This window comes from Aphelocoma coerulescens, chromosome 1 (genome assembly GCF_041296385.1).
Source record: "Aphelocoma coerulescens isolate FSJ_1873_10779 chromosome 1, UR_Acoe_1.0, whole genome shotgun sequence".
Lineage (NCBI taxonomy): Eukaryota > Metazoa > Chordata > Aves > Passeriformes > Corvidae > Aphelocoma > Aphelocoma coerulescens.
The window spans coordinates 64,650,440-64,768,591 of record NC_091013.1 but is presented as its reverse complement, the minus strand read 5'-3'; the positions used below and the strand labels follow the sequence as shown (position 1 = coordinate 64,768,591).

General features: G+C 36.4%; 1 protein-coding gene across 3 annotated transcripts; it reads right to left on the bottom strand.

Annotated features, from left to right (window-relative positions):
• Positions 1-355: 355 nt before the first annotated feature.
• Positions 356-117,718, bottom strand: LRCH1 (leucine rich repeats and calponin homology domain containing 1). 3 transcript variants are annotated; one of them, XM_069010520.1, is made up of 19 exons: positions 117,347-117,718; positions 61,865-62,009; positions 58,902-59,028; positions 53,502-53,607; positions 52,873-53,009; positions 51,554-51,681; positions 49,567-49,651; positions 45,086-45,191; positions 44,724-44,836; positions 43,207-43,274; positions 42,067-42,153; positions 39,132-39,168; positions 38,287-38,400; positions 36,194-36,241; positions 34,897-34,969; positions 24,535-24,644; positions 20,950-21,087; positions 19,039-19,116; positions 356-1,783 (listed from the first exon to the last, which is right to left on the bottom strand). In XM_069010520.1, the coding sequence occupies exons 1-19, from the start codon at positions 117,588-117,590 to the stop codon at positions 1,670-1,672; spliced, it is 2,058 nt and encodes a 685-aa protein (XP_068866621.1). In that variant the 5' UTR covers positions 117,591-117,718; the 3' UTR covers positions 356-1,669. The 3 variants fall into 3 exon arrangements, with proteins under 3 accessions (XP_068866621.1, XP_068866638.1, XP_068866629.1); XM_069010537.1 differs by lacking the exon at positions 117,347-117,718 and adding an exon at positions 117,103-117,136; XM_069010528.1 differs by lacking the exon at positions 42,067-42,153.
• Between the last annotated feature and the right edge of the window lie 434 nt (positions 117,719-118,152).

The following is a 118,152-nucleotide window of genomic DNA, read 5'->3' as shown; positions in this document are numbered from 1 at the left end:
GTGTGACTGCCTCGGGAGGGGGTAGTGACGAGTATGCAGCACTCTGCCCAGAGGTCCTCATACAATAGCTCTCTCCACATACTCTTGCTTAAATATTTAGTCCTCCCACCCCCTTGCCTCTTTTTTTTTGCCACTCTACATTTCAAGGTCCCTGCTTGTGTGCCCCCCAGCCAGCTTCCCTTTTCACCACATGCAGCTACCCTGTCCTGCTTGCCCAAATCCCATCACTAGCTTCTTGTGTGAATGAAAATGGGATGTTCCAGATAGCACAAGAATCACTGTGCTGAACTTTTTGATCTAAAATGCATGATGTCTTAATAATAAATTATGTTTTTAAAAATCTCTTTGAAAAAAGGAAAGTGGTGATAAGAACTTTTATTTCCTATTGCTGACATGGAAGTAGAGGTCTGATGCTGCAAATGTGCACTACAGAACATTGTGCTTAATTCTGTGGAGACTTTTAGAGAAAAGCACTGTACACCCAGGCAGGTGGGATCTGGAAGATCAGGTCTGTGAGACTGCCTTTGGCAGTTTCAATCATTTTATCTCCTCTTGAAGGAATCACTGAAGAAAACAAGTTAATTTCTTGGCTACCTGGTACATCTTGTTAACATTCTTGTGCTATTTTTTACTATTTGTTCTGTAGTGCTGTAATCTTTAAAAGAAATCAAGTTACAGTGCAAAATTACATTTCAAGACACATGATCCTAATGCACATAATTCATTTTGTTGCGGCAAAAGTTAAATGTCTTGTGCATAGTAAAATAAGCAATCAAAAATATTTGTTCACATTTATTTTTCAAGTTTACATATTTCCTTTTGTTTTTTTTGTTTTTAAACATTTATATACAAATAAAATGGGTGCGCTCTCACTTTCAGCCAATTTAGTCTAGTGAGGGGAGAAGTGTTACCGGAATGTATGAAACTCAATGGAATGCAGACAATTTTTTACCAATGTTCCACAGATTCAAGAAATAAAGAATGCCATTCCAGCTAGCTGTTCTTTTAATAGAAGCACCTATTTTGTTTGCTTTTTATCTTACATATTAGAAAATACAATTTATGGAGATCTAGAGCTACTGCACACCAAGTAGAATAAAAAATAACTAAGTATTTATATTAAAATAAAGTGTTTAACCACAAAAAAAGCAGTAATAAAATACAGTTTCCTAATTTACATTTTGCATCCAAAGGATGAATAACAACTCACTAATAAATAATATTTATATAAATATTTTATGTCTGGATATTTTTAAAAGGCAATAGCCTGAAGCAACGGCAGAAAAACCTAACATGGTAGCAGTCTGATTTACTCTCCCTTCTCACTCCCCCCAACTGAGTACAGTGATTCTTAGTTTAATAATACAAAGGTATCTTGCTGCAAGACAGCTGTATACTCCACACGTTTTTAAGTGGCAGAGAGGTGGCTGTTTTAGTAAGTACTGTACGAAGTGAGCTATAAAAGCAGTGAAGTGCCAACTTCCTCTAGAAAAAGTTTCTGTTCAGTTTCTGCTTTGTAGTTTGACACATATGTACAGTCGGAAACATGGGTTTAAAATCGTAAGAATACTCTTTGAGTACTGGTGTTGTTTTCAATGCAGTTTGAAAAGATGGGCAGTTTTTTGATTCTTTCATGGCACAGTGTAGCTGGTAACAGCAGAGAGTAGTTTCATGTGAATAAAGCTTGTTTCACTGCGGTTACGTCTAGCAATGCTTGAACTGTTATGCTCACTTTTACCAAGCCCTTTTCTTCTAGGATGTGATGTGGTAGGCAGAGCTTCTCCTAGAAGAAGACAAAAAAAGGAGTAAAAATTAGAATATTCAATCACACTGCAGAACCTCACTTCACATGATCACACAAAGCCCAGCAAGCAGGAATTGCTTCCTATGTTTAATTAAAAAGAACTTCCTGTGATTTTGATAGAAAGTCTCTGATTTTGCTCCCACTACACCTAAGAGTTAGTGAGAGATCTGTTAATATTCTGGGCCCCAGAAACCAAGTTGTTCTGTGGTCATTACAGCATGTAAACAGCTAAGAGTGAGGGCCAGCAAGCACACAGCAAACTTTCACCTACAAAGCAGGATAACATGGCATTTGCCTTGTTATGACATATGTGTGAGATGGGGGATGGAAGGCTGACTTTTTAAAAAAAAGAACAAACCAAAACCACCCCATTCTCCCACTGAGCTCTAGACAGGTGCTAGGATATGCACCTTGAAAACTACATACTAGCACATACATGGAAGTATGTGCCATGTTGTGCATTCAATAGGCAAAGTGTTTCGTTCCCAGTATTTGCACCGTATTGAAATACCCAGGAATCAACTTTATTCACCATAAGGACACAGCAGTCATGGCCAGGATGGAACTCACTAGCTGTCCACAGAGGCTGTTATAGCAGAAGACAGTCAAGCAGTAAATACTGTATCTCCTACAGGGAGAGCAAGACACCCACCCATGAATAATTAGAGAAAGCCTTGTGTCATGACTGGCCCTCTCTTTAAAAAGAAGTTTTTGTTAATGTAACTGGGTATTCTTGTAAAGAAATCCATGAAATTATGAAATCAGGCAGCAGGTTTATAATAAATAAATGGAAAAGCCAGACTACATCACATAAACCATAATTACAACTGTGAGACTCATTGCCACAACATGGAAGCCAAAAGCGTAAGTGGGATGACAAAAATATACAGGTAAGAGAAAAATCCAAACAATGCTATTTAACACAAACACATGGAAACAGTGTCTGGTCCATAAAGTCCTTAAGCTGTATGTCATTGCTTTAAGCATGAAAAAGGCACCATCTGTGTGAGCTAACCTGTTCCTTCCCTATGCATCCATACATGATCATCAGCAGACTTGGAATACTGATTTTTTTGAAAGAGAGTGTGGTTTTGATATTCTCATTATTGAATATCTTAGTTATTCAATAAAGTTTTAACTTTTAAAACTAATGATGCATTTGAGATTCTGTTTTAATTGCCTGTCTTCTACTGAATATTCTTCTTGCATCTGTAGTGTTAACTAAGTGTCCCTTATTTTATCTTTATACAATTCATGGTCCTTTTCCACACTTCCTCACATTGATTACTTCTTCAATTTAAACCTCACTGATCTCTTCAGCTGCTCTTCTCATTACACATTTTTTCAGCTCTAGTCCCTTCCTTGACTCCTGTGGACCCTTACAACTCAATATAATGGGACTGGTACACACAAGAACAATTCATAGAGTCTTTATTCCATTAAGCACATGTGTTTAATTGTTTTCATCTTCCATCCACTGTTGTCCAGTCCTTGCTCAGAAGACCTCCTCCAGTGGGCCACAGCTCCAGAAAAGTATCAGTATTGAACAGCTGTTCCACTGCTTCTGATGTTCATGACTTTCTTTTGTTAATGAGTATTTCCTTTAGGCATAACCATCATTTAGCTTGCTTAAATTTTTTGTGAAGTTCCTCATGCCTCGCTCCAGCCTCAATGAGAGGAAAAACTGCAAAATGTACATATTAACTACTGAACCTGAAGGTAAGAGCCAAACTCCATTCACAGTCGTGGCATCTGATACTAGTAACTGTAAATTATCTATATTTTGTTTACATTTTGTATTTACTACTGAAGTCGTTTTAGTATTTATTATTTTATGTTTGAATGATTTTTTTAAGACCCAAGAAACAATTTCAAACAGATAATTTTCAAGGAGCTTGGCTGAGTAGGTCTGCAGGAGATGGACAACACACATTTCCCCACATGGAAGATGCTGTAATAGTCCTGCTAATGCTGGGTTACCACTTCTATTGAGTTTGTGGATTCTGATTCACATTGACCAAACTATTGTGGCAACTGCCTCCTGTTCCTGTTGGCCACCCCTGCCCCTCTTGGCTGCAATTATTTGTCCAGTCAGGCCAAGGAACTATCCCCATCTTGCAGCCATTCCAGGTCATCATCCACATTTCCATTCCAAACCTACCTACCATAAACTGTTCATTTAAGACGCTGAGTTCTGCAGTTCATTCTTGTTTGTTCTTCTGACTGAAATATTGACCTGCAAGCTGTCAGAGATGGTTCCCCCCAACATTTATTCCTCTGAAAAAAAAAGTCTTTCCCAGAAAAACATATATTTTAGGATGCAAACTCCTAAACTGATACCCAATTAGCACTGGAGTAGCTACATAAGAAGGTAGATACAGTCATATCAAATAAAAGGGGAAAAAAACCCCAATATTCTTCTACTTCAAAGGTGTGATTTCTACTAGACATTTTGCCAATCTATTGTCCTGGGAGCCAGTTAATCTAAAAATCCACAGTGCTCTGATGCTGGTAATTTTTTTAAAAAATAATTATACTAATCTTATTTGAGAATACAAATCAGACACCTGGAGTGAAATGTTACTCTTTCCCCACTCTTCTACTTCTTTCCAGTGTCCTTGCACAGTAAGCTCTTGTTTCACAGATTTGGCCCTTAGCATGCTAATATTTCATTATTCTTCCATGCTAGACAAAAGACATTTAATAAGAAGGCCTGATGAATCCAGTATCTGAAAACTAAGGGACTGGTATTACACAGCTGAAGGGTAGGGACTGAATCCAAAAACCCAACTCCAAGAAAACCTACCTTGCTAGATATTTATGTTTGAAAATATTCTACATTTTGCTATTGAAGTCAGATTTGCTTAAACTACTGCAGTTAAGGATACTTGCTTAAGAAAAATTTAAATTCCAAACTCACTGTTTTTGTGACACCTTGTAGCACTCACTGAGCTACTCTGTCATGCTCTCTTGCTAGGATTTTGGCAGTTGTTTATAAGCACATTTGCACTAAAAGCGTAAGGGAATGCATGCCCCATTTCACATGAAAAACCCATTCAACATGATTTTTTAATGTTTTTAAAGGCAAGCATTATTTAATTATTTTAAATACAGCATAGTAATTTAGTTTGTATAAAGCAACCTCTCTCCACCTGCTGTATTTACAAGATGCATACTCCAATCAGGAAAGCTGTTCTAGGAGGTCTGTAAAAAAATAGGATCATACAACTGTGTTGTAGGAGTGAAAAGTTTCCCAGCATGTAACTTTTTTATACATCATCCTATGTTAGTGCTCAAAACATATACACTTGACAGCCTTCTCTTATGAAGCAGGTGGCTAATATGTTATAATTCTGGAGCTAAACACATGGTACAATGAACTTTCCAAACGTGACAATGAGACCGGTGCCATCTCCTAAAAATGACAAACTTCTCTAAATGTGTCACAAATCAATTCTGGTATGTAAGCCCTAAACACTATCTTAAAAGCTTTGTAAATAGCTTTCATCAACCCTGTCTCACATACTTTTCAAACTGGAGTTTTAGAGCCACATATTTACTTCTCAGACTAGGAAAAGTCAAATCCTGCCAAGGATGGAATCCAAAGCATAAACAACAGCTTTCCATAACAGCAGTGACATCCCAGGTGTCTCCGTACTTAGGTTCAGCCACCGTCCCTGCTTTCCCCTGCTCTGCCTCATTCCCTCACCAGCTACAACAACTGCCCTCTGGAAACCACTGACAGCAGAACTGTGAAGGTGCAGGCCACAAAGATTTCAAACCTTTTGAAAATCCTGTCATTTTGAAGCAAATGCCTAACCAACCAAGAGGAGAACTTGCCCCTGACTCTGAGGAGACTCAACCTCACGCATTTAATAATTCTCTGCACATTTAATAAAGTTTCTGTCCCTTTTAAAATAGATTCAAAAGCATAACACTTCTTATAAAAGTGTGAATTCTCTCTCTAAAAACACCCCTGTTGAAACCATCATTGAACAAACTCCAAAAGAACAGACAGAAGAACTGGCTACTAATTCTACAGACCAGCCTAAAACAATTGTGGGGGGAAGGGCTGCCACTCCACTCATAGTAGCACCAATCTCTCTATTCTCTATCTACTACAAAAATGAAGATGCAATATATTTTTATTGTCTTTTTTCTCTCTAAGAACACAAACAAAGGAACTTAATTACTTATTGCAAGCGAACCACCTTCTACAGACACACAGCCATTTTGAATGGATAATGTTTTCAAACTCATCACAAAGCAAAAGAACAAACTCCTCCCGAAGGAAAAAATATTAAGTGCACAAAAAGGAGGCAGCAGCAGGAGGCTGAATCACAAAGCAGCACAAAGAGACAGCACAACAGGTGTACCCACGAATATGCACATGTGCATGTGCTTGCCAGAGCAAGTTGCTAATCCTGGAACAAAATGTCTAATTTAGAATAGAAGAAAGCCAGGAATACAGAATGACACTAATCCCTCAAGAATACGTGACACACTTCACATACATATCTATTTTCTTTGACACCAGATGACTTCAAAATCAAGACAACTGTTTAAATTATTTTATGGCAGGGCAAGCAGCTTGGCAATTCAGATACAGTAAGCAATTATATAAAAGCCATTTCTGCCATAATATCAGATTGGTAAGTGGTAAAATGACCACGTCATGATAAGAGCAGGGCCCAACTGTCTGTATTTGCTAGTAAAAATACAGAGAAATGGAATTCTACAATTTGGCAAGAGCCTTTCTCTTTCTTCTTTGTATTAGTAGAATATGAGATTTTAGATCCACAGGGGAAAAATATTAATATAACAATGAATACTGGAATCTGCAATTTCTCAAAGCACAAATTAAAAACCTAAGTCCATGTAATGCCCATCATTTCATTTTGAAGCCAACTATTTTGAAGTGGGAAGTCACTAAAAGAAAATTCAGGGCGTTATACTTAAGCAAGCTTTTGTGTCCAATATACTCAACCTTTACATTTTGTTAGGTCAAGGCTGGTTTTCTTTCTAAAGAGTTGGAAAAAAAAGCTATAGCAAATATTTGCTTTTCCATATATCTAAGGCAATTTAAAATTACGTCCTTTTATTTTTTTTCCTTTTCCACTGTTATTGTTGATGTTTGTATATGCTCAGATGCCCTGACTTACCTTTTCAAGTACAAATGAAAAGAGGTATAAAAAAGCACAGTAATTCAGGCTGCACTGCAGCTGCAAAATTATCTATTTGGAGTTATAGCCAGTTAGACATGTAGATATGTGCATCTTCTGAACATTCAATAAATTGGAAATATTTGCAAAACTGTAATTGCTGATAGTGGGCTTTGGTTTCTCCAATAAATTATGACCTTGAGCCATACAACGTAAAAGTAGACAACATATTTTAGAAAATCCCTCACAGTTTTATTCTAAAATGCATAGAAAACGGTGACCTGAGGAGGAACAAAAATCTTAATAAAGACAAGACACACATGAAACAGTAAGAGAAAACATATACTTACAAGGGAAATACCAATTATACCATAAACTTATACATTAAAGTCAGAGAAAGTGATGAATGTTTTGTATCATCAAAGCAGAATAGGTCATTACCTAACAGTATTTTTCTACTGCTCCTTCTGCATAATGCAGCTTATGTTCTAGAAACGAAGGAAATGGCAAAGGTTCTCAAAACCAACTGTACCATTTTTTTCTCAACCTGCGTGTATGACTGGGTTTTTTTGTAACAGGAGTAAAATTTTTGTGAAAAACAATGACATGGCAATATTTTGGTAACTTATTAATGTATATTGAGTAGGAACATGTATTGAATACTTGCTCAGATCTAATTCTGTCCCCATTCACATAAAGTTCAACTTTCAGAACACTTATTAGGAGCACAATGGGATCTACACACAGCTTTCAGCTGTAAAAACTTGTTAATATACAAGAGGCATTTGAAGGACTACTACACTGCATTACACTGCACTTGAAAATATTTCTTTTTTCTGGATCAAGGAAAAAGAAAGCCAAATCCTCACATCAAAATGCCACTTGTGATCCATTGCAAACACATTTTGCCTTCAAGTATGTCCACTACAAGCTGTATTTATTATTTTGTTGCAGTATAGATGAGATGACCTCCACAGGATATGAGAGTAATTAATATGATGGGCACAGTACAGATTGGAAACCAATTTATTAAGAAATCGTGGTTTGAAAATCTCTGATGGTCACTGCAATGGAAAAAAAAATGAATGGGAAAAGAAGCAGAGGAGCAATTACAGCTAATGTTATTAATGAATATAGGGGTGAACTACAGTGCACCTTTTTTTTAAACTCAAGGCGATCAACTTGATTATGTAACTGGCTATGAGCAGTAAGTACCAATTATATCTAACTGGATGTCTCAATATTGGCAGGTCCTCAAAGGTGAGGAACCACCAGAGAGTTGAACTGTTTGTTTCACAAGTACTAAAGCTGCAGAACAGCATCACAGAAACAGGACTCTGCATTTAGCAAAGAACCCATTAGAGTAGATTAATGATGTTTTAGTTTCCAGCTCCCCATTTAGTGGAAAAATTACTGACTTAAGAGATGGAAAGACAGATATTTTTTCATATTTGCATTGCATTTGAAATGTATTCTGAGAAACTTTATTATAGCCACATTTAGAAAATGAAGGGTAATTTCACTATTTCTTTCCCTGTAAGATTTATAGATATTTGGAAGTGTAATCAGTAACAACTCCAAAAAAATACCAAACCGGATAAGCTTCGTGTATGGTAGCACAGCTGTGCTTGTTATGAACCAAATATGTTTGTTGTTTTTCACCATCTGTTTCAAGATGGCTTCACCATCTCTAACTACCAGAAACTGCACATAATGTTACACTTTAAATACCAGATATTGTCATAGCTGAGAATACACATGGTCCCTAAGTAACAACTCTGTTTGCATGGTAAGCATATACAAAGTTAGGACTTTGGCCAAGTTCAGGAGTTAAGTGTCACTGTGACTGGGGGACGTTCACTCGGGTCTACACTGGCACAACAGTAGTTCACTTTCTAGCCCAGAGTCTACTCTGATAAGACATTCAAAATCACTGAAGGTGTGAACTTCCATTTCTGAACACTGAAAATGCAAAACATACCGAGTACTCCTCTTACCTCCCTCCAAACTATTCAATACAGTGGATAACCAGATGTGATATTAGACAATGAGACAGACATGTACTATAGGATGGTAGCAGAACCTTTCTCCACATAATTTTCTAATTTCAAAAGATGTACTCATACATGTAGTTCAGTACTATATAAGGAGGGCACAACATGAAGCATCAACAGGAGACCTGTTTACCACTTATGGGAGCAATAGTAAAATCTCAGCCCCACAGAAGACATCACTTTTGTCTCAAATGCCTACACTGGAGTATAGAGAAACATATAATTAGTAGATTCTGAACTGATTCAAGCCATATGTCACTAAGTTTCATCAGAAAAGCAAAATAATTAGGGTAAGACAACTAAAATCAAAACAAAGATCTCCTCAAAGTGGAAGCTTAAATGTCAAGCTGTGACTGAGTAAACAAGTGCCTGGTGTTGGAATTGCTGAAACTAGGCACACAGTTAGAAGACAGGACTGTACAGGATGAGGACACAAGTCTATAGCTACCTATCAAATAAAGAGCTTTGAAGCACTCACTGAACTCTTGGCCTGGTCACAGATGACACTCTTTACAATAAAGTTGTTGTATGTATGCACTGGAAGCTGCTAGACACCAAACCCTTTAAAAATTTTGATTTATCCATCATCTGAAATTAATTTTTCCATCCTAAAATATGTATCTAATAATACATTTACTACTTTTTATCTATATCTGTCTATATCTATCTATCTATATATTTATCTATCTTTGTATTTATATATGTATCTATATATTTAAGCCACAGAAACCAGGAATAGAACTGCATTTAAAAGTTTTTAAATAAAATTTTACAAGTATTTGTGGAGTGGGGATATTTATAGGGCAGCATTAAATCACAACTGTATGCCCAGAACAATCAGTAACATATAAATTCTTATCCTAGTTATACTAAAAGTCTAAGCTAATTTTACCATACACTAGACAGGGAGAAATGAATACATGTATTTCCAAGACACAAAACTGAGGTCCTTTGGTTAGCTAGCCTGAGACTGAGTTACAAATTTAGGCAACAGCATCTAGGCCAATATTGCAACACCAATATAGGTTTATATTTTTCAATCAATTTTCATTTGTTTATTTCATGTCAATAAGGAGAAAACCCCAAAATTGTCTTATTTTAAGTTTTAGAGTAGATGAACAGAACACAAAACTGGAAGGGAAATGGAGGCCATCAGCCCAGCAGTCTAACCATAGGCAAGAGTTCAAACATAACCAAAATAGCCCCTGGCTAATGTATGTCTAAGCTGTTCTCTAAAACCTCCTAGGATGGAAAAGCTAGAGTCTTCCCAGAGGATCTGTTTTCCTAGCTACATTTTCTTTGCTCAGTTGGTTACACAAACAAATGAACAGTATCTGCATTTTCACAGGTGATGAAACAGAGAAGATAATGACGTGACTTGATTGACGCCACACAGAAGAATGGCAGGTACAGGAATTTAACAGCTTATTCCCAAACTGTCTCACTGTACCACATGATCTTCATCCTGAAACATTCTAAAGTCTCTTGGATTCTACAGCTTGCTCACACCCACTGCTAATTTACAGTCACCTCTGGGTGTAATGTAGCAAGTGTCTAAAAGGGCATCAACACTGTTTTGTGTGACAGAAGAAAAAGATTATTCTACCATAGGAAAACATAACTACTCCAGCATGGAATTTAATCAGAACAGTAGAGACGAACAATAATCTTTAAAGTTACAATACTCTTGTTAATATATAAGAATTAAAAAATAACAGTAATTTGAAAGATAGTATTTTCTGAGTGGGTGCCAATTATCTCTGCACACATTGTGTTAAGTGCACTTAGAGAACTATCTCCTGCTGGAAGTGCCATCTCAAGCTGCTTCAATACCTGCAGCATTCCTGGATTTTCACAAAAAGTAAGAAACTCATTTCTGTTTTGCTTGTAATACACATCTGGCCTACACCCAAAAGTGGAATAAGAGGAGCTTCACTGCTTTAACACATTTAGTGAGTAGTCTAGTCAACATGAAAGAAAAACTACAAATAAAGAGGTACATGAGTTCTTAAACTAGAGCTGGAGGGGATAGAAGACATGGAACTTGCCTTCAAGATGCTAGTCCTCTCTCCTATTTCAAGAGATTAATAAAGATATTACAAGGAAGGGAAGCAAGGGAAAGGGAGAAGTTTGTAAGGCAAAGGAAGGAAATTAAGTACCTGTAATTTGTCAGAGACAAAGCAGAAAGTTTGTGTGCACATGCGAACAGGTTATGCTGTTAGCAAATTCCAGTGATAAGTTATATACATCAAGACTATAAAAAGTATATGGAAAAGACAAAAGCCTATTAGATCCCAGGAGCGAAAAGCAGAAGTTGATTGTGGGGGTTTCTCCCCGAGGGCGAGCAGAGTGTCAACAGTCTTTCGAATGTGACGAATATCCGACTGCAGGATGTCATACGGAGAGCAGAGGTCAGCCTATCCCGAAGGGCAGCCATTAGAACAGAAAAAGAGTGCAAAAAATTAAAAATACAAAAATAGAAAGATATTGATAAATAAATTATCACAATATTCTAGCATAAACATGTAGGAATAGTTTCTTCCTAGTCTTGCCTTAGTCACTAGACATCCCAGCTTTCTTTTATTTCCTCTAAAATACTGAAGCTATCATATAACATCAGACTGTTAAGATAGAAGAGCTCAGGCCTTCTAATCCTTCCAAAATTATGCCCAAGTTCACAAGGTGAGGAAGCGTGTGTGATCCACTCATTCCAATGAGGTCTGCACACCTTTGTTCATATGGACCTTATTCAAATGCTTACATGGAACCAGCTGAAAAAACTAACTTATAAAATAGCAAACAGTGGGTTAGAAAGCTGTTAAAAGCACAGGCAGCAGCAATATGAAGTCTCAAGGAAAAGTATTTACAGAAATCATTAGAAGTATGCAAAATTCTCTACTATAATAATCTATAACTGGGTATTCAAATATGACCTCAAATGATACCCTGGGACAGAAACTTAAAAAGTCAATGTAGCACTAACTATACTTATAATAAATAAAGTTTCTAAACTGAAGACTTGGACACTAAATTCCTTACGTAGCATTTTTTAAATTATTAGCAGGTTAGATTCCCATACCGTTTTTGGAAAGTATCAATAACCAAGTGGCAACTTACTCTAGACTAGCTATACAATATGAAGTGTAGTATGTAATAATATCAGTATGTTCACACGATATTTAGCATTAAAATCAAACCAAGCAACACTAGTACTTTCAAAATGCAATCTAAGATACACCATTTTATATTGCAAATAAGGCCTTACTGAGATAACGAATACTTACTGAACAAAATTACATGCAGTAAGAGTTTGAGAGGACACTGTTCCTGTGGAAGCTTTGCAGTCTCACTTCCTCAATGAACTGACAGTATACCAAATAAACCAAGACATGGAAGTTCAATGTCTGTTTTCTGTTAGTGCAAAGTTTCAAGGTCCAGTTCGAAATAAATTAAGCTTTAAAATATTTAAAATGTCTTTCTATCCTGAAAAGTGGCTAGTGAAACTGGAAGTCAAAACTGTCATTCATACACAAATTAAGAACTGACACTTTTTTTTTTTTTTTTGCTTACCATGACTGGTTCTAGCTTTACCAGGAGTCAAAAGCTGCAAAATTTTGTTACTTAGGCCACCAGATAGAGCAGGGAACCAACCTGCCTAGCAACAACACTTTTTGCAGTGATTTTTCATAATTTTTTTTACTCAAAACTCTAATGTAATAAAAAAGTTCAATGCAATTCTGTCATTTTTTAGAGTGTGAAAACTCACAGACAGCACAAAACATGCTGATTTTGTTTAAAAATGGGATAGAATTAGTACTGTATTCTACACTTACGTCCACAAGCTGCTTACCAGAGAAAAATTTTAAGTGCAAACTATTCATGACTACCAACTACATAATATATTGCATTTTTACCAGACACCAATAAACCCAGTAAATGCTGGATTCATTTTGGAACAACATACAAGACTCAATTCCTACTTATTGAAAACACATACCAAAAGTGAATATCTAAGATACATTCAACTTGTATTTTAAAAAGAAAATTCCAGAACTTTATAACAAGGACTTTTTAAAATTTTTGTCCAGAAAACCCCCAAACCAATGCCAATAGTCCCTACTGCAGTCAAATGGAGAAGGGAGTAATTTCAGAGTTTAGAGATTGAGAGTTGGTAATAGGTTGACTTCTTACAGATACTGATGAAGTTGCTAACCCAAGATTAACATCCTAAGCAGCATAAGGAGAAGCCAAAGCATACAAAAACAGCCAACACATGCAGAAGAAATTTCCTACAAAAAGCCAGGCTGTGTTTTAGTTAAATTCAGTGAAACCTGGGGAAGCCTCAGGAATGTCTGACTATTTTTGTGTGTTCTGTGACAATGGATAATTTGGTGTTATATTCACACGTTATAATGTAAAATGTTTATATTTTATGTATTTTAAACTTCTGTAATGTAACTGTAGATGAAAAATATCTAGCTCTTCTGTAATGGTAGAAGTATTTCCACTTATTGCACTGATATTGTGCAATAAAATACAAAACTAAACCATGACATCATGAAGTAGTGAAAAAGCACATGACCCCCACATAAAGTCTCACAGATAACCACCTATCCACTCATCTATGACAAACACTGCCCCTCTCATTTAGGGGACTGAAATTATTGCTAGTAAGAACTACAAAGATACATCTATTTAATTATTACATTTATGGACTGATATTTTATGTCTATGAAGCTGTATGATTAAATCATACAGCTGTCAATCATGCAGACAGAATAAACACAGTAAGACAGAAAAGGGACAGCAAAAGCATAGCCAGCTGTTTGTGTGCACAAACCATCCTCATTCTGCATGCCCCTGCAGTGACAGAAAACAGACAGCATTTCAGAACTGACCTCCTCGGATTTAGACTCTGGTAGAAAAAGTCAAGAGTAAGTTTGCAGAAGTGCATTAAAGAATGAAATCTGTAGTGCATATGCACTATACTCAAAACACAAATGAGAGGAACCTCAGAACTCTGCTTCCAGGATTAAGAGTGTATTGAACCACTTAACTCCATACCGTAGGGCAAAGAGTGTCCATTATTGAGTCCAGAAGGAAAAGGTGGAGAAAGGAGTCATACGTGATAAAACTTACTGCAACTTCATAGATGTCTCATGATGAAACTATGGAGAAGTAACTGATTATGTGATCAGAAAACAAGCATAAGTGGCAATGATAATATATCTTGCATTAAACTAAAACCATGATTACCAGTTGAACAACTAACAGGTGGATAGAAGGTAAAACATTTTACAGTCACTGCTTGGCTGCCTCCTTTACTTTGTTTTGCTGCTTTTAGAATACAAAAGCCTCCTGGTTTTTTTTCTTTTCTTCATTATTGTTTTTCTGAATCTGCAACTCCTACACTAACACAAATCACACTGATTTTTAGAATAATTCTGTCTGACATTGCCACTTAGTAGACCTCGCTATCAGAGGAGAGGCTGAAACACAGTAACAGGTCCCATTTGCAGGGCTCGAAAGTCACTCAGAAGTGGCACAGCTGAACCTGTCACAGTCTGCATCTTCATACAGTGACTGGAGGTCCAAAAAGCCATTTCTTACCATCACGCTCTTTTCCACTCAATATGTTTACACCATGTAAATGACTGAAAATTTAAGAGATATGGCAGAAGTCTCTCATTCCCACCCAAGATATAATTTGTCCCACTAAATCATGCTGCATTACTACTGATGTGCTGGAACACAGATGCTTGGTAAACCTGCTGGACCATTTGGCTGTGAAAGATTTAATTTTATCACTACCTTTTATCAATAGAAATTACCATTCTAGTACTAATCACGGTAACTTCAGTCTATCTTGTTTTTAAGCTCTATGAAGATCAACAAGGCATGTTATATGGGGAAACTCTTTCTTTTGTTTTTAAAAAAATAATCTTATTTCGCTGACCTGACCCCATAAAGGGTCAAAAGATGCTAAAGTGCCTAAACTGTTAAGATACTACACTAGTGTAAGATATGTATCCTAAAAATTCATTCATGTCTTGGTGAAAAGCTAATTTCACAGACATTGAAAAGACTTCATTTTCTTTTTTAATAAATGCTTAGAAGATCCTACTTCTGATACACGTTATTTGTTCATAACTGAGAACCAGAAAAAATGCAGACCAAAACTTGTAACTTTTGTCTTTCAAACACATTGCATGTACAGCTTTGTTTTGGTCTAAATCTTACTTGTAGTAAAGTATCACTCAACCCACCACAAATCAATTATTTTTAACTTTTGAAAGGAATATTTGTTAACACTACTGAAAGCACATAATACTCTGTAATATGGATTACCAGGAATAACAGCTACCAAGAATAAAAGCTCAAGTTTAATTAATTTATTAATTTGCAGGTTAAATTGAGAAAGTCTATTTCTTTGCTCCTAGTATGAATACTGACGTGGCAATGACAAGTTGAAGAAATCTGCATGAACATTGTTGCCTTTATTTACGTATATTGTTACTGGTTTTATGAAACACCAGTTGTAAACAAAATACTTCCATAACTTCATATACAAGGTAATCTAATGATAATTCACTCTTCTGATAATTTTTAATATCTCTGGGATGAGATGTCACTACAAAGAATAAAACTGCACTAGAACCATTGCATTTGACACTCTGGGGGCCACACTTCCATGCAAAAGAGAAATAAAAAAAAAACAGTTTTATTTTTCAAACCCACAAAGTATGAGAGGGTGGGTGCAATATAGAGGAACTGAGTAAGTAGTAAGGGTGGTATTATTTGTGGGTTCATGTGACATTAACAATGTAAGTCCAGTGAATGGCATCATCCAAGTACTGCACGTCACTGAGAAATGCAGCAGGACCTCAGCCCTACTTGTCACACATCTACTGCCATGTGCTTATTCAATCTGTATCAGCCAAAAAGTAGGAATGTTTGTCACTGTCACTACTATAGAAGAAATCAGGTAATTTGATGGGTTTTAGGTAACAATGTAAAATAAAGTATTCTTTTGCAATTTTCTAAGAGACAAAGATTGCACCTTTTTGTCATACAGCTCCTGAGGGGCACAGCAGACATTTTCTGCATCTTCATGCTTTCAGATACTTACCTGACAACATTCCTTTCTCACATCAAAAACCAAGTTGATTTGTCTCAAAAAGTGATCTACAAGGTTCTCTGATAAGGTGCTACAGCAAAGCTTAGTGGCAAAACTGGACACAACTTGATTCTCACACTTTTGACAGTCTCCTGGCGCAGCCAGAGCATTGCTATTCAGTTTCATATTAAGGGTCAGAGTTCAAACTTCCCTTTTATATATGATCCAGCACGTTCCTTCTGCACGCAATAAGCAGCACCGTGTGGCTGTTAACGCGATTTCAATGTGTCCCCCATTGTGTTGGAATTCTCACCTGGCAGCTAATGGCTTTCAGAGTCATCTACATACCCCGTCATTATAAGGAGACACTGCTGTTCCTGAGTTTTGTATTTGTGATTCTTTGGTCAAGATGCCAGCTTCTGATACTCAGTGTGACACATTCAGATACCAGCTGCATTGTTCTACATTTGTATGAAGTTTCCCAGGATCATTCTGGGAACGTAATTTTGATCCAAGAATTGAATGCTAAAAACCACAAAAGTAAGAGACCATACACATCAGCACAACACAACAATTACTTAGCTGTTTTCTTGTTTTCATTTTACATGACTAAACAGGATATTATTTCAAACCTGTGGAGTTCAGGAAACAGCACATACTCTATTCCTTAAATAACTGAAAACAAACCAACACGAATTATGACCATTTAAAATCCTTTTCAAACCCATGCAGCAGAATTTCAAGACCCAAAAGTAGAACCTATCGCTTTCCCACATAAGGTGCTTGTTTTAAAAAAGACATCGTCATTCACTGCACTCCTTTTCCTGGTTTCTCCAGAGATAGTTAGGCACTGCACAACCCATCAGTCTGAAGCAGCATGAGCACACCATCTGTAGTTCTTTAAAAACTTTGACAGCTGACTGTCATACTCACTATTACACAACTTTGCATTCCTAATCCATGTCCCTGCAACACACAGTGAAGTTCTAGCATCTACCAGCTACTTTCACATGTGTTTTCACAAAATATAGCAAACATATACATTTGCAAATTACCAACAGCTAATCAAACAGAATATCCTCAGAGTACTTAAAACCTATTGTAAGATTACAATTGCAAGCAATTAATTTAATGTTTAAGTGAATTGGGTTTTTCCTTCAAGAGAAGTTAATGGCTTATTTAGATCCACAAAGATGGTTAGTTTACAAATCAGACTGGTAAGATGTGGCTTTGTGCCCAAGCCTCCATGCAACTCTTCAACAGATAAACTTGAACACATTTTTAAAAAATCCTAAAGAATTCAACAGTAATTTCAATGAAAGGATTAAAAAGGAGGAGTAATAAATATATATATATATGGAAATGCCTATTCACAAAATACAAAAAAATGTACTTCTCCAGAGAGTTCACTTATAGAAAACCAAAATTAAACAGAAGGAAAGATTTCTGAAAGATGTCATAACAGCAATGAAAACAGCTCTTGGCCTTTTCTTTCCCAATAGGCTACAGCCAGGAAAACCTGACTTGTATTCTATTCACTGATAATTTATGATGCATCAGAAGAATTTTGGGGGAGCTTAACAAATACTCCATGTCTATAAGTCCACAGCAATGAGATTTTGATCTTCTCTGAAGTGAAATTTTACCTTTAATATGAAATCGTTGTAACATTAGAAATTACATGTAACTACAAAAACTAAATGAACCATTACAACTTGAGACCCAGTCATTACACTGAATTGTCAAGTTAAATTTATGATGAACCATTCACTGAAACTGTAAGAAAGTCTCCCCCTCAAAATACCCACAAACAGCAAAAATGATCTGTCACTTTTGCTGTCCTCCAAATCAAATGCTAAAATATAACTAAAACAAAGAGTTCAAATTGGAACTCTTTCCCAATGTGAAATCTTTGCATTACCATCTGCTCCCCAAGGGGATGGTGGTGGAAATCACACAAAATATCTTTTCATTTCAGCATTCTTGAAACAGAAAAAAAAGAACTCAGCCCTCATTATACTGTCATATGTAGGCACCAGTGAAAATACATAATGCAATTTTCCTGTGTTCAGTTCAAAATGACCTTGTATAACACTTTACCTTCTTTTGAGGGTCACATATTTGAAATTTAACTTTTAAATACTTTTAAAAACTTTTTTTAAATTGAACTTAATAGGTTCTTCTACACCATAAGGGAGTCTTTGAAATAATAACAATGCAACTCCAGTATTCATTACATTAGTTATGAAGATGAGAATAAATTACATGATGAGTGATACCATTCTTAAATGAAAAGCAAAAAACACCAAGCACTGCAATTTCCTTGTTTCCAACTCCTGAAACACTTACACCTACATTATAGAATCTTACACATATGTACTTTCCATACTTAATACACAATGCTTTTCTTCAAATCACTGCAGAAATGTTTCAGTACAAGAGATGAGTCTGTTCTTAGGCACCAATGCATAGAGGACTTAACATTTTAAAAAAAGGAAATAATGCAAAAAAAAGAAAAAATTAAGAAGAATGAAGTTCATATTCTAAAAGCATGAGGTAAAAATGCAGTTATGTTGTGCAATGAAAAAAATTAGCAAGCTTTTGGCTACTTACATAACATATTATCACAATTCCTTATTTATTTTCCATGGCAAAGATAAGGAGATATTAGAGATAATACTGAATTACTCCTTTAAGACAAAACTTGCAATTTTTAAGTGCTATGAAATAGGACATTTAAATGCACTGAAGTAATATTAAACCACATTATTTAGATAAACTTTTAAATTCTGAGTCCTTATTGCTAAAAACCTGTAGTTGATAAAGTTATCCTTCAGCTTTCATGTAATTAATGTGTTTTCATTTTTGAACATCTAGAAATGACAGACTTAATTAAATTACCTCTGGTATCCCCAGTTTTCTACATGCATCCAGAAAGTTTTCCACATTTCTCCTGCATTTGGCCATACTAAGTTTAGGCTGTAAAACAAACAGAAAAACAGTCTATGGCAAAAGAAGTCAAAAATATTCATCTGGTCAATTCACCCATTGCATTATTCTTGTACTGATACACCATTTCCACATTTCTCCTGATAACAATGCATAAAATTCTGTTCAACTTTTTCTTTCTACTACTCTAAAACCATCTTGCCTACAAATAAAAATTGAGTACACACATTGTGGATGCCATGTGCTTTTACTTATCTCTTAAAGTCACCATCTCATTTAGATCTCCATTTGTTCACAACCAGCTTATGAGGTTCTAAAACCTGCCCATTACAAAGATTTGTAACAGACAGCATTGATTTTCTGGACAGCAAATTAACTGATGAAGGATTTTAACATACATCATGGAGAACACACTTAACTGTAATTAACAGGCTCACTCCTTTTAAATTTTTTACGTACTCACAAATTTATAGTAACTATATCCAATATTAGTATCTCTGAAGAATAACTGTCCTATTACTTTAGAATCTCAAATACTTCAATAATTTGTCTCGCTCAGGACTATTCAGCAAATACTTACAGAAGTATCATATTACTAAAAAGAAAAATCAAAACTCCTCACTATTTAAGTTTTTCAATATCAGATGTGAAACAATGGTAATTCCTGAATATTCACTTAAACCAAGAATTCACTATAGTAGCAAGGAATTCAAAGAACTAATTTTCTAGGCTAAAATAATTTGAAGGCTGTTTGAAGGAAGAGAACATAAATATAAAGTTGAAACAAAATGAAAATAAATTAAAATATATGCTTTTTGTTACAGAAGACACCACAAGATACTTATTTTAAAAAATCAGCATGAGAAGTTTTTACCCCAGAAATTCAAGTTAGCATATTTTGACAATGTCATATTTTTACCAAAGATAGAAATTATTTTAAATCAAGGAACAGCAAAAGAAATTCCACTAGACCATCTGAGAAAATATCTTTTTCTTAAATCTGTCTTCTTGGAAGTTTTTACAGATTGCCTCCAAAATCCACATGGTATTCTCAGAATTGAGTATCAGGGTGTACATGGCAAATTTTTACCAACATGCACATTAAAAAGTAAAAAGGCAAATAGTCTGAAAACAAAACCTCTTCAGAACCAGACTGTTACCAGAAATCTGAAAGAATGATCTATTCAAGAAATAGACATAAACAGAGAAAACACAATGGTGTCGTCTTAGGTTTCAAGAAGTGCACCCAGAGTTTATGCTGATTTTATGTCCTGAAATCTTCGGGTCCTTAAATTTAGGCAAGCCAATATTAAATCACTACAGTGCAAGTTTCTGTTCTGTCTGCAGGTAAAAGGAATCACCTCTACATTTAACTCAACAGGACAAATATGCTAGTAAGTGTTTTAAGTGCTTCAGTAACATGACATCTGCTAAACCAGACACTGCTGAAGCCAACCTCACATTTTTTCAATCAACAAAGGAGGGGCTAGTTTTATTTTTTAAAGTTGTACTAGAATAAAAACTTGTAATTAAAGAATTTCATACTGTTCTGAACAAAAATGCCATTATGAAAATATCTCATCTTATTGCTAGATCAGGGAAAGGCAGGATAACTTTATTCATTCATAGATGTGTTTGTATAAAAATGTATGCATACACGAGATATATATATATATATATATATATATGTATATATCATATATAAAAACTAATGAACATTTGAATTTGCAGTAATATAAATGTTGCCCTTAACAGCAAAGATCCTTCATTTAACAGCAACATAGTTTTTGTACCCAAATATTATTTGGCAGTATAATGGTAATCAATACAACATTTCAGTGCAGCAAGCAACATGCAACTTACTACTGCTGGTGAGGGTACGTGAATACTTCCGACAGAGCGAGGGCGAACATGATTTACTAAATGGCACAGAACGACACCATCCATCAGAGCCGAGCCCAGGTCTTCAGGTAAACAAATCTTTAGTCTTGTTTCTATGTTCTGCAAAGGAAGAAAGCATGCACACTTTGATATAGAAATGGATGAAGGGGAAAAAAAGGGAAAAAAATACCCTCATCTCCTATGCTGTAGAGACATAGCCAGTGTTGGAGTTTTTATTACAAAGAAACACAATTCCTTTATATAACTAGTTCTTTAGAAACTAAACCACAACCTCCTTTATGCTGTTACTGAACTACATAAACTTCTTTAAAAGAACTCAACACTGCAATGTTGCTGCCACAATAGGCATCTGGTTTTATATACAGCCATATAAAAACACATCTGCATGCAATGAGTCATGTGACTGAACTACATGTGGCTCCTTCCTTTCACCATTTCCACAAGTCTCCTACCTATCCGTCTTAAATTTTCTTTATCAGCGGCACATTGAAACAGAACTGCGTCGTGTTAATAACTGTACAAGAAGAGAATAAAAGGTAATCTTTCCCTAGTAGCCTAAAAATTACTCAGGAAGCAATAGAGGGATCAGAAAAATAGGTAGGAGAAGGCAAAACATTCAGATGTAAAAAAGAAATGGATACCTGTTAAGAAAAACAGTCTCAATGAACAGAATTTGATATTGCAAAATAAAATACTTTTGAAAACATTTAAGAATTAAAAAAAAAAACCCAATCCCAGCATATTGTTATATATGATGAGTTTCCTGAATTGTGCTCCAATCTTAGTGCTCTACACTTAGAGATAATTACTCCCATTATCTTTAAATAGATGTTTCTTATTCCTAGTTGAACCTCTTAATGTCATTACTCTCTATTAATGTTACCTCAACCTGTACTGGTTGAATATGAATATCTATGAATAGGTAATTCTTTTTAGAATAAATGAAGTAGGTTGGAAGAGATTTTTGAAGGTCACAGTTTAACAAATCTGAAGTGACACCAGAGTCCTGGTTAGTTAAGTTTTGGATATCTGCAAGGAGAGAGAGCCCTAAAATCTCCAAGCAACTTTATTCAGTGTTTCCCTGCCCTTATGGCAAAGAGTTTTCTCCTTATAAGTACTTGAAAGGTCTTTCTCTGCAACTTGTGCCACTGTCTTTCATGGCTTCGCTGTTAATCTTTGAAAAGCCTGACTTTACCTTTCTTTTTACTACCCTTCAGGCAGCTGAGGACAGTCATATGATGTTCTCAGCACTCTAAAGCAAGAAATCCAATCTAAAGAAATCCAGCTCTTCGCTTCTTCCTCATACATCCTTTATTTGGGTGGCCTCACCATGAAATAGCCTCCACTGAAGCAATATGGGGTTTCATTATACTTTCCCATTTTTTTCTTTTACTGGACACACTACTCAAGTACTTGCACGTAGATTTCACAAGCGGCAAACAGGGTAGTGCTTCATGTTCACTAATATAATGTTTTGTTTTCACCTTGGTTTAATTCACAAATCAGAAAACAATTCTGGTAGATGAGATTAAAAAATACACTTCGAGACTGTTTTTCCAAAACCCGTTACAAAAATATTTATAAAAATTAATGAATTAAAAATTTATTCATTAGAACACTGATTTGTCTGTTGGGAGACTACTCAGCATAGACCAGGGTACACTTTTTATAAGAGCACAGCGCATCTACAATACCATCTCAGTGCCATTTCATGCTGGAGTCCATGGCTCTGTGTAATCTCACTAAACGCTAACCTACCACGAAACAATTCAAAAGCAAAATTAACTAATATATATATTTATTGCATAAAGTATAAACTTAATGACTTATATGTTCTGGCCTATTTTCTTGTCCAGTACATAATCAAATGCTCTGGTGGTTACTAATGCCACTAAAGGACCCAGTATACCTGAGTAAATTTTATTAATTTGAAAATCTCACTATGTGTTTTCAAACACGGTCAGTCTTCTCGCTCTTGTCACCACTCCTTGACTTGTAATCAAACTTCTCACAAGAAACAAAAGAATTTTCATTCCAGAACATGATATTTCAGGGTGAGAGCAAAGAAGGACAGTACATGGAGCTGAAGGTCAGTAACACATTAAACCAGCATTACTGGTAATACCTGATACTCTGTGGAGACATCCTTATTACTTCTCCACAATCAAGCCTGACGCAGTGGATAACTTTGTTCTACTTTTCACTGTGAGAATTAACTGAACTAATGCACAAGGCAGGAATCTTGCGGAAATTACCTATGATTATTTTTAGGAACTTGGGGGCTTGCTGCATATTTGTGGTAACTCTTAAAAGAAATGTTAAAAAGCTGCATTCATGCTGCTGAAATGGACGAGGCTCAGAATAACTACAAACTAGTGCAGTTTATTATTGCTGCTTCCATTTTCTTCCCCATTACCAAAAAGTTTGTCTCATCTAATTCCTGCATCTTATCCTTCTGGCTTCATTCAAGTTTAGAATTAAAAATATACTACATTCTATCAACTATTTTAAATCTTCAACAAGATCTGTTCTGTTAAAAAAAAAAAAAAATCAGCAGCACAAAGTTAGGTAAATTCATATTTAAAACAGGTGAGGGCCTGAGGTAAGACAATGCAAATCTGAAAGTCCGCATAGTTCTACATTAAAAATCCCACCTTTTAAACACTATTTGGTAAAGAAAAAAAGGCAAACCCTCTTGCTTTAAAATTAAATAATGAAGACATGTTATTTAAAACAAATTGATAATTTTTCAACTAGCCATTCCACGAAGCTAATGAGATAGGAACAAATAATGTTGTAATTCAGCTGTGATGTGAAAATCACCTATCATTTTCAGGATTTGCAGTGATACCCTCTGTTCTGTTAATGTGATATAACTGGAAACCTTGATAGGTTCAGGCTTGTGACATTCCTTGCAGCAAAGGCTGTCATCTTTTTTTTAAGCAGAGCCAAGTGTCATACAAACAGTGCTACCGACATATTAGTTGTGTAACACAAATCCTATGCACCAATTCCTCTATCAGGCTCTAGCTTCTACATTCAAGACAATGTATCAGGAAACCACCTTCTATATTCATATTTTCCAGTGATGAAATATTGAATTAATTTCTAAGAAAACTTTTTCAAGCATTAATTATCTACTTTCAGCTTTAACTAACAAATTTCACTATGCCTTTTACATGCAAAACTGCAGATTTCTCCAGCTGTTTGGAAATAGTTCCTAGACGTCTCTCTCTCAAGTGCTCACTTCATCCTTTCTGATTAAATTAAATAAATCATTAATTCCACCAGTGCAAGGCATGCTGATTAACTGTATGTCGTTCAGGTAACTCCCATTATTATTTCCCATTTTCACAAAATCTTTCCTGAAGTACAGACATCTGATTGTGATAAAGAACTTCAGCAATAGTCTCATTGATGTGATTTGCAGGAGTAATATTGCCTCATTAAACCTTTCTCATATTGTCCTCCTTAGGCAACTTTCCTAAAGAAAAACTACAAAAGACATTCCACCAGAATAAATTAATTCTACCAACACTCACATACCTCACGTAGCTGTTCCACAAGCTCTCTCTCTTCTCTCATCTGCTCCATTTTCCTTCGAATTGTGAACTGCGGATCTATCGATTCCAAATTTCTTTGTGGTCTTAAGAACACTATGATTTTTAAAAAGAAATTGTAGTTTAAGAACAAACACTTTGATTTATTTATTTCTAAATTAAGCAAAATCCTTAGGCACTGCTTCCAGCAAAAACAATTTTTTTTTTGTTCTCAGAAGGACAGAAAAATCTGATCTGGGATTACAATTATGAATGGCTGTTTTCTGGATATTGCTCTGTACAGCATCCTGAGGCATCAATGGTGTGGATAATTTGTCATCCAAATTCTAGTCTCAATGGGCAAATTCTGTTAGATGATTAAGCACCAGCAGTGTCCCTTAGAGAGTCTGATCTGTACAACACTGTATTTAACATGGCAAGAAACACCTCTTATTCTTTTAAGTAAAACTCCTAACAAGATGCTGTATTGTGTAACAAGCTGTGACAAGCTTCCTTCACATAACAAATCGCTTGCTAGATAAGGTTATGCTAAAAAAAAACCACCCACCAAACAAAGTCTTATAGACATGTAGGAAGACTCAGCCATTCAGTAACTGCCTACACTAAAAAGTCGTATTGCAAACATAGCATTGCACAAACTCTTGGCAGTTCTGCTTCCCACCAGTCCTGTTGACTCTATCACTTTGCCCACATACAGTTCCTTGAAATCATGACATGACATTTCCGCAAATACGCACCTCTACCCTTCCATTCTTGTGATCAGTGACCGTTTTGAATGGTTTGGAAGAACAAGAAGATGTACGGTCAAAAAGCAACTGTCCCTGTTTGTGACTTTGTTTGCCATCTCAGACAAGTGCAGTCATGAGGAATCTCACCCAGCTGTGTGCAGGTTCACCTGTATGCAGGCTGCTTAAGTAATGAGATGACTGATCTAAGCTACTTCTCTAGTCAAAGGGACAGACAGACAGCACCTATGGCACTTCAGCCAAAAGGCAGAGTTCTTTCCCCTAATTACTATAAAAAGGAGCTTAAGGCAACAAACTCCTTGCATATCTTTAGGCTACTCATTTGAGGCATCAAGATAGAATAAACCATGGCCAGTTACCAAACTCGCTTCCTTTCACTACTTGACTCACACAGTCCTAATTTAACTTTTCCCAGGCAACTGAAACTTGCTACATTGCTGTTAAATCCATAATTTCTGGAATGCCATATTAATGCCATTTGTTAAACAGAACTACTTTTAAATAAAACACCTACTATTACAGTTTTATACTAGTAAACTCTGTTCTTCATAATGTCATCAGAAATCCCAGTGGCAGAGAGGGAGAGCATCCTGTAGAGAACGTGCAGGACTAAGGTAGAGAACATGCAGGACTGAGAACTACAGAGAGTGACTGCATCTCAGTTCACTTCTCCAGGTGGACTACACATCTTCATCAGTGTCACTATTCAGAAGGATTTACACACAGGTGCACACATTATAAACAAAAACATTCTTTATGCTGACCTGACACACAATGCATGAGAGTAGCAGAGCCATGCCTTCAGATGCAAAAAGCCCACAGTTGTAGTGACATTTAATCTTTGGCTTTGTAGAAGGCAAACTGGACATTTGGAATTGAATTCTATATCCAAAGTAGAGTGTATGAACAGATCCATGCTTCCTAACATGTTGTAGGAAAGGTGACACATGACTATGACTGCACATGCCCAAATACACAAAGGCTGTTAGAACACGTATATATGGTGAAAATTACCTAAAATGTTATTTAACAAATTGTATCATTTAGGATGGCTACAACAACAAAAAAATCAAATCCCAAGTTTTTCAAGAGCAGAAACCCTTATCAAGGACTTCTATTAACTCCAGAACTGTACTGTATTAAAATTTCTGCATTAGCAATTCTGTGATAATTTACTGGAGGCTGCTTCTAATTTTTTAAGAGGTGAAATAAAAATCTCCTATCACATTAATTAAAAACAATAGTTTTTTTAAGTAATTTCTAAGATTTTATAGTTCACTGTACAAGTCTAATAATTGAGCTTTGGTGCCTTTCATAGATGAAAGGCATACCTAGATAAAAATCCTTGAATGGTAAAACCATGTTTAAACAGTATTTAAAAGTCACTGTAGCTTTATTAGCAGTAGTAACATTTCAAATGATTATCAGTAGTACAAAATTACATTCAATTTTCATAGAATATTATTATCGTTTTCATTCAGTTTGGCCACATCCATCCTTTTTTAGGCCTTTGTGAAGTCAAAGTTCCAAGATCTACTTCCTTCCAAATTCAGATTACAAATGTCCCTTACTGAAAGGTATCTGCATTACTTTGTCAATTCCACCACAAGAAAAAGGCAGTGAGAAACTACAATTAGAAGCTTTTCAATAATATAAGTTTAATTGATTAAAAAACAGAATCTAAAAACATCCACGCTCTAAAGCATTAACTGTAAAAGTTTTTGTTATGCACTGAATTTTTAAAAAAGTGTTCCCAGTACAGGAAGTTTTGGCAGTACTAAGTGTTGCTTGGTTCTCAGCATTACACACAATCTCCAGCAAGGGGAGCCCATACCTCACACACACCTGAATGCCTATTTTTTACTCTTTCAAAGAGTCAGTTTCTGCTTTTTGAATCCATGGTCAAGCCAGGTTATTATGTAATGCTTGTTCCAATAATTTTTTTAAAAAGTATTTTGCACAAGTGTCAACAAGTTAGATAAGTAATAGTTAATAACATAGTATGTACTCAACGTACTACTGTCAAGGACAAAATTCCTTGTGAAAATTCTCATTTCTGCACTGAATTCCAATGAACATTTGTGCACTGTTAAATGCACACCAAGGAATTCAGTGTACTCAGTACTTAGTGTGACAACATCATCCTTCAGGCAAAATAAAAATTATTTAACCTGACACTAAAGGTAACAGACAAAAAGAAGGCTGGACTATGACAGGCAGAGATGAAGTCAGGCCAAAAGTTTATAGTTAGATTTCTCTTTGATTGACTTATTCAGTGTAAATTTAAGTAACAGAAATGCAATAGCCCCAATTAAAAAAATATGCAGTCGTAAAACCAGTTTCTGCTGAAACACTCCAAGATAATAAATGCTAACATTTGCATTTGGCTTAAGATTTGAGTGACAGGAGGCATCTATCTGTTCCAAATGCACAAGCTAGTCTGTGCCACTCTTTTCATTTAGAAGATTAAAACCGTAACAAATATAGGTTAGTACAGATGAAATTCTGCACTGATTGAAGCACCTCTAGGTTGCTCTCTTAGAACATTCATCAGTGAAATGTTAACTTAGCTTCACACCATCATGAACTAAATTCAGTTTTTTCAACTTACCAGTATCAGAATTCTTATATTCCACACTCATTTCCGCCATGGAGCTGATTCCTTATGTATGCTGCCTCTTATGGTTTTATAATCAAGAACACTGAGGCAAATAGCAAATATTGCCAACTAAAGAACTGAACTAAGAATGAAATGCCCCTGTGAAGGGGCTTCAGTCGTAAGTCTTGGGTGGTACAAGTGTGACTGCCAGAGTGGCATCTGGATGGTAAGACAGAACGTTTACTTAACAGTAAGCTAAATGTTTGCATTTATCCCTCAGTATTTGTGGTCTTGGTTTCAATCTGATACTTTTGACAGTTTCAATACCTTTTAATACCTAAACACCCTTCTACTTTCAGGCAATTGGAAAAACATGGCCCACTCTGCGTATTAGTGCTATGTCTCAGCGTATTATGACAATAAAACCCTGGAGAAAAAACAAAACAAAAGCAGCAGTCTAATGTCTGATAGTCCACTAATGGACCTGACCATCACTATTAGCATCTTACTAACAGTTTCTATTGGACAGAAATCACTATTTTTGCTTAGCTGATTGTTTCAGCTTTGTTTCTTTATGGATTCTTCCATTAAGCCAGTTATGCACCTGCACCAATAAATGCAGATGGAAGCAGGATATTTTAATAGTCAGTATCTTTCAAAAATAATAAATAAAAAAGTGCAGAAGAGAGAGCAGCAAAATTAATTGTTATTTGAGTACAACTTTTATAAACTCTTTAAAATAAAGCAAGTAAATAAACCTACACTGAAAATAGTTCTTGGAATTAATATCATGGGAAAAGTTGTTTTGCCAGAGTTGAAGAGTGACACTTCACTCATTGATTTTTGACACTACATATTCCAGTGCCAATTAAAGTGCATCCTCTGAGGTATTTAGTCTTATAAACATCCCCTGGAGAGTACTGTCTTTTCTCCTTAGCCACACGGGGCATTCACCACATACTCATGTTTCTGAAAATATAAAATTAAGTAAATGATATATGGAACACCTACCATTGTCACTGTCTCCTTCAGATGGGATACTGTAGCTAAAGTTGTCCCATGTTTGTGCCTGTGTAAGTGTGTTGAAGGAGATAGGAGGAAAACTGAGGGATGGGTCTGCTGGAGGGGAGTGATAACCAGTCCAACCATGGTGGTAATAAGGACCGGAGTGGGGATAAAAGTGGGCAGCAGCATTTCATATATGGCATTAGGATTGTATGGTAATGGCAAAGATGTAATTAAGAGGTGATTAATACAAAATGCATAAATTTTGAGAAAAGAATGAAAGATGGTGCAGAATAAAAAGAACGAAAAGTTAAATGTTAGTACTTGCAAATCATACATTATATGTGCAGTTAAGGCTGTTAAGCTTAGCAAGATCATTGTAACCACAGCACTTCACACAACTTGTTACAACCAAGTTTTAAGAAAAAGTACCCATAGATTTTGCATTAAAGCCTGATAAAAACCTTGACTCTGAATCAGAAGGTAAATATACCAGCTGTGAAGTTTCAATAAGGAAACTTTCACAGAATAAAAGCTTTGAAAAATTTGTGTAACTATGTAATAGGAACACTTCTCACAAAGACAAAGAAAATTAACACATTCATGTGAAAATATTATTACACTACAATTTCCCAGCTGATTTTGGAAGTAGCAGCTACATTATCACTTAGATTCTCATTTTGTTGAAGGATGTTCAGTAAGTACATGTACCACAGATGTTTTCCTTTCATGTTAATTCACTTACTCGTAAATAAAGCACTACTTTTTTTCTTGCTAACTCCCCCAGCAATAAATTCAAATCTACAATGGGTCCACCATGCTATGTAAGTACTGGTCCTCCACAACTTTTACAGGCCTCTCAGGGACAAGAACAGACATAGAATACCCTCGGAGGGTGATCCCGAGTTTGTACAACGAGCTTTGGCAAATCTGCGCCATAGACAGTCTTCTGGCAAACACAGCTTCATTAATGATTCAATTGGACTCCCTGAAGCACACAAAACTGTACAATTCCACAGAAGCTGCAACAGTCTGCTGTAGACTATTCATCAGATAACTGTAACAGCATGTCATGCCTACAGTTCATGACCACCCACGAACTCATTATGGAGCTAAACTTGGACAGCAATACAGACCCTGTTCTCCCTACCTATTCTGCCATCTCTCCTTTAACTAGTCACAACACCACCCCTTACTGTTCCTCAGATCCTCAGTGGAAATTTTTATTCCTTCCCCACCACATCTACTCTGCACTTCTGTCTCTTGTCTTGATTGTGGCAAAGATTTCTGCCCAAGCTTTCCTCAAACCTCCTATCCACAGTGTGTCAGAACTGGATACTAAGACCCTTAAAATACCTCCTCCCTGAATCTCTTCATCCTTTCAAAGCTTCACACTGGTTTCCTACTTTATGACAGATTTAAATCTCTTTTCTGCCTTTCACAATAATGCTGCTCCTCAATAAATGCTTCCTGCATCTGATCACAATGTTCCCTACCACTTCTTCAAAAGAAATTAGTAATTCACTCATTTCTTGTTCTTCTACATGTATCTCCACGTTTATCTATTGAATCCTACACACGAGCAACAGTCATGTTCCTCAGACTAGAGATTACAAACTACCTCTGCTCTAAATGCTAAACCATAAACACAAATCAATTTAAGATTTCTGTGTAGATCTAAAAGCAACTAAAACCACTTACTATTAGAAGAAAGTTCAAAGTAAAGTTTCAGTAAGCACAGAAAGTCCCTCTTTTCTACCATTCCAAACTAATATTCAGAAGGAACTTAATAATGTAGGATTTCTCCTTCCCACAATTTTGGAATCTGTATTAACATGATAATAATTCAGACAGTGTCACATAAAGCTTCACCTTAAACTTCTTTTCAGAGTTCCACAGCTCTCTCTCTTTAGACTTTTCCCAGGGCTGGGTCACCGCTTCTGGCTATTGGGACACCAGATCAGCTAAACCTGAGAGTCAGCACAACTTAAACTCTGAGTAGAGTCAACACTGGGTAACAGAACACAGATTTATGGCAAAAGATAAACAGTCTGACTGGTAGCAATTGGTATTCTCAACTGTTTTCCAAAGTACACAGATAATGCCGTTAGGAAACAAAACAAATGGAAGGAATAAATATCCAAAGATTAAAAAAACAGTAACGAGCACTCAAATGAAAGGAAAATATTGTCAAGTTTCAATGATATGTTCCAACTAACTTGAAATACAAGCATGTCTACCATAGATGCTAACATTGTGCTTCAAGTTCTCTACAAGTCACCCAAACTGAGGGCACTATATTGACAAGTAATGTTATGCTACGTAAACAGTTGCAAGGGAACAACTCCTCACTTCAGAATTCAAAGTGCTTTGTGAATTCGAGTTTTTTCAGTGCTTGTTTCAGTGCTTGCCTCTGACAGTATAAATTTTTTTGTCTGTGTTGCTGTCACTTCGTTCAGCAGAAACTAAGAAACACAGTGACCTAGAAATGGCACAGAACAAAAGCAAGAACTACTCTTGATTGCAAGATGTATTAGAAGCTACTCAGGTCTGGCACCTTGAAGGTCTGGCACATTAAAGACAGCATAACAAGACCTTGCCAGCCCTCAATTTCAACAAATAGCACCACTCTTAACATTTTAATCAATTCATGGATGAAGGAGGGAGAATTTAAATTTATTAGCTATTTTGAGTGATTCCTTTTCAGAGAGCTAATGTACTTCCCAAGAGAAAAACTAAGGCTTTAAGAAAATTGTTTCTTTTCAATGGTATTTTTTAAGGTTTTCAAAATTAATGTGAATTTGAGAAGTCCCTACTCTCTCAAAATATTTAAAATACAGAAGGAAATAATCTGAAAAATTTAAAAATCCTCTACCTTTTTAGCTTCAATGTAAACTTCTGACCCTTTGAAAAAATCTTTCAAGAAATCTAAACACATTCATTACCTTTCAAAACATTTTCTTTGGGTACTTTGGATTCTTTCTGTCAGCTGTCAGATACGAATTTTCCCAATATTTTGCCTAGCTTAAAAAATGAAAGTATGAAAGGTCCTTCAGTCCTGAATACATACCAGTATGTACTAACACACAAGTTCAAAACACTGCGGTTTATCCTCTGGAAGCACTTACATTTGTGTGTGTACTTCAAAAAACTGGAATCTTTACCAGAAGTCTAGAACAGTTTACTTTCACCTTTCCAAGAGACATAAACCATTATGAAGCGATGCGGAGGAGGGAAAGTCAAATAGAAAGCAGCATTCATTTTAAATAGATGAAAATAAACACAGTGAAAACAAACTCTCAAATTTCAGAAAAAAATATGGTTGCATATATTTTCATTGAAAATTTGCCACTATTTTTTCCACAGAGCATTATATGGATGCATTTTAGTTAGAACACTTCAATATTCTTTTAATGTCGCACTTGGATTTAAGAGATTTATAGAAGCAACTAATTCAAATGTAAGCTCTACCAAAGCTGAATAGTTAAAACTCATTAAGACTATATAACTTCATTAAAGCTTACATTTTCAGTAAGTTTTAACATTTCCCCTAAGGCCATTAAGAACTGAAATGAAAAAACCTATTAAAATAAACTACAAACTAAGCTAAAAAGTTTCCTGGATCACAGAAATGCTGTACCTCTGCACTAGCTCAGGTCTATGACACTAAGGCAGCATATAATTAACAAGTACAAATTCCAGCCAGTGACAGAATGGTTCAAACATACAAAACTTGCACAAAGTTTTAAAGGAGATACAAGGAAGAAACTACAGACCTGCCAAGCAAACCAGCTTGAAAAGGAAAAACATGCAGGCTGCACAAACAGGCCAGTATTGTCAGTCATGTACTACTTCTGTATGTAAATATTTCTTATGTGTTAGCAAATTAGCAAAAGATGAAATAATATGCTGCTTTACTATGCCTTTGCAAGGTTTCCTTCTTGCTTCATGATGTTACATAGCTAATATACTGTATTTTTATCTGAAACTGGATGTAATGTTTTACTATTGCCAAGTTCCCCTATCTTACTATGGTATAAATTTAAGGTAAGATGACTGAAACTAGATGTGATCAGGTGAGAAACGGTGCAGTAATGGATCTATCTTAGTGGCTGTAGCGTCTCATATGGCAAAGAAAATAAATTCATTATTATCAAGTTTATGCAACCATAATATGACCAAAAGACACTACAGCATCAGCATACTCAAATCTATTCAAATATATGAATTTCAATTAGTACAGTGCAGAAAACAGAAGGTTCTAACTAACTGACTTTGGTCAGTTCAGTGAGGCTATACACAGCTGCAATATAATCAGGGGAAGAACTATAGGACTTGTGCACATCTGGTCTTGAATCATGTGACTTGGAGGTTTTCTTGCAAAGGACTGCAAACACTGCAACCCAGACTTTCTAGAAATTATCTCAAAAAAAGAGTCACTAGGCTATTTTGCCCTGACTTATTCTAGCCATTAAGTATAGGAGATCTGGGCACAGATATGCCAAGATTCAGAAGTGCACATTAAACTAACACTTGAACAAGAAGTCACGGTCTTGCATATTCTTCCACAAAGCAGCTTCCAGTGCCCAGCAGCAGATTTCACTGTGGACTCAGAACACAGCCCACATCCTGTGAAAGCAGCAACACAGCATGGGCCCTTTTGCATTCACACATCTTTCCCTTAACAGTGATACTGCAATATTGCCACTGGACTATGCAATATTACTCAATGTTTTCTTTTCAACAAATTGTGAAAGGACCCATTTGCTCATCATTTAACCCATATTTTAAATATATGCAGAAATATCGACATTTCTAAATCATCAGGAACAAGACAGAGCCAGAGTTAACATTCCAACAACCTAAGAAATGCACCTGAACAGATCTAACTGTATATCATAACTACATCAGAAACTTGAACTATCTTCTTTCATAAAAAAAGATTTCTAGCACTTCAAAAAAACCCAACAAAAACCAAATAAATCTATGGGTACAATTTCATAAACATTTTCTCAATGTTTTACAAGCAGTTTCACAAACTGCTGCCATTATTGCCAAGTATTTTGTTATGGAAACTACAAGCTTGTAGGGGTTTACCAGCACTTGATTAAAAGCATTTGTGGTGAATGAGAGAAACCAGAACTACAGTCTTAGGATGCTGAAAGATACTGAAAACCTAGACCTACTCTTTAGAGGTGACATGACATGACTTAATATTGACTACCACAGTACACAGAAGATAAAAACAGAATTAAATCATGTAGCTAATCCTGTTTTTAAAGGAAGCTGTTATCCAAATTCTCAAATACATCTCTAGGTTTGGGAGTTGTTTTGTTGTCACTTGCTTTTAGGTTTTGCTTGTTTTGTTTGTTTGTTTTCAAATAAACTGCTGCTTGTCAAAAGACTGGTGGTTATGCAGATAGAGTGCATTGCAAATTCATTGAACTCAGTTGCTGGCTGAAGTAAAGATCTAACCTTCCCACAATGCTTGATCTTTACTCAACCGTAACTGCTGACAGACTCAATGAAGTGAAAAATTTCCAGAGCAACACAAGTGTTTTCCAAAATAGCCTAATTATTTGTTGAATAATACATTATTCAACAAAATCTAAACTGTATCACTACATACCAATCAAGCAAAAAATCTTATTTCAGTTAGTATGTCAGCACAGATGATAAGTATGTAAATACATGCAAAATGTGTAGTTATATCCAAACACGTATTTTTGTAAATATACATACATATAACTTTATAAAACACCCAATTTACTAGTAATGGATGAAAATTGATCCATATTTAATGCGCCAAATAAATACTTCTTAGAAATTCCATCTTGGTTCAAAACTAGAAAACCTTAAAATGTTCTAAACTTCTTCTAATTGTTGTACAGAAAATGTTACATTGCTTACTTCATAAGGGGGAAAAATAGAGATAGCTAATAATAACAGAGACATAAAAAACCCAAACCAGTACACACAAATTGGTTTCCCACATTACCTGATCGTGGCTTCAGGCCAAAAGGTATTGTGGTGTTTGTTGTAGGAGACATTGTTGGACTTTTATCCTTATTCTGTGTAATTCAAGAACACAAATCAAAGTTAGACTAACACCCAGAATATAGCTCAGCATATCTGACTATGCAAAATGCAAAAGTTAACAATACTGCATGCTACAACGAATCCACGACAATCTGATCACAATAGAGTCCCAAACCTATGATAACCTCCCTTTTTTATTGTACTCTATTCCTCCGCTAGAAAAGATGCATTTCTGACAAAAGAGAGCAAGATATTCCCCCTAGTTATAAATATGCTCAATTATTTCTCCGTTTTATCTTGTGTCATCACTTGGTTCCAAGCATACATTTTGTGGCAGAGTACATTAAGAAAAACAAAGCAAAGGCATGTTTTTTCCTTAGACACGTTTGTTTCTTTCACAGAATTAATTACCATTCTGCATGGTATTTTCCACGCAACACTGAATTTCTGTGTTAAAAATAGAAAACAGGAAATTAGGCATACACCTCAGAGCAGCATTGCCCCTGACCCTGAACTAGGCTAAGAGTTGCAGCAGGAAGAATGGAACAGCAACATACAGGAGAAGGGAAGGTATAATCATCATACCACCAATGGCAACACAGAAAGAGTCCTATGAACAAACTCCAGAAACCCATTTAAAAAGCAATTCCACTGGAGCTGGAAGCTACAGAAGTCCCATCACCAAGACTGGTGGATGGTGGCTGTGTGCTCACAATTTTCAAGTTGCTTATGCCCAATGCAGTATAGAGGGAGAAGCCCTATTTCTGCACAAAAGAAAAAAAATGAAGGTAAATAATCTCCATAAGGAGCTCCCTATGGTTTTTACCTTTTTGATCTTACAATGAGATTCGCACCAAAAAGCTACAGGATCAATAGAATCAGATTCCTCTCTGAAAACTAATCAAGGACGTAACACAACTATGCAACAAGAAATTGCACTGGAATCAATAAAAAGCCTTGTTGAACAAGGAAGAATTAAAAAAACCCAAAAATTAAAAAAATGTGTCAGAATGAAGAAAATGTAAAAAAATTAACAGTTTTATACTAAACTGCATATTTAGAAACAAGCTGATCAGAAAGTGTATTTTCATACCCGAGTAAGTCTCTGAGATGCCAAGATTAAAACACATGCCAAACAAACCACATATTCATTTCTGATGAGCTCAGTCATACGTTCTGTGGAATTCAGTTATGTTTCATTTAGTCTATGAAACACTCATATAAAATATATAAGAGACAAACAAATGACATTTTACCTCATTGTGAGAGGTTTGCCCGCTTGTGTTCCAAAGAATTAGATCATTCTGCATGTTTGGAAAGTTAAAAAGAAAAAAAAAAGAAAAAAATTTCAGAAACTATATTAGCGATGCACAGAAATGGGACATTTTACTAATTATAGTCAGATACATATTAATACTTAGTTCTTTTTTTCACTGAAGCCATTCATTTGCATTAATAATAAATACTTTTATTGCGAGCTGAAGAACATTCTTTAAAAAGCATGTGGAAACTACTCACACAGATTTGTCATTAACTTTTTAGCTTCAATACTAAGGGATTATAGCTGCATTTATAAGATTTTAATGTTTGTTGGTTAAATTGTAGCATACTTTTTTTTTAATTAAACTACCACAAAAGTGTAATTTGCAAATATAGATTTTCTATACAGATTTGAAGAGAGAAGTATTCTGTAAAACATTAAATTTATAATTGCAATACAACATACTTTTTGTTACGATTTCTGTTATAGTTACAGCAGAAAAATGTATACCACACTGATAAATATGAAATATAATCATTAATTCAGCATCAATCATAACTCAGTAGAAGGATAACTGGCATAAGTAAAAGTAAATTATAATTCAACTCAGAACAATCTCCCTAGGGCAATTTTTTTTTAATTGACAAAAAATGGAAACAAAAGAGAGCATTTGGAACACTTGGTCCCAACAGTCACAGAGCTTTCCAAAAGTTAGCAAAATGGGAAGGAAGATTACACACCCATTTTGCTTCATGACCTTTCTTGGCCACTTTTCAAGATTAAAAAAAATTCTTCAGCCTTAGACATCTTTCATAATATTAGCTGAACCACTGTATTGCCTAGAATAAACAGAGAGAAATCTTACTCATCTGATCATAGCCAGTTCAACCTGGGGACTTGCATGCTTGACCACTTCTATTTTATTCTAGTCAGAATTTTGAATTTAAGATGAATTGAATTAATTTAGTAACACAAGCAGCGACACAAGTGCTTACTATACTGCACAGAACACAGCATGATTAAAAACTTGCTCTTGCAGGATGTGTTTCCACTTCAGAGTGTGCCTAGTATTTTCACCTGCATAAGACAGTCCAGATCAGATCCCCACAAGTGTTCAGGAATATTGTGCTTCTTTTGGAGACGTGAATTAGTGGTGTATCTTTGCTAAACAGTTCACAAAAATACAGAGACCACTTTGACACTGAATTAGCCTTATCTGTTAATCTCAACAATGAAGTAAAGCTGCTCCAGATAAAGTGTGGTAACCCAAATGTACAACAGTATAACAAAGAAGATTAACCAACTCCATTTTCTGATGTTTTAAAGAAAAATTAAGATTAACAAAATCACAAATTTATCTCAGGAGTATTTGATATTATGATGATGACTATATAAGAATATTTGAAAAGCATTAAGATAAACAAAAAACGACCTATTTCTGGATATAACAGATAATATTAAGGTACTGCCAATATAGACAGCATCTTCTGTAATTTTGTTCTCACAATCTGCTTGCAAAGTGCAGTCACAAAATCCCATACAACAAGTTCTGAATAAAAAATGCCCCAAATATTTAGGGGTTTTTTGTAGTTCCTAATTTCTGGATCATTACAGTGTACAAATCTTAAAATATTTTTGAAACTTTAGAACTATCATCTCAACCTATATACAGTCTGTTTGCAATATTAAATACAATTTTAAAAACCTGCTGTTAATATAAACTTAGAAGCGTATATAACTACAAGAATATTTGGGGTGAGAGGGGAAGAGGAATCAGGTATTTAATTTTCTTGCTTTGAGATGGCATTTTTTTCCAGGGGAATGCAACCCCTGCAACTACTACCCTTTTTATTGGATAAAAATACTTTTATTGAATGTATTACATAAGTTCTTTCCAAAGGGATAGGTCTTAATCAACTTTCCATTTACAGTCAAACCTTGAGACTCATGCTAAGGCAAAAAAAAAAAAAAAAATCAAGCCAAATCCCCACAATGGGCCTAAACCCATTATCCCCACACACAAATTGACAGAATGCAATGATCCATTCCAAATGTTTCCACATTTATTGCATCTGGACACCTCCATACCTGGCTCAATGACCATTTTTCACCCTGTTCACAAGTTCTTGCTTCAGGCTTTGCTTTCTCCATAATCAACTCTCTCGTCCTCTGGAATTCCAGTTCCTCTTCAGCATTTTCTCTCTGTAAGATAAATAACTCTTCTTAAATAACTCTTCTGTCTGTACTGCTGGAAATAGAACTACTTTTTTTTTTTTTTTTTTTTTTGCATAATGTTACCTTGAAGTATTTCTTAAAAATACTGTGATAAAAAGCAGACACAGAAGCACGCAGATACTATAGAAGTGCATTTCCAGCACTAACAGGTGGATGATGTAAATCTAAAACAACTACTTCATAAAATACATCAGTTCACCAGATACAGAACAAATAATAAGCAACATACATCACACTGTAAAACTCAAAACCCATACTTTAACTATATTCTCTGTAACTATAGTGACAGTACTCTGGAAAAATAGTAACTTTTACTTTCCAAAATATTTTGGGGTTATACTCAATGAATATATGTTTTCCTACGACAAAAAGCAGAGATAATGGAGTCAAATGGTAGATAATGATGCATAGCTGAACTGGCACACAGGGAGAGAAGGCTCAGAAACTAAAATGCAAAAGTAGCTGATAAACACAGAAAAATTTTACATATACACACACAGAGACCAAAAAAACCAACCAACCAACCAACAAAAAACCCAGAACAATTCCATAAATATGTTAAAGAAGAATTAGTTTTGTCCTTCAGCCTACTTACTTTTTACCTTCCCTACTTGGCAGATTACTAATTGATGAAATTGTGGGCTCATTTTCTGTCTTTCCCCCCAGAATATTTTGTAATAATACACTCATTAACATACCTGACCAAGAGAAGACATGTCCATCTGTATTTGACCACTGTGTATAAAGACAAAGGCAAATATGTAATTCATTGTGTAGCAACTTGAACATCATGCATCTAACAAATATTTTTTTTTCTCAAGAAGGTATATAAACAAACTTTACTGTAGACTCCTAAAATTCTAAAACTGTTGCTGGTTCCCTGGGATACAGATTCACAGCACTGCTCTCTGAAATACCCATACTTAATCTGCAAGGTTTGAAATAAAAATGTTGCACTGGGCTATAGCTTTGGTAACCATTCTGTTCAGTATTTAATTTCAAACAAATGGATACACAAAGTACTGTTATAGTTATCATTTTCACCTGTTCAGTGTCATCTCTTAAGAGCTTTTGGAAATGCCTCTTGATGCTTCAGTTCAGTCAAAGCAACATTCATGGTTTCATCTGCAAAGTATCACCCTGAGCAATGGCTTGTAACAAAACAACAGGACCTGTTTACTGCCAACAACCATGTCATTGTCTAGAAGCCAGGAGATTTCTGTATCTAACCTCTAGAACCCAGTATTCAAATGGAAGCCACAGCCCTGCCTATGTATCCCCACTTGATTTACAGTGGCTGAAAATAAAGCAGTGAAACAGAAAATGAAAGAAAGCAGGAAATACAGGAATGCAAATATAGAAATAAAATGCAAACATCGAAAATACTGAAAAAGGTTGAATCTGAAATCTTCTACCTTCCCAGAAATGAAATGCCGTCTATGTGCAACAGGGTATGAAGATTTTAAATTCTGCAGAACACTAAACCAACAGTAACTGGACAAGCATTTTACAAGTTTCATAATCACACCCACTAGCAACAACAGCTTGAAAGAATTCCAGGCAGTGCACATTAGGCGTGCCAGCATCACCAACTGCTTCAGCCCCTACAGTGTTTTCTCTAACTCCTAAAGGCCCTTCAGTGTGAGATAAGAACAGTCCTGGATAGAGTTAGTTATTTCAACCAGGTTACCTTGACTAAGCCACCAAAGTTATATGGAGGCACAAAAAAAAGTTACAACATTTGACATGCTATAGGTGTAAGTTAAAAGCAAATGCCAGTTTTGTGCATCTTAAGCTAAGCGGCAGCAGAAGCATTTAAATTCCTTTCTGGAACTGGATAAACAAAAAAACTCTTCAGTGTGAAAAAAAAATTTTCACACTGCTTTATATAAAACAAGTATATAACAAAATGCCATAAAAACCTGTCATTTAAAAAAAATGAATATGAGGAACCTATGGCTCAGAGGACTGAAAGTCTATAGCACCATTTGACAAGTACTGGGCACTCAGATGCATCATACTGCTTAAGTCTGGATGCTAATATACAGGAGGCGTATATCAAAAAGCCTATATGGTGCTCAGAAAATTAAAAGTAAATGCTCATATTTTAAGGTTAGAAGAAGAAAGTGCAACCACAAAGGCCCCAACACACTATAAAAACAGCAGTAGAGAAATATGGAAATACATTACATAATTAGACACTTCTAAAAGTAATTTTTCAAATTTACTACAGTGTACTAATGAAAGTACATCTGTGTGTGAACAAAAAACAGATTTTCTGTATTTTATTGACCTTCTTAATTTAATAGAAGTACCTAAATGTGTAGGAAATACTAGGGCAATCTCTGGAAACAAAAAACCAAAATGACAAAATTTATCAGGCTAACGACTAAAATATTTTTGCAGGTGCTTTTTTCCAAAACAAACATTTTCCTTTTTTAACTACAACACTCTTCGACACAGCAATAAGCCTCATATGAGATGCAGAAGCAATGGTACTAGGAAGCTAAAGGAACTAAAGAAATTTCCTAGTTAGCTATTTCCTAATTTTATGACATTTTATTAAACAAAAATATTTTTGATCCAAGTATTTAGTATATGATTCAATAATTCAAGTATTCTTTACATGATGCAAAATAAAGCCAGCAAACCATCTCTCTAAAAATACTAACAGGAATCAATTTCTGTCCTAAAAGTACAAAAGTCTGCTAGGTGAAAAAGGGGATCAAAATAGGCATTTAAAGTAAAGAACAGTGTAGTCACAAAAGCAAGCAGCTATCAAGGGAGGAAAGAGAACTAAGTATACTTAAGGCTGAAGTGACAAGGAGGTTTCTAATCTTCAGAGAAATGAAGCTGTAAACCAGCTACCTCATAGAAGTAAGAATTGAGTTTTGAAATGAACTTAATTTCTGAAGGTGATTACACTAAGAAAAGCAATAGCAAGCATCTGGACAGACAGAACTACAGACACCACTATTGTCAGACTTTTCCAGTAGGGCAAGCACTTGCTTTCTTTTAAATACGTATTCCTTTGTCTAGCCACAGTTCCAGAGCCATTTCATGTGACTTTGGCCACTTAAAATTAGCATCTAAATTATAAAATCTTGCCACCTGTAGTCAGGGGAAATCTAAATAACTTTCTTTGCCTCTTCCTCTTTCTCCTTTGGATTTCAGAAAACTAAAGAAACTCCACCATTAATTCAGGCACCTTCTTTGTGTGCTTCATTGAATTGGCATGAAGATGGGCCAGAAGCCCTTCTCATTCCAACAATACATACCAAGCATGACTAAGAGGAAAACTTATAGTCCCTAAAAGAAATGTGACAATCCTAGACAAAACGTCAGAGCATCACAGTAGTGTACATGAGGTGAATGGTTAAGGAGTGTCCCCACCTCTGATTTTAGGTTTCTTTTATACCTTCTTAATTTACTGGGAATCTTGTCTGGACACTCGAGAGAGAACGTGAGTTTCCTTCTTAACTACCTTACACACTCTGGTATGATAACAAAGCACTTGGTAACTCCAGAGAGCTTCCAGTTCTCAGTTAAAAGAGAACTCTAATGTAATTCACAAAAAATTTTAAAATATATTACATTATATTATTACTATTATATCAGCTATTGTAAGCATACCTGTTGGAATCTTGTAATAAATCTACTGCTTCTCTTAGTTGTTCTATCATTGCTATATCAATAGTTTGTTCTTCTGATAAATTTATTCTACAACAGAAAACAAAAACATTCAAAAAAAAGGTACAACAGCAATTATCACGGGTAGTCTGAATGTCAGTGTGTGAGCTCCACCTTCCAACGAACACGCAAAAACTATAAGGGGAAAAACAGCCTCTCTGCACACTGGTATGTGCTGAATTTATGGAAAGAGCTTCTTCTGAAAAAACTCTCCAACACTTTGTCCTTAACAAAGCCCCTCAATCTAATACGTACATAAATAAATGTGACAAAGTAAAACTTTTAGCATTCAATTAAATAGAATGACTTCTAAAATTGAAAATTTATTTACCAATATCTGACTCTTAAATGCACTCATCCCATGTATTGTTTCAGCATGAATGGTAAATATAATGAATTTTTATAAGGGCCAGCTTGCTTTCTTTTGCTTTTCAACATTTGTAATTATTTTTGGGGAGTAGAAATATAACCTCCATTACTTCTGCCAATAAGGCTCTTTCAGAAACTACTTACTCTTTCCTCCCTTCAGGTTTGGGTCTTTTTTTTATACCATATAGGACTACACTGTTCTGATGAGTGACAGCTTCACAGTCCAGTCATGTTGAACTCCCTTTCCTTATGCACTCATTTCAGCAACTGATGTTCACTTGTTCTACTCTGGAATTAATTATCTATAAACTAACAATTGCTTCAATGTTAAAATTATGACAAGTAAGAAAAAAAATTAGGTATGTTTTCTAATTAAATTGATTTTTAAAATGTACATTAAATTTAGATCTTACACGTTTTGATGATCTTTTTTCAGCAATGCCTAAATAAACAAAATATCAAAATACCTAATAAAAAGGATTGCATTCTACATAGATAAAAAATTATTGGGGCACACAAATTAATTAGTTGTAATATAACATCCATTCTATTCATCAATAAAATGTAAAACACTGAGCACTCACAAAGTGCAAGGTTATGCTATTGCCATGCCTCCAAATCTATGAAATTATTAAACACCAAAGTAATACCAGTTCTGGTCAAACTAACTAAATGACACAGCTAATTATTTATAGATACATAAAAAATACTCACATTTCGTCTGCTTGCCATTGCGTGTCCTCTTCTATTCTCAATAATTCATCACACTCTGCTGCTCTGCTCTGTAAGCAGACAAAGTGATAATGAGAACTGAACTTTGCAATTAAGTAGGCAGATAAATTTTGCTTTCCGACTCAGCACTGACCTAATTTATGTAACATTTTAGGTTGGCTGGTTGAAGCAATCCAACACCTGCTCCATTCCTCACTCCTACCCCCTTTTAAGATACTGATTACAAGATCTTCTATTCAGAAGATCTTATTGAGGTCAACAGCCCTTACCCTCCTTTAACTGTAAAAAGAAAGTCAAGCAGCATAAGAATTCTTTGTTCCATGTCCCAGATTCCATTTGTGACTTTCTGGCATATAGAAACAATGCTTCAATTAACCACGATCCCAACTCTCCTCCTACTTGCTCTCCTACTGCAGCCAGATTTGTTTACAAGGCAAGGAAATTCCAAACACGCAAAGAGTAGCAATTATGTACCTCATATATAATTATTAACAGGATTCATATTTGACAATTTTGACAGTCATGAATAATTTCTTTTTTAAAAGGAACAAACTGGAACAAAAGTTGCATCCAGGAATTTATATCAGTCAGCCAGTTATTTTGGGTTCAATGTAGTCATAAATTAGATCTCTCTATACCTATAAATATGAAGTGCTACTTATTTGAAAACTTGAGTCTCTTTTATGCTTCCACTTGGTGTTTTGCAACTCTTTCATGTCAGACAGGCAGGACCACTAAAGTAGTTCAGCTGCCAGTAAAGACAGAAGCTATCTGAATGAATGTGGTATTTGTACTTGTAGAGAATGAACAGCAGAAAACAGAGGCTTATCCTCTTTTGTGTCGTGTGTTTGGCACATCAGTAGCATCATCCTGTACCAATAAATTCTACCCAATTTTGCTGTATGTGACACTAAAGAGTATACCAGCTTCTCTAACATTCTCCAATGATGGCTCATTTCCCAGTGACAATCCCTAGTAGAATGAACAAAGCCATTCTTTGTCACCTTTCTTCACCTTACAGGAATAAACATCATGATGTCTTCCTATAACAAGGGTACATACCGTAAGACAACAAAAATGCAGCACTTATTCTAGAAGATTATATAATTTGTCTTTATGGATCTCTCAATTGCTACTATAATGTTTAAAAAATCAAGAAAATGTATTTTACTACCATAACATTACTTCAAAACTTCATCCACCACAGCTAGCACAAAGTCATCTTGCATTTTAGCAATGTAACAAATTCAATAAAGCGCTCAATTCAGAATATAATGCAAGTAGCGCAGAACACACCTGCCATTTTTTCTTAAAGCCTTAAACATAGTTAAAGCACATCTCTCACATATCCTAGAAAGAGTTATGGGTAAATTGTCCCAGATCAATTGCAATAATTTTAAACCTACCTGCTTATTTTTGCCTTCTGTATCTTTTTAAAACACTGCATTCATGAAAGTAGTGAAAATATTTCCCCCCACTTAACATGGTTGCAAACTTGCCTTAATGTAGCTCATAAATTCAGTAGTAAGAGTATCCGATTCATCAAACCGGCTTCCTGTTTCTCGAGACTTGTCATTGACAAACGTGTGAGAAGATCCTTGATGGAATTCCACTAACAACAGCAATGAAAAATAAAAAAGATAGAAGAATGATTTCTGGTTCAGCTCAACATTTGTTACGCAACATAATTTAATTGTATTAAATCACAGAGTTTAAAAACAAAGTTTAAATTCAAACCACATTAAAAAATTCAAACAGGTTGCATATGCATGCCCAAAGCCTTCTGGGTAGGTAGGCAGGCAGGCACGGAATCAACAACAGAATTTCCCTGTATTTAACTTCCACATTTTTACATTCCAACCTTTTCTTGAGTTAGCATGGTGACCTGAATCATCCTTTATAATATGATCTTCTTCCACAATGTCCGACATTGGAACGTTAAAGCTGATAGTATCTTCATCAGATGGCTAGGAAAAAATCAGAGAAGCACTAGTTCCAGCTCAAACCAAGAATGACAAAAATGTACATATTAACAACAGTGCTCACTAAAGAGCTGCAAATTAACATGAGAGAGGATACCAGAGCATCTAACATGACCACATCCTGTTGCAAGAAGCTGTAGTCACGCTGAATACATGCTCACAGGAGGTTTGCCAAGCAGAACAATTCATACGTCCACTTTTCCTGTCTTCCTCACTGCACTAGTCCTCTCCTTGCAATGACACCACTGCACTGTGCTGCTCTCTTGTGCTTCCCTGGGGCAGCTGAAAACAGGGGCTCCTTGTAGCCACCAAAGTCTGTAGAAACACTGGGCCTCACATCACAGTCCTTTTTTTCTTTCCCTCCAAGACTATTCTTCCCTGCTTTACCATGAAGCTTCTGAACTGAATGCCTAGATCAGTCAAGACAAACTTTGTAGACCAAGGCAACATCTTTAATTATATTAACTGACTGAGCTGAAAAAAAAAAAGCATAAACTCTGAAGTACACTAGCCTTTTCTGACTTAAAAGCTCTCCCATTTTGTTCAGCTGTATTAGCTGGTACACTAAACACATTACTTGGATCTACAAACCTATCCCATCTATGACTTTACAGATAGCAGCTGCACAAGGAAGCACTGACACACTTCTGCCCCAGGCCACTACGGCTCTGTTTCTTTGTAGGGCCAGCAGTGACCTGCTCGAGTGGGACCTGCTCAGCTCCCTCCTGAGGTGAACTAGAGCAAAGCCACAGTTTGCAGAAGAGGCCAAGTTTTTATTCTTGTTCTCCTGAGATAGAGAACTTACCATTACAGCAGTCTCAGAACTTTGCAAATGTGTTTGCCAGCAAACCCATGGGTGTTGCTTATTCTTTAAATGCTCTGTGTTTCTGTAACTTGCTACTCTGTGCATATATTTTCCATAAATGTATTCTGTAATTATAACTGCTATAATACATATATAGCAGTTTGCTTCATATCCTTGAAGAATATATATTTTTAAGGAAATTATATTCCCCATTTTATCAGTTCAGACCACTGTAACAAAAAAGATCTGCAATGAAATGGGACTGTATTACATATAATCAGTTATTTAATTCTAGCTAGCTTCTAGTAGAAGTTTGCCATTCTTCCTACTTTTATATGTTCATATTCCATGTAGAAAGTATTTTTTTCTAACTACTGAAGCTAAAGTTTGTGATAAAGGAGGGAGCCAATCTACCTTGCTCTTAAAAATTCTGTCAAATATACATGCAGTTATTTCTATTTTCCAAGAATACATTGGACTCAAAACATGTTGTAAACATGGACCATGATGAATGTTCTTTCTGATGAGCAAACTACACTTTATTAACTCTGTGATTTCACTAGCTGTATTCTTCTGCTTAAGGAGAAAAATTTCAAAAGGGTGTTCAAGGGCTTCATAAAGCCTTTTCAAAATAAATTTTGAAATTTTAAATTAATGGTATTTTAAAACAAAACAAATTAGTAGCTCAAACAGAAAATAAATGATGCTTCAAGTACTCTAAGCACAAAAGCCACTGTTCTTTTAGATCTGAAGCAACGACAATCCAACAGCTTAAGAAAAAAAAAGACAGGTACAGTATAAATTGATTCAAACAACCAAGCTTACAGTTCCTTCTCTTTCTTTCAGGCTGTATCTTATGTGACATTTAAGCACTATATTTAATCATTCTAGATCAAAGTTCATGTTGTGTTAATTTTTCAACTATCCTTTGAAAATAGCATAGTAATACGTTCCTACACACATTATTAGAAGTTCTGGATCCTAAACAGGTACACTTTTCTCAGAGGAGTAACAGACACTTTGAAGAAAATATTTTGGAGTGCTGGTATAAAAAAGGAACAGACCATTCAATTTGGAAACAAAAAAATATTCCTTTTACAGGCTATGTCTGTAAAATTCTGCAACTGATTTTCCAGGTGTTTCCTGTCAGTATACTATGAAACAAAAACTATCCAAAGCAGCTTTGGATAATACAAAAGTATTGCTCCTTCACAGGTGAAATACTGTATCCAACTTCCTTCTTCCACAGTTTTATTTTTTATTCAGACAGCAACAGAATACAATAGACATATAAGAATCAAAAATACCTAACATTATTCTAAGACAGAATTCAGGTGACGCATTTTGAAAGATTCTTCATATACATTACTCCTGGTACTAATGCATCACTCACATGGGTATTAAAGCAGAGACACCATTCTAATCTCATTCTAATGAATTTTAACAAAAGAAAAAATAAGGCCAAAGGAAGTGGGGAAATTAATCAAAATGCTGTATTTCTTCCTAAAAGATGAGGTACATGGTACACTGCTTTAAGGCAGAATTTGCCTTTAAGTTGCAGTGATCAATTTTACAGCAACACTACAAAATACCTTTCACTTGAAATGCCCAAGATGGCTCTAGCTGTGAAAACTGATGCTGTAATGACCCTACAAAGTCGGAGAGAGATACAGAAACAGTTCATTTCATCAAGTACTCCCTCCTATGTGTATTCATCCAAAGTCAATTGGCAAGCTTCCTAAAGACTACAGTAGTGTTCAAACAAGTGATTCTTTTATGTTATGAAGTTACACACAGGAAAAATGATGTTGTAGCATTTTTTGTAAAAGAGTAGAAACCTTATAGCCACTACCTTTCAGACTAGTTTGGACTCATTAAAAAAAAAAGCCCAGAAACATGTTTTACTGATTGCTTTATGACTGATCATTTAATGTTTATCCAATGTTTGGTATGTAACTTTCTGACTGTAATTAATAATATATGTGAACCTGTATTTGCATCATGCTAATATTTTTTGAACAATTCCCACATCTTACACAGGTATTAAAGGTCACATCAGAACGAAAGCAAGTGGTAAATTTACTACTAAGTGCATTTTGGATTACTGATCTCAGCATCTATTTCTCCTTAATAGTAGAGCAGCAGTCAGGTGGGGATAGAATGAGCAAATTGTTCTCATATAAAAAAAGCTTTGTGCTATTAAAAATGTATTGGTTCACTGTTGGCAGTCTTTAAAATATGTTTTCCAGCATTTCAATTGCTGTATTTTCATTACAGGTAACATAATCTATTTACTAACGGTGATATTTATAGCTAAAGAGGAAATTCTGCAATAACAATTTCATTAACGAGCCAACTGAGCTTCAGGAAGTGTACGACTGGCAAAACAGTTTGTAAATGTCTCTGAACAGACTGCATGCTCTCACACCTAGAGGAAAACCATTAGAGAATTGGCTAGAAATCATAACAATTCTGCTTCACTTCCATCTACCAAGAAACTTGCCCAAACACTTGGAAATTCACGTGGGGTTTTTTAAAGTACTACTGTATTTAAAAGACCGATCAGTGTGTAAGTGGACTCATGTTCAATTTGCTTTTCAGTAACTATAAATTCAGTACCTAAGCTTGATTCTTCATACATTTATTCCACAAGAAACAGAATCCCTTTTCCTCCAAGGAAGAGAAAAACACAAAAAAATCAGTGTAAAATTATTTTAAGTAGCAAGAAGGTCATCCTTTTATTGTGAGGTATTTCCCATTAGGTCAGACCACAAATCCCATTATTGTACTTTTCAGAAAGATCATCATCACTGATTTATACTGCTCATTATTTAGTTATTTATCATTATGTATTCAGTTCAACTCCATATAGATTTAGTGCCCTGTTCAGCTGAGCAGTGCCTCAGAAAAAAAACCAAAGCTCTGTGAAAGTCAGTTCCAACAGCACTAGTTCCACAAAGCTATCCTTTCTCTTTGCTCAGTCAGACAGCAAAGTTCAGGAAAGGATCTGAAGGTTTATTTTCAGCATTGCCTAGCTGCCAGAACATTTAAACACATTAAGATCTGCAAAGTTTCTAAAGTTTCTACATTATAGCAATCTGCCATAACCAATCACAGGACATATAGGAACTGGGCACTGTTGATTCCAAACAGGAAAGAGTAATCAGGCAAAGAGAAAAATATGTGAGAAGTCATCAACTTGTAACCTGTTAACATGTTTACTTTGTTGGAAATAGCAGACATGAATTCTGGTCTGTTTCTCATTCTCTAGATTATGCAAACTGCTGGAAAACTGTAGAAAATTTTCACTATTGGCAAGTCTGTAACCATTTGGAAGCAAGTGTCTCATTGCCAGACAGTGTACAAAAAAAAAAAAAAAAAATCACAGTCTCCTTTTATCTTTGCTTTAGCCATTTCTTAGCGTAAAATTCTTGTCAAGGATATGGTTGCACAACTTTTAAGTCTAAAAATCTTTTCACATTATTACCCAACTTAAAACACAGTCAAAATATGAGTGCTGGAAGAGGAGCTGGACACACAATGCAGATAACTCACCTCTGTTGCTGACAAACGTTTATCACCATTATCACTACCAACACCTGAATCTGAGTCCTTTTTACTTGGGTAGATGTCATCAATGCTAGACATGAATAAAAATAATTAAAAATCATTAAAAAGTTATCATAGTATTTATGTTCAAATTTTGTCCTGGTGTCACTTAACCCTGAGCAAATTTTGAACCATTCTTAATGATAGAAGTTGAAATAGCCTAGTACAGTAAATACTAAAAATTTACAATCTGGTGATGGTAAAATAGATCAGACTGTATGGCTAATTAGCCTAATGATTAATGAAACAAAAAATCATTTGCTATTAGCTTACTTTTGTCTATACACTAGGCAAAACTGCTTAGTTACTAGCTAAGCAGCACAGGAATCCAACTGAAGCAATTTAGCCATGGGAGAAGCATCCAAAATAGTAAAACTCAAAACTGGAGTCAACCGATTTAATTGCAACCATTGATCCATTAAAAATGAACTATTATCTCCCTGAGGCTTGAAGTAATTATTAACACAGAAACCTCCTTTTGGTGCCTTAAAATAGACTTTGGAATTTAGGTTTTAAAGAAAATTACTGTAATAACAGCAACTGCTCTCTATTCTGGTTTCATTACCCAATATGACCTCTACTCATTTTAAAGTGCACTATTAGATGCAATATTCTCATCACCTAACTTTTTTTAAAATATACCTTATTATCCCTTTATTTGCTATCCTGAAAGCTGTGATACTGAAATCAGATTGACACAGCAATTTAAGAAAGGAGCTTTATCAGTCTTCACATGAATAAGGTATATGATTAATTAATCCTAATCTTAAATTACCTTTTATCAGTAAACACTGAGGGTTGTTTTGTAGAAACTGCCTTTGGAAATCTACTCTGTACCATCCCCTTACCCTAACCTATATTCTTCAATATGACCAAAATATCAGACAATTCCTGTCAATTTTCTTGTATACTAAAAGAACAAAACAGAAAACCAGTAGGTGTTTCCCAAATGGAAAACCTACTCTTCCATCCTGGATTCTTCTCACCTTTGCCATTTATCTGATAGAAATTCACAAAGGGATCTCCAAAGGTACATGGAGGAAAACAATTTATTTGAAACCTTACTGAGATGACTGAACGGGAAATTCCATAACAGCTCTTGGTTTTTTTCTGCCAGGGTTTTAACAGTAACATCTCTATTATTATTCATATCATCACTTCATTTTGATTGAGTACTTCTCTTCAAGGATATTATACTTTCTCTGATTGGTTATATTACACTCCCTATGTTAGCAAAGAAAGACTGGGCTAAAAGCTGATTTCCAACCAGCTATGGAGATCCTCATAGAAAGGAGCTGCTTTGTATCTGGTTCCTGTCCTTAAACCATGGTACAAGATGACCTTTCCTATGAGTCTGATGCAAGACACAGAAGATTTTGCCTCATTTTGCTAACAAATCAACACACTTCATTTTAAAAGCACCTCAACATTCATGCAGTTCTCTTTGTTTGGCAGATGACTTTGGATGAATTAAAAAAGATTAAGATTACTATGTCATGAATGTGTAAACATATAAATCACATATAAATCATAAAACATATAAATCACAAAATAACAGACAAAATTAAGATTTAATGTGTTGATAGATAGATAGATCCAACACCTAATGTAACTACCATTTGATTGTTTTCAGTGTATTCCAGGAGTCCACTAGGAAGAGGTTAGATTTAAACTAAGGTTCATTTTTAAACTCCTAACTAATGTGCTGCTAACTTTAATCAGAACAGATTTTTAATTTTCTAAACTCTTACAGGGATTTCATTAGAATAAAAGCAAATTTGTTTAATTTAAATCAAAGGAAATGAAATCTTTATGCAAAAAAGCACACTCTAAATAGCATCTAGAGAAACAAAACTGTGGAATCTAAAGATAAATACTATTTCATTGTTTATAAGTGCTATATGAAAAAACAAAGTGAGATTTTCATACATACCTCTCTTCCACAGGTTGTGGCAAATGCTGTGGTTCTATGGCATTAAGGTACAGTGAGTCTGCTGTTTTGATCTGACAGGCTTGTACAGTCAGATATTTGAATATATGCACCTTACCCTTTGTACAAATCTGTCAGACAAAGAAAAAGTTAGGTTTATAACTACAATGAAAAAAGTAATTTATTCAAAGTGTCACTTAGTTTAAACCTCCCTGAAATTCAACTAATATTATAAATTTCACTTAAAGGAAAATAGATTTTCCTCTTTTTTTTAAATTACAAAGTACTTCAATTATCTACTCAGTTATTTGTGTGTATCAGTATAAACATCCTCAGAGACTAAGACCAAAAACAAGAAAATAATGTATTCTACTTTACAAAAAGCCAACTGAGCTTCTAACTCAAAAAAATTACATTAAAATATATGGTATGGCCTATTACTAACTATAAAGCGAGTAATTAATTATTTTTCAAAATTAGTGTATAATGACATTAACCACTGTGCTCTTTCTATCCTTGGTCACATTATTTTTAGTAGTGTCCAAACATACTTATGATGCAATTCATTTTCATTTTAGAATTTTCTTTCTCTTTAAGTGCACACTTCAATTTACTTTGTATTTTTTTAAAGGCCGCATCACTATTGAGTATAAAAAGCATTTCTCCAATATAATAAAAAGTCTTAAGTATTTCAACAGCTGTTGATCTAGAACAATTGTAGCTTTCAGAGGTGCAGTTTGAATCTACTGTTCAATAAGTCAACAACAACAACAAAATTGTCCATAAGCAGCAAGCACAGGTTGCATTCCTTTATCATTATTACTCAGAGTGGCCTACAGTTCCAAAGAGGCATTTTATTTCTTTGTGTATCACAATCTATAAGCTTACACTATAAAGTGGAATAAATTTCACATGGATTATGTTTTAGACCATCCGCATATTTTTTAAGTTAATAGCAAATCACTGTAGGACCTTCTAGAACTGGATTCTTTTTAACAGAAAAAAAATTCCCCAGGAAGTTTATCACTACTCCTTTTCAAAATTATACACACATTCCAACATTAAGTTTCATATGCAGATAGAAATGAAAAAAATAAACAGCTAACAGAATGGACACCTTCTAGATGTGTGTTGGCTTAAGTGGTGTACAAATTCATATTGAAAACACAGGATATTTTTTATGTCTTATTTAGATATCAACAACTAATGTCTGTGATGAATGAAATTCAGAAGCCTGCAATTGCAGAAGGTGACATTTTATAGTCTAATGTGTTAGCAGCCATCCAATATTAGGCACAATTTAAATTATAGCTGTTACTTACTTGTGCTGGTGGAGATTGCAAAGGATTATTCTCAAGCAGTAATACTTGTAACTGCACCATCTTTCTAAAACAAATTGGAATCACAAGCACTTTATTGCAGGAAAAGTCAAACTTTACCAAGGGAAGCTGTACTAGTTCTAAAAGTAATAAAAAGGAGAGAAGGTGTTATATCTGTTTTTATTTTTGGCATAAAGTAATAAAATATTTCTGAATAACCCTTCTTTTGCATTCAGAAAAATACAAACTCAGGGAGGAATAAGATCAATATTTACTCCATTCTATACTGGGAAATAAAAGAGTGTTATTGTCATACAAGTAATAATAAATTTTAAAATAAATACTTCGACTTTTTTTTTCCTGAAACTCAGCTGACAGCTCCCATACTGCATTCAGACACTTATTCAACTTAAAAGTTGCCTAGAATCATAAAGATACATTGAAGAAACCTGACACACTGTTCTTCAGTGGATACCATTGAATGTCATATTCTGCACACCTAAATGGAATAAATTCAAACACAAGGTAATAGCTACTTTTTAACTGTATCTATTTAGATGATTAAAAAACACTTTCAAAATTATAATAGGAAGAGCTACTATAAAGATATTTTTTTGTTCGTTTGCTTTTACCTTGGGGTAAAACTTCGAGGTAATTTCTTCTGACATTCAGTTCCTTTAAAGATTTCAGCTGGCCTATCTGCTGTGGCAAAGCTGTGATTTCATTACAGCTGACATCCTACAGTAAAACAGTAATAACAAAGAATAATGAACTTCCAGCTCCTACATGTTCCATAATACAAACATAGTTAATTTGCTATTACCATTGTAACATTTTATTAACATGAAAAAATGCAACAATCTATGTCCTGTAGTCACAATGCAAAAAAATACATGGGTAAATGTTTGCACATTATTTAAAACCAGACCAAATTATTATTTGAAGAACACGTTAATTTTAAAAGATAATTTAATTTCTATAGAAATATTCAAAACTATTTAGTTAAGAAGTTCTACTTTTTTGTTCTTTTCTTCATATGAAGAATTCAGTATCATGATTATATAACCAAATATGTTAGGATGAAATGTAAAAATCCTGGTGTGTGCATCTGAGTTTTTAAAAAGGTTCTTCTTCTAGATGGAATCTTTAAGCAAAATAATAGTAATAACAATAGTAATACAGCGATAACATTCCGTAATGATGGTCAGTAAAGGCATGTATTTGATCACCATAGCACATAGGAGGTCATAATGAAATAGGATGGAGCTTGTTTAGCATTACATAACTATTTCTAACAAGAAACTGCTATGAATGTGTATGCAAGATCAACTTCTTGGATTAAGTCAGTCTGCAATGAGACAACTGTTAAATCCTAGCTATCATTTTTCCTGCCAAATGGACATTGAAACCTCTGCTTACATATCCCAGGCAACCTGCAAATTTGAGTAATGTCCCAATTATGCTTTCATTTCTGTATTAAAAGAAGGAAACAATATTTCACAGTATGGAAGCTGAAAGGGGGTAATACCAAATTTTCCTGAAAAGCCAACAGAATACTCCTACTGTCTCAACTGCTTCAAATGGATTTATAAAGTATCTGGGAGCTCTTAAGACTACAAAAGTTTGAGAAGTAAGTCAGATTTCCAAGTCATGTTTTTGAAGATGCTTGCTTTAATACCAGCCAAAAGCATTATATTAACTCCCTATCTTTGAGCCTAAAATCTAGTTAACAAAAAAATGATAGCAAAAGCGAAATGTGATCAGGCAATGCTGCTCCCTGTATCCAACAAGTTTCTTCTTGTAATAGAATCTTAATGCTGCCAAGACTTCCTTCCCTTCTCAAAACACAGTCAGGAAATTACTGTAGCTCTTAGACAAGGAAATTTAAAATGCCAGGTAATGAGTGGATTTTTGCCCAAAGTTTGGTTAACTGCACTGTTCCCAGATCATTTATTTTTAAAGCTTCACTGTCCTATTTTTAATTTACAGTCTTTAAATTACTTCATAATTAGATACTTGATTTCTAGAGCACAGAATTTAAAGTCACCTTGTGGCAAAGAAATTCTAGACCAAGTGTACTTAGGCACACACATCAGAACTAGACAGGGAAAGTGACAGAGAATTCTAGAGGAAGCACCAAAAAAAGAAAAAGAAACCTGGCAGTGTGTAACCTCAAAAACAAAGCCCACTTCTACTTACAGCCTTTCAAAACATCCTCAACAAGACTGATCTGTTGTGACAGCATGTCAGCATTCACAAGATCTCTAGAGACAACAGTGTCCTTTATCCTACTAAACACTGTAGTCCAATTTGCTTTTTTTTATTACTTTGAATAGCCATGGAAAACAAAGACCTATAATATTATTTGTAGTTATTCTCTTGACTATTATTAGACTTCATGAGTGTGTATGTGACAGTGTTAAACTTTCCCATTACTTTCGAAGTAATGGAAGCAATACTATCAATCAAACACCTAGGGTTTCCAAGCTAGTAATTTTTTAAGGAATTATGCAACCAGCAATTTGGAACTCAGCTTCAGGGACATTTGCAGGTAACTGAAGTGCAAACACCTACTCAAGTTCCATGGAGAACTAGAATTTGCTGAGGTCAGACTTCTTGTATTAATTATATTTTGTTCTCACAAGATAGGCCATGTCCTGTCATGACAAGACAATTTGTCAAAATCAGAGAAATATAAGGTGTATTTAAATTTAACATTAATTTCTGTGGCATTAAGCTCAGTGGCATGAAAACAAAATCATCAACTGTTTCCCTTTGTTTATGGTAAAGTTTAAATTGCCTTAAACCAATCAAATTTGGCATATCCATTCAGCAATATAAACAGAAAAAACAATATGGTACTCGGACTCCATATTAACATATTTATTCATACACACACAGAAGTTTATCCAAACCATTCAAATTGAGGCAGACTTCTTCCTCACATAATTTTAAACTTGGGACTCCTGACTGAGCCATTATTCCTATAAAGCACATGGGTTCAGTCAGAGCTTGTGACATAAAAGCCATACTGAATAGTAAAAAGTTATACAGTATGTGAGCACATGGACCCTTTTGGGAAACAGCAGGCAGCAAGTCCCACATGGTCAGGCTGCTGTCTCTGATTAGATGACTGGGATAAATGACGTAAATCCCAGGTGAGAAATTTGAAGGCTTCCAACATGAGATAGGAGCATCCCAGAGATGGAGAGGGCTGTTACCAGAAGAAGGCAGAAGTGCAATACTGCCTGATAGGATGGAGAACAGAATTTTACTGTACATCTGATAGTTTTGGGTACAATTATTGAGCCATCTCTGCCTAATTACTTTTCCTTGGTAGAAAGTAAGTTTCAGGTTATCTTCACACTAATTTTGCACTCTCCTGGCTGACAGCAGAGGCATGATTGAGTGAAAGAGCTGCAAATAGAAGTAAATTTCTCAAACAAATTTTGCAAATAATGGCAATTTGTTCTGCAGGAAGAAAAATTTATGTTATAAGCACCAAAGTAAGTTACCAGTCAGAATCCTAAATTCAAAAGAATACCTGAAAATTTTCTGCATGTAATATCAAAGTTATTCTATGCTACAGGTATGAAATTCATAAAAATACATACATGCAATAGAAAAACCATTACCTACCCCATTTTGGAGGACAGAGGGGAAAATGCAGAGTTTATTGCAAAGATCTGGTCTAATTTGCACCAAATTATGCCTATATTGTTCTACAGTGACTAGAGGGGTAAATTTTGTATTGAAAAGGTAGGTAAAAAGAACCCTTTGCTATGTACACACAGCTCTCACTGCATGCAGCTTGTGAAACATTTGAGGAACCTGAGATTGCTCAGAAATGTCCTGTTGATACAAGAACTGCATGGAGCCAGGTGGCATCTCAGGATTGACCCCCTGGCCCAGGCCAGCACCAGCACTGTGTACACAGCAAAACAACAGCATTCCCTGCCAGAGGGCTGGGTGATTGCTTCTGCTTGAATCCCATGCTCTTCAGGCTGGCATTGCTCTCACACAGCTGAATTTTTTGTGCAACAACTGCAATATGACTTCATGTTTTTTGTTTGTTTCTTTTACTCATTTTAGAACAATGATCACCTTATTATCTAAACTGCTTTATATTATACATGCCAACACAGATCCCTACTCTCAATCCTACCACTATTTGCTTTTCCCAATACATCACAGTTATGTCATTTCCAGTTCAATAGTGCATCTCATTTCACTAGAAATGTACCAAACACACATGGTGGCATCAAACTGTGTAATCAGGTCATCTGAACAGACTCACGCTCAATTTAACAAAAACTTGTTCTTCATTCAGCTCTGCCCCCGACGCCTTCTAAATCCCAAAGAACAAGCATCAGACCTTCTTCAGTTCTCATGTATCTTCTAGGCTACCAAAGCAACATGTAGCTAGAGCCTCTCATATGAAACACTTTTAGAGCAGAAATTTTGTTCTTCATCACAGAGTAACACTGAAACTATACTGTAACTGGAAAGCAATATGAAAATCCTCTATTCCAGAATTTAAACACATTATATGCTTGAACTAAACAAACCCAATCTATTTCAGGTATAATCGGCATTGATTTCAAGCTTTTAGTTTTTTACTAAAATTTTTTACTAAATTTAGCTTCAATTATTTATAAAACTGGAACTGCCACCTTTTAATATATCTATTTTAAGCACAACAAAAACAATGTTATAAACTAACACATTTTTAAGATTAATTAAATCAGAACCATCTGTGTAATCTCACTAAACCCTTCACATACATACAAAAATTTAAAATATTTGATAAGATAAATCAATAATGCTCACCAAACAAAATAAACTTGCTAGTCTTAAGCTCAGTCATAACCCAGAAAGGAAAAGGTAACTACCCCCATCATTCCCATCAACTACTACATCAGTTGTAATATATAACAGAAGCCTGACACTACAGGATACTGTTCAAGAATACCAAAAGGAAAAAGCCCCACAGTTGCCACTTGAAACCACCTATGAAGAATAGCAGGGCTGGGGCCTCAAGCAAGGTTATTAATTTCTGTAACATAATTTATCAGAGGAACTACAACAATAAAAATAAGAATATGATAACAAGGCCCTTTCGGGTACAGAAAAGATGTGCAAGGTAAATGCTGTCAATGGAGGTACCAGCAGCTGGAAGGAAGTTGAAATCTGGTTGTTTTATTATGCATAAATTAGCGGTGTCAAAATGTAATTTATTTGTCAATTTGTATCTCAAAAGGTCAAAATGAATAGAAATAACCAGAAGTCTTATGTCATAAAGAATTCAGAGTCTCAGCTCACAACACATAGCAAAGGAAGATAAAGGGAGAGAAAAGGAAGCATTCTCTTATATATTTTCCACAAACATGTGCAATTAAATTAATTTTAAGCTATAGTACCAAATAAGTTTTGCTTTTTCAGACTGTCATTGACTGGACAATATCTTCCAAATGATCTACTGCTTGCAGAAAGAGTATTCATGTGGACAGCTTTGAAAACAAGAGGAGTATAATCAATTTGTAGATTGGTTTAGATGGGTGCTCCAGGAAAAGAAGGTTGCATGATAAATGTAGTGAAATAAAATGAAAATAGAGACCAGTATCACAAGCGGAATGCAGTGTGGTAAGCAGATAGTAACAACACAGAAAGGAAGCAGGAGGGGAGGGTGCTACAGGGGGGTACAACCTTGCAGAGTCTGATGCCAAAACTTATGAACTCTATACAGTGAAACAGGGAGCCAGGGCAGGCAGAGAGCAAAACTGGTAAAGATGAGGAACTCTGAGTTTTGAATGCACCGAGGGCAGTGATGTTGTTTAAAACAGTCCTGAAGAACATAAAAGAAACTCTTATTGTGTTACTATCCAACACACTTGAGAAGTTAAAAACTTAAGTTTTGCAAACTACATTATAGTATTAAGCACTTGTTCAAATATATGTGAAAAGTGAATTTTATTGTTTCTATTTAAACTCGAAGTCAAAATAAAAAGTGAAAAAAAAGATCAGTAACATACCAATTCCATTAACTGTTTTAGCTGACCTATCTCTTCTGGAAGGGAACCTAGCTTATTGTTACTTGCAATTAAGACTTTTAGAGGAAGACCACACAGGCAAGCTGGCAAAGAAGAAAGCTGATTTCGACTGCAACAAAACAAAACAAAATATTAAAATCATCAGTGATGTTCTGCTGTATACTCACAAACTCTGAGAGCTGCAAAATTTCTTCATTTACATGGGTTATATTTTATGCAGATAAAATTGAAATTTTCAAATGGCAATCATTAAGAAGAGACTTGCACATCAGAAATACCTGATTATTGACTAACAATACTGCAGAATTTACCACTCTGGAAAAAATGCATTGCAACAGTTTAACAACATTGTAACAAATCTATTTGTCACAAAGAACAGCTGTTTCCCTTCCTAATGAATACAGGAAAGTCAACTGAGACAGTATTTTGCAAGTATTTAAACATTCCTGTGGTTTTATGTGCCATTAAAATGGATGCCTTTTGTTCCAACTGAAAAACAAATATATAAATTACAGACAAAATGGTTATTTTCTCAATTAATTTAAAGTACATTTATAATTGAAGATTACTTGGTACATCTTGTTCTACAGTTCTGTGCTATTAACCCAGGTAAATACAGCAAACTTTTCTGGACTATCAATGGTTCATTTCTTTCCAAGACTCATAAGCTTGAAGATGACAAATGTCATGACCCTTTGTGATGTCCACAAGATTAAAAATACTAATTTGTGGCTCAAGTCCCAGAAGAAACTTTATGCTTGTCAGAATAACATAGTAATTACTCTCTACTAGAATATTTTAAAGTTTTCTTAAAATGTAACATTTTCTTTCTTATGATTATTAACCTGTAGTAAAACAATGAACAGTAACTTTAAGTGGCAACCCAGTACAAATCATTTTAATTAGCTCCTGCCTACATGTTAAGGCTTCAGAAAGTAAAGATGTATGACTGAACTCTGGAAACATGTGGGAAAAATTATCAGCAGGACTTGCAATACTGAGGTGAAGCAAAACCAAACAAAAATCAAAATTCCACAAGTTGCAAAGCATTTCTTCAGCTGCCAATCCAACAGTGTGCTACAAAGATGCATATAAAGATGCATATTCATGCTCCACACAACAGTCTCTAAATACTGTACAAAGCAAACCACCATCATATCTCTGCTGCACATGCCAGGATACAGACAGATACCAAGTAGCAAATCCAAAGAAAATAAAAATGAGAAATCCAACTACTAACCAGCAGCAGCTGAAAAAAAGTATCAATGCTTATTGTGCAGCCAGGTTTTTTAATTCTAGCGATCTTACAGAAGACCAAGACACAACTTTTTTTAAAAATTACTTGGAAATATTTTTTCAAGTTCTAAAGAGCTCAAATTGAGGAAGCCTACACTTTAAAACAGTCACCCTATGCTGCAGATCAGACACAGATAAAAAATAAGTAAAACCAATGTTTAAGTTCCACAGAACTCAGAAGCAACCCACTAAGAGATAAGGAACAGAGCATAACCAGGGCAAGTGAGTAATAAATCATCATTAGTTTAAAAGGAATTTCTTTAAATAAAACATGAGCAGTATCCACCAAAGCCCAAAGACTATATATAGATGTCTTGGCATCGCTTTCTAATGCTGTTTAACATATGGGCTCTGCTGGTAACAGGCACAAAAATATGCGTTTTAAATGTATTATATATTTCTTGCCAAGAAGCAACGTGGTTAGAAAGTCAAGGATGTATTTCCTTCTTCAGACTGTTCACTACATTCAGCTAACACAGGGAAGGGCACATTCAGGTGAAGAGGGGATTTTAAACTGAGAGAAATTACCTTATTTAATCAAATGAAAAGATTCCTTTTAATTTTGTCCAATTTACTGTCATATGTGATATAAAATCTATTATAGTTTTGTGATGACTCAGATAAATTCTATCACTACATAGAGTTCTAATTCACTGCTTCATGACATTGAGTTCTAACCAAGTTAATTCTAATTCCTAAATTTACCAAGACATTTTATGTATATTTAATAATTTAATCCAGTTTTTAAGTTCTTTATGTATATCTAACAAACACTAATTCAAAAGCTCAAGTGCTATTTCTTGCATATGTGCAGATACCCAGGATATACTATTCCACTTAAATTTTTAGAGGCAAAATAGTGTTCCACAGTGGCCAAGACTGCAGTACAGTAATACAGACTTGAGAAAGATCCTCAGTGTTGATAAAACTGATGATCAAACCTTCATTCCCTGAATTTAAAAGGCCAAGAGCCATTTCACCTGCTACTCAGACCTCATTCTCGTGAAGACTAGACTGTTACATCTTCACCCCAGCTGAAAAAGGGCTCACCTGCCCTCCATCAGAGCACGTGTGCATTCACCTGCACTTGAACTCGCAGCAATTCTCTGCACTCATCAGTATTCACACACATTCTTCCCGGAAAGGAGGAAAAGGTGTCTAACACTTTGCCACTTTCTCCTAAAAAAGGCAGCAGCTATATTTCTTTCATAATTATCACTATGCTAGTGATAGATATAGAATCATGCTCTTCCATTCCATTCCCTATGGAGAAAAATAGAAATCCTTTGTCTCTGTCCCTCCATCTTTTTAACTGCAAGATGTATGTCAAATTTTAAAAAATTTGTCATCAGAAGTGAATTAAAAGAATACAACTGTTTGGATGTGATTAGCATTCTGGATTTGTTAGAAGGTTAAGAGACAAAACTGTACTAATATTGCTTGGTTTTCTTTTAATAACTATTTTTACATTTTGGCATTTATGAGGCCTTCATACAGAGCTGTCTCTGCAGCCAATGAGCTTTTGCATTACCCTTTTCAGTAACATGAAAAAATGTAGTCAGTTGTGCCAGAAGCTTATGAAGTGCAGACAAAAAAAGCTTTACATATTTGCAAATAAACAAAAAAAAATGTGGCAAAGTTAAACTTACCTCAAATTTAAGTAAGTTAGCATTTGCAAGTTTACTATGGCATCTGGTATAACTTTGATACAATTGTGGTATAGATTTAGTGTTTCCAGTGACACAAAATGGCACAACTCCGTAGGAACTTCAGTTAACCTATTCTTGGATAAATCTGAAAATAGGAAAAAGAGAGAAGGTACATTTTTAGAAGCATCAGAAAGATGCACTTTGAAAAGCTGTGCCTTATTAAAGTAAGTGAATAAATATAATTTACAGGGAGACAGCAAATTAGACCAGTATTTTTATTAAGCAAAGTAAAACTAGTACAATCTTTTACAATTTTGAAACGGAACAGGCTGCACATAAAAGAGCAAACATTCAATTAGGATTTATTTGGTCTAATAAAAAGTAATTATTTGCAGGAATCAATACGCTGAGGAAATAGTTGCAAACAGATTCCAAAGCTCATATAATATATCCAAAGATCTAGCCAACACACTGTTAGACATCTGCAAATAATGATAGCTTTGAGAGAAAACAAGCAACCACGATTACATCTTTAATTTCTTTAAATAAATAATTAAATTAGGTAATTCTTCAAACTGACTTCTCTCTCTCTTGTGTCTAAACCATTTATAAATGAATGCTACCTAAAGAAACAGCAGAGGTCTTCAAGAATGGATTTTATATAAATACATACAAGACAACAATGATGGATTCCAATCCCCCAAAGCCACTGCTTGTAACCACAGAACAAAAGCTTTTTACTTTTCATCAGTTATTCATTCATTTCCCATTCTAAGCACACAGACACAAAGGAAAATAAGGAGGAAAAAAGGTTACTGAGTTTTGTTACTTAACTACCACCGTATGAAGAATGAGGTGTCATAATACCGATGTAAGCTCAAGTCATAAAATAATAGTGCATGCCAGTATTCAAGTGAATCAACTGGGTTCAAATCATTGTTTAAATAGTGTTGCAGAACAAATCTCTTATCCTCAGAAACTACACAAATGCCACCTACCCATGTCATCAGCCAGATAACCTGAATTGAAGAATGGTCACCTGTTAAGTGGAAGGAACAGGAATGTACCTATGCAAAAAGTGAAATGTCTGATGGTAAAGAAAAAAATAGAACTTAATTATCTCCTCACTTCACTGCTGCTATTTTAGGCCTGGTGCCTGATCCTTCAAAGCTTCTTTCAAAGCTTACTTAAATTAAATAAAGGAAAAAGCAGCCAAAATATGGATTGTTTCCACAACCCTGATGACCTGTTTCCTGTCTTTAGGGCCATAAATCATATTTTTTCTTTTTGTGAACAAACAGGTAGAAGTCTGAAGAATTTTTTAACTTCCTTCGAAGTTTGCTGTACAGAAGCACAGCTTGAATTCAAACCTATCACCAGTCAGAAGGACTTACTAGTTTTGTTCTTGTCTCCTGCAATGCAAGCTGAAATTCAGCACATTCTATTCTTTGTCAGCTTCCACTTGGCTTCACCTCATTGCTTCCAACAAGGAGTTGGTTTCATTATTCCATCCCCTACCAAGACAGTTGTGATGGCCTACATGCACAGTAACTGAGAGCAGCTCTGCTGACCCTAATGGTAGCATGACAGAGTTGAGCACCTCAACCAAAATTATTCACTTCTAAGTTACTATACAACAGCAACTCTAACTGCTCTGCTTTCTCTTACCAGGCTTTGATGGTGGTTAGATGCAGCATTACCTCAGATTCTCCTTCCCTTTATTTCTGACATCAAACAAAAGCATTCCCTGTTGAGTGAATCTTACTACTGTTTCAAAGCAGGAGAAAGCTCTTCAGTGTTCCTCTGGTTTAGTGCTTTAATTCTCTACTGTTTTCTATTTATACTGCGAGCATTTGTTTACCAGCATGGCATTCCAAAAGAACTCTGCTGCTATGTTTCTAGCTATGTTTATTATCAGATATTAACAGAAGACTGACATGCTGTAACTTTTTGAATCATGCAGGGGCTATTCATATTTTACAATTTGATTGCAAAAAAACTTGCTTTCTTTAAATCATATTTTTCTATGGTGACATTGCTACGAACATCCTGCTCACTTTCTCCTTTAAAGTGGAAGGAGCAGCAAAATTCAGATGAGTAAAGTGAACTCTCCTAATGCAGTTCTGGAGCTCGTGGCACGAGCTCTGGCGTGCCCCAGGTCACAGAGAGTCCAGCTGCGTTCTTCTGTGCGTTGCTGAAGCGACTTCGGCATCAAGAAGGGTGCTGCTGGCTGGGCTCGCTGGCTTCTTTGCAAGGGGAACACGGCAGGAGCCGATGGGATCGGCTCACATTAGCTCGGAGACAAAGGAAGAGAGAGGCTGTTCTGGTCTGGCTCCTAACAGGTTTATTGTCAGAAGTCTCGCAACCAGAACATGGCAATGATCTTAAGCTGGGGTCCCGCCGAGAGGCTTTCCCTCATTTTTATAGGGAGTTTGAAAACCGCGGGGAAAGGGGAAAACAACCAATGAGTTACAAGCCAGGGGAAGGATACAATTTAACAAGAACCACTGGGGAAAACCGAGAGGCGGGAATTATAACAAAGAACCCAGTGAACAACCGAGTAACCGAGAAATTTCCCGAACCGGGGGAGGCGGCTTGGACCCGGGCACTGCCCAGGGGGTGCGGCTGAGGCTTCTGAGCCGCCCCTCGACCCACCCTCCGAGTCTGCCTCTTCGGGAAACTCGATCCAGGGGAGGGACTGGGATTGATTAGCATCTCGCTGCCCCAGCCCCACAGTGGGCTGGGTCACAGCAACACTCTCCATCCAGGGTGAAAACAACCTGTATGGCTAAATCCATCTCCAACTAGATGGAGAGTATTAACGCGTCCTTCACCTGATCCCTCTCCAGTGATTCACAGATCAAAACCTGCGAACACTAAAATGTTACTTCTTCTCAAACTGCAGCCTGCCACCTTAACTCCCTCTTCATGCCCGTTCACATTTATCTTCACATCAAAAAAAACCTGTTGCCACAATATTTGACTCACTCTTGAAAAATTCCAGTATCTCAAAAAAATCAAAATAGCAACTAGACTGACCCTATTCCTAAAACAGACATTACTACCACAATTAAATGCCTTTAATTTTTTTCTTAATTTTTTTATTACTATCTTTTGTTCTCAAAATTTTCTTTCCGAAGAAAGAAAAACAAAAACCACACAGATCATAACAGACAAATCCCCTCCTATCATCCACAGGACCATGGGTTATAGGACACACTACACACACAACAAAGGAAGTCAATTATTTGTTGCTGTCTAGTTATCACAGTATGATAATTTCAACACCTGTATCTATAGTTGCTTCCTAAATAATTATTATGATGACAACCATAATAATTCTTAAAAAACTAATCTATTCACAGTATAAGGCAGAGGAATAAAAACTACACATTTTATTTACCACTGTTGTAACATAACTTAATAGAAAAAGCAGAAGTTTGTCACTGTAGTTTACTGATAAAAGGCATCATTAATAGCAAATCTGAATGTCTTTGTGGAACACAGTACTGGAATGGAATCTGACATACAGAATACCCATCACATTTTTAACTAGTGGCATAATTTCTGCCAAAAAATAGACCTGCCTGATCATATGGAAGTAAAAAAAGAAAACAGATTGCTTTTATTCAATCCTAGAATGAATGTGAGCCTCTGAACATGATACAGCTGTGAAGAAAGCTTAGCAGCTTTCTGAAAATTCCATACAGGAACGCACATCTTCACAACCTAAAAGGAAAAGAGCCTGCATAACAGTTTTATACTGCACCTTATAAGCCCATAAAGACATGTAGAGTAACCGCTGAAGTTTACATAATTATTTTGGTACTACTTTATACGAAGGTACTTTTGCCTCAAATTTCTGCATCTTACAGTCTGTAAAACACTCAGAGTTAACCTGAAATACAAGTTCTAGAATAAAAACAAGAATTTAGACTTTAGGAAACCTTTTGAACATACTGAGAAAAATAGTATGCATAATATCTTGGTTTTGTCACCATTCATAAATTTTTTTTTCATAAAAATTCATAATTTTTTTCATTTCTGAAAAATATTTTGCAAAGGCATTCTTGGGTTATTTAGGTAACAGGAGAAATGCAGAAACTACACTTTTAAACAACTTGTGAAAATACTTTCAAAGTACAGAAACAACTAGTTGGCAAACCTTTAGTTTTTTCCTGCAATTCTTTAACTCTACACTTCCCAAATTGCTATGCTACACATCCCCCTTACGTCACTAATTTGAAGAACAACACTTCATGGTAGTTACTAATAATGAAGATAATGTACAGACTGGCTTTTGCTACAGAAATGAAAATGAACAGAGGGGTGGAATTTGCTGGTGTTTAAAAGAATTTTGAACAATTTGCTTAGGCTATGTAACACAGGGGAAATCTAACAAATTAATGAATCTATGATAGCAGAAGGACATTTCATAGTTGCCAAGACAGTACAGGTAGGTTTCACCTGAGGTCACTATTTCCTGTAAGTTCTATTATGAAATAGGTGACACAAATATGAAACAATGGGGCAGAGGGACTCCATGCAATGGCGTGAGCTTCCTGTTTTAAATGAAATGCACCATTCATTCATTATTTGTGACACCAAGATATTTTCAAACTACATCTGGCTTCACTTTGTCTTTCCCTGCCAAGAACAAGTTTGTTAAAACTCCAAAATAAAGTAACAGAACACAAAAAAATAAACAAACCAGTTTAGAAAAATATTAGATGGAATCTTGATCTTTAAGAGTCAGCAGAATTCTGGCACAATGACACAGCTTTTGCATGAGAAATATTACTGTGTTGGAAGCCAGACAGAAACTACACAAAATAAGCACTTCCTTAGCTGGGAGCAAACAATAAAAAGCAAAAAAGTTCACACCGGTAAGTAAGCATTTAACAGAAGACTCCAAGCCTTGTTTGGTGACTGGCCCACTGCATGGCCAGGAAGCACACTGCCATTACACCAGTAATTACTGGCCCCCATCCCTGGGGCAAAACCTTTTCATTCCTGTAGCTCTGACAACCTCCACCACAATGAAGTGCCACCACTGAGTAGGACCTTCCTGACTTCACATTTTACAGACACATAACCAAGTGCCACTATATATGTATATACTATATACACATGGTACAAAACACTGCACTGCAGAAACCAAAATGGTTTTGTCAAAATAAGAAAAATAATATTAGAAGTCAGATAGTTACAATTCTTTCACTAAGGCTACTGAAGTGCTCCAATTTTACTACTTTCCAGTGATTAATATATTATTAAATATCAGTTATTAGCACATTATTAAATTAAAATTACACACTATTCATGAGAGCTAAACAACTTAAGACTTTAAATTGTAACAGTAATTCCTGAAACAAATATGCATATCCACTACTACACCATAAATCCTGGCCAAGAACTTCAAAGAAAGCAGTTTATTAAAAAGCAGTGATTTACACATTTCAGATGTTAGACAAATTCACTCTAAGTTTATGTTTCTAGCACACAAACCAACAATAGACAAAAGTTGAATCTGTGCTATAAGCATCTATCCACCATTGAACAGGAACATATCTATATCTATGTGTGTATATATATATATATATATATATACACACACACATGAAATACCTGTATTTGCTATGAAGTTCTGAAATCAAGAAATTGCAAGGGAAAAAAGTTGCCCAAACAACCCTAATTCCAGCCCACCAAGTCCCCTTTTTTGTAGGATTCAGCACTTACTGAATAAAAGTAATAATTTTGAAGAAGCGATTTGCATTTGTACTCAGATACCATTCAAGGTATTCAAATGAGATGTCTGAAATGCATTTGACAAGGAATTCAAACAATTCACTGTAAAAGCCTAAAAAAATAGTAAGCTCAACCCTAATTTCATAATGCAAATAACAACGTTAGAAAATACATGAAGAAGTCTATAAAGGCATAACTATATGGAGCTCTTCCTCTTATACTGTCAGCTACCCATAGTTTTATCAGTCTTTGAAGAAGCCTGTATTTCCTCATTAGCAAGGTATATATTCATTGGCAACTGAAGCCACAAATTGATGGCACCATATTTTGGGCATCTTTTTGAATATCTACTTAAAGTGCACTTTGGATCTTTGGCAACACTGTACCCCACTTTGGCAAAGAGGGCAAGTAATCTACTCTCAATATAAGACAATCAATCAAATGTCAATGACCTCTAATGAAGCAATTACTTTGTTCCAGCCCTCCCCCTAAATGGTAGGAAAATACACCATTCTAGAGACAAATGCTATCCCGTAGTCATGAAAACACTAACGTAACTATGAAGTGCTACATACTTTTAAGACATGCCCTATGAGTTGTCATTATCTCCATACTCATGGCAGGATACCTACTCGTCCTCTTTCAGCCAGAATTTATGAATAATTTATGAATGTTAGGTGTACAGCCAGCTTTTACTGCAGTCAGCAACTTCCAGGACAGTGATGCTACACGAGTGAAAAAGAGACAGCAAAGATCTCCACTGCCTCTGGCATCAAATGCATTATGCTTTACTTGTGACCATTATGCCAAAAAAATGCACGGCATTTCTTCACTAACAGACATTTCTATCTTAGTTACTTAGCAAGCAGAGTAACAAATAACAGAAGACAATGAATGTTCAGTAAAAATAATTCTGCTTCCTATAAGGAAAAAATATTATATAGTAATGCATAGGCCCAAAGTTTTTCCTTCTGAAAGTACAACTTGTACCAGATTGAAAAAATGTAGCTCTAATGTTGATTCCTAGCAAAGCCATCATTACTGATCCCATAGTATGTAACAATAGCATCTGGATCAACACTGCTGAGTCCAGGTGTACAGCTGCTGACTCAAAACATGTAGAAAGTGCATCTGTCTCAGGCAGAAAGACATAAAAACATACAGAGTTACTTAGCAAGCAGAGTAACAAATAACAGAAGACAATGAATGTTCAGTAAAAATAATTCTGCTTCCTATAAGGAAAAAATATTATATAGTAATGCATAGGCCCAAAGTTTTTCCTTCTGAAAGTACAACTTGTACCAGATTGAAAAAATGTAGCTCTAATGTTGATTCCTAGCAAAGCCATCATTACTGATCCCATAGTATGTAACAATAGCATCTGGATCAACACTGCTGAGTCCAGGTGTACAGCTGCTGACTCAAAACATGTAGAAAGTGCATCTGTCTCAGGCAGAAAGACATAAAAACATACAGACCTTGCAAGACAGTATTTTGAAAAGATTATTAAGCAACCCTTCCATCTCGTACCTTTGGTAAGCACTACTTCTGAGCACTCTCAGCATGTTTTCCATTTCTGTCTGTCTCCCACTGATTAATTTAAGAACTAACATTAAAAATCTCCACCGCAAAGTCGCAGTTAAATTAGGAGTACACTAGACATGTAGGAAATTTCAAAGTAATCATATATATACTTTTTGTATACACTTTTCTTTTAATCACTAGATTTAACACATCAAAAGTTTCTCCTTTACCACTGTGTATAATATGTGGGCAATTTAAAGGGCTAATACAGAGAGGAACTAAATGTGGGACTTAGAGGAAAGGGGGAAAAAAACCAGGACTGAATAAAAACAGGCTGAGAGCAGCAACTCGTAGAGCCTGGCAGAGGTGTCACCACTAGAGGGGGCCCCGATCTCACAGACGTGGCCAACACCCTGCAAGGGTGTTCCTCCTTTTGCTTCTTTTAGAGCCCATCCCCAGCGGATGAAGGGGACAGAAACAGGAAGGTTCGCTTTAAAACCACCCCTGGGCACTCCAATGAACCTGTCGCCCACCAGTTTTCAAAATATCATAAATGTAGCTGCTCAGTTGCAATCGTTACTGCAGGAAGCAAATACATACACTGATGTCCAACAGTGTTAAACCCTCAAAAAGAAAGTCCATTCTAAAATAGTCACATTGAAGTACTTTTCCCCAGCCTTTACTCAGAAGAATATGAGGCATCCTTGAATCCTCTGTAGTACAGCAATAGCAATGTTTGCCAAAATTATGACACATTTGACAAAGACCCTGCTTGCATTTCACCCCAGCAATCATTATTTACTCTATTCCATCCATCACAATGGAATACATGGCTTACTTTTCCACAGTGACCTGCAATAAAGCACGGCCAAATGTAAGAAACATGCATCCTACATTTTTTCTTAGGTAGTGCACTAACTAGCCTGAAGCAATCCAGCATTGTGCAAACATCACTTCAGGGTTTTTTGTTTCCTCTGTGTGAAATAAGAGAGGAAGGAGGGAGCAAAAGGCTGGCATATTCTTATTATTAGCTCCATGGCACACTCCAGTTCCAAGGAGACAAAAGGAAATTTCTCTGCAAGAAACGTGGTCAACAGAGTATCACAAGTCTGGAGGAACAAAAAAGAGAAGGTTAATATAGCAGTCTGCTTCATTATCGCACCTGCTTTTAGGTGCCAACACGTAACATTTAAATTTCTCCTTTTCCGTCTCCTTCTTCAGGACAACAGTGGTTTGGGGTTAAGATTGACAGAAAAAACTGCTGGAAATGAATCTGTTGTGAAAGTGCGTAAGATTCCCTAAAAACATACTGTAAGAAAACAGGATTATTCCTGCAGACCTCCATGTAGGTACAAATAGATGTGGACTAGGGTGGGTTGACCCTGGCTGCCCACCAGGTGCCCACCCAGTGGCTCTATCACTCCCATCATCAGAAGGACAGAGGGAGAAAACACAATGAAAAAGCTCATATATCAAGATAAGGACAGGAGAAATCACTCACCAGTCACTGTCATGGGCAAAAAACAGACTCAGCTTGAGAAATTTAATTTATTGCCAACTAGTAAGAGAGTTGGGTAATGAGAAACAATGACATGACTAAAATCACCTTCCCCCATACCCTTTTTCCAGGCTCAACTTCTCTAATGATTCTCCTATTTCTCGCCCAGCCCCTATGTCCCTCAGTGGTGCAGAGGAACAGGGAATGGGAGTTGTGGTCAGTCCATAAACACATCGTTTCTGCCACTCCTTCCTCCTCTTACTCTTCCCCTACTCCCAGACAGGTTCATCCCATGGGCTACAGTCCTTCATTAACTTCTCCAACACAGGTCCTTCCCACAGGCTGTAGTACTTCAAGAACTGCTCCTGTGTGGGTCCTCTTGCCATGCGAACTCCATACAGGCACCCAAACACTTGTATCATGAGATGGAAAAAAGTATCTAGCAGCAAACACGTTCCATCAACACAATGACCTTTAATAACATGTGGTATGAAACCCAGTTCATGGCCCATGAAGAATTCCTCCTTCTCCCACGCCTTCTGCACAAGAGGGAGAATCCAAGTCATTAATTTTCATTCCTCAACAACCAACCAGCCCTAAGAAGGATCAATGGATTGTATCACGCCAGTATTGTATGCATCAGCCTGAGCAGGACAAATATTTCTGGAGTTTTCTCAGACATGGCAGCAGTAAGAAGAAATCTTCATTCAACTCTAAAAACTTTAAAAACTGCCATCTATCTCCCATTTTTAGCCTTTATAGTAGGTTGAGTCAGAGCACTGGAGAAAATAACTGAAGTGTTTACATCATGCACTATCCAGCTGAATACCTTTACTGTATGGAACTACATTTCAGTCATCTGCCTGAACTGTTCCTATTGGCACATGAAAAAAAAATTCACAGGGAACACCCACAAATGAGAGGAGGGCTTTCTCTGCCTTCTCTGTGGAAACAAAAAGTGTATCTTGATACTGAAAAGTCCTCAACATTAGCTTCAGACACCACAGGTACACTTTAATTATTAGCACGGAATGATGCAAGATCAGGTAAAACTGAAGGCTGTAAGAGGACTTCCAGGTATATTAGAGATGTCTAGCAGAACTAAGACTTAAATTATGGAGGGTTTTTTTCTGAAAGAAGAAGAGTGACCACTACTTTCATCAAATTCAAAAGAAAAGTTGAAAAATATATAAATTTCATACACATGTATATAAATGTGCAGGTACACAACCTTATTCCATTCAAGCAACTTCTACCTATTGGAGAACTGGAAAAGATGTGAAATAAAACCAGAAATTGCATTCTATTGCAAAGAAGGCAGTGGATCCCTGCACAGACATACTCTTCCAGCATCTTCTAGTACAAATCTCTTGTTTCAGCCACAGAGATCTTCTTTCTTAAAGCTGTCTACTTTGGAAGTCAACACCTTCCACCTCCATGGGGGAATTCCACATGATGTTCTTAAAAACAGCAGGATGTAATCTAATGGTCTCAAACCTTTTCCAGCCCCCAGACAGCACTTCTAAGAAGAAATAAGCTGAATGCAATGTCCAGGTTTGGTTTTCACTCCATTCTCTCTTTTAATAGCTATTATTTATTTTTTTCCCCTCAAGCTGTGAAGAGAGGACACTATTTATGCTACGCATTATCTGCCTCAATGACCTGCTCAAAGAGAAGTTACTTCACATTTACCATCTGGTATAAGTAGCACATAAACCAATTTCTGTGAAGCAGCTCACTTGCCTGCACTTTGAGGGTGATTATTTTTCACACCTGACAGACTTAAAATGCTACATTTGCTTTTTTAAAATTCATTTTACACATGAACAGTCTCACTGTTCTGTAAGAAAATCTGCTACAAACATGGAAACGAACAAAAGTTATTTGATCTTTGGGTATATCAAATGCATGAGGGCAAAGACATGAGAAAGCTACCTGATGCTAATTTACAGTGGCATGGAAAGCAGAGTATTACTCATCTAATCACTTCCCTTTCTGTCTGCCCATCTCCCACAGATGTCAGGGTTAATCTCCCTTATCTATATTATTCATGTCCTTCTCCCACAATGGCTCTTGAAGTCAGCACAACATAATTGTAACAGTTTATCAACACAAATCTGTTTTGTACCATGAAAGCTGACTTACACTATTGATCACAACCTTAAACAATGAAGTAATTATATGGCTGTTACCCAGTAGGTATAACATCTGAAAGAATGGCTAAGTCTTTCAGACTTCTAAACAGAACAGAAATCCATGAAAACATTATCAAAAAGTAAGGTACCAAGAAAGAAAAATCCTGGAATAAACAAATTGAGGTGTAACAAATAACCAAAAATCAGATGGCTATTCCTAGATTACAAAAAAAAAAAAGGAAAAAATAATAAAAACATTTCCTTGAACTGAAAGCAAAATGAGCACAATACATATTTTATCCATCCTTAAAAAAACCCCAAAACAAACTAAAAACCACGTAGCTGGAACCACTAGAACTACAGACCTATAATTTTTGTACTAAGATCTCCAGCCTATGTAAGTGTTCCCATGGCTCTTTCTTAAGTTTAAGACAATGTTTCTCAACCTTATAATTTTTTTTTCCTTCATAATCAAAGAACCTTGCCTTCTTTGGGGAAAACAAAACCAAAACAGATATCCAGTATGCTGCTGATTGGTCAGGGAGGGGTTGGATGGATAACATATGCAACTTCTTTTTTTAACTTGTTTTAACAAGTCATAGTTTACAACAGGATTTTAATCTAACATCTTTACAAGATAAGACACATCAGATACACAGACTCCAAAAAGACTTGGGAGGGGGAAGTAAAATTCACACACACAACCTTCACTTATAAATAACCCAGTGCCTGTGACTGGGCAGGCAGAAAGCACCTATGTTTGCTCTAATTCTTGCTGGGGGATACAAGTGGGAATAAGGCAGCAGGCACCAACGGCACTTGTGGGGCAGCCTGAAACCACAACGCAGTATCAGTGCTGCTGCTATGTAATGACTGCATGGCAATACATGTTTTGAAAGGACAAAAGAAAGTTTCCTTCTGGTCTAATTTCTTCCATTTGTTGTTTTTTTTGGGGGGGACACTTCACAGTCAGTCTTCTGAAATGCACAAAATAGTTCAACACTCATCAGTATAGCCTACTAAGCCCGGCCTAAAATTTCTGCTTCTGGTGTTCATTTCTATTTCCATATTCATTTTCCTTTCAAGCTACCTTCCAGGAGGTCAAAGTTCCAACTTACAGGCTAGGTATTACCATGGTATTTTTCTATAAGAATGATTTTGGGCTGAGTATTCTTTCTGAAGGAATTCAGTCGTGCTTTTGCTTTTATGCATATCTGAACTTGCACCTTCCTCTTCGTTTGATGGCTCATGCGCTCTCAGTGTGGTAACAATGGGTTATCACAGACACAGAACAGGTTGCATAAAAAGCAGGAAAGGGACAGGAAAATGTTAATTCACTATCAATATCCCCATCAATAATTAAAACAAAATGTAATGAACTACAGACTGTGAGGTCTGATCCTGAAAAGGCTACAACAGCTCGTTTATTTATTCCCAAATGAGAACCCTGCAGGTAGATAATGAGGAGTCCTGTGAAGAGCTAATGGACAGCATTATTACCTTTCAGTTATCGTAGCCTGGTGTGTAGAAGCAAAGTCTAAGCAAGATTTAACAGATCTTAGATTTAAGAAGTCCAGTAACTGCAGTGCTGTAACACTGTTGTTATATTTAAAAATAAAAAAAAACCCAAACCCCAACCTTTTACTCAATCTGCTTTCTTCCTGGTGATAAAATATAATAATGCTTTAATGAAACAGTGGGGGTTTGTCAGAAGACAAAATTCTTCGTTGTACAAGCTGTGAACCTGCTCAAATCAGTGACAAATAATGTTTTGATACACATGCTGCTGCAAATCCAGGTCAGTTTTTGTGAAAAACAGAATCAAGATAAAAGCTTCAGGACTAGAACTTGAAAGATTTGGGGAAAACACCTTAAACTGCGGCAGCAGAAAGTGCAAAATATTTTTTGGGGTTTTTTTTTTAAGAACTTTTTGGCTTGATTTGTTTATCCAGCATTTACATTTTAAAATCTTTACAATGAGATGAACTGTTAACTTTTAAGTCTTCCACCAGAGAAGGTGCTGAACCTGGTTGTTCAGAATGCTGAACCTGCTAACCTTATACTACCACTACTGTTACTCAGTGGCTAAACTTCTACTGATATCATGAATTCTAAATGTGCCATTTTGACTTACTTCAATTTTTAAGTCATTAATGCACTGCAAAACTCACCGATTTAATAACATACTTTTAACAGACTAAACATTCTGACTCAATAACTGGTATTTTAAATGTACTCCAAACAAGTTCATTAATACACAGGTAAAGTGATCCACTGGTGATTTAGACAACTGTATGACTTTTCAGACAGTAATAAAAGTCATCCTGTCAGGACTTTGACTCTTCACAAATTCATTCCCAAATACACAGTATCTCAGTGTTAAGTACTTCAGTCATCCCTAGAAAGAAGAGGTTGCACCTAATGAGAAAACTCAGGTTTTAATTGAAAAATTGCCTGACATTCTCCGATCACAATTTCTTTTCTGCATTCGATAAACAAGTCTCACATTTTTATCTAACTCCCTCCCAATTCAGCCTCTTTTTACTCAGAAAAAAAGAAAAAAAAAAAAAGAACAAAAAATAAAAGAAAAACAAAAAGCCAAGAGTTCACAAGAGGCTCTAAAATTTTCATTTGGACTTATTCCAAAACTGGGTAATCTTTGTGACTGACACATACTCTCCTCAACTCACATTCCCTCTCCCTCTGCCTCATCAAAACAGTTAGATAGGAAATTCATTCTTTTGGGAAGAACTTCTAAAGAGATTCACCAGCAAATATACAATTATAAATGCATTTTAGTTCAGAAACAAAAAAAAGAGCTCTGATTATGCAGAAATTATGAATCATTTCAACCAGCAGTTTTTCTCTGCAGGGATGACAATAACACATACCCCCATGTGTTTCCTATGCTTACTTAATGAAAGTCTCATCTCTGAAGTTTGTTTATTCCAGATTAGCAGATAGCAGAAAATCAACTCTAACACAACAAGCTTCTAATGTGGCTTGTTCTGAGCCCTCTGCCAGCACACCTGCAGATATACTGAAGGTGTTACTGGAGACTATTATTCCAGAGTTATATACTCCATGCAAGATGCAAGACAACTGTTGTGCTATGAACTGTCAGTTGCTCTGTTTTCTGTACACAGCAGGATTTGATTTCACAGAAAGCTAATTTTAACCCTTGACTAAGAATAGAAATATCTATTTTATACCATGCTCTTGTAACAAGTGAAAAAGTTTAAAAGGTTATAAAACCTGCTTAAAAGGTTAGTTTACACTTTAAAATCAAGCATCTCAAGATTTAAAATGCCAGGAAGCTTAAGATATATTCTGTCGTGATCTGCTATATCATCTGAAATCTTTTGCAGGACGCATTTGTGATTAACAAATTCTCCTACAGTTTTTTCCAATGCCTTACATGCAGGAGGGCTTTTTCCTTGATTCTACAGCTCACTTGCTGTACATCCACCCACATGGATATGTGGGGCTAAGGACAAAGACTGCCCTTTTAACAATTCCTCCCCTCACTTCTTGCCTGCGATATTCATGAGAACATTATTTTCTCCCAGTCATTCTTCTACAAGACAAATAAGCAAGCTGGTTTCTTCTAGTTTTTTCTTGCTGCAGTTTTCCTGACCATCCCAGTCCTTTTCTACACCTGTTCCAGTCTTAAGTCACCTTCCTTGAACAGGAATGGGACAGAACCCACCACAGGAGTTTTATGTTACACCATTGCCATGCATAAAATCATTAAGAATTTCTACTCTGCATTGAAATAGATTTTCTGATAAAGCCTCAAGAAAAAAATCAGATGATTAAGATTTGTCATACTGGTGGCTTGTGACCACCTTTACAACTATCATCTAGGTTTTCTTCCTTTACTAATTATCAGTGATGAAATCACAACTTAGAGCAGCCACTTCACTTTGTGACTCTTTAAATTTTCTTGTGGACCATTTTCTACAGAGCAATGAATGTTTCCAGTGCTAAATGTACCCTGAGTGTTGTCATAAATCAGTGATCTCACCATAAGGAAGTAAAAGTGCTTAAGAAACACAACACTAGGTGAAAAAACAAACAAAACCAAACCTTGACACTAGAATATACTTTGTTTCTTGTAACAAAGTTTCAAATCTCAGAACTAAGTTACCTACTTCAGCTGAAATTAAAGAAACAGAGAAACAACTAACACCATAAAAATAAAGAAGCGAAAAATACCACCAACTTTTTTGCTCACAAGTAGACTGTAAGCAACAGCATTTTCTACTACAAGTTTTTAACAACGAAGTGTTAGGCAAGTATCCACAAGCATATCTGGCATTACAAATCTCAGTTGTAACTCCAAAGATAAAAGCTATGATCCTTTAGTAAACTATGCCAATAATCAAACCAGTGGTTTAACAGTATATTATTTCAAAACATGTGTATTGCCATTTGTAACTAAGTTTCCCTAAGTCTGCTTTTGTCAAACTCTGGAAGAGAATCTTGCCCACGCCATTCCTTTCCACCAATACATCAGCCATATCTTAATCATGAAACCAGTTCTTGACATTTTCCACTAGCAAAGCCCATTTCAGAGGTTAAACAAACCTCTAAAAAAATAAGAAAAATTTATTTAGGCTTAATTTAAGGGTTTTTTTAGGTTAATAAAGGTCTAAAGCGATGCTTACTAAAACAAATCTCTTTCACAACATAAAAACACTTAAACCAAGTATGAACAGATTAAACTGTATGCATTTGTTATTAGGAAATATTTTTAATATAAAGTACATATAATTTATAATTACACTTTATAAATTAAAAAAGTATACTATGCTCATGAGTGAGTTTGCTGATGTGAAATGACATCAGTCATTTGTCAACAACTCCCCATCAACATCAACAACTCAGAGGTATGCGCTAGCATTTCCACTTCATATTGCATCTTTTCCAATGTGACAGAATCCATGCAAACAACCTCAGCAACTCCCATCAGGGAAGATCCATTTGTTATCCCACAATTTGTTTTTTTTTGAAAACCAAGAAAAATTGCTGCAAGGAGGCAAGATAAGTTACAAGTCTGGACATTGTAGCCAAATTCCAACATTGTTTATTAACGATATACACACTGGATTTACATGCAAATATTTTGCGAAGAGGAAAACAAATACCAGCATGCACAGAGGAAGGAGGGAACTTAGCCTTTCCTTCAGGCATGATGAGCAAAGCATCATTAGCGACTGTGGCACAGCAGTTCCCTGAACAAACACAGTAGCTGTGGAAGAGGACATTGGAAGGAGCAGGAAGAGGCTGGCAAAGACCTGGACCAGCATCCCCTTCATCAGGCAACACTGAAACAAAAAAATACAGCCTAGTCCGGCTGGAGTCCCGTTTGCATACATTGGAGACAAAGCAGGAAGACAGAATAACAGCACCCAAGATGGAAAACCTCTGTTTGCTCAGCTCTAGTGAACAACTCATCTTCAGCACCATGTAGGACACAACACCTAAAAGAATGACTCAATGAGAGTTATTCACAGATCTGTGAGATCACTGCCCTTGACAGAAAGGAAGGGAAGGCAGAGCCAGAATTCTGCTGCCTTTCTTTCAGCAGGTGAATGGCCAATGCAGACTGTACTCAACAATGCACTTGCCTTTGTTTTTCCAAGGACATAAAAGCATAGATGATTTTTCACAATTTTTTCAAATGTAGAAGTTAAAAGACAGTAACAGAGAAAGAGCATTTTCACCTCTAAATTCAGTTCTACTTCAGATGAGCAATGCATACAGACTACTTGCTTCTGCACAGCAGGTTTTTTAAGAGTTTATCCTCCTATGTTATTTCATGATAGTGAAGAGGAAAAATAAAATTAGTCACTGCTATCCATTTATCAGCTCTTGAATGCTGAAAGACAATGTCAAAGCTGAAAGCAGAATTTTCCTTCTAGGATAATTAATTAGTAATAGGATAGTCTAGGATCACAGTGTAAAATGCATCTGGTTCAGGTAAAACCTGAACAAATTAAGATTCCAACACAGATATATGCTTTAGAGGAAATAAAATCCTTCCTACAAATAAGACTGCATCATTATAAGGAGATACAAAAAAGGTTGCTCTAAGGTGCGGGGGGTTTTTTAAACACTGTAATTATCATACTTGTTCCTCACTAGACATTATCATAGTCTAAATGTACCCAAATGGCTTTGGATTTCTTTAAAAGGAAGTAAATTTCAATTCAGACATTGCATGACTGTTACAAGAACAATTTGTCATTGACAGGAACAAGGAAACAGGGGAGGAGGAAATTTCAATCCTTGCATATGGAACATTTATAAATAAGCAGGAATAAAAAACCCCTCTCGAAAGCACAAATGTCACCAACATACTCTTTAGACTATAATAGTCTTAAGTATTATTACACATGTAATATTATATGTATTTAAGTGATGGCATGAAAAAAATCTCCTTAAGCACAGAAGTAATTACTTGAAGTCTCTGAATACACATTTCATTTCTTTTCTTTTGGCATATGAACATAAAGCCACTGATAAAAAGCATATCACTGAGTTGCCTCAAGCTGCATCAAGATGTAGACAGGGGAATTTATTGCCAGCAGGAGCAGTCTACATTTTTAAAATTGTTTCTGCATTCTCCATATACAGATTGTCAAATTATTTGCATGTGGTAGACTCATGTCATTTCCAGCTGCTCTTTGGTCCTTACTGTTTTGCACCAACATATAACAACTTTCAGTACAGCTGACTGAAACTTGGCCACTGAGCAACAGTATCTTCCAAAACCCACAACCAAACATGCAAAACTTCTCTCCCAGTCATTAAAAGGTATAACAAACAAGAAATATAGCCTTTCTTGAACAGCCAAAGCAAACAATGCAGTAGCTTTCATTCATTTTGCTTTAGCAGCTTTCACTGCCCAATTCTGACAGGCTAAAAGCCTCTTTTAGGCCTCAAAGTTTGCTTAAAACTAATTAAGGGGTAGTGTAAAGAGCCTTTTGAGACTTCCATGAGTCCTTCATATATTTTCAGTAAGTCGAATACTGATCTTAAGAAGTCTTACAACAAAAAACTTGTAACTAATAAATGAACTCCAGTTTCTACACATAAGACCGCACTACAAAAGCAGCTGGTGAAAGTTTCTCAGAGTTCTTCAAAATTTATTTCCAGAGTTTAATATAAATTTTTCAGTTGTTCCTAGAAGTTTTCTGGTCTTAAGTACTTTCAAGAAAATCCAGATGAACAAGGAACTATATATTCTTTGCCTTCACATGGGTTTCCAATGTTGACTTTGGAACATGACTAATCTTGCACCGACTTAGGAAAATAGTGTTCAAATAACTTATACACTGATTACAAATCATAATTTTTCAGTGTCCTAAGTTCAGGGAGCTATAAAGTTCCCCTAACTCCACTGCAGTGGTCAATGAATTGTAAAGTTCACTAAGAAGTTAACCAAATCACTGTCTGGGTACTGTAAATATGAGAAGGATCACACAGTCTGACAGGTAACCCATACAGTACTGAATTCAATCAAAAAGTCATGAAGCAATGGAGAAAATACTCCTGATTTTAGACTCTGCTCTAAATTATTATCCTTAAAGCATGATAGAGATAAGTTGGTGGTTATCCTCTTTGGAGGAAACAGAAGAGGTAAAAAACATTCTAATTAGCAATCTAGTACATTTCAGTCAGAAAGAAAACATTGTAATTTCACATTGTCTTTCAGAATTAGAAGTTTTTTAAATTCAGTTACACCATCCACAGTATTTCTGATCCAAATTTCTGCACAAATCCTCTCCAGCTTGCTTTGGCTAGATTCCTTGGCTGACCCCTCCTGACCGAGGTTATGTGACCCCTAGTACGATCCTGCCATGGCAAATTCCCCAATATACAAGCCAGAGACTTCGATTCCCTAAGATTTTCCTACCAGCTACCCGAACCACTATTAATACAATGAATTAATTCCATTTTAATTTCTCACACAACTTCTGGCCTATTTTCTACAGAGAGAGAATTACCCATCCTATCAGCAAGGAAAATAATATTTTAACATTTTTCTTTATTAAATAATTTGAAGAATTATTTACTTTTTATTTTTTTACCAGGAGTTTTAGGCATGTGCACTATCTAAAAAAAAACCACCAAATGACTGAAGTAGTTTGGAAAGGCCAAGGAACTGTAAAGATTAATGAATCCTCTTCAAACTCAATGTCTAGGGCTCACAGGACTTATTTTTCATAATTACTTTGTAATTTGGTCTGGAACTCTGAATGCCCCTAGCATTCAGGGACACACATACCAGGGCAAGAGGTCATAGGACTTCATCATGCTCTTGGTCTACCCAAAATCTGCATTTTGATATACATGTGACAGCAAATTACAGCACTCCATTTTCTATTTTCATACCAGCACTGTTCTGATTCCTCTTCAAGACAGGTTTTAACTCACCAGCGATTGCTCAGATATCTTCAACAAAGCAACATAGTCCATGAATATCTTCCTGGAACACTGCAAATTAATCTAAGTCTGAAGACCAGAAAATTTGCCAAAAATAAAAAATTAATGAAAAAATAAACAGCATATTTTCTTCCAGCTTTTACCAGTAAAAATAAAACTTCACAAACATGCTATTTTATTGCTCCAGGAACAGCTAAATCACAGGCAGATCAAAGTGGCTGTCCATATAAACACAATGTACAAAATTCAGAATTTTAAACTTCTTCACTGTAGATCACAATCAGTATCTTGTGACTACCAGTAGACAGGAAAGAAAACAAGACCATTATGACAAATAGTTTTCAACTCAAACTTCTGAAGTTATTGTTCAAATCTATTCAAAGTGGTGAGTTTATGAGGGAAAAGTGTTGACCGTGCTATTATTAGTAATACTGCAAATACATTTATTCCCAGACAATTGAACTGTCTCAGATGTTTCTTGGATGCTTAAGCATATAAACTACAGCAAACACTTATGGCAAATCAACAACTCAACACAAGTAAAGAAGACAGAATCCTGACACTGCTTAAATTCAGTAGAGGCATAGAAAAAAAAAAAAAAAACTAGATCTGGAACTTCATAAGACACAACAGAAGTTTAGCTTTATTTTTATACTTTTGTTCTCACAGTACTACAATTAATTTTGCAAAGTGCAATGTGTACATCCAAAATATACTGCATTTTACTCTACAATGACCAAAGAACTTCTTTAATAAAAACTCTAATGTACTATTATTCCCTATAGAAAACAAACTTCAGTGTCTCTACTCTTGCTGGTAGGAGGTGTGAAGTTGTTTAGAAATAATACTCACTACAGCTAAAGCCAGCTGAATGAATTCAAATTACACTGACATCAAACATGCCCAACCATCTAAACTGCTTTAACTGGGAGTCCCAAAAGCCTGAGTTACTGTACTGTCTATGCAAAACAAATTTAAAAAGAAGTGAAATTAAAATTAACATCACAGAAATCTAATACAAATTTCTCTGCGAAAAAGTTTAAGAATCTAAATTAAGAAACAAAACAAACTTTAAAAATGTTATGAGAAGAAGTGCATGTATTGCTTTTTCTTACCATTCCATCTTAGTTTGACCTTAAAACTGAGAAGTTCTCACCTACACGATTTTCAACAATGTCTTTTACTACTATATTAAAGAGATTGTTTATCCTCCATGAATTTAGTTCCAGAACTTTTAGAAGTTAGGATTGCCCCAACATTCCCCTTATTTGAAATCATTCAAATTGGTAAGAGGCTTTTGTGTTCATGCACAGTACACAGTGAGCCAGTAAAAGAGCAGACCAGAAGGCCTTTGGCTTTATTCCTCTAGAACTACAAGATGAAAAAAGGACATTAGAAGAATGAATATGAAGAAGGTATGATAAAGTTATCAGGGTCAGATGAAAGCAGTTTTGTAATCTTTTATCTTTCTAAATGAGCTCAGTTTTTAACATTTATTTTGCAAGCTGTAAAGTAATAGCAGCCACTCAAGTGTACATACCTGGATTTCTCTATATTCTTGGTAAGTCAATAATGCTGCTTGCATTTTTAGTCAAACAGTGGCCTGCTAGATCATGACCTAGTTAACCATTACAACTACACAGGTGATAATACTACACTTCTCACACCTGTAAAGACAACAGTCAAATGAAGTGGTGTCAAACAACATAAACAAGGAACAACCAGTGCTATGCAGGAAGACAAATGGAGCATAAAAATAATGCATATGGTGGGTGGAAAACTGATTCAATATATCAAATAATGAGATTTAAGGCACGGGAAAATAAAATCTTCACCCAATGCAACACATTAGAGTGAAATACAAAGTTCCCCAAAAAATGGAAAGTACTGATAGAACATTTGCAGTGTTTTACGTATGTTTAATACTTTTCCAAATCCCAGAAAGAGGCATTCAGTAAGCAAAGCTGGATGACACTTTTGCCCCCTTCTTCTTCACTGTACATTACTTCAGAGGATAGAGATTTTGAGTTAAATAGGTCTATCAAAGAGCAGCACTCAGCAGTGCTCATTATGAATTGTAAAAGTAATTAAAACATTTGGAAAAGCAAGCAAGGAACAATGTATAAACAGAGTAAATGCAAACAACTAAATCACCAAATAAATCCACAGAGCAATGGATCTATTTTGAAGACTGTATATGGTTCTAGCAGACCCTGTACCAAAAGAAAACGGCCAGAACTAAAAAGGCCAAAGAAGAGAAAAAAATAACAAAGTGTTGGAACAATTTCCATGAAAAGGAAGATTGAGTTCTTTAAGGTTATTTGGGATGGAGATAACCTGGTGGAAGAGATATGAGAGTCAAAGTCAGGAATGGAACCAACATATTCAGAAGGGAATGGTAATTCAACTGTCTCTCTGTCTCTGTAATAAAAGGAAAAAACCAAAACAAAACAAGGCATGGAACTCCTTACAAGAGTCTACTGGGATTCAAAAAGGAACACAAATGTTCTGAAAGAAATAGCCACCAAGGACTTAAAAGTGACACTTGTGCTTCATGAAGTCCCTCAGTTGCAAATTTGTGAAAATAGGCCATATGTTCTGGGGGGTAAGACCACATGCCTGGCTAATCAGTTCCTTTCTCCAGGCACACAGTGGGCCACTGGGACGGGCTAGTAGGCTAAGCAATACCTACTGCTCCAAGCTCTTCTTTTTCATCAGCATATAAAAAGCTCAGATCAAGTTAAAGCCTGCAAAAATTCAGAGAAATGGCTTTGTTAAAACTGCCAATTGACAGTAGTACATTATGATTAATGACTTCAGTTCACTGATTTACTGTAGTCCCTTTGCTGCACAACAGCGGACAGCAAAGTTACTAGTCTCTGTTTCATTGCCCAAATCATACTTTCATAATTTCACTGTGCCACCTGCAGTGCAAACCTGCTAAACAACACCTTTTATTTCAATGTCAGTTAAGGTTAAAGCAGACATTTAATATAGCTCAATATACTTCAAGACTTTCAACCCTAAGTTCTGTATGCACAACAGCTTAGTATTTTAAGATGACAGACAAATGAAAGTAAGACTTTTAAGGGAAAATGGTTGCAGCCCCTCTGTCATTGTAATGATGGCTTGTGAATTTGAACGGAATATATATGCACTCTCCTAAAAACAGATGGGTAAAGAGCTTCTTCACATTCCAGCAATCTACTAATCTAATAAGATAATAAACAGTATTGTTTTAGGGGCACATCAGCATAAAAAACCCTACAACCTCTACAGAACAACTGTTAACTTTATATGAATAACGAACATGTGTTACACAAAGAACAAAATCATCTCCTTTCTGAAAAGTTATTAAATCTAAACGTAGACAACTACACACAGAAGATGTGTAACATGTAGAAGATTAAAGGCAAAGTTGTCAGTAGACCTAAGTTCTACATGAACTATGCTTTCCAATAATAATCATCCTCATCATACAGCATTTCATTCAGAAGTCACTAAATTACACAATATTGGATTTACAAGCAACTAGAACAAAAAAAGGAAATGAAACCCACCTGCCTTCCTTCATAAAAACTGGCAGATCCTGGTTAGAATTATTTTTACCAACAGATAAAGGGCAGGCAACAAAAAGTCCTAAATAAGACACTTTTCTGATAGGACTTCACGCCTGACAATAAATGAATCACAGCATCAATTAGGTTGGAAAAGAACTCTGAGATCATTAAGTCCAACCTATGACCAAACACCAGCCTGTCAACTAGACCATGGCACTAAGGACCACATCCAGTCCTTCCTTACATAGCTCCAGGGACAGTGTCTCCATCACCTCCCTGAGCATCCACTGCAATATCTAATACCTGTTCTGTGAAGAAATTCTTTCTGTCCAGCCTAAACTTCCCTGGCACAGCTTAAGACTGTGTCCACTTGTCATGTCACTGGTTGCCTGGGAGAAGAGGCCAACCTGGCCACACCCTCCTTTCAGGCAGTTGTAGAGAGAGATGAGGTCCCACCTGAGCCTCCCTTTCTCCAGGCTGAACACCCCCAGCTCCCTCAGTCACTCCTCAGAAGACTCATGAAGTTATACGCTGAAATTCCCAGATTTGTGAGATTTCAGAATAGGAGTGAAGTTGAGACAAAAAAACCACATTGCTTAAATCTCTGGTTGATTAGTTGAGATGCTTTCTCCAAAACTCTCCATAAATTATATGTGATAAAGCAAAACACGCTTTATTCAATTAATCCAGCAATTACACCTAAGAAGGTGATGAACCTGAACCTGCCTGCATCTAACACTAAAGGGGGCACTGGTTAACAAGCACAATGGTGATAGTGAGCTTAACACAGGAAGTTGAGTTCCTATGAAGAAGCAACAGTACATTGATTTTATTATGCCAAATATCTGACTCTCAATTACAGTATTTCATAGCAACCACATTGATAACATATTCACCATTCTGCAAACATGACAGAGTTCAAGTGTAACTATTCCCATTTGCTTCCTCCTTTAGATTGAACATTATGAAAATTTAGTCACACAATGCTCTTCTGTCTAAGGGAATCATGACCTAAATAGAATAAGTTGGTTCAACAGAAAACTACTTGCTTGGTAATTTTGGGCAAAATCAATTAATCCCCTGCAATATTTTTTTTTTTCAGCAGCAGGTGACGAAAATGCAAACCTCACAATGGACCTATGAAGGGTGATGAATTTTTGTAAAGCTTTTCCAGAAAACAAGGTTGGTAAAAATTTCAAATATAAAATCAGGAACACCTTTTAGCAAGGTCACCTACTGACAAGATCTGAAATAATTTAAATTCAATTGTTATAAAATCCATTTTTATATAAAATGTTGCCTAGCTTGTACCTATGATATTAATTTTTATACAGAATTACTTCAATGCAGGCTGACAGAAGAAAATGCCCAATAGAGTAAAACTAAGTCTACCTGGAATGGAACTTATCAACCTGGAAAAAAATAAGTCCCAACTAGATGTCAAGTGACTTTTTACTGAAAAAACACATGATGTTGCCTAAGAGATGCAGGAAGAATCTGTGTCACATATAAAGATTGATTTTAATAAATGTCAAAACATTTAAAGATACATGCCTAGATACTTTAGGAGACCAAATTCCACCTTCAGTGATTTCAAAGTCTAAAATCACTAAGAAAGCTGGTGCTTTCAAGTCCACCTACATATATAAGCAATTACCATATAAATAACAGTCCAAAAGGCTTTCAATTCAGAGCAATCTCAATTTAACTCAGCACATCGGAACACTCTGCATATTAAGGCACAGGGGAAAAGAAACCCCATTAGATTACTTCAGTAATTCATTACCAAAGTACAACATTGAAAGAAGGACACAAAAGCAGTGTGCTTGATTAAGTGTGCTTGTTCTCAAATCAGTTTGTTGTAAAAGCACTTCTAGAAGAGCAAAGTTGACTAAACCATATTAACAGAGACAGAACCATGCCCAAGATTTTACATTATTGGAAATTTTGGCTATAAAATAACCACAAGATGAGAGCTTAAAACAAAGGGTCATCTTGAAAACAAGGACAAACATTTGAGCTTTGTTTATAATGGAGGAGAGGAAGAACCTCATAGCGGCAAGAGAGAACCACCAAAGCCTGACCAGAGGATGGAGAAATCACCCCACATCCTCCCCAATGCATCACGCCCTCCTCAATGCCTTGGGGAGCAGCCTCCCCACTGAGTGATATGGGCAGCCACACTCCAATCAGCACGGTGGCAGTTTGGAGGGCAGGAAGCGGGGGAGTCCATGGCTCAGGTGGGCTGTGTGACCTCGGATGGGGAACATACTTTACTGCCAGCCTGCACCTTAGTGGATTGTGTGGCCCTGGCATAAAGCTGGAACATCCATTATGCCAGGAAGAGGTCTGTGCAATTAGGCAAACTCATATTCCTGCAAGAACAAGCACTGCTTGTAGCCCACACTGCTCATGGAGCCTGTGTGCCAATAACTGTGTGGGAGAAGAAGGGCATTAGAACTTTTCATGATAAGCTATGAAAAGTGTTTGGATATTTGTAGCTGTTTATTAATTTTTCTAATGGTCTAACACTCTGGTTTATCTGTTCTATTCCTGAAATCAATCCCAAGTATACAGTTTGCTGATTGTTGTTTACGTTGTATTAATAAATCAGTGAATTGTGTTCTGTAGTTTAAACTACATGATCTGAGCATTTATTCCTGCAACGGTCAGCAATGAGTCTTTGAATATATCAATCTTTACATTAATTTCTATTGCTTCTTAGCAGCTGTGCACAGATAATACAGACCAAATATGCTTTACTGTAAGAAAAAAAAAAACAACCCAAACATTTCCTCAGAGATAATTCATTATTCAGCTGCATACATTTAACTTAACAAGATACATCTTTCAACTAGACTTAGACCAAGGAATACAACCCAAAAGCAGCACTCAGTACCTTTCTGAACTCTCCAAATTCCTTCATCTCTGATGCAATTCAAGGTGGACCTCTCCATCAGTTGAGTCTTTTGAAATCTTACACTAGCCTGTTTTCACAGCATGACATTACATCCAGCATAATCAAAAATCTCATACAAATGCATGTTAGTTAAAAAGAGTTCTAAAAGAAAAGGAAAAATAGGTCGAAAATGACTAGACAGCAACTGTGAAACTTCACACTGCAGAAAAACAGCTCATATACAAACAAACAAGCACAGTTCTAACCACTCGCATTTTAACAACTTAATTCCAAGCTGGTTTTACAGCCTCAAGTTTTCAGGTTTGTTCAACATTGCTGAGTAAGGTAACAAAATTTTTACCTCTAGGGAACTAAACACAAGGTCAGTCTCAGAAATACAGGTCTTGCCTCAGCAAGTTTACCTCAGCAAAACAGAAATACTTGTCCTCACTGTTTTGCCAGCACTGCCCACGCACAGTTACCATGGTTAAAAAAAATTGGAGCCCATGCCACTCCAACTACTATTTTTCTCTTTTAACTGTGAAAGCAAAGCCTCAGTCTGGCCAGACGGCTTCAGGTCTCCTGAATCAAAATGTCTCTCCCCTGAAGAACTACTTCATTATACACATAATATCAGAAGAGAATTAAACATGAAAAAACTTCTGCTTGTAGAAGAAGGACATATGGTATTTAACAACACCTTTACCCAATTATCACCTTCACAAACTGAAACTAGGCAATGTAAGCAAGGCAGACTGTTGCACAATCCACACCTCCCAGATCACACAAGGCTTTGTTTCTCACAGTCATCTACTTCAGAAGTGCCTGGCAGGAACAGAGTGAGTTTAAAACTGTATGCAAAGAAAAAAAAATCATGACTCACGGGAACAAATCCTGATCTAAAGAAAGAGATAGCAGGTAGTAGGTGACCATGTAGTTACAGAAGTCATCAATATTTTTGGTAGTTTGTACTGTGTGGTCTATCTTACAAGCAAAACTAAAGCAGCAGAAGAATAAGCCCAAATTTACAATTGGTTTTGTATCTTCTGGTACAAGCACAGTGCTCAACCCCACCTAATATTCCATCAGGCAGTTTCTTTGAAATACAACTTTTAACAAAAAGCTAATAATTTCTCTCTTAAAAATTTCTCTCTTAAAATTTTAAATGGCTGAGTCTTGAAAAACAACCCAATTCCCTTCTGAATTCCCTCTTTGAACTTCTAAAATTACAATCATACAAACTCAGCTGTTTCAAACTCCTTCCCAAAAAGGCTACACCTGAATTTCTACCATGAAACCAAAGGTCAGGGGTACAAAATCATTCAAGGGAGATATGAGGAGATATTTCCAAGTTTTGTATCAGACTAGTTAAACTAAAACAAAAAGAAAGTGAGCAGCTACTATATGCTATTAGCAGTTTACACATATGTATTTTGAAATAATGACTGGAATAAAGAATTAGTTAAAAAAAACCCACAGAAAGTAATTTACACTGCACAAAAAACTACAGTATTTAATGACATATAATATATAACCACTTTGCAAATCCTTAAGAAGCACCTAAAATCTAGATGTATAATCCATTAAGACATATATGCAGTATTTTATGATTGACAGTTGGGGTATGAATTGCACACCTACAAATTTTTTTCCTTCAGCTCTTTCCAACTAGTGCAACTGGCTCCCAGCAAACCTTTTATGAACTTTAATTAAACAGTCTCAATGCCAGTGCTAGCTAAAAAAACCCAGCCAAACAAAACCCATTCCTTCATGGTCAAATATAGTTGTACAACAAGAATACAAAATACTTAAGGCTTTGAAATTCTAGTATTTGTGTGAGGCAAAAGAAGTTGATGGAAGTCATGATTTAGTTCTTTTGTATTTGACACTATTCCAAGTATAAGACTCTCATTTCCTGAGGAATGTAATTAAGTTGTGGAATTCTTGTACCACAGCAGAACAACTTCAGTTAAGAGAACTATAAACAGAACTGAATAAACGATTTTTATAAAGTAAATATAGTACCATAAAGATTCACCAGCATTTTAAAAACTATGCTAGAAACAGAAGGATGCTAAATATTAAACAAGAATCAAATTCCTTAATGATTTGCATTTTCAGCCCTGAAACTTAGACAAAAAATGTTCCTGCCAGTCACAGACGATAACAGTTTTCCATGGGGAAAAAAAAAAAACCCACATTGAAAAGCAGCAACAAAAACAAAGTTTTACTGTAAGGGAATTCCTACCAATCATTACACATGGCAAAAGAGAGATTTCTTTTACTGTTATGCATAAAGTTCTTTAAAATTAATTTCTTAAAAATCAGAAATGATCAGCAACTATTCTGAAAAAAAAAAAAATTTGCACTTCCCTAAAAATTCCCTGTTTTATCGCCCCATTAGAGAGACAAGTCAAAGAATCTGTGGTATGCCACTGAAATGTACTATTTACATACCCAAAAAATAGCTTATAGAGTGCCTTTTAGGCTGAGGATGATTTTTTTTTTCCTTCTAATGAAAATGTGACTTTTGTTCAAATTCAGTTATGCTTTTAAAATTCCAGGGCATATAAAAAACCAACTATACTCTGGCAAAATAAAACTTAGATTTTTGTGCCAGTAAACTCTGATTCTGAAATTCTATCTGAGCCAACAGACTTCTCTTTTGCTAGGTAAAAAAGGTAACATGATAACAATATGACTATTCCAAAACCATGGAGAATGTTATGTAATGGATCACTGTGGCAGGAAAACTAGAGTCATCCATTCATCAGAATTTTAAGTGTTTTCAGAGTACAACTGAACAAGCTATAACACACCCACATAATTTATTTCTAAGAGCTCAATATGCTTGTTTGTTCTATTATTGATTGTGTTCACTAAGTATTCAATAAAGAAAACATGTTGAAGAGATTGAATGTATAATGTGCACAATAAAATGCAATATATGTAACATACCCAGAGGAAATGCCGATGGGAAACAAATTGCCTAATTCTTGGAATTTTGCAACTATCTCTGCAAACATACTATTAAGTCAGTAAGATAGACATGGTAAGTAAGACCATCAATCACACTCCCTTGGTTACGCCAATGGGGTTGCCTCTCTACACTAGTTCATGTTCATTACATCCAGATTTATTTGTATTAAGCTATTCAATAACCTCATAATATAACAACATACTTAACTCAGAGGACACACAAATTTTGCACCCCATGTTCACATTCTATCTTCCTCCATCAGATAAAATATCACTCATGATAATTTAAGGACTTCTTTTTCTGTTCTACATTTATTAAAAACTCCGGAAGATCTTGACAGGGCTTTAAGGCAATGTTAGTATTACAATGCTGTGGACTTCCAAAAAAAAGGTAAATAGAAACTGATAGCACATAATAGGAGACAGCATTACTGGAAAAAACTTAGTTTTGAAAAACTTCCAGTCTTTCTTGGCTGGAAAAGTGGCACCACATAATAAATAAAAACAATGTCCTCCTTTAAAGCAACACCACATATCATGCTTCTGATGTGCCTGTATTATTTCAATTTTGTTGGCTACAATTCCAACAGGCAACTGAAAATCAAGATTACCTAATACCTGAAAAAGGATAACTTATTGTAACACCTCAGTGTTAAATACTACTGTTTGGAAAACAAAGAGTGACCCATACTAGTGAGAAATGAGATCAGACCTTGGGCTTACATACCTGCTAGAAGATGAGAAATTCCAGAGGGAAAAAACTAAGGCAAGGCTGTAACTCATGAGCTGCATGCTCATGAAGCAGAGCTCATGAGGCACAGTGTGACTGCAAGAACTACAGGAAGGCTAAATTGCAATCTCAGGTAAAAGTATGCTCTGCTGAGTGCATCCTTTAGGAAAAGAAAAGGAACAGCTCAAATTGTCCATGGCTGTCAGTGTCATAACTAACACAGCTGTGCAAAAACCTGGTCAAAAGTCTGGTTCACTTTTCTAAGAAGGTGGAGTTTTTTTAAATATGGCAACAGTGCCAGCTCGACCTAAATCTTCATTTTCTCATTGTCTTTTTGGGCCCTCTTTTTTTCAGCCAGCTGGACGGATAGCAGTCACTTCCAGGGCAATACCACAGCTTGTTTCATCGGCCATTTCCTAACATAAGGATTATGTTTTGGGCACTTACAACAATCACTGCATCTACTGCTTTATTATTGAGCCTATGGCTTATACATTGGCCTCTTCAACTCCTAAGAATTCTGTATCATTTACTAGTAGTAAATTTTCACACTCTTTATAAAGCAAGAGAAAGTAGTTGAACTTCTCAGCCTAGCAACTTCAAACAGCTTTCACACAACAGAAATATTTTAACTACTACAGAAGTGATATGTGACACAGTCCCCCCATTTTTTTGTTGTTGTTTGTTTTTGGGTTTTTTTTACCTTCAGTCACACATAGTGTCTTTCAAAGTCATTACTAGCACTGGGGAGCATATCCTTTTCACCCAGGACTCAGGACAGTATGCGATGCAAACCCAGGTAAATGATCATGTATCTTGTTGGTAAAATGTACCCAAACAATGAAGTTGCACCCCATACAGAATGGTAGGAATGCTGATAATTTCAATTTCTTTGCCTTAAACTGCAAGTGGAAAATTACTGTAAAATATGCCAACCCTGCTAAAAGGGAGTTGCCTTAAATTAGTAGGATGCAAGGAAGACAGTATGTATCTTGGCAGTCAGATCCTTCTACAATGTTTCTAGCTCGCGGTTACTCTGTCAAATCCGTAACAAACAATGGCCTATGCCTTAACTAGACCTGGCAAAACTCACCTGTCTTGCAATAGTACTTGGCAAAGTTACAACACTTTGTTTATTACAGAGAATCTAAAATTAGAGGAAGCAACCTGATGCCACACATATGATCCCGTCACAGTAGTCGCCAAATGAATCTGGAGATAACAAATGAGTTAAACTCTCTTCACTACTGCACGAGAACACTCAGTCAACTAAGGGAAAGTAAACAGTAAAATGGAGCAGAGCAGCCTTACGTTTCAAGCTAGAGAGGGAGAAGATGACTAAGTATCCCAAGAATTCAGAACCAGCTTTCTAAGAACACTGGTTGGCATAAAGCTGGCATAAAACAAACTGTTAAGGCTTCTGAGATTAAAATCAGATTATAGAAGCTCTCTACTTTAGCCACTGTGTTTATTAACACAACTGACCACAAATCTACCAGGTAGCTTTTGTTAAAATAAAACCAGAACATTATAAGCAGCAAAGCTTTCTGAAGTTCCCACTACACTACTTCTAATCACATCCTGTAGTGTGGAGGTAAGCTTCTCTCACACAAGCAGCATCCCCTATTTTCAGTTACGTTTGCAAAAAAATAAAGGAAATTATATGATTACTGTTTGTTCCTTTTCAAACCAATGTTTGAAAAATATTGGCTGCTGAAAAATCCAACCATAAAACCATGAAAAACATTAAGAAAATTCACCTCCAAATACATCTTGCCGATTTTCTTTCCCTTGACATAAATGTGCTTCATAAATTAGCTGTATAGCAGGTCAGTCCTTTGGATGGCTGAGTTAATCACAGTTAATTGGCTTTCTTGTGGTAAAAGGGACAACTCAACTGGGATTGCAAGAAAGACAGGCATACCCAACAGAAAATTTATTTCCTGAAGTTTACACTGGAAACCAAGTTTTATATTAACAGGACTTCAGGAAACATTAGAAAATAAGGGTTGTAATGGGACTAATCCTAAAACATACTTAACTGCTCATGTTTACACCTTTACCAGTGTTTGTGTTAAAAACAGTTTTGCATAGTTTCTCAATATGCTTTTCCATAAAAGTCACCCAATCTCTCTCCCTCTCACTATTACTTACTACTTGTTTCTATTAAATAATTTTAGAGTAATAACAGAGGACTACTTAAAAAACCAAACCAGAATGCTTAGCAGCTGTGCTAAAATCAGTAACAGTGTTTATTCACTGTTATGGAAAGAAAGTTGTTAGGACTCTGCAGGCATTAAAATCCAAAAGTGAAAGTACCCTAACTTTCAGAGGTGATAATCACCCAAAGGACATATCAAATTCCAGCAGAGCTCAGGGTGTTAACCATTCTTTGCGTACCAGGCCTCCAACACTGAAAATTTTGTTCTGTGCTGTTGGGTGCAATCCTGATACAGAAAACTTGCCTTGAGGGCAGCATCAAACCCTGCAAAGAATCCCTAACAGAACACTACCAACTGAAGCAAAAAGCTTATTTATTAGGGGTAGGCAAATAAGGTGTACTGAGGGACTCAGAGACGCCCTCCTCTCCTGGCCTGGTGAATAAGAGCTATGGCTCCCTATCACCCTTCCAGGTATAGGAAGGTGGATCAGTAATTCCAAAGGACAGACACATTGTAGATAACACATCTCACCACAAACACACAAATGAATAGAAGGGAACAGTACTACACTGAATGCCTACACAAACATAGACACCACAGACAGATCCACCCTGTTCCTAAGGATGAGTACTAAGAGATAAAAACCACTTCACTATTGTCTCTATTAGCTTTTGTCCCTCCATTGTCCCTCACTCATTCTACTTGCTGGCTACTCCAGCCTGAAGCCTGGAAGATCATGCACACATCCCACAAAGACATTCACAAGGCAGAGGGATGGGAAGAGAAAAAATTTTAAAAAGAGTTTCATACGTTAAGCCATGGTAATAGGGCAACAGGGCTTCACCCGGCAAATGTACTGGCCTGCTTTAAAATGTAACTGTCCCCTTTTATCCCTTCTTTCTCTCGTTTTCCCACACTCCTTCTTCCCCACTTCACTTTGATCCTTTTCCACTTCTGATCCTTGCCTTAAATATCCCGTATCAGACCTGTACAATCTCCAAATTCTTTTACTCAGTCCCCAGTGCCACTCTAATACATCTTACCCAACTTTTTCAACAGCTACCCCTCCCCAGTTTGCCTGGCATTCCAAAGAGTTTCTTCCAGTGAATCACCTCAGCACGTTTTGCAATAGGGACAATGGCTTCAATGGTCACCTTTGCTGGTTTTAGGAGCAGTTTAACAGATTATGTGGCTCAGTTTTCCACCTTATCACTATTCCCCTGGTCATTATCTGGCTATCTGAATAGCCAGTAATCAGATATCATTCCATATATTTCAAAAAGCAACAAGCTTTTGAGACAACTTAGTTATTATTTCATCAACATTTTAGCATTTTTATTATAATGCTCTGTTTTTACTTAAAAGCATTTAAACACGATTTCACAAATAAGCATGATTAAACACACATATTTTCAGTATACTGCAGTCATTGAAAAATAAGAGGCCAGAAGAAAAACTTCATGACAGCTTAATGTAGCTGCAAATTACACCAAATTGTTAAAACAGCTGTAGGTGAGGGGCAAGACTACTCTTTCCTACTATAGTACTACCCATCTTTCCCTCACTCCTAGTTCTAAATTTTTTTCCATCTTTCTCTATTCATTCCAGCACTTGTTCTTGTATCTTGCTGACACATTTTAATGAGTCCTGAGATATTGGTGTATCCCTCTTTATTACACTTGCTCTCATACTTCTAGTACATAAAAATTGCTGCTATGTCTATTTTACAAGGGATTGGAGACACAGTGACTTCTTCGAAATTAGCTTTTCAAAGACACCACACATCACTTGCTTCAGGTGCAGTGGGAGTTGTATTATCCATATTTAGTAAGTAACACAAGCCAGCAAAGCCAGACTAATAGAGAAAAGCCAGATTTGTCTGTCTTACCCCAGAAGTATGTTCTAAGATGACATCTTATTTCCCTAAGGGAAAATTATCAGGCACAGAGGCTGTAAAAGGATTCAGAACTGCACAGTAATACTGGTAAAGCAGCAGGGAAGGAGTGAAAAAGAGAGGGACTCTCCATCTTTACCACACACAGTTCTAAAAACCAGGAGAGGAGGCCAGCTTTTGCCTGAAGAATCCCAGACACTTTCAGTTTATTTTTGTTTTTGCTTAAGACTAGAGAGTTCCATTGCCCGGCATTTAGTAAATGTAAATGTTAAGATTCAGCAAATAAGCCTACATTGGCAAAGTGCAGATTCCTGGTTTGTGCTGCTGCTGGTGCATTAACAACAGTAAGAATGCAGACCATAAGCTAGTACCAGTACAGAAGATACTTTTGCCATGTCTAATGATACACAGCCTTAGAGGTCTTTTTACCCATGATCCTATAAAAGGATAGAATAAAATTCTATGATTTCAAGGTTGGTTCCAACAGAGAATTTTCACACCATTTTTAAATAAGGCACTTTTTCTTTCAGCATTAAAAAGCGATTTGCAGTGCTTTATATAGAATCAAAGGCTAGGCATTCATTTAAATAGCCAAATGCTTTCTTCTCTGCTTTTCTGGTGTGCTCTCACATAGCAACCATGCTCAGTTCTACTGAGAATTTAGATATCACACAGTAATTGCATGTCAAAAAATGGGTTTATGTTAGCATTTGTTATCAACATCATCCAGAAACCATGTCTATACTGTGCTTAGTCTATTTAATTACGACCAACCCCAGGCTACTAATTTGCTAAGTTATTTATAGGCTTTCTTTTTTTTTTTTTTATTGTATGCCTTTATTTGCTTTTCCCCCTTTGCCCAGTAGTCCCATCTTCATTCACATTCATTTAATACAATTCTGCAAGGAACCCACAAGCACTGCCAGTGTCAGGGACCTCAGCATAATGCTTAGCAACCTATCTTCTTTTCTACCTTTCTTTTGTTCAAAGGCTTGCAAATTAAGCACCTCAACTATACTGGCACAGAGCTACTCTAATAAGGCACCATAAAAAAGTAGAAGCCCGAAGGGGATTTTAAAGTATTTCTAGTTCTCAAATAAAAAATTAATCTGGAATATTTCTAAATATATTTTAAAAATACACTAAACTTTGAAATTAAGAGTAGTTCTGAATTTGAATATAAACCAGATATATAAATAAAAGATCTCTTCTGAGAGAAATAGAAATATTCATATACAGAGCAAAAAAAAATTCCTGAGAGATGAAGTTGATGCATCAAAAAAATTTTCTTTCTAGAATCTCTGGACTAGGTTGTTTAGCTCTCCTTTACAAAACTGCTTAACACAGAGAATTTAATTTTGTTTCTGGTTATTGCTTGTGTTTTTAGTAGTCATAAGGGAAAGAGGACATTCTTCAGAAAATCCTCAGGTTTCATGTCAAGGGTCTGCAAATAGTTTTAATGGGATACCACTTTCAAGCTTTTATGTAATTGATGTTTTTCAATGTGGAAACCACTGTTCTAGAGAAACTGTCCAAAGTGAAAAATCAGTACAAGAACCCTTCCATCTCCAATTCCAACAGATCAAAAACATTTACAGAAAGTCTCTGTAACATGGAATTTTCAGCAACACAAGTTCAAAGAGAAAGGTTTTCCATACCTTTGTTTCAGCAAGAAATTATAAGTAAAACCTGAGTGAATTTTTACACACACTTGAATGTTACATAGCTGATAGGATTGTTAAATGCTTTTCCTACCTTAATCTATTCTTTCAAGCCTACATACATCATGCATCTTGATTTGACAAAGCCACAGGGATACCGTGGCTGTTACAGCGGTCCCCATTTCTGCAGCTCCAAAGCATCAGGACTGTCTAAAGAGACTTTAAGCATTTACTGCCACCATAGTTGGGGACATGGCTGTATCAGCATTGCATTACCCTTCTCACACCCTCACCAATCTTGGAAATAACGATTAAAACTTACATGCACATACCCACAGAAATCATAAAATCATGAGTAAAGAGAAGGGTTAAACTATTTTTTTTTCTTGCTAAACTGTAGCCAGACATACTTAGAAAAACAACTGCACAAGGACACAAACAAAATTAAAAAGAGTAGGCTAGAATTATGAGGTGCTAACACTTTTCTGCTACTTACTTTACCTGTAAAAACAGAGTAGGGATTTTAAGCCAGTTATCAGCTGCATCCTTTACATAAGATTACTATACAACATCATATAGTTACATAATGAAACAGCTAATGCTACATTATTACCTCAACACATTAGTGTTTAGATAGGAAGAAATTAGTGTAAAAATAACATAGTGTGTTATTTTCTGAGTAGCAACCAAAACCAGAATGAAATATATACAATTTCTTTGAATAAACTTTGCATAAATCACAAAAACTTAAAACTGATCTTGAAAAGCTCCAATGATTACACTAATAACCTCTAATTTTTAAATTATGGACATAAAAATGTGCTTTTTTCTCCCAGCTACAAGAAAGCCCAAATTTTCAGTCCATATGCCTGAAGTGTGTATATGCTTACATCATGTCCCACATGTGTATGGACCTGTGCTTGCACACACCTGCAAATGAGAGAATACAATGCACAAAGACTGAGGCACTTCTTTATTCAAATACATCCTTGCTTGACAAACTGCATTATACAAACTCCGGTTAGCAGTCATTTCAATAGCCAGTATGATTTGAAATATTTTGCCTGCATATACTTATGAAACTCTAAACAGTTGTGTCTTTATGTGAATAGTCACCCTAGGGAACAGTCTTTAAGGAAATATATTCTCCTGGCTTAACCTGGCAGAAAAGGTACCAACCAAGGTATCTTACCTACCCTACCAAGGCTTAGAGAGGCCTATACTTGATTAAGCATATATTCACACTCAGAAATCAAAGGATAGAAAGTCTCAGTGGTCTATAAATTAAATTTTCTGCAAAGTCATGAAGTACATACAATGGTCTCACCAAATGGGGCATCTGGCAACCTTTATAAATTTTAACTCAACTAGCCATTGAAAAGTAAGGTTTCACTATAATAAAACATCAAGCATAAACCAATTTATTTATTCTGAAATTAAAAATAATATTTAGGTAAATATGGTTACACAATTACTCTTGCCATATACTAGTAGTATGTAATATTGTAAATTATTGGTCAGAGAGATACTGGGACCATGGTTTCCCACAAAAGACTATTTATATTTACCTTGTTAACTTGAATTAGTTCATATTTATCTTATACACTTGAAGCAAGATGCTAGGTAGGAGATAACAGATCATCATCCACACAAATAAGGTACATAAAAACAGCAAATTATTTTCCCATACAGTCATAAATTAATAGATTCAATCAAAATTAAGAAACTTAAGTGTGCAATGCAGTGTCCTTCTCTTAGGAGCTGATAATTAAAACTGCTTTTTTTCAAGTTTCCCTTGCAAGTAACATAGGCCATTGAAAATAAATGATGAAAAATGATGAAACTGATGAAAATAAGGAAATTAATCACACATTCATTTTCGGAAACATTACTAAAAAAACATTCTGAATTACAGAGCCACTTTCTTGCACTACTAAAAAGGAAAGCAATGTTCTTAGAGGATGTCTTTTTGAAGCTGTTGCACTTCAGATTTTGTTTTTCTGCAAAAATAGAAGGTGGGCTCAATCTTCTGTTCCCCTCACTTTTCCCTGACATCAGAGGGAGGCCAGACAGCATTTGCACCAAGACTCAACTCTTCTTTGAACAAACTGTTTTCATCACTGTAAAATGAGGTTAAAGCAAAAGAGGGGAGAAAAATATTTCCAGCAAGTCTCCTAAGACTCAGTATTGCCATTTTACTCTCATATACAGCACAGCTCTATTCATCCTGCCATTCCAAGTTAGCTACTAAAACACTGTGCAACACAATAGATTCATGCTACATAACTTACAAATTTTGCTCCAAACTAGCAAACTGCATGAAAATGGCTAAAAGTGTAAAGGTAGTTCAGTGTTTACCTAGTAGTTTCACAAGACCAAAAGTCAAAGCCTCTTTAACTACAACAAAAAAAGCTGCAGTCTAAAAAATTACCTTTGACCACAGTAGAAATCCAGTGGAAAGTCCCTAAAAATTTTTTAGATGAAACAATCAGACAGTATTATATTTAAACACTGACTTTCCCCAGTTAATTTACTCCCAGGTACACCGGCTAACATTTTAAATGAAAATTGAGGAACACAGAGCAATCACACAAAGAAAATATGTACATGCTATTGAACTGTATAAATACAGCATAGCAGGATATAACCTCAATTATTATACTCACTGTACTTCCTTTTTCTTTAAAACTTACAGCTTACTACATTTATGAGAACAATACAAGAGACAGTTACAGATTTAATCATACTCAAGTTCAAAACCATTCAATGCACCTAAGACAGTAAAACCATAACTCTATTTGCTACTATTTTGCCTAATAGTTACTCCTTGTTTCTTTACCTTCATCTACAAAGACTAACAGAAGCACAAAAACCCAAACAACAACCAACCAAGCAAAAAAGAAGGCATTCAGAGGGCTAACACTATTTAAACCTTATTTAGAAATTCGTCACTTCCCAATACACCTGCTGCCTGCTCCATTCCTCACCAACTTCTCCAGTTATAACAGGAAAATTCTCACTAGTTGGAATCTACTATTCTGAAGGTTTATAGCCCTTGATGGTAGTTATGTGAATAAATAAAAAACCTCATCAATACTGTTAAATGCTGCATTAATGTTTTATGAGGAAGAAACATATTGGTAACCACATTACAAAATAGAAAGGTTAATAAATGGAAGAGAGCTTTGTGAGAGTAACATTTTAAGACATCATTTGATTAAATGTTACTGTTCTTCAATAAAATATTGCACAAAAAAACTCAAAAAAACCAAACAACAAAACCCAACATAATGATAGTGACACTGAATAGCACAGTCCTCAGTGTATTTCATTACACACTAATACATGGCTGAATCATCAAAGTAATCTCGTATCATCTTGCCACAGATGAGTTCTCCTGCAGATTTTCATCTGATTAAATACAGAAAACAGGTTCCTTTTAACAGCTACAGTTTCTGGTGATTTGTTAAAGAAACTAAAGAGGAGAAACCAAAGAGAAGAGACCTAAGAAAAACAGGTATTTGTCAAATACCACAAATTCTATTTCTCCATCTGGGTGGCAGGAGAGACCTTTCACATCTTAAAACCATGTTTATTGAAGTAATATAGTAGACACACTGAATACAATGAAAATATATTGGCAGTTACATAAATATCAGAAATAATTTTCTAACACTCAGATATTGGAACGTAAGAACAAATTCTCCTAATATTTTACTGTTTACATTCCTGCTGATGCAGATTCCCCAAGACAGTCAGAAAGAATGAAAACCAAGGCATAACGTGCAAGACCATACACACTATCTAGTGAGTAAGAGTAACCCTCTTCCAACAGCTATAACTGCATTATAGTCACATTATTTACAGACTATTACAGTCACAGTGACACAGATAAACTCCTTCGGAACTAACTAAACTCAGATGTTGAGAGCAGGCTAAGTACAGCAGCACAACAGGAGACCTTGCCCAGAAAAGTTGGTTGAATAAGCAAGCCCGTACTGAGGTTATGCAGATAAAAGAAGATGGGTAAGCTTCCCTATACTGCTATAACCTAGTCTGAAGTATCATTTGGTTTAGAACATTAGAACAGGGAAAGACCCACATACATCAGTCAGAAGGGATTTTGCCACTAACTTCACTCACGCCTACGTTTCGTGCTACCTGAATTTGCATACCAAATTTTCAAAACAAACAAATCCACCCACAACTTATTTTGCTTTCCTTGCATGTGCAGCTTTTTCTTTACCTATTAAATTCGCTATCTCAACCCACACTTTTAACCCTTCTGATTCATTTCTCAACTCCACTGTGGGGGAGTGAGTGAACAGCTGTGTGGGGCTTGGCTGCCTACTGGGCTTAACCCAGCACAAGTAAGTAAAATTTACTGCCATCCAACTTCAAACAGTTTAGTAATTTTAAATACAGGCATTCCAGAGCTGCCATCAGAACTTAAAGGAAAAAAACCTCCACACACTATCTCAATACAAGCAAGTCTGTGTGTCTGAATATTTTTACTGAGAACTCCTCTCTTGAGTGCTACAAGCTCCTCACGACCATCTTTCTGATGGAGAAATCCCAGTGTACACGGAATAGGATTTAAAACTAAGAACACATCACATTCTCTTTAAAGCACTGTAAAAGCACTTCCAAAATGCATTAACCTAGGTCCTCTCTTCAGTATTTCCTTTACAGACTAACAATGAGACTCTGCACTTGGTAATATAGATGCAAAATTTGTCAGAATTTATGTCAATACACAACTGGAGCAAAACTCTACAAGTAGGTCTATGGATATATATGTCAGCAAACAAAAGGTGTCTGAATAGTGTATTTTGCACAGCTGCAAAGCAAGATTATAAATCAAATCTAATCACCTTGGGTATTCTTTCACCACAAAAATTCTGGGAATTCATAACAGAAGGAATACCTGGGACTTCAAGATACTTGGGAATGCCTCAGCTAAATCAAATATGCTTCAGCTGACAAGAACAGATTGAACAGATTTAGACTTGACCCGGCTTTGCTGTGGTGGTTGTACTACATGACTTACAGGGGTCTCTTCGTTAGCATCTTAGGTCCCTTCATAGTTATCCTGTGATCCTATAAAATTTAGATACAAAGTTAGAATAAAGTTTTTATTAAATTAACTGCATATTTTAACTGATACCTACTGTTTTGTTTACAAACAAATATTCTCTTAAAGAAGTTGTTTTTGTGAAGTTGTAATTAGATCCTAAGCAAAAGTTTTTAAAGGGACAACTCAAATGCCAGTGGAACCAAAATTATCACAAGTGAGAGAAAAACACATATAAGAGATCCAAAACAAGTGAACAACATAGCTTTGCCATACAAGAAAGGCAGTTGAGGGGTTATGTTTTAGATCACAAAATTACCTGGAACCTACACTGCAATTATTTATAGTATTTTAAATCATATAGGTAAAAATCCAAACCACCTACTACTCTATCTTTACTGCCTTAGATTTGATCACCTGGACATCTGTACCACCAATTCACCTTAATTAGTAAGATTGCTTAGAATGCAATTCCTTTTATGTCACTGACACTTCTAAAGCTGGTCTTTTTGTATCCATAGCACCAGTACATAAAAAATTCTGATGTCATCTGCATTCCACCAAGGGTGGAGGCAGGCAAACACTTTCTCAAAATGAGTTCCCAAGAAATCCACATTCATAAAACCAAAACATCCTGTTTCTATAAATGGAATTGTCAAGCAATCCATTCTAGGACAAATACTCAGGGAAGAATTCTTCATTACAGAGCAATTTTACCTGTATTTGATTTAAAACCTTCCTCAACATTAACATAACCTTCATTTTTATGTTCCTAATTTATATAGCAAAACATGAAAGGAGATGCAAGTGAAAAATTATTGCAAGGACAAAAGTTCACTTTGATATTTTTAAAAGAACATGGTCATAAACTAGGATTTGTACACTATTGAAACAAATCATATTCTACAACCTGATATGAATATATCATCTACTAGAAGAGCTTTTTTTATTTGCTCACACCAGAACATCAGTCATTTTGATGTGATTGTAGAGTGTTAATCCATGTCTACTCAGAGAAACTGAACAATACCCTCAAGGAAGTCATTAAGGTCTCATAGATGAAATTGGTTTTATTTCTTCACAACCCAACATCAGTCAGGATTTTCAAGACTTTCCTCTCTAGAATACAAAGCTATTGCTGATAAAATCTGCAAGTGATGGATGGTAATGGTGTAAGTAACAGCAAGGCCAAGTTATAGATACATGGGGACCTGGAGCACATAGATAGGCACAGTCAAAGTCATATTTAACTCTGTCACACAAAAACTTAAAAATATAACATGGAAGAATGCAATCATAGAACCACAGTCTTGTGATAGCATAAGCTTGGAACAATGACAATCATGAGCTCCCACCAAGTCTAAGATGCAAATTACTAAAATGAAAGTTGGGTGCATTAGCAGTGACTATTGATAAATAAGCTGAACACACATTACCCCGGGGAAGGTATTTACAAAGCAACTCACAAATTGCCATGTCCAGTTGTCAAAAATGAAGTAAAAGGTAATAAAACTGTTAAAGCACCCAAAAACCTGGAAGGTTTCATGAAATTGTAAGATTTGGGATCTGAAATCATATCTCAAAGCAGAACACCAAAGGTTCATCTGTTTAGGACTGTCTCACAAGCCCTTGCAACATTCAGTACAGCAATGTAACATAGTAGCAGCCTCAACTCTGTCCCACTCCCTTCCGATAGTGGTTTCCTCTCCAAGAACAGGCACAGCAGGTAAAATCATGTGCCAGCTCATCAACACCACAATTCCAAGCCTGTCCTAGTAGTTTAAATCCACCATTATCACCATTTAGGTTTGTCACCCTATTTATATGGGCAGTAGCTTTCAGCAGGAATCTAGATGGACAACTGCAGTGGCATCCTAAATTACCGTAACTGGAATTATCCCTCATTAATCAAATATCTTAGTTTATTAAATACAAAGGTAAAAAATAATGTATAAACAACTGCAGAAGAGTAAATGTCTACTACATTGGGTTAGCTAATCTAGTGAAGAAAAAAGAATAAATGCCCAGAAGTTGAAGCTAAAATACAAAATAACTGTGTAATCTCTTTTATTTGCTTCCAAAGGAAATACATAATCAATCATACTATTATCACTAGCATACTTTAAAATTGAGACAGTAAATATGAGCCATAAATTTCTGATCTAGATACACAGACTCAGCCAAGGAAATTGATGGTCAGCATTAGGCAGAGGGACAAACTATATCAACATAAAAGTCTCTTTTATTAAGACAAATCAATTGCTTCAACAAGTATAGTCCACACACACCAGAATGTAAACAGCAGCACAAAGTAAGGCGAGACACCTGGTAAAGAACAACAGGACTGACTAAATATTCTTTGAGTATTAGAGAAATTCCTCTAAAAGCAAGCAGTTTCTGTTAATAAAGGAAAAAACCCTGGCAGTTTACTACCCTCTACCATTTTCTTTTTTGCAAAACTGCTTCTCAATGATTTATTTACACGGTTCCACAGGAAAAATAAAGTTGTTATGCTCACATAACTTTAATTAATAACCATAATAATTACTAATAAAGTAACATATTTCTCCCTATGTCATGTTTGTTCATGCATATTGATTGGGTTATCCTCAGGCTATCACTATTTCATGCACCAAGGAAGGGTTTAGAAACATATGAAAAAGTAGAACTGCACCATGCATAAAGTGGAGCAGGTGAAATATTTTTTTAAATATCATACACTCAATATACTTAACACACACAATGGCATAATGTAAATGCACTAAGACCATGCACAAGCAATACCTGCTTTTTTCTGAGCTGAATCAATTACAAGCAGAAGAATACCTCCGGACTGTAAATATTTTTATTTTTATGATGAGAACATTGAAAAACAAGATGGTTTTGTTAGAGATAAGGAAAAAAAAATTTAGATATACACTAACAAATACTGTTAACCAAGAATGTGATTTATCTTCAATAAGTACCTTCTCAAAAATAACATTTAAAAATAGCAAACATTCTATAAAACTATTTGGCTGGAGGCTACAAGCAAGAAATGTAACCAGCATATATTACATAGTCATCAAAACACAAAATGAAAGATTTTACAGGGACATCTGTATTTAGGAAAACTGGCAAGGTTTCTGCTTAGTCCAGTAAGCAAAATTCAAGCTTTCTGCAGACTGAGCACAGGTATTCTACAATAATTGATCTGGATTTATTCTTTTCCACAAATTGTTTAGAACATGAGGATTTGTATTTTAGAAATTGTAATTTTGGAGGTAGATAGTTCTCTGAGATGCTCGTGCTTCACTACCCCTATACCAATATCATAATTTATTTCTTCATTTTAGAGCCTTAGCACCAATAAATAAGTCTGATAACTGTCTTTAAAGAGCCACGAGACTGGGTGGTCTAGACTAGCCACTTCACTAGACCGGTCATCTCAAATTTGTGTGATCACAAATTTGATCAGAACTCATTTTATTTTGGCCAAAATTCCAGATTAGTGTGTTAAAGCCTTACACTGCAAAGTTAGAACACAAAAAACCCAATACTGATTTCTTGGATGATTTTAAAATGAGGGTTCTATGGATGTTCACAAGCTATGTCTAGAAAGCTCTTAATTCTCATGCAGAATTTGTCCATGTTGACATTACCAAAAAAAAAAAAAAAATTTATGAATTCTATTCCTGAACACTTTACTTTCTTGCAGCATTATTCCTTTTTAGTCCAATAAAAAAAATGGGGAAAGAGCTAAAAGATGTGTGAGGTGCATAGAGGGAAACAACCTCCAGCCTTTTTTGCAAGTTTTCAGACCTTTTATTGGTTGTAAGATTTTTCAGATTTAACTAGCCTGTTCACTGTTCTCCTGACTATTTCAAACTCCTCGTCTTGAAACTCCATCCAAACTATTTAGAAATAATTCTGAAACTTACATTTATAATAAGCACACACTCACATCTAGTAACTGGTACATTTGTTTCTTGTGGGAGGGCACTGTTAGGGTTGGGGTGGCTTTCTTCCCTTTTAAAGGTAAACCCTGCAACAATGGATAGAAACATAAGGAAACTTCACAGACTCATTCTATTGCTTACATGTACAGTCTCAACTGCAGTGCTGGTGTTTCACTGTTCCCACAGCAGTATCATGATTTATTTCTTCGTTTTAGAGCCTTTCCCTGCAGAGGCTAAACCTTACACTGTCTCTTACTTCCCTTTAACAAGTAGAAAAACCTCTTTTTCTTCAGGCTACCACTGCTTCATAGACAAACATGGCTTAAATTTTTCTGATAAACTGGATGCTAGAGGGATCACAGAGCCACATCTCCCACAACTTAACATTTAAGTGCATAACTAAAATGCTTCAGTGAGACTACCAATTACTGCAGTTATGCTACTACTGCACAGAACTGCTCAACACCAAACGGAGCTATGAGATTCCAGAAGCCATTTTTAGCCCAGGGCACTAGGCCAAAAATAACCTTTTCAGTTCTCTAGGAAGCCAAATGTACAAAGATAGGAAAACTGGCAGAAGTACAGCACTTCTTGTCAAAATACTGATTTTTTTTTTAAATTGTGTAAAGTTACTACTCTTTCATATTACTGATTCTTAACTGATTGCAAATCTATAGTGATATGCTTTTAGAGACTATTTCTGAGTTGTACCTGTGTGTCTGTGCCAGATGCTACTATAAAGTGAGTTTCTGCCTTGTGTTAATACATTTAAAACCACTCCCAGGACCTTAATGGATGCTTTAAGTCTTTACTGCTATGCCAACATCTTCCAGAACAAAACTAATTCAAATGCCTCAACATCCATACTTCAAGATATCATACATTAACATCTAAAAAAAAAAAAAAAACAAACAAAAAACAACCCCCTCCCCAAAATACCAAAGAACCAAAGTTGGATTCCTTTCACAGTTTTGTCTTTGATCTATTCTGAGATCTGGATTAAGCCATTCAAAATTCCTCCTGCCCAGTTTTTCCAATCTATACAACCAGGGATAACCTGCATCATTATAGAACAATGAAATAACTCACTGAGCAAAGTTCGCACAGTAATTTTTTAATGGAAACATAGAACAAGATCTATGCTAGGAACAACTAAAGTAGAAATCTTAAAGTCATTATATTAATGACTTAAAGATTTAAGCTCTTAAACACATTACAGTAACAATCAATATAATTACATAAAAGGCTTTCAAATTATAAGAAATTCAAAAGATTACTTTCTCTACCCTTAGAAGTTCCTGACTGTTTGGCTGAATGTCAACGTTACGCACCGCACACTTCAGCAGTGCAGTAATAGCTGCAGTACCATGATACAAAAGTGTCTCATGGTCTACACCATGATAGTATCTATCTTATCTCTAAATTCCCTTACAAGAATGTTAGCAAATCAAAATTACTAGTTATTTTTAATTAATTCATTTTTTTTTCGAATCATAAGATCCACACCACTTGCATGAAAGATTTTTTGTGGAGAGTCTGCCAGATTATCTTCATTCTTTATGGTGAATTTGAGACAGCACACATGAAAAAAAAAAGAGAGAGCAGTTCTAAAGATGGAAAAGAAACTTGCCATTTTAATGAAAAACAATTTTAGACTCTGCAGCCTCTTTTGTCCCCCCCCAAATAAAATCTCAGAAAAGTAACATACAAAACTACGCATTACCAAATTAACATAATCATTTCCCATCCAATTTGAGAAGTTCAGCTAGTGAATGGAAACATCCATTATAACACAGCTACAATTCAGTAAATCAGTCTTAATTTCTGCATACTGTGACTAAGAAACTACATCACCGTGATGCTGTACAGAAACTAGAAGGAGCTGGTATGGATGGGTCTCAAAATAAGACAAAGTACGGAAACATTTCAAATGGATGGCACAAGGATATTCTTGGTACATCCTCCTTCAAACATACTAGTAAACAGGGGGAAATAAAATACCATCCATGTCTAGCAAACCTTGCAAGTGACAGGACATGTGTGAGGAAAAAACCAAGTCAGTAAAACAAGGCAATCTGAACGGCTGCTAAGTGGAACACAAGCAAGGAGTAGGCATTCAGCCAGACTGGAATTCAGACCTTGGAAAGGGGATCACAGGCAAAACTTACCGAGCAGGGAAACGACACTGTACAAAGTGGAGTGCAAAAGGACAGTTTTCTTGAACCAGGATGAACTCAAAAAACAACAACAAAACAAGCAAATAAGAAGCCCTAGCAACACAACATAAAATGAGCATGGGAAACCCTGGGCTAAGTTGTTCCCCTGGATCAATCACAGCTGTATTTAGTAACCAGGGCATCCTTGTCCTGCTCCAACTGCTGAGAAAGCTCCTTTCAGCTTTGACCAGACACCCATTCCAGAAATCTTCATAACTGTCTGCATTTTTTAATTATATGTGAATGACACTATGTTCTTCTTCCTCCCCCACTGAATAGACAGACAGCTTTGTTGTTAGTACACTTGCCCTGCCTTAAAAAGACTGAATTGCATGAATTCAGCTAAGCCTCACAATTCTCAAAATACAGTAATATAACAGCAGCAATGGTACAACCTGTCCATAATCCAATAATCCCTACTTCTCCTGTCATTAAATTTTTAAATGGTTAAAAGTTCAAACAGTAAAAAAAGTCATTTTAATAATAAAAGCTTTGCTTACCATGATAACAATTTCACTATCTTTAAAATCTGTTCTTACTATACATAAACTACTGCACTTGTATTTCTGGTATCCTGCCTTATCTCTGTAAAGGTTATACAAGGGTGTATTTTGCTCTACTTCTTTCCTTGGCTTAACCTCTGATTCAATTTTCTTTTCCTACCCCATTTCTTGCCCATTTTACAAAACTTCTCCATCAGTTTCAGTGATTTATCTTTGCATACACATTTTATGAACCTGTTTCTGTTCACCAAATGACAGATCCAACTTCTTACTCATGCTTTTCTCCTCACAGTTAAATGCGGAGGGCTTTTTCCCCCATCTTATTTATTTTTCATTTTTACTTTTTGCCTGTCTAACGTAATGCTACAAAGAACAGGTGTCACTGAAAATAGCACAAATGAAGATGCAGACTTTAGATGCTAAAAAAACCTTGCATCTGTATACACATGATAAATTGAAGTGAAATTGTCATTTGCAGTCCCTTTGCTACTTTTGAGACATACTGCTTTAGAATATAAGCTAGCATTATTGTAGCATTCTAATACTCTTAACAGTATAAAGAAATCAAGTCACATGCTATGTTTAAATATACTTCCAAGATGTACTTTGCTGAATTTTATTTAATTCAAAAAATGATTTGCCTTAAATCCTCCACACACATATTAGTGCCAGCTGCTCCAGCAATGTCACCTCCTACCAGAAACAAGTATTTGTCAGGATGTAATAGTAGAAAACACCTAGTTTATATAATTAAAACAAAAACCTAGAAATTAAATTGCTTACTAATCTAATATTTAAAAGTACCAAGGTCCTGAAAGGAAATGAAAAGATTACAATTACCGCACTTCACACCAAGGAATAAAATCACCCAGCTACAGAAAATCAACATAAAAACCTTATCCATTCAGCAGCACAGGTCACTGCTAACACAGTGTTCAGCTGTTTTGCCCTTGTTTTGCTTCTCATAAAGACCAAGAATTCTATTCTGATATTCAAAACCTCCAGCTACTTCCAGTAATTTCTCTAACTATTCCTGGAAGAACTACCTCACATAATCATAATGAAATTATCAGTTAGCTTTTAACTAAATTCACACAAGCTCAGCTGAACATGAAACACTTCATGTAGCTTCAAAAGCAAGTGCGAACCTCAGGCTCCAAATTAAGTGCAAAACTAACCCCCACTTGGCTCTGCCAAGATCGTCTCACAAGTTTTGACTTTTTGTTTTTTCCTTTAAGAATATTCCTCCTACAGACTCGGATAGGAGGACAAAAGACTGTTATTGTTATTTCTATTTTTAAATGGTTAGGAGGTTTACAGGCATTAGGGTGTTCTGCACCATACAAGGAAAAAAGAATAAAAAGCTGGCCAGCAAGAGACACTTCGAGAAAGATGCTGGGGAGAAAGCGTCAGAATTTCATAAATGAACTCCCCCCACAAAGACACATCTATGCAAAAACTTAGCAGAAAGGAATTATTCCTCCAGAAGCTTAACTCCTCAGTACCATTCCAAAGAACTACTCTGATATGTGTATAATACCTTGCACAACATGGTCAGCAGAGAACAGTCAGAAGTCAGGAAACATAACACCCATTTCCAGTTTTGACAGTGATCCACTCGCTGAACAGAGGGATAACATTTCTGCCTCTTTCAGTTTTACACATCAGAGAATAATAAATGGGTACACTTTCCATAATTCTGGTCTCCACAGAACAAGTTTAGGATATCTCTGGTTTAAGAAGTACCATTTCAATTATTTAAATCATATTGATTTTAACTGTGAATTAGCAATCTAACCAGTTTGGCAATGTTCACAAACCTAGGAAATGCTTGCTAACAGCCAGCAAGAACACAGCAGGCAGAATGATGAGCAGTCACCCTATGGCCTGGAGAAGTTACTCATCCTTCCTAGAATGGCTATTCTATTACACAAAACACCAGTCTCTCCATCTTGGCTGATCTTGTAACTCTGCAAGCAGCAAAATCACTGGGTTTTCCTTCTGCAGGCAAATGGATGCTAGGCTTCCCAAACTTAAATTCAACAGTTAATGTTTATAGCATGAATTTGAAACTATTACTTGTAGCGTAAAGTCTATAAATGTCAGGTATCTTGGAGCCAAACAATTTTCTCCATGTTTATCTAATTCTCTATCCAGACAATTCTAATCATTATTCACCTAAGTGGCATTTTTCCTCAGTTTTACAGATTTCAGAGAATTATCGCAAGCTATTACACTCATCTCCCTTCTTTGACTTCATATTTTCATTCAATAGTTCATAAATTTTCCCTCTCTATGACACTTCTGCCTTTAATAGTATCTTCTTTTTATCTCTTTTCTTGTTCAAACGTATATTGCATTGGCATTTGCCCCTTTCCTCTTCCAAGCCACAGCTCTATTGGACAAATAACCATTCTACTTTGTCACAGCTGATTCTGCCCCAGCCTCTTCCCCTAACAAAAGTATTCAGCATTTTCAAAACTCTATGTATAGTTACTGTGTTAAGATTCATACAGTCTCTCCTGTTTAAGACATGTCTAAATCAAGATGTCTTTTTTGCTGAAGACAAAAAAGGGAACAACTAAAAGGAGGTTCAAAAATAATGTAGGGATATTTGGCTTCTACCTTCCACCAGGCTGGTGATCACAGGTGAGTAGACCTTCAAAACTGCTCATCTAGAAGCATTTGAAAGGAAACCTGTAGCGCCTTGACTACCGTAACAGCACTTCTGGAGCTCCGAGTCAGTCTTTTCCAAGTAGATTGGCCAAGGATGCACAAAGTGACAAGATTTCTACTAAAAGCATTGAGCTTTTATTCATTTACATGCACAGCATGTCCAAACATGGCAATTCTAGGCAGAATCGTTTAAAAAACTGCCACCCTAAATGAGATGTTTGCTTTGGGGGGAAAACGTTCAATCCACAGAAGAGCCCACTCCTGCTGAAATTGAGAGGGTTCATCCTTCCTCCCATCCCACAGTTTGTAGGCTGTCATCTCTCCTACCTCTTAGCCCATGCACTAGTTTTGAAGCCTCTCTACAAAGCAAGTCAAAAAGAAAAAACAAATACAAGGGAAAGACACATACACAGTCAGTGGTAGAAAGCCATTAATCTGCTCAAGCCGCATTCCGAAACAGTAACCAGGCAATTGTGTACTCGTAATTTGTTCCATGCAACAAAGACACTCTGAGCCAATTCACTTTATTTTGTGCTGAGGAGAATCTAACAGCACCTGCAAAGTCACTGGCTACATTTCCATGGGGGCATAAATCTCCAGACAAAAGACATAAATTTCAGAAGCACCTCTTACAGCAAGAGAACTAAGTGACTCTTTTCAATAGAAGTCAATAGCGTTAATGTTTATAAGATCCACAAGCAAGGATATCACCGGGCTTCAGGAAGAAAAAAGGGCCAAGAGGGTTTAAATGGTATTCTGCAGTTATAAATTGCTACGCACGTCAATGTTTCTAAAAGAACTCCTTTCGTTTGATAAAGCTCTTTCCCAAAGCATTGCTTATGAGTAAAAAACAGAAGCTAGAATATGTTGGCACAGAGATGTCCAGACAGACCACATGATCAGGTGGTGTCAGAAACTGTTAAACGCATAATTACGTTACATATACTGCTGGATACATAATAAAGAATACAAAATTGATTTATCTACATTTTTTAGCCTTACAAATTACATCTTCCAAGTTTTGGCTGCAGGGTAATATTTAATTCATTTGTGATAATAAGCAAACATATTTATTCTCTCTCCCCATCATAATATACTTAAGATATTATTTATGTAAAAAAACAGTAAGTAAGGTTAGAAATCTTCAAATAAACACAAGAATGCTGCAGGAAGGGACTGACTTTTGAACATGAAAAAGAAACAGAGTTCTAGTCTTTTTTTTAGCCTTAAAAATACATTATTTACTGATATGAGTTTAGATTAAATAAGCAAAATGAAAGGCTCTCAAGCCTCATCTAAAAACCCCCATAATTTAATCAAAATGTTAATTCAAAATGATGGATTGTTCAAAGTAATTATCAGACAATTCTTAAAAGGACAGGGGCATATCAAGTATTTTTTTCTCTAGTGGCCAAATAACAATCACATTCTAAACAAGAGTCCATTTGGTGGTCATATTTGATATATGAAAGTGTGCAACAGCACAAACAAACCAGTCTGTATGTGTGACATCCTGCCCAGTACAACCTGCACTTAGAACAGGTGGAACCAACTGCACATCTACTGCTGTAATTAGGAGAACTCTCAGAAGTGAAGGAAGAATTACATTAATAAAGCAGGTGGAGAAAATAAGTGAGAATAGATTATGGCAATCTGATGTACATAGAATCATGGAATGGTCTAGGTTGGATGGAACCTTTAAATGCCATCTGGTTCAACTCCTCTGCAAGGAGCACCAACATCTTTGACTAGATAAGGTTGGTCTGAGCCCCATCCACATCATAACTAATTAAAAAAAAAGGGGGGGGGGAAACAAGAAATATTACTGTTGCTGTTGTTATTAGCAAAGAGGAATGAAAGGAACATATTTCACCTGAACCAGAATCAACACTCATAGTGATACCGTGATTTTTCAACCATCTTGAAAACAAATCCCCAGTTATACAGCTGAAACAACTATTTCAAAGATGCTGCCAGGCAAAGGTGTCTTCAACACGGCATTGTCCGGCAAGCACAGTCCACTTCAAAGAATTTGTAAAAACAGCAGGTGGGAGCTCTTTTGTCAAGAGAGAATTCTGTTGCACAAAAAATAAAATCATATTCCTTCCAAAATTTCATACTGTCCAAACTGGCAATCAAATACTTCAATTTGTAATTATTTTCTAATAATCTAGTACGTAATTTAAAGAACTTATTTTCTTCTCTGCCAGGTCACTACCAGGAGCAGCAAGTAATCCCTCCTCATGTGCCTAAGTCACCTAATAGAAATGGATGAAGCAGGTATTCACCAGAAAAGGTGCTGAGGATCTGCCTTCAGAAACGCAATCAAAGCCTACACAAAGAGGTTGAAGTCATACAGTAGGCGGCCATGGTTACATCTTCGGGGCCTTTTCTTTCTCTTTTATAAAGTAACATGCTTCCAGCATTCCCAGTGGTTTGGAGGAATATAATTGCATGCTATTACTTAAGAACTATGTGATTACCGTGCCACTGCCTTCTGCATAACCCAGCCTGTAATAAAAGTGATAAGAATAGCATTTATTATTTTTGAAATGGTTTTTGCATTGCATCCGCACTGATGTGGTTTAAAATGTCTGACTAAACTCAAGACACTTTACAAGGAGGTTTTACTTTCTTCTAACAGTACTGAACGCCATGAAAACTCCATTCTGTGTGCAGAGATACTGCCTGAAAGTTCCATCTGACCAGGTCACTCAGCACTTGAGCAGAACTCTCAAAGACTGAGGAAGAAAGGTTCTATCACATTTCTATAAACAAGATGTATTTAAGGCAAAGAAAAGTCACAGAAGAAAAAGCATAAGAAACCCCAGCAACAGAAAGTAACAAGTACACTTCAGCCTCTGTAGTTCTTACAGAATGTAACTGCAGTAAGAATTAGAAAAATCGAACTATCCTATCCCAGCTGCTAAAGGCAAACAAGTCACGTCCCTTTCGTAAGTGCATGAACAGAGAACTTAAAGTTGAACACTTTTTTTCTTCCTCAGACCTACAAAAAGCACTCAGAACCTATCTAGAAAACAAGCTTGATAATGTTTTAATTGAGAGTAGCTTTAGACCATCACTTTCTGAATAAAAAAAATATTTTCAGTCTCTAGTACTAAAACACTGTCAAGACGCAGACATGGTTTCAGTTTTTCAGAAATTCCCTGCTCCTCAGACGTCTAAACTCCACCCCCCTCACTAGTCTTCTCTACATCAAAGAGTATCTTCATTTTTAGTGAGACTGGCAATACCATCCCCCCTTCCACCACCCAAAAAAACAGTGAAAGGCTATCCCTACTCCAAAACCCAAAGTTTCAGGGCTTCAGAGACATGTCAGCACATCAGATGCAAAACTATAAGTCATTCATTTCAAGGATATATTCCAAGTAGTACAAGAAAGTTCTGTACTATGCGCATTTATGGAGAGGAAGCAGGAGAGAAAATTCCCATCAAGAGTTTGCCCCAAGAGCTTTAGAAATCTGGCCTTAAGCCAAGCATCTCTTCTGTTTACGTATTTTAGTTATGTAATGTAACAAGTGCAAAGAAACATGGAAATACATCAACACAAGGACTTAACTCTCAAGGCAGCTCCCATTAAACAGTTACAAGCTGTTACAAACAAAACCATAAAGCAACCATAGATTAACACAGTGTTTTTCTAAAAAGGGGCAATGATAAAAGGGCTGCTGTTGTCACAAGATCAAGACATGGGCTGATCTACACTGCTGTTTATATCAAACAAAAAGAGAATGAAAACACAATTCTACATTCAATTTCATATTGAATGTTTTCCATGTAAACACTGAGAAAAGCACCATAATGCCTGAAGATAAAGACTACTTTTTTCCTAGAAAAATCAGTAGAACAAGCAAGCATGTAACAAGCAGGTGCTACCTATACACACTACACACAGCTCATGCCTGTACAGCACATACTTACACAATACACAAATACTAACATGCAATCACTGCCAATCAAACCATTTTCTCCCCAGTGTATAATCTCCTCAGTATATAATTTGGTTTTCCAACAGTTTGGTTCAATATTAGGTCAAACTAAACAAGCTAAATTTCTGGATTTCCATACTATTTATCTGGTATTGTGGCATGTCTGCTAGACTTCAACTTTAAAAAAGAAATGAGATAAAAAATCCTTTGCTTGGGATGACAAGCTGAAAGTTGTTCTTCTAACCACATACAGCTCCACTACCATGCCTATCCCTTTCACATCTGCTACTGAGTCAGCTAATGGTTAGTATGGTAATTCATGCTATCCATTCATGGTAGTTTCATTCATCAAGCTTCCTTCATAATTTTTTTTATTGATATGATGATATAGGTGCTCACACAGACCAATGTGAAATCCACTCAGCAACACCATCAAGTAACAAAGCTAAACAACAATAACACATGACAGCTACCACACATCTGAGGCATTAACTCTGGGATAGAGACAATAAGCAGCCAGCATGTGTCTCCACATACAGGAAGGCATAAATGCCCTCATGTGCAGCAGAAGCTGAGGATTTAATTTCATGTTATCACATGTCTGCATGCAGGTATAGCACATGCTGTTTTGTGGGACAGGAACAAGTGACTACATGTCTCCTGCTCTGCTGCTACAACACAACTATCTCCAGCAGGCAAATGGGGACACAAGGGCATGCGGAGGACGTACACTGAAGACCTTGACAATACATTAATACATTCTTCTAAGGCGGGTTTGCACTGTTCTACCTAGTGACAGCATGTAAAGAAGGGATTAGGTTCCATCATCTGGGATAACAGGGCCAGGAAAACTGGTATGACCCTTTGAGGTGGGTCTGCCTCCCTAGGTGAGAAATAAGTGTGCCTTTTTCATGTTGGAAGAAAGGTGTGAGGGCAAGTTAACACAGACTGAATATCCCCATCTCCCCTCACCACTCCTGCCTGCAGGGTTGTCAGGCCTGTCACCTCTGCAGATTTATGTAATGATGGTGTCCCCCACTGTAAAGTACATACAGTGCCTGTGAAGACAGGGATTTCTCTCCACATTTGCTCTGTAAGATAGCATTGCACAGAGCTGGCACTTGTGGCTACATGACTGTAAGGACACTAGGGGGGATGTCAAGCCCAGCGCTGAACAAGTGGCATTTGTGAAAGGTAGCATGCTCCCTGGGGCAGCTGCACAGCAAACATCTTCCTATGGACATGCCTCCACCTATGGCGTACAGATAGATGACATGTTCAGAGGCACATGAGTATCTCAATGTGGTTAAATACAGACTTGCATCCCCTCCGTGCCAGATGGGTTCACCCACGAGCAGCAGGACAGAAGCAGCAGGTATCCACCCTGGCACTGTGTGTGCAAGCCTCCCGCGGCTGAATCAAAGGTGGGCTGACTGCCACCGCAAACCTCAGCAGTCAGGGAAGGGTGGCACAGAGACGCACATTCCCCAGAGGGAGAAGAGGACAGGTGCGAGCAAGAATTCCCCACACATTCCCCCAGTGTGCCACGGGAGAGGCAGCTCTGCCTCACCAAACGCCGAGCGGGGGGGATGGAGGGGAGCGTGCACAGATCCAGCCATATGGAAGCAAACACCTACCTCATGCACCAAGGCGGGGGGAATAAAGAAAGCACAGGGTCCACGGAGAGATGGGGGTGGGCTCGGCTTCCATGTGAGGACGGGCCCGGGGGAAGGCGAACGAAAGGGTGGGGAGTGGGTGTTCGCCTCACAGCGAGGTTGGGGGGCACAAATGTGCCTGAGGAAGCGGGGAGGGGGTCCCGGGCGGTTTAACAAACCCACGTTCCCCGTCCCCGGCCGCCCCCGGCCGCTCGCCCGGGCTCACCTGCCCGCACCGTGTCCGAGAGGTCGTGGCTGAGGGCGGCGGCGCTGCGCGGGAACTCCTTCAGCTTCCTGCCGCTCAGGTTGAGCCCCCCGGAGTGCGCCGCCTCCTCCAGCGCCCGCTCCAGACCGCGGTTCAGCGGCGCCTGCAGACCCAGCGCCCCGCTGCCGCCGCCGCCGCCCACCCCGGCCGCCGCCGCCAGAGCAGCGGAGGGGAAGGGCTGCGACTCGCCTCCCAGCGTCGCCATCTTTCCCTCGCCGCTGGGGGTACCCGAGAGGGCCGCCGGACCTGCCTCCCTCCCGTCTTCTCTCCCTCCTTCCTCCTCCTCCTCCCGCTCGCGGCGGCGGCGGCGCGGGCAGGGGGCGGAGGCGCGCGGCCCGGGCGAGGCGCGCCCACTGCGCATGCTCCGCCCCTCCCGGCACCCCTCCCCGCCGCGGCACCATCTAGCGGCGGCGCGCTGCTCCCGGCGCTGGAAGTGCCAGTGGGAAGGCGAAGCGGGGGCGGCTCTCCATTGTTTCCTTGCCACAGCATTCCCTTGTAAAGCCAGCTCGGGTGGCCTGCCCGCCGCTTGCTTGGGCCCCTTCTGCCGGCACCCGGCCGAGCTGTGCCCCAGCAGGGCTCAGGGGCTGGCTGGGTGGCGGCGGGGCAGTGTGGGCCTGCAGGTGTGCCGGCAGCGGCGAGGGCGGGCTCGGCTTTCCTCACTGGGACCTTAAAAGCTGCAGCGGCTGCTGCCACCGAGCGAGGCCCTGGGGAGCATCTGCCCTGCAGAAGGGCTTTCTGTGCCGTGCTTCTCCCGCAGGGGCTGGCTC

Bases quoted from the DNA above. Each gene is read 5' to 3' on its own strand.
- LRCH1 (XM_069010520.1), bottom strand. From the start codon at position 117,590: ATGGCGACGCTGGGAGGCGAGTCGCAGCCCTTCCCCTCCGCTGCTCTG. The intron at 45,192-49,566 runs GTGAGTTATCTG...ATTTTTTCCTAG, and splicing joins AACGTTTGTCAGCAACAGAG to CCATCTGATGAAGATACTAT. The intron at 21,088-24,534 runs GTATGTGAGTGT...CTTCCTTTGCAG, and splicing joins TTGTGGAACAGCTACGTGAG to AACATAGAAACAAGACTAAA.